At 44.2% G+C, this 135,675-nt stretch overlaps 1 protein-coding gene across 1 annotated transcript; it reads left to right on the forward strand.

The window, feature by feature from the left end:
• The first annotated feature begins 54,598 nt into the window (after nucleotides 1-54,598).
• GC (GC vitamin D binding protein) lies at nucleotides 54,599-119,914 on the forward strand. Its single transcript, XM_058193098.1, has 11 exons — nucleotides 54,599-54,662; nucleotides 85,584-85,653; nucleotides 88,171-88,303; nucleotides 99,436-99,647; nucleotides 100,785-100,914; nucleotides 105,193-105,395; nucleotides 106,054-106,186; nucleotides 111,822-111,919; nucleotides 113,981-114,122; nucleotides 116,774-116,861; nucleotides 119,648-119,914. The coding sequence occupies exons 1-10, from the start codon at nucleotides 54,599-54,601 to the stop codon at nucleotides 116,831-116,833; spliced, it is 1,245 nt and encodes a 414-aa protein (XP_058049081.1). The 3' UTR covers nucleotides 116,834-116,861; nucleotides 119,648-119,914.
• Nucleotides 119,915-135,675: the final 15,761 nt, after the last annotated feature.

Raw genomic sequence — 135,675 nt, forward strand, 5'->3', positions numbered from 1 at the left:
TTCCAGACGGATGAGAAGTATTCAAGAATAGGTCTGGCAAATGTTTTGTATGCTCTAGTTAGTAGTGTAGAGTTTTTGGAAAAGAAGCTGCGTAAAATTAGGTTTACTACTTTTAGAGCCTTTTTCGCTATGTAGTTGCATGGGCTTTGGCATTAAGGTCATTTGATATGAGACTTCCGCTTGGCACCATCTTTCTCGCTGGGTGCTAATTTATGGCACTCCGCACTGGATATGGTAAAAGCCGGTGTAAACAGCTACGAACAGCTGTTCCCGACTTAATTTTCCCTCTCTGGTTGAAAGAGCAGGGGAAAGAGCAGGGGGGAGGAGAGTGGTAGATTCCCCTAGGGGCTTTGTTTTTCTTATGCAAAGTCCCGAAAGATCGAATCCCATTGAATTCCTCCTTATTTTCTCCAGTATTCAGCGCGTCTCCTGCAAAAGCAGGAAAAGAGGAAGGTGTCCAAGTTCTGCTAACAATTGATTTCTTTTGGATCTCTATAAGCAGACGGAAGAAGCATGAGTGACCAATTACTGGTTTGCAAGTATTGTTGATTTCCTGATTTCCTCCTTTTTTTAAAGAGAGAAAAAAAAATTTCTTCCTTCTTTTAAAATGGCGTTTCAGACTAACTGCAAGTAGACCGATAGCCTTGCTGCGAAATCGAAACTGAATGGAGACTTCATCTTATTGTGTTGGATTGTGGATTGTTGGATTATATTACGTTGTTTAAGTATTTCATAAGGGGATTTTCAGCAAGAACTTTGCCATGAAGGTTCTTTCAGAAGAATGGATTCGTGACTTTATACAGGATTACACAGAAAGAATGTATTTAATTATTCAAAAATATGAACTGATAATAAATGGGGACGTTTTGGATCAAGGTTTGGAGGAAATTAACCAGTGTGATCAGGACTTAAATGCAATGGAGGAGATACAAATAAAAGTGGATAAATATGAAGATATGATCGTGAATAAACAAGTTGATGTAAAGAAGTTTCCTTTAAATAGTTTGGATGAAATGTCAGAATTTGTGTTACAAGAGGCTGTCTCCCAAAATGAAAAATTTACAGGCTTAATGCTTTTCAAGAATTCTCTTTGGACTGATGGAATATATGGTAGTAATTTGTGGATTTCTGGACATAAGGAACTATTAGGCAATATTGTGACTGACTTTTCAAAAAGAGTAATGAAGGAAAGACAGAGATTAATGCATCAAAAAAAAAGGCAAGAGACAAAAGTATTATCCTTGAAACGAGGTTGTTTTGAATTATTAACAGACAAAATATTAGTGTCCCTGAAAGACACTATGTGAGGAAGATCTGGAAGAAATGGGTTGATTATATGTTTTATATCTATCATAAAAGACTAGGTATTTGGATTTATACTGGATTTTGACGAGGAAGGACTAAATTTGAATAACTATTGTAATTTTCGGTATTGAAATTTTATAATGTGTTGTATTGTATTTTGAATAGAATATTTTTGAAAGAGTTTATGTAAGAAAGACCTGGGGGAAAAATTATATGGTTATAGAAGCTATAAGGGAGATATTCTTTGAATTGGATTGGATTTTTATGCTTTAGTTGGTTTTAAATACTTTAAGATTAATTTGTTCTATTGATTTATATATTTTGTTACTGTTAATTGTTAATTTTTATATTTTATATTTTCTCCTGAAGGATTTTGGTTATGTTAGGAGGAAGTCAGAGTTAGAGAGGGAAAATTGGTATAATAGTTTTGGGGGGAAATTTTCTTAGCATATGTTTGTTTTATTTTTAACTATACCTTGTGCTTCTTCCGGGAAGTCAGGGGGGAGGGGGGAGGGTATTAGTGAAGGGAGGGGGGTTGGGGGGAAAGGGGGGGGGAATTTTTTGTAAAACTTTTTGAATAAAAAAAAAAGGTCATTTGATATGAGAACTTCAAGATCTTTGACAGGGTGACAGCTTCATTCTCTTTTGAACTTCACCTGCGCCAACGGGGAAACACATATCCCTTGTGGCGCGGCCAAAGAACGGAATAACCGATGAAGACTGCCAACCTAAAGGGAAGGAACCGAGTGAACCAGCAGGTACCTATCAAGCAAGTTTATGGGCTGGACTTGAATAAAGATAAGACAGTTTGGCTGAATCTCTCCAAGAGTTTTCCTTCTCTCTCTCTCTGTCTCTCTCTCAGCTCCCTCCGCTCTGAGATTCACTCCTAGTGTTTCTTTAAGACAGTGGTTCAGTTGTACCCAGATGTCGCATGCTGTTTCATACCCAGCCAGCTCAGGAGGGAGTGATCGATAACCCGAGGTTATTGCACTGATCCCCAGCTTTGCTTTGTACTCACCGGTGGGGTGGGGGGGTAATTTTTACACCCTTCCTTCACCTCCTACTCACAGGAGTTCCCTTTCAATCTGCAAAATAGGTAATGGAGCAACCTTGACTGCTCTTTTGAAGGCCAGATCCTGCAGACGAAACTGAAATACTTTGGCCACCTAATGAGAAAGAAGGATTCACTGGAGAAGAGCCTAATGCTGGGAAAGATTGAGGGCAAAAGAAGAAGGGGACGACAGAGAATGAGGTGGCTGGATGGAGTCACTGAAGCAGTCGGCATGAATTTAAATGGACTCCAGAAGATGGTAGAGGACAGGAAGGCCTGGAGGAACATGGTCCATGGGGTCGCAATGGGTCGGACACGACTTTGCAACTAACAACAGCAACAAAGGAGCAACCTGCTGGGTGGAGGGTTAATTGTGTAGGAAAACTGCAGAAAGGCGATTGTCATTTTAAAATATATATATATATATTCAGTTATAGAGTATTATAAAATACAAAATAGCAAAGTTCACAGAAGAGCAGTGAGGGCGGAGGGGAAAGGGGGAAGCGAAGTGAGGAAAGATAGGGGAGAGGAAAAGAAAAAGAAGAAGCATTGACTTCAGACTCTCTCTGTTGCAGTAAAATAAGGCATTAACATCACAGGTGGGTTTCACATAATTTTACCGCCAGTTCAACGCGCACCGAAAATGTGAGCATGCGCTTCCTGTGCATGCACGTGGCCTTCCACGCATGTGCTTTACTTGTGCATGCAGCTTGCATGCATGCGTTGCCCTAGCTCAGCTTCAGCATGCATGTGTGCACCAGCCAGCGGATTTTCGGGCCTTCCAGGACCACCGGAAGTCGGGAAATGAGCCGTGTCCGGCCTCCGGGGGAGGGGGAAAGAGTGGTGGATTTCCAAAAAAATTTACTACCGGGTCTGTGGGCGTGGCTTGGTGGGCGTGGCAGGGGAAGGATACTGTAAAATCTCCATCCCCATCCCACTTCAGGGGAAGGATACTGTAAAATCCCCATTTCCTCCCAATCAGCTGGGACTCGGGAGGCAGAGAATAGATGGGGGGCGGGGCCGGTCAGAATTTTTACTACCGGTTCTCCGAACTACTCAAAATTTCTGCTACCGGTTCACCAGAACCTGCTGAAACCCACCTCTGGTGGGGAAGGCTGTTTTTCCCCTCCCCAGACTCCTAGAAAGGCTCTGGAGCCCAGGGTGGGCAAAAAACGGACCTACTAGGCCCACTGGGCCATCACATGCCAAAAGCAGGGGTAGCGCAGGGGGGAGTTGTTTGTGCACGCACGGAGGGGTGAAGCGCATTGAATTATGGGTGTGGGCACGCGCGTGTGTGACCACCCGCTGCTCCCCCTGCTTTTGGCATGCGATGGCAAAAAGATTAGCAATATTGCTTGCTTCTGGAAAGAATGCAGAAATAGCACTGAGAAAGTTTGCATTTTAAATGTTTGTCTCAGAGAAATATACGTAAGACTCTCATTTTAAGAAATCTGCATTTTAAAAATTGCTAATTTATATTACCCAATGTCAATAATTAGAGGTTTACAAAGGTTCAGTATATTATGGGGAACTGTGAACATAAAAGAGTTTTAAAAATTGTAAAATTCATAAAAACTCAAGAGACCAGTAATCTATTCTACTTTCACAGTCAGTGAAATGGTCCCAGATTTTTATGACCTATGCATGCAAAAAAAAAAAAATCTATATTATATCTCACTTAAACTTTACTGGGGACATACGATCCTTCAGGCTGCATAATCAGAAAAGCTATGAAAATTGTAGCTCCATATCTCAAGATCATTTGGATTGTCACTTGGTTTTAAGATTTGGCCCAGCTATTCAGCTCTAGGCTATGTTAGCCGTAAATGTTGACAGATCCATTAGCCCATTATATCTTGCCCAAATAGGGTCGAGCTGGAAAGGAAAATTAAAATTGTAGGAATAGAATAGAATAGAATAGAATAGAATAGAATAGAATAGAACAGGAGTCTCCAACCTTGGTCCCTTTAAGACTTGTGGACTTCAACTCCCAGAGTCCCTCAGCCAGCAAAGCTGGCTGAGGAACTCTGGGAGTTGAAGTCCACAAGTCTTAAAGGGACCAAGGTTGTAGACCCCTAGAATAGAATAGAATAGAATAGAATAGAATAGAATAGAATAGAATAGAATAGAATAGAATAGAATAGAATAGAATAGAATAGAAAACTTGAGAGAGGTTTTTATTAATGAAGGAATTGTTGAAATACATATTGACTTAAAATGATGGAATGAATGATGCAATATGATTAATATAAAATCTAGAATATTTTATGTGAAATGAGAGAATGAAATATCTATAGTTAATTAAATGATTAACTGATTAAAATATTTGGAGATATATGAGATGGATAAAATGCAAAATTAGACAAAACGTATGTTATGTATATCTTGAAACTGCACAAAAGATTTGTAATCAACCAACCGACACACTGTATCTGTATTGAAGATGTTTTTATGTTTGTTTGTCTAAAAAAATAAAAAAAAAACTTTCAAGAAACAAGAATAGAATAGATTTTTTTTATTGGCCAAGTGTGATTGGACACCCAAGGAATTTGTCTTGGTGTATATGCTCTCAGTGTACATGAAAGAAAAGATACATTTGTCAAGAATCATAAGGTACAACACTTAATAATAATCAGAGGGTACAAATAAGCAATCAGGAAACAATCAATATCAATATAAATCATAAGGATACAAGCAACAAGCTGATCCTAAGGGAGGGATCAAAAATGTCATTAGTCTCGAGCCCCTTCATGCCCACAAGAGATTCAACTCCAACCCATCTTGAATTCTGTTGACTCTTATCTACCGCCAATTTGCTTTGACCGTTAGTAGTTCAGATTCTTGTAGAGAGCCTTAGCATGCAATATACCTGCATTCATTTGAACTGCCTTGATGTTTGACAAATGTCTTTATTTATGTACACAGTTAAGGAGGGGCACCTCACCCGAATAGAGTGTTGGAAGAAAAATCCATCTGGTTCGGTTCCAAGCTGAGAGAAAGACGCTGGAAATAACATGGAGGCTGATTGGAAAGAAAGTTGGTTTATCGATGAAGCAGAAGCACCAGTAGCATGTGGTTCTGGGACAGCAGACAAAATGGAGTTTAGAATGGGTGGGTTTTATACCTTCTGGATTCCTATGGGGTCATGTAGGGGTCATGGCTGGCTCTATGGGGAAAAGAGAAAATGCAAATCCTAGGTGTTTGTCTGAACTAATCTTGTCAACCTTTGGCTTGCCTAATTGTGCTGCTTTTCTGGAATCTCCGTCTGACCCAGTTTTTCTGAATGGATTACCAAATCTGCATTTCTATAAGCCGGCCTCCTCAGTTTCTGCTTGGGGCAGGGAAACTTGGGGCTCGTTTCTGCCTCCCTTAAGAGAGAGAGATGGAGAGAGAGAGAGACAGACAGACAGAGTGGGAGAGAGATGATAGATGAGAGAAAGAAAGAGAAAGAGAGGGAGAGAGATGATGAGAGAGAGAGAGAGATGGAGAGAGAGATGGAGAGAGAGATGATGAGAAAGAGACAGACAGACAGACAGACAGACAGACAGACAGACAGAGATGATAGATGAGATGCACCCCCCAATGCATGCAACCCCCCCCCCAAGCTCTCCCTGCTTTTGGCACGATGGGTGCAGTAGGCCCATTTTTCACTCTCCTCAGGCTCCAGAGACTTTCTTGGAGCCTGGGGAGGTTGATGATGGAGATGGAGAGAGAGATGGAGAGAAAGATATGATAGGTAGGTAGGTAGGTAGGTAGGTAGGTGTGAGAGAGAGGGGGAGAGAGAGATTCTGTAATTTTTAGGTTTTGTAAATTATATTTCCCTCGTATATATTAATTCATACTATTGTGTTAGTATAAATGTCTTAATGTTTAAAATAAATGTTCTCATTTGTTTAAGTGTGTCTGTACAGCATTTCAGGCTTTATTGCAGGATTGTTCTTGTTCATTTGCTGCTGAAAATGTTGAAGAGGAAAGTTGCCTCAGTTTCGAACAAGAGTTTTCTTCTAGTGTCTTCTCCTCCTCCTCCTTCCCTTTCCTCTACAACCTGGATGATGAAAAACAATAAGACACAATTTTTTTGTTAATACTATTACTCTTTCTCTTCTAATTAGACTTTGTCCCTATTGGGGAAAAAAAAGAGAGAGATCAAAATTTTGTTTCAAGGGCCAAATTAATAGCCAGATGGCCAGGAAAAGGAATCAGGTTTCAAGAATATCGAGTCCAAACTGCACAAGTAAAATTTGTTTATAAAAATTGGCTGCTTGGTTTACAACGTTTTTGGGAGACTCCACAGCAGATGAAACTACATAAATGAAAATGGAAGCTGTATTTTCCTGGTAGCACAAAAATCAGTGGGTTTTTTTTTTTAACCTAGGGTTAAAGGCGGGACGAGACCTCACCTGGTGATTAGCCCAAAGTCACCTAGCTGGCTTTCATCCTTAAGGGGGGACTAGAACTCACCATCTCCTGGTGACTGGCCCAAAGTCACCTAGCTGACTTACATGCTTAAGGCAGAACTAGAACTCACAGCCTCCTGGTGATTGGCCCAAAAATCACCTAACCGGCTTTCATGCTGAAGGCAGAACTAGAACTCACAGTCTCCTAGTAATTGGCCCAAGTCCCCCCAGCTGGCTTTCATGTCCAAGTAGGGCTAGAACTGCCAGCCACTTCACTCTTCAAATCAAGTAAAAAAAAAAAAAAAACAACCACTATTCATGCAGGCTGGATGTGAATGTCCCTTTCTATTGCAGAGGTCTCCAACCTTGGTCCCTTTAAGACTTGTGGACTTCAACTCCCAGCAAAGCTGGCTGAGGGACTCTGGGAGTTGAAGTCCACAAGTCTTAAAGGGACCAAGGTTGGAGACCCCTGTTCTATTGTTTCATTTGACTTCTCCAGATCTTTTTCCTCTTTAACAACTGGATGCTCATTGCTGAGGACTTAATTTGACTAGGGCTCTGGGTTGTAGACCCATTCACCTCATGAGACAGTCCATTCCAAGGACATATCTCCTTCGCTCCAGAAGGGCCAAAAGAGAAAATCTCCCATAACCCACCTCTCCTCTTACGGCCTCCTTTCCCCTTTCTCCTGCCCCTGCCCCGTCGTCCAGAGCCCCCACTACGGGGTCTGCGTTTCCTCATCCAGCGACAGTTTCTACTGCTGCTTCTACTGCGATGGAACCGTGCCATGATGTTGATGTGGTCCAGGCATTCAAGCCGTGGGAGAGGAGTGGGAGCATCCGAAAGGTTGAAGCAGTCTTGACTCCTTTAAGGGACCAGACTGACTCCCAGTCTCTTTATGGGCAAGCTGTACATTGTGATGCAGGACGACAACACAAGAGGTTTCTACGGAAACACCAGCTCTGATACTTTGATGTCCTGTAATGCAGGGGTCTCCAACCTTGATAACTTTAAGACTTGTGGACTTCAAGTTCTGGGAGTTGAACTCCACAAGTCTTAAAGATGCCAAGGATGGAGACCCCTGCTGTAATGGGCTTAAACCCTCTAAACCAGGGTTCTCCAACCTTGGCAACTTTAAGATTGTGGACTTCACACTTCCAGAATTCCCCAGCCTGCGGTGGTGCAGTGGTTAGAGTGCAGTACTGCAGGCTAGTTCTGCTGACTGCCGGCTGACTGCAATTTGGCAGTCCAAATCTCACCAGGCTCAAGGTTGACTCAGCCTTCCATCCTTCCGAGGTGGGTCAAATGAGGACCCAGATTGTTAGGGGCAAGAGGCTGACTTTGTAAACTGTTTAGAGAGGGCTGTAAAAGCATTGTGAAGCGGTATATAAGTGCTATTGCTATTTTGCACTTCCTTTGCTGGTTGGGGAACTAACGGAATAACACAGTTGGAAGGGACCTTGAAGGCCTTCCAACCCAATCCCCTCTCAAGCAGGAGACCATTTACTATTTCAGACAAATGGCTGTGCAGTCTCTTCTTAAAAACCTCCAGCGTTGGAGCATTCACAACTTCTGGAAGCAAGCCATTCCACTGATTAATTGTTCTCACTGTCAGGGAATTTCTCCTTAATTCTAAGTTGCTTCTCTCCTTGATTAGCTTCCCTCCGTTGCTTCTTGTCCTGCTATCATATCACCCCTAGTTCTTTCCATTAAACCAGACATACCTAATTCCTACAACTATTCTTCATACCCTGTTTCCCCCAAAATAAGACATCCCCTGATAATAAGCCCAATCGGGCTTTTGAGTGCAAGGCCAAGCGCTTATTTCAGGGTTCAAAAAAATATAAGACACGGTCTTATTTTTGGGGAAACATGGTATGTTTTAGCCTCCAGTCCCCTAATCACTTTTGCTGCTCTTCTCTGCACTCTTTCTAGAGTCTCAACATCTTTTTTACATCGCGACGACCAAAACTGGATGCAGTATTCCAAGTGTGGCCTTACCAAGGCATTATAAAATGGTTCTAACAGCTATAAAATATGTAACGCTATGTATGTTATGTGTTTTTAATGTGCTTTGTGTGTGGAGGGGGGGTTTCTTCATTTTGTTTGTAAGGGTGAAAAGCTTAATAAAAATTATTTTTTTAAAAAAAAAACTGGTTCTAACACTTCATGTGATCTTGATTCTATCCAGCTCTGTTTATGCAGCCTAGGATTCTATTGGCTTCTTTGGCTGCAATTCTGGGAGTTGAAGTCCGCAAGCCTTAAAGTTGTCAAGGTCAGATGCCTCTGTTCTATAGCGTCAAACATGCCTTGAAAAAAATGTTGGCATTCAAATTTTTTAACTACTGATTCTGTGGCTCGGTGGGCGTGGCTTGGCAGGCGTGGCAGGGGAAGGATACTGCAAAATCTCCATTCCCACCCCACTCCTGGGGGAAGGATATTGCAAAATCTCCATTCCCACCACCCCACTCTTGGGGGAAGGATATTGCAAAATCTCCGTTCCCACCCCACTTTGGGACCAGCCAGAGGTGGTATTTACCGGTTCTCTGAACTACTCAAAATTTCCGCTACTGGTTCTCCAGAACCTGTCAGAACCTGCTGGATTTCACCCCTGCTGGAAAAGCCAAGCTTTTCTGAGTGATTAATGTCAGGGTTCCAAGTAACACCCCCAACGAAATCAAACTCTGAGGCTTGCCATTCCTCAAAGCTAACTTTTACCGGAGATGTCATATTGGCACATTGTGGAAAACCTGAATCTGAGAGCTTCTGGGTTTTCCTCCCTCTTCTCCCACATGTCCACCACTGTCCAATGTTCCTTCAGGTACAGAAGACAACCTCCACTTTCTTCTCAGCACAGTTGTCGGACACCATGGACTTGAACTTCCCTGCGAAGTTTTGTTATGGCTAATTCTACTTCACTCAGCAATCCCCCCCCTTTCCCAACCTTCCACAGTAGGATTGTGGAAGGCCTGGATCCTGAAGGCACCAAGGGAATATGGCTTTCAGGCAGGGGTGAAATGTTCCCGGTTCGGACTGGATTGTCCAATCCAGTAGCGATGGCGGCGGGTGGTTCAGAGAACTGATAGCAAAAATCCCTGCACCCCGCCCCATGCCCAGCTGAGCCGCGCGATCATCAGATCATCTTTTTTTTTTTTTACTTTTAAAAGCATTTTTTCTTTGGCCGAAAAAATGGTTTTAAAAGTGTTTTTAAAAAGCCTTTGATGATCGTGCGGCTCAGGTGGGATCATCAGAGGCTTTTAAAAGCTTTTAAAAGCATTTTTTCTACAAAAAAAAAATGAAAAAATGCTTTTAAAAGCCCCTGACAATCCTACCTGAGTTGCCTGATCGTCATTTAAAAGCATTTTTCTGCAACCTCTTCAGCCAAAGAGGTTGTAGAAAAAATGCTTTTAAAAATAAAATAATAAAAAGTGGGCATGGTGCACCCAGTCACATTACCCCCCCCCCCCCACCAAGCCATGCCCACAGGATCAGTAGTAACAAATTTCACCACTGCTTCCAGGCCTGACAATTAATTCAACTCTTTTCTTCTCTCCCTAATGCTCTAGCTCAGGGGTGTCAAACTCAAGGCCCGGGGGCCAAATCCGGCCCAAGGGGTGCTTAGATCTGGCCAATGGAGCTGCCCTGATAACAGGAAAGGACTGGGCCACACTGCCTCTGCCAATGAAAACTGATGTTCTGTCCCCCTCACCTCCGTCCGAGCGATGGCTTAATTAGCCGGCACTATCAGCTCTGGCAGCAAGCTAGCGAGTGTCTGCCAAGTGTCTCTGTTATCTCCCGATGTTATCTCCTGATGCCGATGAGTCAACAAACAGTACTTCAGCTCTAGTTAAGCAGTTGATTTGCCTGCTACGAAGAGGCATAGCAGCCCTTGCTGCTTTTATATCCTGTGGGGTGTGGCTCCATGACTCAGCACTTCCTCGGCCTGCCCCACCCCTGCTTCTGTTGTTCCCGCCTCTCCTGCCTATGAAACCTAGGGTCCAGCCAGACCTGATTGCCATCAGCTGGGTTTGGAGGCGTGGCCTGTGGGGGAAGAGTCACGGGACGGAGGCCTCGTTATCTCCTCTACCTGGCCTGCCTCTGGCTCCTGGAGCTGAGCCAGGGAAGCCGGTACTCCTGAGGTAAGTCCTAATGGCCCTTCCCCCTCACTTTCCAAGTCACTTTCTGGCAGGAGGGCCGGCTCGGGGGCTGCAGACCAGTGGTAGGATTCAAGTAATTTAACAACTGGTTCTCTGCCCTAATGATTTCTTCCAACAACCAGTTTGCCAATCTGTTCAAAAAGTTAACAAGCGGTTTTCCCGAAGTGGTGCGAACTGGTTGAATCCCACCACTGGCGCAGATACAACAACTGAGCTCACGAGCGCTGAGTGTACACCGCCACCACCAACCCCCGAGCTCTGTTTTCACTGGCAGTAGGTTGCAGGAGGTCATCACAGCCAAAAATGGAGCTTGTAAGGGCCGCAGACTGCCCTCCCAAACTCCGTTTTCACTGGCAGAGGGCTGCAGGACACTGTCGCAGCCAAAAGCGCTCCGTTTATGCTGGCAGAGTGTTGCAGGAGGTCGTCACAGCCGTAAACGGAGCTTGGAGGTCCGTTTTCGCTGGCAGAGCGCTCGGGCTACCACAGGCGCCCCTGACGCAAGTGACGTCAAGCTGGCCACACCCACCCTGGCCACGCCCACCCCAAGGTCCAACACAACCCTGATGCAGCCCTCAATGAAATAGAGTTTCACACCCCTGTTGTAGCTTCTTAATAAAATCCACACCGATAAACTCTAAGCTTGCCCTTTGGAAACGCCGCAACTCTCGCTGGCGAAGCATCTAAAATTCTTTCCAGGCGCTGTGGCGGTTTGGAAGAAAATTGTATCCACAATGAGGTGAGCGATCAGGAAAAGGCAGGCAGGCCCTCGTTTTTCCCGTTTTTATTTCCCTTTCCACAATCTGGAGGAAAGATTTTTTTAAAAAAGAAAAAAGAAATCCAAGCCAAACGACTCCTCCTAAAAAAAAATGAGAGAAGTGAACCGAAGCTATAAATCATCAAGAGGCTGCTTGTCCTGCAGTGTGGCTAATTCAATCTGCAGAGAATTTTCATCGCTCACTCGTTCAGCTTCGTATCTGGTCCTTCGAGGAAAACGTCAAATTAAAAATGCAAACTGGAAAGCAAATGAAGTCTCCTAATTGGATGAGTCTGCATTGCTCCCTTAAGGAAGGAAGGAACAAAAAAAAAATCCAATACGGGTAAGTTAATAAATTTAAGCCGAATGATTTACTCGCGGAATATTAAAAATGGGGTTGCAGGATGGGAAAGTAGCAGAACTTAGTACATTTGCATTTGGGTTCCAACTGTAATCATTCCTTGGTATTTAAACATTATATCAGTTTAATAATTTAATATAGAGTAGGCTTTTCTCGTTACGCTGGGTCATAGCTTTGACAGATGGGATGGCGCTCCTATATTGAAAATCAGATTTAAAAAAAAGGCTGATTTGATTGCCTCAATATTGTGCCACGTGTATTAGTGGATATATAACCTCAGCACATGTGTTTATGCATATTCATGCACACATGCCTCTAAAGTAGGCTTTGGCAACCTTCCGAAGTCCTGAGCAATGTTGCACCAAACTGCCCAACATCTTATGATTTTATCAATAAACTTTATGATTATGTACAAAAATCTCATGCAATAATCAGAGAGAGAAGGGGGGGGAGAGAGGGAGAGAGGAGAGAGGGAGAGGGAGAGGGAGAGGGAGAGGGAGAGGGAGAGGGAGAGAGGTGGGGAGGGAGAGAGAAAGAGGGAGAGAGAGAAAGGGAGGGGGGGAGGGGGGGAGAGACAGAGGGAGAAAGAGATGGAGAGAGAGAGGGAGGGAGGGAGGGAGAGAAAGAGGGAGGGAGAGAGAGAGAAAGAGGGACACAGAGAGAGAAAGACGGAGGGAGAGAGAGGGAGAAAATTGGAGAGAGAGAGAAAGGAAAGAGAGAAAATAGGGAGGAGGGAGGGAGAGGAGAGAGAGGGAGAAAGAGGAGAGACAGAGAGAGGGAGAGAGAGAGGGAGAGAGAGAGAGAGGAGAGGGAGGGTGAGGGAGGTGGGAGGGAGAGAGAGAGAGAGAAGAGAGAAAGGGAGGGAGGAGGAGGGAGACAGAGGAGAAAGAGATGGAGAGAGAGAGGGAGGAGGAGGGAGAGAGAGAGGGAGAGGGAGAAGAGGGAGGGAGAGAGAGAGAAAGAGGGACAGAGAGAGAGAAAGACGGAGGGAGAGAGAGGGAGAAAGATGGAGAGAGAGAGAGAAAGGGAAAGAGAGAAAAATAGGAAGGGAGGGAGGGAGAGGGAGAAAGAGGGATGAAAGAGGTGGAGCGAGAGAGGGAGAGGGAGAGAGAGAGAAAGTGGGAGAGAGAGAGAGAGAGTGAAAGAAAGAGGGAGAGAGAGAGAATGTATTTGTGTGTTTGTGTGTGTATGCATGCATGCATGTATATATTATTTTATTACAGTCAAGAGCCAAAGCTTCAGAAATCATCATAATGTCAGGAAACTAATTTTAAATAGATGATGGGTCTTTATTCGCATGTTCCAGATGTCCTGAAGCTTCTTTGCATACCTGCATAATGAGCTGAACTTTGACTGATGATGATGTTAACTAGTTTGATGTTAAGCAGTTTGATAGATAGATAGATAGATAGATAGATAGATAGATAGATAGATAGATAGATAGATAGATAGATAGATAGATAGATAGATAGATGAGAAATAGACATGATAGAGGAATAGATATAGATTGATAGATGATAGATGAGAAATAGACAGATGATTGACAGATGGATGGATGATAGATAGATAGATAGATAGATAGATAGATAGATAGATAGATAGATAGATAGATAGATAGATAGATAGAGGCAGGTAGGCAGATAGATGAGAGAGAGAGAGAGAAAGAGATTATAGATGATAGATGATAGATGGACCGAACCGGTTCGCTCTCGTATCAGGATTTCCACTACAGGCTCTCCCGAACCAGGGAGAACCAGTAGCAACACACCACTTGTGTGTGTGTACAGTATGTGTGTGTGTACATATATTTATACATATATATATATAGAGAGAGAGAGAGGCAGAGACAGAGACAGAGATACACAGAGAGAACCCAACAAGCACAACCAATTAGTTGATAGGTGAAATCAACGTTTGTGTTGCTGTAGAGAGTCTCCCCCTTCGGGGTCTTTTTGGGTGGGCCGGAGGGGGACAGAAATTCTGACTTGGGGTCTGCTTCAGCCTCCTGGTGTGGGGCTTTGGGCAAAGGCTGGAGGGAGGTGCTGCTGGTGGTGAAGAGCTCAAGGACCTTGTTCCAGTGGGACTGCCTCATGGCCTGGACCTGGCTGACCATCTCAGCCCTCTAAGCCTCCAGGCGCCAATACCTGGTCTTGCACTCCTGCAGGTCTTCCCTCTGCTTGGAAGGCCTATGCTCCTAGTCCTCAGTGAGGTGCTTCTGCTGAGCTTCCTTCTCGGTCAGATCCAATTTGAACTGAGCTGTTTTGCCAACTCTTTCTCCTGGCGGCTGCTTAGCTCCAACAACTGCTTCCTATTGGAGCCCTAAGGAGCCCAGGCGGGGAGGCGAGGAGTGGGTGGCAGGGGAGGGGTGGGTAGAGGCTGGTGAGGTGCCCCTCGACGTGAGTGACATTGAGTTGGCCACGCCCACCCAGTCACATGACCATGTCCACCCAGCCAGTCATTAGGCAGATCATATTAGTGGTCCACGGAATTTAAAATTATCAATTTAGTGGTCCCTGAGGTCTGAAAGATTGGTGGCCTCTGCTCTGAACTACTCAAAATTTCTGCTACCGGTTTTCCAGAACTGGTCAGAACCTGCTGAAACCCACCTCTGCCTCTTAGGAATGGGGTGAGGTCAACACTACACTCTACACTACTACACTCTACACTACTAACACTCTACACTGTACACTACTAACTACTACTAACACTACTAACCAAAAGCATACAAAACATTTGCCAGACCTATTCTTGAATACAGCTCATCCGTCTGGAACCCATACCACATCTCTGACATTAATACTATCGAACGCGTCCAGAAATATTTTACTAGAAGAGTTCTTCACTCCTCCGAAAACAACAAAATACCTTATACCACCAGGCTTGAAATCCTGGGATTAGAAAACTTAGAACTCCGCCGACTCCGACATGATCTGTGTTTAACACACAGAATCATCTATTGTAATATCCTTCCTGTAAAAGACTACTTCAGCTTCAATCGCAACAATACAAGAGCCAACAATAGATTTAAACTTAATGTCAACTGTTTCAAACTTGATTGCAGAAAATATGACTTTTGTAACAGAGTTGTTAACGCTTGGAACTCACTACCTGACTCCACAGTCTCTACTCAAAACCCCAAAATCTTCAACCAAAAACTTTCTACTATTGACCTCACCCCATTCCTAAGAGGACTATAAGGGGCGTGCATAAGAGCACAAAAGTGCCTACCATTCCTGTCCTATTGTTCTCTTCATTATAGTGTTATATGCATACTTTTACTTATACTTTTACTTATATATACTTTTTCTCTCATGATGAATTATTGTTTATGTTGATGATTGTATATACTGTTGTGACAAAATAAATAAATAATAAAAAAAAACAGTAGACAGTCTGAGGTTAAAGTTATGGGAGTTTGGGGAAGAAATCACAGAGTCAGGTAGTGCATTCCAGGCATCGACCACTCCGTTGCTGAAGTCATATTTTCTGCAATCAAGTTTGGAATGGTTCACTTTAAGTTTGTATCTATTGTGTGGTCATGTATTGTTGTGGTTGAAGTTGAAGTAGTCATTGACAGGTAGGACATAGGTACGTCCAGAAGTAGGAATTCTTAACGAGTACTCCTGCTGAATTCAAATCTCCAGCTTTTTCCTTAATAGCAGTCTCAAGCCGGCCCAATTATTTAGTGTTGAGAAGATTTTAGTCCTAGCTTTGGCTAATGGATGACAAATTACTCCAGCTCCAACATAGCAGGCTTCAGAGCAGAATGAGTTATAATAGGAGATATTATTAGAACAGCCATATTGTGGTTTCCTGCTTGAGCAGGAGGTCAGACTAGACAAGGGGTCTCCAACCTTGGTCCCTTTAAGACTTGTGGACTTCAACTCCCAGAGTCCAAAGGGACCAAGGTTGGAGACCCCTGGTCTAGAAGACCTCCTAAGTCCCTTCTAACTCTGTCATTCTTTTATTATGTTTAAATGCTGCTAAACAGATTTTAACTCTACAACAAAAGATTATGGGGAAAAAAAGGATAGAAAAATGCCTTACTTTTTTTTATTTTCTTCACTTTCCAGCATAACTCCTATCTTTCAACAGCATCTTTTGAATAGCTTTGATTAGCATCCCAAGTGACAGATATATCCTGTTTATGAGTGGTACTATATCAAATCGGGGTGGGGGGAGGAGGATTCATCTAGCTATATATTCACAGCGCATTTTCATTTGTAGAAACTTTCACAGAAGAGCTGGGAGCACTGCCAAAAGCTCATTCTAACAGCATAAATAACCCACATTCAGGATTCACTGACTAAAGCATGATACATAAAAAATAAAGCGGGGTGATTATGAGGTGATAATAAGTTCGTTTGCATTAACTGACAAGGAGTTTAAATTAAAATTCAAGGAAAAGAATTAAAACACCCAACGTGTGCACGCTCAACAAATCTTTAATCATTCTTGTCCTTTTGATGGTGACTTTTGAAGGGTGTCGTGTCCCCCTCCCCCTCCGATGGCCGGGTCTGGGAAGTCTGTATCAAGCGTGACCATGAAGCCTCTGCAGCTTTGCCAAATTCCTGTCAGATTTCTCAGGGCAGGCAGGAATCCAAGGTGTGACTTCAGCAAACCAGATGAGATTTGCTTGACTCAAATTGCTTGACTCAAGCTGGTCTTTTATATAGGCCATGGGGTGTGGCTCCATGACTCAGCATTTATCCAGGCCTGCCCCTCCCTTCCTTTTGCTGACGTCACCTCTCCATTCTCCAGAAGCGGGGATCCGTCCATTGTGACTTTCCGTCCTCCTGATCTGCTGCCGGCAATTCTAGCATGTGGCTGGCTTCGTGCTCACATGCTGTAGGAGGGAGGTTTGTTTGTGCATTCCTGACATTCTGTCCGGGCATGGTGCCAGGGCTGGGGGCTAGAGGCAAGCCAGGCCGTTCCTCTTCATTATCAGACTCTGACTCAGATAGCAGGAGATGGGAGGGGCCCGGCTGCGGAGAGGAGGGGTTTTATTTGTTTGCTTGTTAAATTTTATAGAATATATTTATAGAAGCATTTTATAGAATATTGTCTTGTCTGTTTTTTATTTGCCTGTACACCGCCCTGAGTCCTTCGGGAGAAGGGCGGTATAAAAATCAAATAAATGAAATGAATGAAATGAAATTGTTGATATATTACATTTATATGTCACCCATACCACTGTCAAGTGGAGGGTTATCTCAGCATCTTTTAGGAAACTATTCGCAGCTCCTTGCTTGTCATCTGCAGTTTTATAGATCGGCTACACAGTGAGGTGTCAAGGGGCAGTGGTAAAAAACAAAAAAAATCAAGATGGTGCCCATAACCACCAAATTGAAGACCGCCCTGTGATCCACCTTAAAAAGTTTCAGTCTTCCATTCTGCTATTCTGGCCACCATCTTAATAATAATAATAATAATAATAATAATAATAATAATAATAATAATAATAATAATAATAATAATAATAATAACAACAACAACAACAACAACAACAACAACAACAACAACAACAACAACAACAACAACAACAGAGTTGGAAGGGACCTTGGAGGCCTTCTAGTCCAACCCCTGCCCAGGCAGGAAAACCCCACACCATCTCTGACAGATGGTTATCCAACATTTTCTTAAAAATTTCCAGTGTTGGAGCATTCACAACTTCTGCAGGCAAGTCGTTCCACTTATTAATCTTGATTCTCTTCATACATCTATCTTCTTCTTCTTGTGCCCTATCCGTCATCGAACGTTGCCGATCATGTTGGCGATTTCTATTTTTATCAACAGCCGCACGAAAAAATGCTGCTGAGTTTCGTCCAAACCGGTCCCTTAGATTTTGAAGCCATGATCTTCTTCTTCTGCCTGGACCTCGTTGGCCTTCAATCTTTCCTTGGAGGATTAAGTGAAGGATGTCGTATTTTTCCGAGTGTCACATCGCATGTCCAAAATATTCTAACTTTCACTTTTTAATGGTCTTGACGATTTCCCGCGGCTTTCCCAGGCGGCTTATCACCTCCTCATTTGTGACGTTGTTAACCTAGTTTATACGTAACAGCTGCCTGTAAATCCACATTTCAAATGCTTCTAGTTTCTTTTCCAACAGAGACCAACTTTCTACTGCGTAGAGTAGGATAGAAAAGATGTAACATCTGACAAGCCTGATTTTCAGTCTTAGGCTTATGTCTTTTTCATCCATCTATCGACACCAGTGATGGGTAACCTTTTTGCCGTCGTGTGCCAAAAGGGTGGGGGGAGGGGGTGTCACACATGTGTGTGCCCCACATTCACACGCACACACCCCGTTTTTGGCATGCGACGGCAAAAAGGTTATCGGTGGGCCCCTTAAACCCATTTTTCACACACACATCCCGGCTCCAGAGGCTTTCTTGGAGCCTGGGGAGGGCAAAAACGGCCTTCCCCACCCCACCGGAGGCCAGAAACGATCCGTTTCCCATCTTCCGGTGGGCCCAGAAGGCCCAAAAACCCTAGAAAATGTTAATTGTTTGCTGTGGCTTTTATTCCCATTAGCTGGTAGATAAAGAAAGAGGACAAGAAATATTTGTGGCAACTGAAAAGTTTTGGATTGGACATATTTTCTGTAATTAGAAGAACCTGCTCAGTTAACACTGGCTGAGACCATTTTAATTATCCCTCCTTTGGTGCAACTCATTTACTTTAAAATTAGCCATGAAATAATTCACTCTTCTTTCGCTATCACGCAATTCCATTTCACAGCTTCTTTGAGACTGCAAGACTATCTTCTCGTTAAGGTCTTTTTTATGGCAACGACAGTTACAAAAAATTTAAGATAGACTCTTTCAGTGGTGGGATTCAGCTGGTTCGGGACGGTTCACCCGAACCGTCCCGAACCAGCTGAATCCCACCACTGAAAGAGTCTATCTTAAATTGCTGGCTGCCCATTCTAGGAATGCCCACATGCCCCATTTGGCTCCTAAGTAAGTGCATTTTTGCTCCCAGAAGGCTTCAGGGAGGCCTAAAGGTAAGGTAATGGTAAAGGTTCCCCTCGCACATATATGTTAGTCGTTCCTGACTCTAGGGGGCGGTGCTCATCTCCGTTTCAAAGCCAAAAAGCCAGCGCTGTCTGAAGACGTCTCCGTGGTCATGTGGCCGGCATGACTAAACACCAAAGGCGCATGGAACACTGTTATCTTCCCACCAAAGGTGGTCCCTATTTCTCTACTTGCATTTTTTACCTGCTTTCGAACTGCTAGGTTGGCAGAAGCTGGGACAAGTAATGGGGGGTTATTAAGTAACAGGGTTATTAAGTTAACAACTGCAATGATTCGCTTAACAACTGCGACGAGAGAGGTTGTTAAATGGGGCAATGCTCACTTAACAAATGGCTCACTTGCAAACAGAAATCTTGGCTTCAATTGGGGTCATAAATCGAGGATCACCTGTATCAGGGGTCACCAACCTTGGTCCCTTTAAGACATGTGGACTTGTGGGCTGGCTGAGGAACTCTGGGAATTGAAGTCCAAAAGTCTTAAAGGGACCAAGGTTGGAGACCCCAGACCTGTATAATTATAATTTCCTGGAATTGCCACAAGATAACACAGGGTTGCTTGGTGATTTCAGAAAGAAAAATATCTAAAATTGGAAGGTGCTGAGTTTCTGACAGATGGCAGTCCAGTCTCTTCACGAAAACCTCCAGTGATGAAGCTCCCAAAACTTCTGAAGGCAACTTCTGTTCCATTGATTGATTGTTCTCACTGTCAGAAAAGTTCTCCTTATTTCCAGGTTGAATCTCTCCTTGTTGAGTCTCCATCCATTATTCCTTGTCTGGCCTTCAGGTTTTTTGGAAAACAGGTTGACCCCCTCTTCTCTGTGGCAGCCCCTCAAATATTGGAAGACTGCAAAATTTCTGTAGGTAGGGTCTCCTGCTTGTGCAGGGGGTTGGATTAGATGACCTACAAGGTCCCTTCCAATTCTGTTAATCTATATCTGTATCTAACCACTGTGGCTGTAACAGAGACCATCCACCTCAGAGGTGGGTTTCAACAGGTTCTGACCAGTTCTGGAGAACCGGTAGTGGAAATTTTGAGTAGTTTGGAGAACCGGTAGTAAAAATTCTGACTGGCCCCGCCCCCATCTATTCTCTACCTCCTGAGTCCTAGCTGATTGGGAGGAAATGGGGGTTTTACAGTATCCTTCCCCTGGAGTGGGGAGGGAATGGAGATTTTACAATATCCTTCCTGTGCCACACCCACCAAGCCATGCCATGCCCACCAAGCCTTGCCATGCCCACCAAGCCACACCCACAGAACTGGTAGTAAAAAAAATTGAAACCCACCACTGATCTACCTTCCTACTGATCATCCTCTGTGTTCTGTCTCCCCTCGCCTCCGTCCGAGCGATGGCTTAATTAGCCAGCACTATCAGCTCTGGCAGCAAACTAGCGAGCATCTGCCAAGTGACTCTGTTATCTCCCTCGATGCCGATGAGTCACCCAGGAACAAACACTACTTCAGCTCTAGTTAAGCAGTTGATTTGCCTGCTACGAAGAGGCACAGCAGCTCTTGCTGCCTTTATATGCTGTGGGGTGTGGCTCCATGACTCAGCACTTCCTAGGCCTGCCCCACCCCTGCTTCTGTTGTTCCTGCCTCTCCTGCCTACGAAACCTAGGGTCCAGCCAGGCCTGATTGCCATCAGCCGGGTCTGGAGGCGTGGCCTGGGGGGGGAGAGTCAGTGGACGGAGGCCTCGTTATCTCCTCCACCTGGCCTGCCTCTGGCTCCTGGAGCTGAGCCAGGGAAGCCGGTGCTCCCGAGGTAAGTCCTGACAGCCCTTCCCCCTCACTTTCCAAGTCACTTTCTGGTAGGAGGCCCGGCTTGGGGCCGCAGACACAACAAAACCCCTTTATCTTGCAGCTAAAAAGTTGCCGAAATCTGCCAAAGCGAAACGCTTCTGCGTTCTGTTGGAAGAAATGTCCTTCTGGGTTCAGTCCCAAGTGAGGAAGAAAGACACTGGACACATGGAGGCTGCTTGGAAATATGGTTTTTAATGGTGGACAGCAGGGGTGAAATGCTCCCGGTTTGGACCGGATTTCCCAATCCGGTAGCGATGGTTCGGCTGCAGTCCCCATCTGCGGTGATCTTGGAGCCCAAGAAAATAAAACCTGTCACTGCCTCCATTTCCTGCTCATCTATTTGCCAGGAATTGAGAGGGCCGGATGCCATGATCTTAGTTTCTTAACGTTGAGTTTCTTTTTTTTATTATTATTATTACTTTTTTCCAACAAACAAAAAAAGAAAATACATTATTACACCCTTGTGCTATACATAAAAAGGAGGATTTGGGTCTTCGGATATATCCTCATGATTGCCAAAATCCACGTTCTCGAGGTACAGGTACCGAAGCATCCAATGTTCCAAGCGCATAGTCCACAAATGGTTTCCAAGTCTTCCAGAAAATATCTTCTTTATACACACTTTTTTTATCCATTTGTGACAATCTTACTGGAGTCAAATACCATTTCCAAACAACTTTATAATTATGCTCTTTAATCCTTATAGATAAAGTTCTCATAATTCTACTATTCCAATTCACATTCCAATCTGACTCTGGTATTTCAATATTAAGATCTTTTTCCCAATTTGTCCTCATCACTCTTTGTAATTTTTCATCAGAATTTATAATCTTATAAACCCTACTAACGAGTCCCTTTAGCCCAATTTCATCTTTCATAATCCGAGATACTAAATATTCAAATTCAGTTTCACATCTATTTATCGAATAATTTTCCCTTAATTTTTTTGTCCATTTTTCTATCTGTATTTTTTCAAACCAACTTAACCCTAATTTTTCAATAATTTCTTTATTCCTCCTTTCATTTTCCATAACTTTTATCCAATCTCTAATAATTTCTGTATTTTCCTCTTTAATCACTTCATTACGTTTTATATTATTTTTAATTGGCCAAATTCCAATTGTCTCCCCCAAAAAGATTATATCCGGAATTAAAATTTTAACAAATTTATTCCACATTTTACTTAATCCCTTTAACCAATAACTTCTAATTACACATTTTGAGTTTGCTTTATCTAAAAACCACCTTGATCCAAATTTCTCTATATCCCTTAACTCTAAGTCTCTCCAATAGTTATCTTCACCTTTAAATATTTTTACCACTATCCGGATACCATACGCACAGTAATAATTAAATAATTTGGGGATTCCTAATCCACCTTCCTTTTGATTTTGATACCACATTCTCTTTAGTTCCTCTTCGCTTTCTGCCATTAGAGTGGTGTCATCTGCATATCTGAGGTTGTTGATATTTCTCCCGGCATTCCTCCTTTAGGGAAATATAATATTCTGCCTTTTTTAATATTTCCCAAAATATTTCCCTCTTCTAGGAGGGAGGGGGTGGCTTCCCGCACAACCATTCGCTGAGTGACCTTTCGAAGTTACAACACCACGGGGAAAAAAGCCACTTATGACCATTTTTCACACTTAGGACCGTTGGAGCATGTGATCAAAATTCAGATGCTTGGCAACCGGCTCATATTTATGACGGTCGCATTGTCCTGGGGTCATGTGATCCCCTTTTTGTGACCTTCTGACAAGCAAAGTCAGTGGGGAAGCCAGATTCAGCCAGACTGCTATTGAATTGAATCACGGCAGTGATTCGCTTAACAACGAGAGCTAGAAAGGTCTTAAAATGGGACACTTCACAAATGTTTCACTTAGCAACATAAATGTTGGGCTCAATTGTGGTCGTAATCCGTCCTCTTCTTGTACACCGCAAAAAATAGTTTCAAAACATATTCTTCTCGCGAGATATCGGTTGCTAACGCTATCTGCCATTTTCTTTTTCTGCTAATATCAATTTAAGGGCAAGCTGTGATGGACTGCGAGATCAAAAGGAACTTCACCAGGGCTTCAGGTCTTTCCACTTAATCTGAAAATTAAATCCGCTGTGCACCCCAGAAGATTGGCGGTTCAAAGTCAATCCCAGAATTGAAGGTATGTATCAAATTGCAGAAGGAAATATTAAGTGTCATTGGCTGCCAGTTGATATTCAGTTTTGAAGAGCAAAGGAATAGCTTTGTTGCTCCGGTCCCCCAGTCTTAAAGCAGAAAAAGGTCATTATTATTATTATTATTATGGGAAAAAAATTATTTATTTTAACAGAAAAAAAACAGTATCAAATCAAGTGAACAATTTACAATGTGCTGCATGGATGTTAACATATCTTCTTGTGCATTCACAAAATAAACATCTCTTTCATACATATATCTTATATTATCTTTTCTAACATATCTTTCCATCTAACCAATGATATAATAAATCCCATATTTTATAGTATTGCTTATCTTCTTGTTCTCTAATTTCAAATGTTAATTTACTCATCTCCGCACATTCCATCATTTTTCTAATTATTTCATCTTGCAAAGATAACTTCTCATTTTTCCAATTTTTAGCAAACACAATCCTAGCTGCTGTAATAATATTCACAATCAGCTCAAAACCTTCTTTTTTCACCAAGCAGGGCTGGCCTAATGATATAGTTTTAAATTGAATGTTTTAATGGGATTTTAAGGGAATTAATTTTATTTTACTATTTTTACTCAGATATTTTTAATTCTTCAGCTTATTGAATTAGATTTTTAATCGTTTATTGTATTTTAAAGTTTTTGATATTTATGTTTTATTTCTGCTGTACACCACCCTGAGTCTTCGGAGAAGGGCGATATAAAAATATGAATAATAAATAAATAAATAAATAAATAAATAAATAAATAAATAAATAAATATCTCTAGTATATATCTCAGGTATAATTCCCAACAGAAAGACTTCCGGCTTAAAATCAATACGTTTTTTGATCACTTTGTGCATAAGAGCACAAAAGTGCCTACCATTCCTGTACTATTGTTCCCTTTCTTTATATCAAATTAATATAGTTATTGCATACTTTTGCTTATATATATGTTTTTTTTGCTTATATATATGTTGTTGTTTTATGTCAATGTTTGCGTATACTGTTGTGACAAAATAAAATAAATAAATAAAAAATTTTCCAGCCACATGTGTATTTTAGTCCAGTATCTTTTCGCTTCAACGCACGTCCACCACATGTGGTAGTATGATCCAGGCGAAAGGCCATTATTTTTCAAGTTATTGTAGGCTGTGGATCCTGGAGGCTCGATGTTGTGGTCCACCAGCAGCCTGCGGAGCTGACAACAGAGTCAGACAGCGATAAGGCTGAGGAAGAGCATGGGCCAGTCCTGGAGGCTGGGGAAGGCCCGGATGAGGGCTCTGCATCGGAGGCAGAGGTGAGTCCAGGGCCATCAAGGAGTGATGTGTGGACTCCGGAGCCTCCAGAAGCTGACAGTGGTGAGGCAGAAGAACAGGAGGAGCCTGTTCCTAATGCACGCATGAAAAGAACTGCCAGAAGGCAAGAGCAGCTAAAGCAAAAAGGATGACTCGGGAGTAGGGCCAAGAGATGATTGGCCCCTCCCATAAGGCTTAAAAGACCAGCAACGGCATTTGGGCTCTTTGCCAGAAAACAACGTTGATAGTTTTGTCTTGTTGCATTTGTTCTGCATTGGTGTCTTCTGAACTTTTGCCAAGAAAGGCCTTTGGCAGTTTGCCTACCGTATATACTCGAGTATAAGCCGAGTTTTTCAGCACGTTTTTTGTGCTGAAAAACGTCCCCTCGGCTTATACTCGGGTCTATACGGCTTATACTCGAGTTTTGTTTTTTTTTAAGCCCCTCGGCTTATACTCGAGTATATACGGCTTATACTCGAGGTTGTTTTTTTTTCTTTTTTTCACATTTTACCGGACGGCGCGGGGAAGCCCTGCCGGTGCAGTGAGAGGGTGGGGCGGGGGAGCCGCCAGCCTTCTCAGCTGAGGGAGGGAGGGTTTCCCCAACCGGTAGGTGCCTCATTTCCCACCCTCGGCTTATACTCGAGTCCCCAGTTTACCCCAGTTTTTTTGGGGTAAAATTGGGGACCTCGGCTTATACTCGGATCGGCTTATATTCGAGTATATACGGTAATTGGACCAAGGTTGGTGATAAGACTGAGGAATTGTGTTGGGAGGAATTTGCTTTAATTTAGTTGAACTACGCTGAGAATGAAGTAATTCTCAGCTGTTCGAATAAAGTTTCTTTGTTTTTACACTGACTGAGTTTCCTGCTACTTACTTGGGCCTGAGTCACAACAGTCGATCTGGCAGAGCAGAAATACAGAAACCCTCTGGGTTTTGTATCCACAAGCGTGATTCCAGAAACTGATTTCAGATTTTCCTATGATCCAATATAGTATGCAGAAACAGAGGATCCTGTCTATGGAGATTCTTAGTCCTCCAAGGTCATGGTTGTCCCAAAGGTGCTTTTTTCAAGAGGCAACTGGATTTTCTGGTTTTTCTTTGAAGATGTTTCGCTTCTCATGCAAGAAGCTTCTTCAGCTCTGACTGGATGGTGGGTCCTTCCATTCCCCACCGTCCAGTCAGAGCTGAAGAAGTTTCTTGGATGAGAAGCGAAACGTCTTCAAAAAAAAAACCCCAGAAAGTCCAGTTGCCTCTTGAAAAAGCATCTTTGAGAAGATCCTTTCCTTATTCTTTCTGGCATTTTCTTTGTTAGGAAAGAGGCACGGTGGCTCAGGGGCTTAAGACACTGGAGAAAGGTGGTTTAAGTCCTAGCACTGTGTGTGACCGGGCGAGCGTCCGTCACTTGCCTCACCCTAGAATGTTATGGTATATCCAATAGGCTATTTTGTTTGCCAGATTTTACCTAGGGCCTCGGCTGCTCCATTCTGCTTATTTTCAGTCTCAAATTCTCAAAACAATGCAACATCATTCTCCCAATCGGTTCAAACTTAATTTTCTTCAGGGATAGCTCAAGTTTTGTTTGTGTACAAGCTTACCTGAAGTAGGAAAGAAGCAGTGAGTTATGCTAAATTCTTCTGAATGAAGGGGGTGGAGAAGGAGAAGGAGAAGGAGAAGGAGAAGGAGAAGGAGAAGGAGAAGGAGAAGGAGGGAGAAGGGAAACGAGGAGGAGGAGAGAAGGAGACAGAGGGAAGAGGACAACAAGGAGACAGAGGGAGAAGGAGGAGGAGGGGGGGGAGGAGGAGGAGGAAAGGAAGGAAGGAAGGAGGAGGAGGAGGAAGAGGAAGAGGAGGGGGAGGGGGAGGAAAGGAAGGAAGGAAGGAAGGAAGGAAGGAAGGAAGGAAGGAAGGAAGAGGAGGAGGAAGAGGAGGGGAGGAGGAGGAGGAGGAAGAAGAAGGAGAAGGAGAAGGAGAAGGAGAAGGAGAAGATAATACCAAGAAGAGAAATCTAACAAAACTTCATTTTCTTCCACATTGAAAAGAAAAATAAAATATCACTGCAGACAATACTAGCTATTGATCCAGTTTGGTTACTTATTTATAATCATTAGAGCAGATGGGCAGGAAATTATGTACCTGAATACTTACAACTTGACTTATGACTACTTAATTACCGTCAAAGTTACAAAGGACTCAAAAATGGTTATTTACGGTCCGTTCTCAAAGTTATGACTGCTGCATCACCCCCTCAGTCACGTGGTTGCATTTTGAGCACTTGGAAGCGGCTCAGATTTGTGACTGGTTGTCACAGGTTTTGCATTTTATGACTTTTTTTTATATTTTTCTGGGGGAAAAAACCCTCATTGGATAAGCTTGATTAGTACTTAACGATCGCATGATTTGCATAGCAAGCATTAAAAAAAAAGGATGTTGAATCCAATCCAGTCTTGTGGTCACTCAACGTACTGCCATAAAGACATACAACCAAAATGTTGGGTTCAGTTATGGTTGTAAGTCAAGGACTACCCACAGCTAGTTCCAAAATATTTTATTCAGGATTGAACAGAATAACAGAGTTGGAAGGGACCTTGGAGGTCTTCTAATGATCTTTGTGACTATATCTCAAGTAATTGTGTTCTCTTTGCTGACGATGTCAAACTATTTAACACCACCGACAATACATCTACCATTCAAAAAGACCTTGATCATCTAACCGCTTGGTCTAAAACTTGGCAACTCCAAATCTCAACCAGCAAATGCTCAGTCTTACATATTGGAAAAAAGAACCCAAACACTAAGTACATGCTTGATGGACCCCCACCCTGTTAAAGACCTTGGAGTTTTCATATCAAATGATCTAAGTGCCAAAGCCCACTGTAACTACATAGCAAAAAAGGCTCTAAGAGTTGTAAACCTAATCTTGCGTAGCTTCTTTTCCAAAAACACTACACTACTAACCAGAGCCTATAAAACATTTGCTAGACCAATTCTAGAATACAGCTCGCCTGTCTGGAACCGTCACCACATCTCTGACATCAATACAATTGAACGTGTCCAGAAATATTTTACAAGAAGAGTTCTCCACTCCACTGAATACAACAAAATACCTTATCCCACCAGACTTGAAATCCTAGGCTTAGAAAACTTAGAAATCCGTCGCCTTCGACAAGACCTAAGTTTAACTCATAGAATCATCTATTGTAATGTCCTTCCTGTTAAAGACTACTTCAGCTTTAATTGCAATAATACAAGAGCAACCAATAGATTTAAACTTAATGTTAACCGCTTTAATCTAGATTGCAGAAAATATGACTTCTGTAACAGAATCATCAGTGCTTGGAATACTTTACCTGACACTGTGGTCTCTTCCCATAATCCCAAAAGCTTTAACCAAAAACTTTCTACTATTGACCTCACCCCATTCCTAAGAGGACCATAAGGGGCGTGCATAAGAGCACAAACGTGCCTACCGTTCCTGTCCTATTGTTTTTCTTTTTTCTTCTTCTTATATATATATATCAGAAAACAAATATATATATATGCTTATACTTCCTTATATTTCCTCATATATATTTTTATATACTGTATAATCTTTTTGTGTGATGCCTATATATATTGTTGTGACAAATAAATAAATAAATAAATAGTCCAATCCCCTGCTTAGGCAGGAAACCCTATACCCATGATGGCGAACCTATGGTACGCGTGCCACAGGTGGCACACTGAGCCATATCTGTGGGCACGCGAGCGTTGCTCTAGCTCAGCTCCAGCATGCACGCGCGCACCAGCCAGCTGATTTCCGGGCCTTCCGGGTTCACCAGAAGTCAGGAAATGGACAGTTTCCTGCCTCCTGAGGGACTCCAGCGGGTGGGGAAAGCCGTTTTTGTCCTCCCCAGGCTCCTAGAAAGCCTCTGAAGGGTGAAAAACAGGCCTTCCGGGTCCACCGGAAGTTGGGAAATGAGCTGTTTCCTGCCTCCAGAGGGCCTCCAGGGAGGTGGGGAGGGCGAAAAATGGGTCTACCTAGCCCACCGTGCCATTGTGTGCCAAAAGCAGGGGGAGAATGGGAGGATCACACACTTATGTGTGTGGGAGCGGGGCGCATTGAATTGTGGGTGTGGGGTCACACGCATGTGACTCCTACCCCCGCTCTCCCCCCGCTTTTGGCATGCAACGGCAAAATAGAATAGAATAGAATAGAATAGAATAGAATAGAATAGAATAGAATAGAATAGAATAGAATAGAATTCTTTATTGGCCAAGTGTGATTGGACACACAAGGAATTTGTCTTGATGCATATGCTCTCAGTGTACATAAAAGAAAAGATACCTTCATCAAGGTACAACATTTACAACACAAATGATGGTCAATATATCAATATAAATCATAAGGATTGCCAGCAACAAAGTTACAGTCATACAGTCATAAGTGGAAAGAGATTGGTGATGGGAACTATGAGAAGATTAATAGTAGTGCAGATTCAGTAAATAGTTTGACAGCGTTGAGGGAATTATTTGTTTAGCAGAGTGATGGCCTTCGGGAAAAAACTGTTCTTGTGTCTAGTTGTTCTGATGTGCAGTGCTCTATAGCGTCGTTTTGAGGGTAGGAGTTGAAACAGTTTATGTCCTGGATGTGAGGGATCTGTAAATATTTTCACGGCCCTCTTCTTGATTTGTGCAGTATACAGGTCCTCAATGGAAGGCAGGTTAGAAGAAAGTTTAGCCATCGCTGCCCTATACCATTTCAGACAAATGTTTGTGTAATCTCTTCTTAAAAACTTCCAGAGTTGGAGCATCCACAACTTCTGCAGGCAAGCCGTTCCCCTGATGAATTGTTCTGTCAGGAAATTTTTCCTTAGTTCTAAGTTGCTACTTTCAAACTTTTTATGGCTAGTAACCAAGATAGAAAAGTAAATCTTTGGTGTAAGTTTAGTTTGTATTTTCATGCTGTGAAGATAAGATTTCTTCCTCCGTCCCATGGTTACAAAAAAACATACGGCAGAAGAAAAGGACGAAAATTGCTCTTTCAAAATGAAAGCAATATTTTCATCAAGCCATCTTACCTCTTAGAAAAGCTACCCGTATAATAACAATAGAGTTTTAATGACCAAGAAGATGGCTTTCATAAGAGAAGAGAAAAAGCTGTCACCCAATAACACCTCCTACCTGTTATTCTTCTGAAGAAGCAGAGTGGAAAATTTTGCACTTTTTCGGAGCGGGGGGGAGGAAGAATATTGTGGTTAATGACGGAAAACCTTTGGAACATGGCAACACACGAACAATTCTGTTGAAACCAATGATAGCAGATGGTGATGATGACAGTGTTAGCTGGACCCACTTCTTAATTTCTGCCCTCCCTGCTTCTAAAGAATAGAATAGAATAGAATAGAATAGAATAGAATAGAATAGAATAGAATAGGGTAGGGTAGGGTAGGGTAGGGTAGGGTAGGGTAGGGTAGGGTAGGGTAGGGTAGGGTAGGGTAGGGTAGGGTAGGGTAGAGTAGAGTAGAGTAGAGTAGCAGAATAGAATGGAGTGGAGTGGAGTGGAGTGGAATAGAATAGAATAGAATAGAATAGAATAGAATAGAATAGAATAGAATAGAATACGGTAGGGTAGGGTAGGGCAGGGTAGGGTAGGGTAGGGTAGGGTAGGGTAGGGTAGAGTAGAAGAATAGAATGGAGCGGAGTGGAGTGGAGTGAAATGGAATGGAATGGAGTGGAGTGGAATGGAATAGAATAGAATAGAATAGAATAGAATAGAATAGAATAGAATAGAATAGAATAGAATAGAATAGAATAGAATAGAATAGAATAGAATAGAATGGAGTGGAGTGGAGTGGAGTGGAGTGGAGTGGAGTGGAGTGGAGTGGAGTGGAGTGGAGTGGAGTGGAGTGGAGTGGAGTGGAGTGGAGTGGAGTGGAGTGGGATGGGATGGGATGGGATGGGATGGGATGGGATGGGATGGGATGGGATGGGATGGGATGGGATGGGATGGGATAGAATAGAATAGAATAGAATAGAATAGAATAGAATAGAATAGAATAGAATAGAATAGAATAGAATAGAATAGAATAGAATTCTTTATTGCGATTGGACACACGAGAAATTTGTCTCCGGTGCATAAGCTCTCAGTGTTCATACAAGCAGCAAGTGATCAATCATAATCATAGTCATCATAAAAATACATTCATCATAAATCATAAGATACAACTCTTAATGATAGCCATGGGATACTATGGAGGTCTTGGAGGTCTTTTAGTCTAACCCCCTACTCAGGAAGGAAAGCCTATATCATTTCAGACAAATGCTTGTCCAATCTCTTCTTAAAAAATCTCCAGTGTTATCACCCACAACTTCTGGAGGCAACTCATTCCACTGATGAATTGTTCAGGAAGTTTCTCCTTAGTTCTAAGTTGCTTCTCTCCTTGATCAGTTTCTACCCACTGCTTCTTGTTCTACCCTCAGGTGCTTTGGAGAATAGTTTGACTCCCTCTTCTTTGTGGCAACCCCTGAGATATTGGAAGACTGCTATCATGTCTCCCCGAGTCCTTCTTTTCATTAAACTAGACATACCCAGTTCCTGCAATCTCTTCTTAGAAAACGTCCAGTGTGTATCACGTCAACGTTAGCATCTACTATAGACTACTAGCATCTATAAGTAGTCCACCTTGTGACTACTTAATGTTTAGATATCATGATTGTCTCTGTGCATTGTGCAAGCAGTCCAGCTTAAAGATTCACTGACCCTCACTGTTTACAGAAAATGACTTTTGGGCATCTGTGTGTGCAAAGCCACTGATGCAAGAACCAAAAGGAATGATTAACCAATTCATCAGAAACACAACTGAAAGTAGTATTATCTTAGCAACAGAATTACCTAAATCTTCACGTCATGCTTCCATGGACATCTGTCCAGCATGACTGCAGCACAAGTTGTCCTCAGATGTATGATCACAACTGAGACCGAAATTTCTGTGGCTAAGCAAGACAATTGTTAAGTGAGTCAGGGCTGGTGGGGTGGTCCACCAGCAACCTATGGAGCTGGAAATGGAGTCAGACAACGATGAGGCTGAGGAAGAGCATGGGCCATTCCTGGAGGCTGGGGAAGGCCCGAATGAGGGCTCTGTGTCATAGGCAGAGGTGGGGCCAGGGCCATCGGGGAATGAGGTGGGGACTCCAGAGCCTCCAGAGGCTGACAGTGGTGAGGCAGAGGAACAGGAGGAGCCTGTTCCTAATGCACGCATGAGAAGAGCTGCCAGAAGACAAGAACAGCTAAAGCAAAGAGGACAACTCGGAAGTAGGGCCAAGAGATGATTGGCCCCTGACATAAGGCTTAAAAGACCAGCAATGGCGTTTGGGCTCTTTACCGGAAAACAACATTGATAGCTTTGTCTTGTTGCATTTGTTTTGTATTGGTGTCTTCTGAACTTTTGCCAAGGAAGGCCTTTGGCAGTTTGCAGAATTGGACTAAGGTTGGTGATAGGACTGAGGAATTATGTTGGGAGGAATTTGTTTTAATTTAGTTGGACTACACTGAGAATGAATTAATTCTCAACTGTTCTAATAAAGTTTGTTTGTTTTGACACTGACTGAGTTTCCTACTTAGGCCTGAGTCACAGCAGGTGGGATTCAAAAAATTTAGCAACTTGTTCTCTGCCCGGTTGCTGGGTGGGTGTGGCCATGGTGGGCGTGGCCTACTCGGCCTCCTGCACCATGGTGGGGGGGATTTTCAGCCTCCCCAAGCGCCAGAGGCTTTCCTCACACCTCCCCTGGGTTCTGGAGGCCCTTCGGAGGCTGCAAATGGGCCCATTTCCAGACTTCCACAACTTCCGGGAGGCCTGTTTTTCGCCCTCCCAGAGCCGCCACGCGGGCACTGCACTTACCTGGCATCCAAAACAGGCCATGTGGAGACTCCTGGGAGGGGCGGGGTAGGATGGGGTGGGGTGGGGTGGGCAGGGCCAGCCCGTCCTTGCAACTACTGGTTTGATGAACCAGATGTAAAATTAGCATCCGGTTCTCCTGAACCGGTACGAAGTGGCTAAAAAGGTTGTAGTCCATTTTACAAGTTTTCTTGCCACGTTTGTTAAGTGAATCACTGCAGCTGTTGAGGTAGTAAGACGATTGTTAAGTGAACCTGGCTTCCCCCACTGGCTTTGCTTGTAAGAAGGTCGCAAAATGTGATCCCAGGACACTACAACCATCCTAATAAATATGAGCCAGTTGCCAAACGTCCAAATTTTGATCATTATGTCTGTAAGGATGCTGGAACGGTCATAAGTGTGAAAAATGTTGTAAGTCACTTTCTTCAGTGCCATTGTAACTTTGACTATTCACTAAATGAACTGTTAAGTTAAGCTGAAGCGCACAAAACACTGTTACCTTCCCACCGAAGTGGTACCTATTTATTTACTCAGATTTGCTCATTTTCGAACTGCTAGATGGGCAGGAGTGGGAGCAATAACGGGAACTCATCCCATCGAACAGCACTTGGGTCTTGCACCTGAGCTGTCAGCTTTGCAGTTGAGAAACTCAGAGCCTTTAACCTTCGAACCATCACATCCCCTATTTCCTAACCATGGTATACCAACCTTTTGGGCACCAGAGATTGGTTCCTTGGAGAGAGGTATTTCCACGGACCAGAGGGTGCGTGGTTTTGAGCGCTGCCTGCTTCCCGCGGATGGGGCTTTGTTTGTTTGTGCGGCCCGGTTTGTGACATGCCATGGCCTCGTGCTGGTCCATGGACCCAGGGGTTGGAGGACCCCTGATGTAAGCTGTCTATTAGCCCAACCAGTGGTGGAATTCAATTTTTTTTTACTACCAGTTCTGTGGGCGTGGCTTGGTGGGCGTGGTATGGCTTGGTTGATCTGGCATGGTGAGCATGGCAGGGAAAGGATACTGCAAAATCCACATTCCCACCCCACCCCTGGGGGAAGGATATTGCAAAATCTCTATTTCCACCCGGGGCCAGCCAGATGTGGTATTTGCCGGTTTTCCGAACTACTCAAAATTTCCGCTACCGGTTCTCCAGAACCTGCTGAATTTCACCCCGAGCCCATCTATAGGCTTCTTGAGGTAGTGACAGGTTTTATTTTCCTGGGCTCCGAGATCACCACAGATGGGGACTGCAGCCAAGAAATTAAAAGACGCTTGTTCCTGGGGAGGAAAGCTATGGCAAATCTAGACAGCGTACTAAAAAGCAGAGACATCACCCTGCCAACAAAAGTGTGTATAGTCAGGGCTCCGGTTTTCCCAGTTGAAATGGATGGCTGGGAGAGTTGGACCATAAGGAAGGCTGAGCGCCAAAGAATTGAGGCCTTTGAACTCTGGTGCTGAAGAAGACTCCTGCGAGTCCCTCGGACTGCAAGGCCATCAAACCGGTCAGTCCTAGAGGAGATCAACCCTTTAGAAGGCCAGATCCTGAAGATGAAACTCAAATACTTTGGCCACCTAATGAGAAGGAAGGACTCACTGGAGAAGAGCCTGATGCTGGGAAAGAGGGAGGGCAAAAGAAGAAGGGGACGGCAGAGAACGAGGTGGCTGGATGGAGTCACCGAAGCCGTGAGCTTAAATCAGAGGTGTCCAAACTTGGCAACTTTAAGACTTGTGTACTTCAACACCCAGAATTCCTCAGCCAGCAAAGCTTAAATGGACTCCGGGGGATGCAGAGGACAGGAAGGCCTGGAGGAACGTTGTCTATGGGGTCACGGTGGGTTGGACACGACTTTGCAAGTAACAACAACAACAACAACAACAATAACAACAACGGCTTTTTATGTGAGATATGGCATAAGATAAGATGATTGAAATCCCCCCAGCATCAGAAATATTGCTCTCTCTTTTTTTTTTAGACTGATCTTCAGTCTGCACCATACTTTCTACTTCAAACTGATTTTGCAGCCAGGCCCTCATTTCATAACTGAACAGATGTCCCCATTCTAGATGGGTGCTTCAACTTTACCACCAGCTGGTCTGAGGAACAAGATCGCCTCTTAAAAAGACGTCGGCATTTGAGAATGGATTTATTGCATGCCAGCATATTTAAAGCATTGCAGCCTCCCCAGGAAAACAGCGGGGGCGGGAGCCAGACTTTGTGAATTCTTCTAGCACTTGTCTCAATTTGCTAACCATCCAGAGTTTTGAGAAACAGTACTAACTGTCAGGCTTTATTCCCTACAAAATTATCATTCCTACTACTATGCTGTTAAGATTCCTACTACTATGCTGTTAAGGGCCTCTGGTGGCTCAACAGACTAAGACAGTCTGTTATTAACACAGCTGCTTGCAATTACTGCAGGTTCAAGCCCCAACAGGCCCAAGGTTGACTCAGCCTTCCATCCTTTATAAGGTAGGTAAAATGAGGACCCAGATTGTTGGAGGCAATAAAAGTTGACTTTGTATATAAATATACAAATGGATGAAGACTATTGCTTAACATAGTGTAAGCCGCCCTGAGTCTTCGGAGAAGGGCGGGATATAAATTCAAATTAAAAAAAAAACAGTGAGACACTGGTGAAGCGACCAAAGCAGCTCCTGCATTTTCTGTGTTCCATGAGAAAAGTTCATTTTCCTCTCCCTGTCCTAACCATTTTCTATAGAGGGACGATCAAGAACCTCCTGTCATATTGCTTTAGTGTCTCATTAGGAAGCATTACTGCTTCAGACAGGAAGGCAGAGTAGAGAGTGGTGAGGACAGCAAAAAAAAGATCATTAGTAGTTCATTTCCTTCTATCCAGGACATGGCCTTTAAACGATGTTTGAGCAGAGTCTGCAGGATTCTCTGGGACACTACCCATCCTCTTCACAACCTGTTTTCCTTGTTACCTTCCGGGAGAGGGCTTTAGGGTATCCAAAGCAGAATATCGAGATTCAATCACAGTTTTATTCCATATAGTATCAACCTTGGGAACTCTCAAGTTTCCTCTTTCCACTATGTATTCAAAGTGGACAGTGACTGATGAGTGTGTATGTCTGGGTGTGTTTGTGTGTCAGTAAATTATATTACTGGAATATATATGTGTGTGTGTGTCAGTAAATTTATATTTACTGACAAAGAAATAAGGGGAGACTAATATAGAACTATCTCAAGCTATTTAGCTCTCATCAGCTAGCCATACCCTGCTCGGATTCGAACCTGGGCTTGCTTGCATATTAGTAAAGTGACCAGATTTCAGCGATGGCAAAGTGGGACACCATTGACGGGGGGAGGGGGGCTGCGCATACGCACTGAGTCTTGCCACCTGCCTGAAGGAGGAGGAGTGGCTGCTGCTTCTCCGCTCTTCCAGGCAGGCTCGGCTCTCCTCTCGGCTCTTCCAGGCAGGCTCGGCTTTCCTCGGCTCTCCTCTCGGCTCTTCTCTTCCTCTCGGGTGAAGTCAAGCAGCGTCTCTCCTCCCTCTCGCGCCCCGTTCTCCACCACTCCCCCTTCTCCGCCTCCTCCTTTTGCGTTGCCGCCTCCCATTTTCAGAATGGGAGTGAAACCCCCCCAAAAATCGGGACTTTTTGGAATTGCCGCGGGACGCGGGACAAATTATTAAAAAGCGGGACTGTTCCGCCAAAAGCGGGATGTCTGGTCACTATAATATTAGGCAGATGTATTAACCTCTAAGCCTTTATTTCTTTGTCAATAAATACAAATTTAACACAAAATAGTTTGTTGTGAAAACGACTGCCTGTGAGGACTCCTGGATTGGGGCTGAAAGGCGAACGGGAAGCAGTATGCCCCCCTCCCATATTTGGGTAGAACAGGTTGCTTCGATAGGAAACAACTAAATTTCATTTTTAATGTGGGCCAGTGTGCTCGCGGTAAAAAAAATGACAATAAGAAATCTTATCTTAACTGATTTATTTATCTTACGGCTATGCGGAAGCTTTGCTCATAATTTATATTGGAGCAGAAGCAACTGCCTCTCGATAGGATTTCTTTGGAGATTGTATCAAGAGTGATTGTGTAATCACCAAAAGCCACACAGAGTGAATCCAAGGATAGATGGAACATTTTCCAACCACACATTAGAACACAAGATTTCTAAACAAAAGTAAATTGCCCAACTCTAAATTCATTTTGTTTCTCATCTCATCTCGTCTGGTCTCGACTCGTTTCTTCTCTCTCTTCTCTCCTCTTCTCTCTCTCTCTCTCTTCTCTCTTCTCTTCTCTTCCTTCCCTTCTCATTTCTTCTCTCTCTCTCTTCTCTTCTCTTCTCTTCCTTCCCTTCCCTTCCTTCTTCTCTTCTCTTCCTTCCCTTCTCATTTCTTCTCTCTTCTCTTCCCATCTTTCTTCTCTTCTCTCTTCTCTTCACGTCTCTTCTCTCTCGTCTCCTCTTCTACCTTACCTTACCTTATCTTCTTATTTTCAAACAGTCACTAAATCAACGGTTGTAAATTGAGGACTACCTGTATAACCAGAAAGGCTAAAGTGGTCTTTTGCTTTATTGTTTGGCGTTCGCAGATGGGTCATAGATGGTCAGGGTTGGTGAGTGGTATGGATGGCCAGGGTAGTATGAGAGTTTTTCCTTCTCCCATTAGAAAGCATCTCTGCTATCCATTCAGATCAAATCTTGATGATCCCATGGCTCAGAAGATAAAGTTATCCCCAAAGTTATTCTGAACTACAAATTGGCCAGCAATTGAACGCGTCCAGAAATATTTTACTAGAAGAGTTCTTTACTCCTCCGAAAACAACAAAATACCTTATTCCAACAGACTAGAAATCCTGGGATTAGAAAACTTAGAACTGACCTGACCTGTGTTTAACACACAGAATCATCTACTGCAATATCCTTTCTGTAAAAGACTACTTCAGCTTCAATCGCAATAATACAAGAGCAAACAATAGATTTAAACTTAATGTCAACCACTTCAAACTTGATTGCAGAAAATATGACTTCTGTAACAGAGTTGTCAACGCTTGGAACTCATTACCTGACTCCATAGTCTCTACTCAAAATCCCAAAATCTTCAACCAAAAACTGTCTACTATTGACCTCACCCCATTCCTAAGAGGACTATAAGGGGCGTGCATAAGAGCACAAAAGTGCCTACCGTTCCTGTCCTATTGTTCCCTTCATTATATCAAATTAACATAGCTGTTGCATGTTTTTACTTATATATACATATTTTTCTTTCATGATATCTTGTTTTTATTTATGACGATGTTTGTGTATACCGTTGTGACAAAAAATAAAAATAAAAAAAAAGCAGAGAACTGTTGTGGTTCTTTTCCATTTTTAACTGCCTCGAATAGAAAATTTGCTTGCAGAGATGCTTCTCCAGATATCTTAGTAATTTCTGAGAATTACATCTTAGTTCTATTGAATGTCTTGGACCAGTATACAGAGACTGTTTTATTTATTTCTTCATGCTCACTTCTGATCTCCTGCTAATATAATCGTTACTTCGTGCCGCCACCATTAAAATGTAGAATGATGGATTTTCGGTCTTTTATTCTTTGTCAGTTTACTTGCTCCCTCCAAATTAATCAGAAACTATTATCTGTGCCAGCCAGCTCATTACAAATATGGGGATTGTGGAAGAGATACCTTTGATAGATGTTTCAGAAAAGTGGATGCTTATTAGGTGTGATTAAAATCCCCTTCGGATGTAAACAGAAATGCCTGCTTTCTCCCATCAGTCCACCATCCTCTTTCAAAACAGACAGCGTGTAAAATTATTTAAAGTTTGCCCGGTTGCTATTAAAGATTTTGGAATTTCAGGGCTGTTTGTGTCTTTTGTGTAACGTTGCCAGAAACCCACTCTTGAATTTCTCTTTGATGTCGCCTCTTCTCCTCCTTAGCAGATCTTGTAGTTCGATTTCATTGAGGGCTGCATCAGGGTTGCATTTGACCTCAGGAAGGGGGAGGGGGCGTGGGCATGGGGCATGGCCAAATCTATGTCACTCATGTCGGAGGCGCCTCTGATGGTCTCAGTGCTGTGCTGGCAGAGAGTTGCAGGAGGCCATCGCATCCAAAAACGGAGCTCAGGAGGCAGGGGTGGGCTTCAAAAACTTTAGCAAGAAGTTCTCTGCCCAGTTGTTGATTGGGCATGGCCATGGTGGGCGTGGCCTAGTTGGCCTCCTGCATTTTTGCCCTCCCCAGGCTCCGGAGGCTTATCTTGAGCCTCCAGGAGGGAGAAAACAGCCTCCCCTGAGTCTTTGGAGAAGGGCGGGATATAAATGCAAAATAAAAAAAAAAAGTGTTGATGTCAGCAGTGGCAACAGGTCTGGTGTGGGCTCTGCGGTTCAGTGGGTTTAGCGTCACAGTGTCCGTGTCGTTTTCGAGTCTCCGTGTAAAAGGCAATCCTGGCTTCTAGGTTCCCCACCAAAATGGCAGCCCCAGGGCACCAAGCGCACCAGGGCTGCCACTCAGCTGCTTACCTTCCAAGTCAGCAAAGGTAAGTAGAACAGTGAGGGGGGGGGAATCGGCTGTGCCACACGATTGAGATGAGCTACAAAGCAGGAAATAAAGGACAGGATAGGGCAGGGGTGAGTGGGTGGGGCCAACTGATTGTCACCGCTACCAGTTCGCCCGAACCGGCTGAATTCCACCTCTGGTTTGGAAGCACAAAAAAATCAGAAGGAAGATTATTGTATTAGCAGATCAATTCAACACGTTCCATGTTCTTTTGTAAACAAAAGCAACAAGACGGAGAAAAGATGGTGCCCCTTTCTATCACCTGAAGTTTGTTAGCTTTTTAAGCCTTATTTTGAAAAAAGAGAGGAAGTAATGAACCACAGTTAATATAATGTTAGAATAGAATAGAGCTGGAAGGGACCTTGGAGGTCTTCTAGTCCAGCCCCCTGCTCAAACAGGAGAACCTATACAATTTCAGATAAGTGACTGTCCAGTCTCTTCTTAAAAACCTCCAATGATGATGCACCCACAACTTCTGAAGGCAAAGATCTTCCATTAGTTAACTCTCCTCACCGTTAGGAAGTTTCTCTTTAATTCCAGGATGATGATTAGTTTCCATCCATTGTTTCTTGCCCTGTCCTCTGGTGCTTTGGAAAATAATTTGACCCCCTCTTCTTTGTGGCAGCCCCTCAAATACTGGAATACTGCTCTCATGTCACCTCTAATAAAGATAAAATTTTCCCTGTCCTCTTGTATCTGATTCTAGGGCAGATGCTGATCTCCGTTTCTTGGCCGAGGGATCCAGCATTGTCCGAAGACATTTCCATGGTCATGTAGCCAGCATGGCTATACACCAAAGGCACAAGGAACATTGCTACTTTCCCACCAAAGTGGTACCTATTTATCTACTCACCTTTGCATATTTTCGAACTGCTATGTGGGCAGAGCTGGAGCAAGGAGCGGGAGCTCACTCTGTTGCATGGCGTTCAGGTCTCAAACTTTCCAGCTGACAAGCTTAGTGTCTTTAACCATTGAGCCATCACTTTAATATAGTGCCTACATTCAAACACTGAGTTTATAAATATTTCAGAGCCTCTTTTTGAGCTGCTACTAGGAGTTAGTTTTGGATGCTATACAACAAGAGGTTTGGGGGTTTTTTAAAGCATATTTTAACAGCGTTTTTTTTTAAAAATTATTAAACAATTTTTTTTAAAACAAAAAGAAATTTTAACACTTTTTTCTTTTCAACAGTTTTGCATCAGTAACCAATACTTATACATTTTTTCTCCCGTATCCTAATGTATCTTTTATACATATATTTCTAATATTAATTATTTTATTTAGATATATACATAAACATAAACGTGTACACAGTTTCCTTTCCACAATTTTTGTTTCCTCCTGTTTGTTCTTAGAGAGGTGAAACTCAAAAAATTAGAATATTGTGCAAAAGTTCATTTATTTCAGTAATGCAACTTAAAAGGTGAAACTAATATATGAGATAGACTCATTATAATCATCAAAATTATGACAAATCAAGGCGTGAACTATCTCACTTTGCATGTAATGAGTCTATCTCATATATTAGTTTCACCTTTTAAGTTGCATTACTGAAATAAATGAACTTTTGCACGATATTCTAATTTTTTGAGTTTCACCTGCATGTCTACTCCTATTTCAGCCATTATTTAATCTTTCCTTGTCTTTTTTCTTTTTCCTCCAACCATTTATACCATTTATCCCATACTAGGTAATATTCTGTTTCTTCTTTTTCTTGTATCTCCTTTGTAAGCTTATCCATTTCCGCACATTCCAAAACTTTTCTAATCACATTATCTTCAGTTGGTATATTATTGTTTTTCCAATTCTGTGCGTAAACTATTCATTTATTTTTAATTTATTTTAACAGCTTTTTAAACAGGTTGTTTTAAACTGCAAGGTTATATTTTACAGCCCAGTTCAGCTGGCTTGTTGGTTAATAGGAGTGGACTGCAAACCTATTGTTATAAGCTATGTCCCAACAAACCACTTAAGTCTGCAGTTATTGAAGCAACCACAATCTATTGACTGACTATGTTAATAATTATCATTTGGGGAACTTAAAATTCCTACTCACATCTTCCTTGTCTGTGATTTCATAAATTTTAATGTAGTAGTAAGATCTCGAGTAAGGATTCGCTGGAAAATTCACCCCTGCACGCAACCTAAATTGTACTGTTTATTTTCCAACAGTGAGCTCCTGCATGGTTATGAAAGCAAGTAGGAGGGAAAGGTTTTTTTTTTTTTTATTTACATTTATATCCCGCCCTTTTCCGAAGTCTCAGGGCGGCTTACAGTGTATAAGGCAATAGTCTCATTCTATTTGTATATTTACAAAGTCAACTTATTGCCCCCCCAACAATCTGGGTCCTCATTTTACCTACCTTATAAAGGATGGAAGGCTGAGTCAACCTTGGGCCGGGCTTGAACCTGCAGTAATTGCAGGCTATTGTGTTCTAATAACAGGCTCCTAAACCTCTTAAACCTTCAAACACCCACTGGAAGATTATGCATCCACCTTGCCCTGTCCTGCGAATTCAGGCAAAACAGAAAATTTCTGCTTACTTCCTTTTAATTGAACTCGGTTCTCAAAAGAGCAGAATGAAAACCATGTGAAGAATTTGAATCCAGCACTTTATCCAAGTCTTACAGTGAGGGTTCCTTGGTGCTTCTTGTAGATGTTTAATTACCCAAACTACAATACAATACAATACAATACAATACAATACAATACAATACAATACAATACAATACAATACAATACAATACAATACAATACAATTCTTTATTGGCCAAGTGTGATTGGGCACACAAGGAATTTTTCTTTGGTGCATACGCTCTCAGTGTACATAAAAAGACGAGATACATTTGTTAAGAATCATAAGTTACAACACTTAATTATAGTCATAGGATACAAATAAATCAAATCATACCAGGAAACAATCAATATAAATCGTAAGGATACCAGCAACAAGGTCGCAGTCATACAGTCATAAGTGGGAGGAGATGGGTGATGGGAATGCTGAGAAGATTAATAGTAATGCAGACTTAGTGAATAGTTTGACAGTGTTGAGGGAATTATTTGTTTAGCAGAGTGACGGCGTTCGGAAAAAAACTGCTCTTTGTCTAGTTGTTCTGGTGTGCAGTATAGCATCGTTTTGAGGGTTGGAGTTGAAACAGTTTATGTCCAGGATGTAAATATTTTCACAGCCCTCTTTTTGACTCATGCAATATAGAGATCCTCAATGGAAGGCAGGTTGGTAGCCATTGTTTTTTCTGCAGTTCTAATGATCCTCTGAAGTCTGTCTCTGTCTTCTTGGGTTGCAGAACTAGGTAACGTCATCAGGAAGTGGTGGTGGTGGTGGTGGTGGTGGAGGAGGAGGAGGAGGAGGAGGAGGAGGAGGAGGAGGAGGAGGAGGAGGAGGAGGAGGCGGCGCTGATGATGTTACCTAGTTTGGGTCATGAAACGTTTGCAAGAAAACAACCAAGCTCAGAGAGCACCAAGGAGCCCTCATTTCAACCCTGAGCTACAATATTCTCCTTGTATAATGTACAATGTATAAGTTTTACATTGTCTTACCCAAGTTGGGCTTCTTTTGAAATTGTGCAAAATTGTGCAAAAGTCTCATCATAAAGAGAAAATCGTTGATCATCCACCCTGTCAAAGCCCAGCTTTCCTATGTCTGAATTTTATTTGCTTCCCAGGAAAACATAATTAGTTCCTTTTGTGTCTTAATCGCTCAGTCATAGATGTTTTCAGAAAGTTGTCCAAGTTAGAACCCAAAGCAAGTTTTTAAAAGTACCTTTGTGGTTTTGTATGTCAAATTCTTCTCTCAGCAGGAAGAACTTATCTTGGTCACATCTCAAGTATGTTTCCAGTAGCTCTTTTATTTTATTTTTTATTTTACTTTATTATATTTTACTTCCCTTCCCTTTATTTTACTTTATTTTTTTTATTATTTTACTTTACTTCGCTTCATTTTGTTTTATTCTTTTATTTTACTTTACTTCATTTTATGATTTTATTTTAACATTATTTTACTTTATTTTATGTATTTATTTATTTTATTATTTTACTTTCTTTTATTTCATTTTACTTTATTTCATTTTATTCTTTTATTTTAATATTATTTTACTTTCTTTTATTTATTTATTTATTTGATCACTTTATTTTATTTTACTTTATTTCATTTTATTCTTTTATTGTAATATTATTTCACTTTCTTTTATTTATTTCGTTATTTTACTTCACTATTTTAGTTCATTATTTTACTTTATTTTATTTTGCTTCACTTCACTTTATTTTACTTCCTTTTGTTTTTTTTTTTATTATTTTACTTTCCTTCACTGTATTATACGGTACTTTCTTTTATTTTTATTATTTTACTTATTTTACTTCACTTTCTTGTATTTCATTCTTTTACTTTCCTCTACTTCACTTTCTTTTACTTCGCTTTATTTTATTTTATGGACCTTGGAAAAGAATACTGACCTTGGAAGCACACTCAAAGGACGAAGGATGATCGTTTAATAGCAGAGAAAATGTTTTGCTGTGGAAAGTGCTAATAACCTTCCTTTTGGGTTGATTCAAAAGGTTGAAAGGTGATTTAATTGAAGCACAAGGCCTTTGAGAAAATAGGAAGGTCAAATAAAAGGTCTCCAGTGAGAACATCTGATTTCGTTTTCTTCAGCCAGCAGGAGTGTATTTCTTCGTGACCTGGCAAAACATCACTGAACCGCTAATAAAAGTAATTAAAATAGCCTCCATAAAATCTCTCTGGGGGTGGGAAGGTTTTCATGAGGGTCTGCCAAAAAATTTTCCTCTCAAGGTAAAATGGAAGAAATCCTGTCACATGATGTGGAACATGATGGGGATATAGTTATCCTCAACTTACAACAACTTACAACTTACAACAAGGGCCGTAATAACTCAGGCTGTTAGAAGCCTGTTATTAGAACACAGCAGCCTGCAATTACTGCAGGTTCAAGCCCCACCAGGCCCAAGGTTGACTCAGCCTTCCATCCTTTATAAGGTAGGTAAAATGAGGACCCAGATTGTTGGGGAGGCAATAAGTTGACTTTGTAAAATATACAAATAGGATGAGACTATTGCCTTATACACTGTAAGCCGCCCTGAGTCTTCGGAGAAGGGCGGGATATAAATGTAAATAAAAATTTAAAAAAAATTCATTTAGTGACCGGTCGAAGTTACAAAGGCACTGAAGAAAAGTGGCTTAGGAGCATTTTTTTTCACATTTATGACCTTTATCCCATCCCTGTGGTCATGTGATTTTATATTCGGATGCTTGACACCTGGTTCATCTTTATCATGGTGGCAAGGAGGTGTCTCGGTTTTTGTTTTTGTTTTAATTTCCTTTTTATATTTTTGATCATCTCTTTTGAACGGCATGCAGATGTTGTTTATCCCTATGTACCAGTTGATGGCTCAGTGGCTAAGATGCTGAACTTGTCGATCGAAAGATTGGCAGTTCAGCGGTTCAAATCCCTAGTGCTGCCGCGTAATGGGATGAGCTCACGTTACTTGTCCCAACTTTTGCCAACCTAGCAGTTCGAAAGCAGGTAAAAAATGCAAGTAGAAAAATAGGGGCCACCTTTGGTGGGAAGGTAACAGTGTTCCTGTTGTGTCTGCGCCCCCCGAGGCGGGCCCCCTGCCAGAAAGTGACTTGGAAAGTGAGGGGGAAGGGCCATCAGTACTTACCTCGGGAGCACCGGCTTCCCTGGCTCAGCTCCAGGAGCCAGAGGCAGGCCAGGTGGAAAACATAACGAGGTCTCCATCCCCTGACTCTTTCCTCCCCCAGGCCACACCTCCAGACCCAGCTGATGGCAATCAGGCCTGGCTGGACCCTAGGTTTCGTAGGCAGGAGAGGCGAGAACAACAGAAGCAGGGATGGGGCAGGCCTAGGAAGTGCTGAATCATGGAGTATGGATATATCATTGGTTCAGGTTTTCTTAGGCCTCACAGCCGGGAGAACTTGACTTGACCTTTTTCGGTGCTACATGACAGACATGATTTATAGTACCCATAGCATTGCTCCTTAAGTTTCTAGTTTTGCTTTCCCTGAGTTAGGTTTCTATTCAGGTAAAATGTATGATTTCCTGAAAACCATGTGGTATTTTGCTAATACGTATACTCTAAACGCTCGCTGATTGGTAACTTTCTATATGCTACTTCCCTCCTTGCTGTAGTTACCCCTCCCTGCTAAAACTGCATAATAAAAGAGACTGTTGCGATCTAAAGGGGCAGCAGAACACAACAACCCCCCTTTTCGTGCTCTCTCATCTTAAGAAACTTCTGGTGTGGTGTCTTTTATTCGGCTTCTTTCGTCCTTGCGAGGACCTCCTAAATTGTCTCAGCGAGGGCTGAGACTCGTTCCCGGTCAGGGAACCCAGGACAACATCAACAGGGAACCTAGGACAACAAATACGTGTTGCAGACCAACAGCAACATCTGGGGGCTCGTCCTATCCTGTTGTGTTGTCCAGAGGCGCGATCGTTGTCTAGCGGTGCGTCACCTTCACCCTCATTGCTTACCCGTCCGGACGCGACACGTGCACACGTAAGTAATGGGCTCCTCGAACTCGAAAGTCTCATCATTGATAGGAATGAGCTTTACTCTCTGGTGAAGAAGGCTAATTGTTTGCAAAAAGTTAATGGCACCACTGTCTATCCTCTTTCCAAGAAATCTCTTACCTCTTTTCTAGTCTCCTACTGTCTCTGTAGCTGCCTCTGCTCCCCCAGCAGACACAGCTCTTTCTCCTGCAGCGTCTCCCCCTCCGCCGGAGGATACAGACACGGCTGCAGCAACCCTTTCTGCCTTGGTTGCCTTTTCTTCTCTTTCTCTAAGAACTGAACCCCCGATATCGGCTTACCCTTTAAACCTCAATCCAGCAGGAGGGGGACAGCCGATACACGAGAACATCAATGTACGGGTGCTTAAAAATTTAAAAGAAGCTGTTACTTCCTACGGCATTCACTCTCCGTTCCTTCAGTTCCTACCTATACCTGCTTCTTCCATCCCTGCTTTGAAAACTGCCTTCTTTCCCCTGCCTGCCTCCCTTCCCCACTCTGAACCTTCAAAGCATATTGAGCTAGAAAGCATATTGTACCAAATACCTGCTTCTTCCATCCCTGCTTTGAAAACTGCCTTCTTTCCCCTGCCTGCCTCCCTTCCCCCAGAGCACCCCTCTCTTTCCCCCATGGGTGCGATCGCTCACATTAACCAGTACCTGATTTGGTTCAATTATTTCTCTATATCTGGAAACAATCTGGAAAAAAATTTGCTCACAGTGACTACATGGGAAACATTGGGAACTTGTTTCCATGAAAGTCCAAGAGCCCCTGCAAAAATTTTGTCCATCTGGCACATGATCTTTGAATGCCTCATTTTACTTGCAGACGTCACTTAAACAGTTTGTCAAGACCTCTGCCTTATCAAAAATGACTCAAAAGGATCCACAATCACATTAATGAATTAAACTGCTGAGTTTTCTCAGACAAGTTCCCCAGGTCTGTAAATGTTGTTTGATGATGTGTGTGCTTGTGTATGTATGTATGTGATCATTTTCAGACCTGCATAAGAATTGTAGAGATAATTGTGATGCTTGATTTGCATGGAATGTGTGTATGTGCAAAACTCATTGAGAAGGTGTGAAATTTCTGTGTTGTCTTTTGGATTTGCAAGAAATGTGTGCATGTGTGAGAAATTGTCTCTGCATGTGTGCATGTGTGTGTGTCTTTATGTGTATCTGTCTGCATAAATTCCGTATGCAAGCAGCCAGGTACTTTCGGAAAAATAAAAAAATGTATTTTTCCTTTTGCAAGCAAGTGAGTTACTTTTGGACATTTTTTTTTCTCTTCATATGCATGAGAGTGTCTTTCCAGTGAGTTACTTTTAACTTTTTTTCTCTGCCCTCTGGCTTATCTTAACTACTCCCCCCTTAGTTCCTTGCTGTGCCAGGGAAGAGGGTGGGCTACGGGGGAGAACCATTCACCCCCACTCCATTTTTTTTTTCTTCTCTCTCTTCTTTCTTGTCTGAGAAGGGAGGGACAATTAGGCTTTCTGGAAGCATTGCTTTTGTAAAAGGCTATGTAAAAAACTATGCAGATGTATTTTCTTTTTCACTATGAAAACAATTTTGATTTTAATTTTTAATCATGCATACAATTTTGATTTTGCTTTTAATTTTAATTTTAATTTTAATCATGCATACAATTTTGATTTTAATTTTAATCATGCATACAATTTTGATTTTAATTTTAATCATGCATACAATTTTGATTTTAATTTTAATCATGCATACAATTTTGATTTTAATTTTAATCATGCATACAATTTTGATTTTGCTTTTAATTTTAATCATGCATACAATTTTGATTTTAATTTTATTTTTCCTTTTGCAAGCAAGTGAGTTACTTTTGGACATTTTTTTCTCTTCATATGCATGAGAGTGTCTTTCCAGTGAGTTACTTTTGGACATTTTTTTCTCTTCATATGCATGAGAGTGTCTTTCCAGTGAGTTACTTTTGGACATTTTTTTCTCTTCATATGCATGAGAGTGTCTTTCCAGTGAGTTACTTTTGGACATTTTTTTCTCTTCATATGCATGAGAGTGTCTTTCCAGTGAGTTACTTTTGGACATTTTTTTCTCTTCATATGCATGAGAGTGTCTTTCCAGTGAGTTACTTTTGGACATTTTTTTCTCTTCATATGCATGAGAGTGTCTTTCCAGTGAGTTACTTTTGGACATTTTTTTCTCTTCATATGCATGAGAGTGTCTTTCCAGTGAGTTACTTTTGGACATTTTTTTCTCTTCATATGCATGAGAGTGTCTTTCCAGTGAGTTACTTTTGGACATTTTTTTCTCTCTTCTTTCTTGTCTGAGAAGGAGGGACAATTAGGCTCTCTGGAAGCATTGCTTTTGTAAAAGCTATGTAAAAACTATGCAGATATATTTTCTTTTCACCATGAAAACAATTTTGATTTTAATTTTAATCATGCATACAATTTTGATTTTAATTTTTATCTTTTCTGGAACTTTTTGAGGTTTAACCTGCCTGATTAAACCTATACCTTTATAAATGTTTTCAAAGCACTGAGTTGACTAAAAATGTTTCATTTAGCTTTGTATTTTTGCAGCTGTTCACATACATCATTAGAGTTGGAAGGGACCCTTGGAGGTCTTCTAGTCCAACCCCCTGCCCAGGCAGGAAACCCTACAGCATTTCAGACACATGGCTATCTTCTTATGTATGGATGCATTTTTTTTTAAGCGTAGATCTGTTTTTTGGAAAATGCACTCAGGTTTTCTACATAAACAGACTCACCCTAAGCTTCCGCCATGTTTTTCTTTTTTGAATCTGACTCAGTGTGCCCCTTATTTGCTGTTTGTATTGTTTCTTTTTCTTTTTTAGCAGCACAATATGTGCCCTGTTTTAGGAACTATTTCAGAGATGAGTTAGAAAGTTATAGGATGTGATAAGTTAGAAGGTTACAGAATATGAAGAGAGTTAAGAGGATACTAGTGCTGAGAAGTTTTAGTGTTAGAAAAGTACGGATGGTGATTTTGCTAAGAATGTGGTTTGTTTTTGGAAGTTTTTGATAGCATGGATTTGTTAGTGACCAACTTCCACACATGAATAAAAAGGGTGGGAGTTGGGTTTTTATTGATTGATTGTCTTTTTCTCTGTCTTCCACATAGTACCTTTCAACCTCATCTTAGACAGTCTATAAGTTACTCAAATAGTAAAACTATTTTCAATCTTACTTGTCCCTTCTCTTGATTCTAATCTCACTTCTCTTTTCACAACTTTACAGTCTCTCATTTACAAACGTACATCCCTATTTTGTTACACATATCGTTATCAACCTTTTCCTGGTTTTCTCCAGGAAGGAACAATGTAGCAGACGCTGCGGCCTCTGCCTCCTCTCTTTGACACTTTCTCCTGTCTCTCCTTGGGACAGTCACTCCTATTTTCATCAAAACAAAAGGCGCTCATGAAACAATTTGGCTTCACGGCTGCTGAGGCATCTGATCATACATCAATGCCCTACTTGCAGCCGCCAAGGTAACTCTCTTCCGATGGGGTCAACCCCAGAGGAACAGTGGCCTGTCAACTATGGCAAATGGATGTAACTCAATATCCATCCTTTACCCTTGGAAATACATATGTTTGCATTTATACATATTCAGGTTTCATCATGGCAACCTTGCAAAGGGTGAAACCGCAAAACAAGTTATTAATCATTGTATTCGGACTTTCGTAACGTTGGGATGTCCAAAACTCTAAAACTGACAATGGACCAGCCTATACGAGCTCTGCCTTTGCACAATTTTGCCATCGCTGGTCAATAATCCATAAATTCGGCATTCCTTTCAATAGCCAGGGCCAGGCCATTATAGAGAGAGCGAATTTGACTCTTAAACAGGCCTTGGACAGACACTTGGGGTCAAAAGGCATCAGCCCCCCGACACTCCCGGCGTTGCAAAATGTATTAAATGTTTGCTTGTATTCATTGAATTTTCTTAATCTAACCGGATCTCCTGCCTCCACTGCTGCCTCGAGACATTTTTCCGCTCCTCCCCTCCCCTCTTCTCGTCCTCTGGTATATTATAGGCATCTTCCGGATCCAGCTTGGAAAGGTCCAGCTCAATTGATTACCTGGGGAAAAGGCTACGCTGCAGTTCAATTGCCTGATCGAGTCCTGTGGGTTCCAGCTCGCTGTGTCCGCCCCTGTCATCTCAATCAACCAAAAAAGAAAGATGAAGATCCTCCTGATTCTATCCCTGATCTCTCTTGCCTATTCTGTCTCTAATGCCTCTTCCTCTCTTCCTAAATGTACATGAAAATTTCCCTTCTCTCTGCTACCCATTTCTCCTCTGGCATATTTCGCTCCTTGCCCTCTTCCCACGTTTCTACCCCTGCAGCTCTCCGTTCGCAGCGCTCCTTATCCGGAGCACAGCAGAACCTGCATCGTCCCGCAAATTATACTTGGACTATTTTGGACTTCCAAGGAAGCGTCCTTCATTCCATCTCTAATCGAACTTTGTGGCCTTGGTTTCCTGCACTCTACTTTGACTTTGCTGAAATGCTGGTCGGCGCCCATGGATTTAAACATAAAACAAAATGTGATCCTTCCCCTCGGGACGTCTGGGCAATTGGTCCAGGCCTGTATATCTGCCCAGGACATCTTACTGATCTCTCCCACCTAGATGAATGTGGGACCATCTCTGATTGGTACTGCAAGTCCTGGCAATGTGTGTCAACCGGAAAGATTTGGTGGACTGCTCCCTATACTACTGACTATATCAAAGCTATACTAGGCCCTGATAACAATTTGCCTTGGAATTCCTGCTCCAATTGGGCCTGCTGCGGCGTTCGCCTCAATCCTATGACTGTTACTTTTACATCTCATGGAAGGAGTCTTCCGATTACTGAATGGCTTAAAGGGAAAAGATGGGGGGGAAGGTCGAGAGATAATTCCGAATACAGACATCCAGGAAATATATTCATAATTCGTCTTACCATGTCCTTAGAAACATCCCCACCTGTGGGCCCAAACAAACAAGTCAATTCGCCCTTTTTACAGCCCTTGATTAAAAGCAACAATCCATTGGTGTCCTTGGTCTCCTCTGCGCATGATGCCCTTGTAGCAGCCCGTACTTTTCCTAACAATGATAGTAGATGTTGGCTGTGTCTGTCTTCTCAACCCCCTTTTTATGAGGCCATAGGTTCCGCCCTACCTTTTGCCAATAGCACCTCAGATACCGGTTGCAGGTGGTCTAACTCTTCTATAACGGTATCCTCAATTGAAGGTCAAGGTTGTTGCCTTGGGTATGTACCCTCTAACTTTTCTCACTATTGTATCAATGCCTCCTCGGATGCCTATACTTCCTGCACAATATACTTGTCCAAAGAAAGGCTAGGACTTGACACTGGAGGGTGGACTATAATACACACTACTCTATCAACTGCAGATCTTTCCAAACGTTTAAACGGTCAGTTTTTTATTCCTTCCAATGGCTCTATTTGGGCCTGCTCTACGGTGCTACTGCATGTGTCAGTGGAGACATTTTACACACAAAACACGCTTTTTGCATTCAGGTTTATCTTCTCCCTAAAATGTCTGTTTTTTCCAATAATGAGTTCTTTTCTCGCATAGAAACACCCCAATACCTTCCACGAACCAAACGGGAGGTGGTTACTACTATGACTTTGGCCCTTCTCCTGGGCCTAGGAGCCACTGGTGCTGCAACTGGAATCGCAGGAATGGTTGTGGCTGACAAAAACATCCGCAGGCTCAGTATTGAAATAGATGCTGATCTCAAACGCATTGAGCAATCTATGGTTGCCCTCCAAAATTCCCTGACCTCTCTCTCCGAAGTTGTGTTACAAAATAGAAGGGGTTTGGACTTGCTATTCTTAAAACAGGGCGGTCTGTGTGTAGCTTTGAAAGAAGAATGTTGTTTTTACACTGAAAGTTCTGGTGTTGTGCTTGACTCTATGGCAGAATTAAATACCCGATTGAAAGATAGAGAAAAAGAGCGTTCTCAATCCCACACGTGGTATCAGGGAATGTTTAATCTCTCTCCCTGGTTGACCACCCTCCTCTCTGCCCTAGCTGGTCCTCTGATTTTGTTGCTCCTTGCATGTACAATTGGCCCATGTGTCATGGGGAGAGTTCTAGCATTCTTGAAACAACGACTAAACAGTATTGGAGATGATGTCCTCTTACTAAAGCACACTGTTGAAAATGAATATAAACAACCTCTTTTAGAATTAGCCTCTGAGACTGATGAAGACTCTGAATCGGGAACCATTCCTTTGGAAAAGCGTACTGGCTCCTGCGGTCTCCCGGAGGGGGATCCACTGGGATGTCATAGCTTTAGAAGAATATTACCCATCTTAAAAAATAAAAACAGAGGACATATGGATATATCATTTACCCATCTTAAAAAATAAAAACAGAGGACATATGGATATATCATTGGTTCAGGTTTTCTTAGGCCTCACAGCCGGGAGAACTTGACTTGACCTTTTTCGGTGCTACATGACAGACATGATTTATAGTACCCATAGCATTGCTCCTTAAGTTTCTAGTTTTGCTTTCCCTGAGTTAGGTTTCTATTCAGGTAAAATGTATGATTTCCTGAAAACCATGTGGTATTTTGCTAATACGTATACTCTAAACGCTCGCTGATTGGTAACTTTCTATATGCTACTTCCCTCCTTGCTGTAGTTACCCCTCCCTGCTAAAACTGCATAATAAAAGAGACTGTTGCGATCTAAAGGGGCAGCAGAACACAACAACCCCCCTTTTCGTGCTCTCTCATCTTAAGAAACTTCTGGTGTGGTGTCTTTTATTCGGCTTCTTTCGTCCTTGCGAGGACCTCCTAAATTGTCTCAGCGAGGGCTGAGACTCGTTCCCGGTCAGGGAACCCAGGACAACATCAACAGGGAACCTAGGACAACAAATACGTGTTGCAGACCAACAGCAACAATGGAGCCACACCCCACAGGATATAAAAGCAGCAAGGCTGCTATGCCTCTTCGTAGCAGGCAAATCAACTGCTCGACTAGAGCTGAAGTACTATTTGTTGACTCATCAGCATCAAGGGAGATAACAGAGTCATTTGGCAGATGCTCACTAGTTTGCTGCCAGAGCTGATAGTGCCGGCTAATTAAGCCGTCGCTCAGACTGAGGCGAGGGCGACAGGACAGTTCCATGCGCCTTTAGCGTTGAGTCATGCCGGCCACATGAGCACGGAGACGTCTTCGGACAGCGCTGGCTCTTCGGCTTTGAAACGGAGATGAGCACCGCCCCCTAGAGTCGGGAACGACAAGCACATATATGCGAGGGGAACCTTTGCCTTTACCTTTACCAGTTGATGGCAGATTTCCTATCCCTACAACAATAGGAATTATATGTTGTTTCCTATAACAATCCAGACAAATGGCTGTCCAGTCTCTTCTTAAAAACCTCCAGTGATGAAGCACCTACAACTTCTGTAGGCCAGCTGTTCCACTGGTTTATTGTTCTCACTGTTACGAAGTATCTCCTTAATTCCAGGTTGCTTCTCATCTTGATAAGTTTCCATCCATTGCTTCTTGTCCTGCCTTCAGGTGCTTTGGAAAATAGTTTGACTCCCTCTTCTTTGTGGCAGCCCCTTAGATATTGATAGATTGCTATCATGTGTCCCCTAGGCCTTCTTTTCATGAAACTAGACATATCCAATTCCATCAATCATTCTTCATTTGTTTTAGCCTACAGTCCCCTATCAGTGGTGGATAATAATAATAATAACAACAGAGTTGGAAGGGACCTTGGAGGCCTTCTAGTCCAACCCCCTGCCCAGGCAGGAAACCCTACACCATCTCAGACAGATGGTTATCCAACATCTTCTTAAAAATTTCCAGTGTTGGGGCATTTACAACTTCTGCAGGCAAGTTGTTCCACTGATTAATTGTTCTAACTGTCAGGAACTTTCTCCTTAGTTCTAAGTTGCGTCTTTCCTTGATCAGTTTCCACCCATTGCTTCTTGTTCTACCCTCAGGTGCTTTGGAGAATAGCTTGACTCCCTCTTCTTTGTGGCAACCCCTGAGATATTAGAACACTGCTATCATGTCTCCCCTAGTCCTTCTTTTTATTAAACTAGACATACCCAGTTCCTGCAACCGTTCTTCATATGTTTTAGCCTCCAGTCCCCTAATCATCTTTGTTGCTCTTCTCTGCACTCTTTCTAAAGTCTCACTGTCTTTTTTTACATTGTGGTGACCAAAACTGGATGCAGTATTCCAAGTGTGGCTGAACAAGGCATTTAGAATAGAATAGAATTTATTGGCCAAGTGTGATTGGACACACAAGGAATTTGTCTTGGTGCACATGGTTTCAGTGTATACAAAAGAAAAGATACCTTCATCAAGGTACAACATTTACAACACAAATGATGGTCATAGGGTACAATTTAACACTTAATGATACAACACTTAATGATAATCACAGGGTACAAATAAGCAATCAAGAACAATCAATATCAATATAAATCATAAGGATTACCAGCAACAAAGTTACAGTCATATAGTCATAAGTGGAAAGAGATTGGTAATGGGAACCATGAGAAGATTAATAGTAGTGCAGATTTAGTAAATAGTTTGACAGTGTTGAGGGAATTATTTGTTTAGCAGAGTGATGGCCTTCGGGGGGAAAACTGTTCTTGTGTCTAGTTGTTCTGATGTGCAGTGCTCTATAGCGTCGTTTTGAGGGTAGGAGTTGAAACAGTTTATGTCCAGGATGTGAGGGATCTGTAAATATTTTCATGGCCCTCTTCTTGATTTGTGCAGTATACAAGTCCTCACTGGAAGGCAGGTTGGTAACAATTGTTTTTTCTGCAGTTCTAATGATCCTCTGAAGTCTGTGTCTTTCTTGTTGGGTTGCAGAACCAAACCAGACAGTTACAGAGGTGCAAATGACAGACTCAGTAATTCTTCTGTAGAATTGGATCAGTAGCTCCTTGGGCAGTTTGAGCTTTCTGAGTTGGTAACACAGTTAATACCAACTCAGTGGTATTAACACAGTTCAATCTGTGTTCTGAGTTAATGTTTAAGTCTAAACATGGTTCGGGGTCAGTAGTCCTCTTTTGCCATGTGTTTGCCTGATTTTGGACCTTGGCTTCCTCTCAGCCAGACCAAGGATGCCTGCCCTCTGACTTTTGCGTGGCAATTAATCATTGATCAATGTATATATAAAGGGAAGCCATATATAAACACAGGGGTTCGTTCATCGACACCCCCCCATCACTTGCAATCCAGCCGTAGGTTTTCTAAACAAACTTTCAATGCGCAACAATCCAGTGTGATTGTCGGGGAGCTGAGATGAAGGCTCAGGTTGTAAGCCTCCTACTGCTCCTGTTCACGTGTACTCATGGACTTCAGCGAGGTACGGTTTTTCTATTGATCCTATACCTACTTTGATTCTCTCTGATGAAAAGAAAAAGGGGGGTAATTTTTCCTAGCCAACATAGAACAAGCAGAAAGCTGGAGAGAAAGTTGGCTGACTGGGTTGGTAAACTGCATAGATTACCTTGGATCTTTGTTTTATAGCACGAAAAGAGCCATCAGTTGTTGTTCAGTTGCTAAGGTGTGTGTCTGACTCTTCATGTCCCCACCGATCAGGGATCTGCAACCTTAAACACTCAAAGAGCCATTGGGACCCGTTTCCCACAGAAAAGAAAACACCGAGAGCCACAAAACCCTTCCTGTGCCTGACTATAAAGGTTAAAATTCTGACTAAACTAGCATATGTAGTTGAATTAAATGTTCTGTTTTCTTCTGAAACGTTTCTTGGATTTATCCATAGTTGGCCTACCAGGGGTTGAAAAGCTCAATAAATCGCATGTCGGCGGGGGTTGCGCATTGATGGTTGTAGATGCATATTTTGACAGACAGGGAGCCACAGTAGAGGGGTGAACGAGCCACATGTGGCTCCAGAGCCACAGGTTGCTAACCCCTGCCATAGACCATAGTTCACCTGCCCCCCTCCACTGTCCTCTATTATCTTCAGGAGTTTCCCCAAATTCATCTTCATTGCGTCGATGACCCTTATCGGACCACCTCATCCTCTGTTGTCCCCTTCTCCTTTTGCCTTCCGTCTTTCCCAACGTCAGGGTCTTCTCTAAGAAGTCCCCTCTTCTCATTAGGTGGCCAAAGGATTTGAGCTTCCACTTCTGCATCTGTCCTTCCCAAAAAACCAGTCAGGGTTGATGTCCTTCAGGATTGACTGATAGGATCTCAACAGTCTTCTCCAACATTACAATTTGAAACCGTCAAGTCAAACTAGTTACTAAGTCTGCATTACTATTAATCTTCTCATCGTTCCTATCACCCATCTCCTCCCACTTATGACTGTATGACTGTGACCTTGTTGCTGGTATCCTTATGATTTATATTGACTGTTTCCCTGTGACTATCATTAAGTGTGGTACCTTATGATTCTTGATGAACGAATCTTTTCTTTTATGTACACTGAGAGCATATGCACCAAGACAAATTCCTTGTGTGTCCAATCACACTTGGCCAATAAAATTCTATTCTGTTCTGTTCTATTCTATTCTATTCTATTCTATTCTATTCTATTCTATTCTATTCTATTCTATTCTATTTTTTTTATTTTGTCACAACAGTTTACATAAGCATCAACATAAAATAACTACATATCATATAAGCATATATATGAGCAAAAGTATGCAATAACTATATTAATTTGATATAAGGAAAGGAAACAATAGGACAGGAATGGTAGGCACTTTTGTGCTCTTATGCACACCCCTTATAGTCCTCTTAGGAATGGGGTGGGGTCAATAGTAGACAGTTTTTGGTTGAAGCTTTTGGGATTTTGAGAAGAGACCACAGAGTCAGGTAGTGTGTTCCAAGTGTTAATAACTCTGTTACAGAAGTCATATTTTCTGCAATCAAGATTCTATTCTATTCTATTCTATTCTATTCTATTCTATTCTATTCTATTCTTCAGAGGATTAAAAAAAAAACCATACCCTAATATTTAGCCAAATCTACTGATGTTGTTTTAAATAACAGAGTAACAGAAGAACAGAGTTGGAAGGGACCTTGAAGGTCTTCTATCCAACCGTACACCACTTCAGACTATTGCTTGTCCAGATAGAAACCTGTTCTCCCAGTGCTCTTGTTCCGTCTCAGATTTTGGCTTGATTGATTTTGAATGATCACCCTAGGAAAAAAACGAGATATACAAAAATGATCCCCATGTCAGTCAATACTTAGTTGGGTAACGTTTAGCATGAATTATGGCCTTACAATGTCTTCCCATGGAGTGAATCGAGTCTTTTAGTTCTGCAGCTGTTCTAATGTGAAACCAAGATTGAAGGATGGCTTCTATTAACTGGGTTTTATTGCTGGGTCGCAAGGTCTGACTAACCAGTTTCTTTAGTCGGCTTTCTAGATTTTCAATTGGGTGAAGGTCTGGGCTATTCCCAGGCCATTCTAGCAGTGGAATAGGATTATCTTGAAACTCCCACCCCGCCAAAAAAATGGTGTTATTAGCCATTAAGCCTCAAAAATACACTTTTCCCAAAAGGTTTCCACAATTTTGGCCACTACTGTAGAAGGAGGCTGTTCTTGAAAATTATGCTTAGCACTGATATCTATGGAACTTTTAACGAGAGAAAAAGAGCAGCTGTCAGGCTCCTAGTTCTGTAATGAAAAAGGGGTGATAATTTTCCTGCTGACATTTTTCATTAAACCCCAACGCTTTTTTTTTTCCAGAGCTTAAGGGCTTCAAATTACCTGATAATTAATATTTCCATTACACTAACATTAAATCAGTCCAGGCTCTGGCAAACATTTAATTGGAATATTTTTTGGATGGAATAAATAGAAAGCTATCACAAAAAGAACCGAAAACCCTTTCTCAAAACTGGGTTCAAAGTCAGAGAAAGTTCTTTGAAACAGTATCTATAATGGCATAAAGGCCAGATCAAAAATCTAGAAATAAAAGATAAAAGATTACACGACAGAACCAGGTGTAAAAGTGGAATACAAGCAACGGATTAAATGAAAAGAATGAGACAAGGCAACCTCATGTTTTGTTTTGTTTTTTTGCATTTATATCCCGCCCTTCTCCGAAGACTCAGGGCGGCTCACACTATGTCAAGCAATAGTCTTCATCCATTTGTATATTATATACAAAGTCAACTTATTGCCCCCAACAATCTGGGTCCTCATTTTACCTACCTTATAAAGGATGGAAGGCTGAGTCCACCTTGGGCCTGGTGGGGCTTGAACCTGCAGTAATTGCAAGCAGCTGCTGTTAATAACAGACTGTCTTACCAGTCTGAGCCACAGAGGCCCCTGTGTGTTCATGTGTGTGAATCACCCCTGTAATTTAGCCCGATCAGACCCACGTGTGTAGATCTCATCTGAACTGTCTTCTTCCAATAGAGGGCTTATATGTTACATAGGTAGTCCTCAACATAAAGGTAAAGGTAAAGGTTCCCCTTGCACATATGTGCTAGTCGTTCCCGACTCTAGGTGGCGGTGCTCATCTCCGTTTCAAAGGCGAAGAGCCAGCGCTGTCCGAAGACGTCTCCGTGGTCATGTGGTCGGCATGACTCAATGCCAAAGGTGCACGGAACGCTGTTACCTTCCCACCAAAGGTGGTCCCTATTTTTTCTACTTGCATTTTTAGGTCCTTTCGAAACTGCTAGGTTGGCAGAAGCTGGGACAAGTAACGGGAACGCACCCCGTTACACGGCAGCACCGCTGAGCTGCCGACCTTTCGATCGACAAGCTCAATGTCCTAGCCCCTGAGCCATCGCATCCCCTGTTCTCAACATACAACCGTTCATTTAGCGACTTTTCAAATTCACAACAGCAATGAAAAAGGTGACTTCCAGTGATGGGATTCAAATAATTGAACAACCGGGTCTCTGCCCTAATGACCAGCTGGGTGGATGTGGTCATGGTGGGCATGGCCAGGTGTGACAGGCAGCACTCAGCCTCCTGCACTCCGCTGGGAGCAAAAACAGGCCGCGAGGTGGGAGCGTCGACCGCCTGTGCACCTTTTTGGGCCTAGTAGGCCCCCCTGCAGCCTCCTGGGAGCAAAAATGGGCCACAGGGAAGGGGGGGCGCCAAACCACCCCGTGCTCCATTTTGGGCCTAATAGGCCTCTCTACCAGAGGTGGGTTTCAGCAGGTTCTGACCAGTTCTGGAGAACCGGTAGCGGAAATTTTGAGTAGTTCGGAGAACCGGTAGTAATAATTCTGACTGGCCCACCCCCATCTATTCTCTGCCTCCCAAGTCCCAGCTGATCGGGAGGAAATGGGGATTTTGCAGTAACCTTCTGCTGGAGTAGGGTGGGAATGGAGATTTTACAGTATCCTTCCCAGTGGTGGGATTCAGCCAGTTCGCACCACTTCGGGAGAACCGGTTGTTAACTGTCTGAGCAGTTTGGCAAACTGGTTGTTGGAAGAAATCATTAGGGCAGAGAACCGGTTGTTAAACCTATTTAATTGTGCAGGACTGAGCTAGATTTTAAATTTATGGGTTTTAATTGGGTTCTGTTTTTATATTTTAATAACGGGCTTTAGAATAAGTTTTTTAATTGTTTTTATATTGTATTTGTGTTATGTATTTTTAAGTGCCTGTAAACCGCCCTGAGTCCTTCGGGAGATAGGGCGGTATATAAATATGATTAATAAATAAATAAATAAATAATAAATCACTTGAATCCCACCACTGATCCTTCCCCTGCCACGCCCACCAAACCATGCCACGCCCATCAAGCGATCGCCCACAGAACCGGTAGTAAAAAAAATTGAAACCCACCACCGCTCCGTACACTTACCTGGGAGCCAAAACAGAGGGCGTAGGGACTTCTGGAAAGGGAGGGGAGGGGAGGGGCCAGCCAGCAATTTAACAACCGGTTCGGTCGAAGTGGTACGAACCGGTTGAATCCCACCACTGCTTATTGCCGTTTTTCACACTTACAAGCGCTGCAGTGTCCCCTGAATTAAAATTCAGACACTTGGAGATATGCATGTATTCAGGACAGAGGCAGGGTCCCTGTTTCATCTCGTTTTGTGACCTTCTGATAAGCCAGGTCAATGGGAAAACCAGATTCACTTAACAACCATGTTCCTAACTGGACAACGGCAGTGATTCACTTAATGACTGTCGCGCTTAGCAAGGAAAATTTTGCATTTAGTTGTGATCACACGTCAAGAACTACCTATCTGTGATTTTGGCATTTGGATTGCACTTGAAATGTGTTGTTTTAATTTAAAGCAGGGGTCTCCAACCTTGGTCCCTTTAAGACTTGTGGACTTCAACTCCCAGAGTTCCTCAAACTATGAGGACCCTGATTTAAAGGGTCCTCGTAGTTTGTTCATCTAATCTGTAATCTGAGATACTGGTGTCTCTCTTTCTTATTCAGTTGATAATTAAATACAGATAGTCCTTGGCTTACGACCAGAATTAAGCCCAAAATTTATGCTGTCAAGCGAGATAGTTGTTACCTTAATTTTGTGCCATTTTACGAACTTTCTTGGCACGGTTGTTAAACAAAGCACTGCACTCGTTAAGTTAGCAACACGGTTGTTAAGCGAATCCGGCTTCTTCATTGACTTTGCTTGTCAGAAGGGTCGCAAAAGGGGATCACGTGACACACACACACCCCGGGGGGACGTTGCAACCATCTTAAATACGAACCGGTTGAATCCCACCACTGCTTATTGCCGTTTTTCACACTTACAAGCGCTGCAGTGTCCCCCGAATTAAAATTCAGACACTTGGAGATATGCATGTATGCAGGACAGAGGCAGGGTCCCTGTTTCATCTCGTTTTGTGACCTTCTGATAAGCCAGGTCAATGGGAAAACCAGATTCACTTAGCGACCATGTTCCTAACTGGACAACGGCAGTGATTCACTTAATGACTGTCGCGCTTAGCAAGGAAAATTTTGCATTTAGTTGTGATCACACGTCAAGAACTACCTATCTGTGATTTTGGCGTTTGGATTGCACATGAAATGCGTTGTTTTAATTTAAAGCAGGGGTCTCCAACCTTGGTCCCTTTAAGACTTGTGGACTTCAACTCCCAGAGTTCCTCAAACTATGAGGACCCTGATTTAAAGGGTCCTCATAGTTTGTTCATCTAATCTGTAATCCGAGATACTGGTGTCTCTCTTTCTTATTCAGTTGATAATTAAATACAGATAGTCCTTGGCTTACGACCAGAATTAAGCCCAAAATTTATGTTGTTAAGCGAGATAGTTGTGACCTTATAAAAATAAAATTTCTGGTAAATCCCTTTTAATCTTAAACTCCAATCTTCTTCTTTTAATCTGATTCCCTGTACCCTTCACATTCCATGACATTATTTTTATAACTCCCATTTAAAATATAAATTTTTTAATCCTATCCCCGCATCTTCCTTTCTGTGCCCCCTACCACCCGACATTAAACTACCATATAAACAACAATAAGCAAACAAAAAAAAAACCAAAAACAAAACAAACAATAAAATACAAACAATCTTCTTCCCCCACATCCTCATCGGATTCGCCTCTATAAAGAGAATGGGGGAGAGGGGACGTGCCAATGCCCGGGGCACTTCTTTCGGGCTGTCTATTTAAATTCATCACTCAAAAAAAAAGATAGCGATGACCCGCATTCAGCTTCATATTTTCCAAGACTCTTATCTGCTTCTTCTCCTACTGTATCCTCACGACTCTTCTTCTGTTCAACCAACACAGGTGATATTTCTTTCCTCTTTAACCCTTTGGAGTCTTGCCCTCCAATAGCCCCTTTTTCTTCTTCTGAGATTGATGTTTCCACGTATGTTCCACCCATCTGAAGCATTTGATCTTTTATCTCCATTAAATCCTCCATCTCAATCAGTCCAAGCTCCCGTAAATAATGCATCTATATCTGGGGTGATTGTACGCATCCTTCCTTTATAAAAAAATTTCAATTGTTGTGGTGGCCTCCAATTGTATTTAATTCCATTATCTCTCAAAACTTTTGTAATTGGTTTTAAAAAAAATCTCCATGCCCTTTCTTCTCTTGATATATCCGGGAAGACTTGAATAGTCTTCCCTTCAAACTTCAAAGCATCTCCCAACTCTCTTAACTTGGCCATAACTTCCAACTTATCACCAAGATTTGCGAACCTGACAAGCACATTCCTGTTAGAACCATTTTGCCTTCTATATCCAATTCTAAAAACACTTGCCAGGTCTGCTAATGTGAACGTAAGTTGCGTATCCAAATCATTAATCCATTTCAAAACCCGCTGTGACCTTAATTTTGTGCCATTTTACGAACTTTCTTGCCACGGTTGTTAAACAAAGCACTGCACTCGTTAAGTTAGCAACACGGTTGTTAAGCGAATCCGGCTTCTTCATTGACTTTGCTTGTCAGAAGGGTCGCAAAAGGGGATCACGTGACACACACACACCCCGGGGGGACGTTGCAACCATCTTAAATACGAACCGGTTGCCAAGCTTTTGAATTTCGACCACGTAGCCAGCTGCAAGAGTCGTAAGTGTGAAAAACAGTCGTGAGTCCCTTTTTTCGGCACCGTTGCAACTTCAAACGGTCACTAAACGAACTGTTGTAAATTGAGGAAAACCTGTAGTCCAGAATAACAGAGCCGGAAGGATCTTTGGAGTGTACGTGTTATATTTCCTATCGCTGGGCCGAGCAACTTCCATGGCAGAAGCAGGGAGGCAGAGAAAAATAAGGGATTAATGCGTGTCATGCGGTTTTTAGCCTTATTTTGACCAGCCTGATGCCAATGGATTTTTTTTTTTTTTTGGAGAACAGATGTTGGAAGCGACAATAACACGGCTGAGCCTTAATTTTCCCTCCTGCCTCGCCATTGTAAGTGATCAAGGCAATTTTGCGACGCTTCCATTATGACTCAGGGCAATTTGGTTTGTTTGATGGGAAGCAAAGTACATCGGCTCTTGGCGGGAGTCAATTTTCAGTGGAAGAGTCAGATCCAGAAGCTGCGCTTGGCTCGCTCGCTTCCTTTTCCTTTTCCGTGGGCTCGGATATAATTTACCCTTGATGGACCCTGATTGCAGGGGATGTCAAGTAAGCTGGCTTTTATTCTCCGTCCAAGGAAAGAATAAATAAGGAGCCAAAGTTAAAAAAAAACCGTACTTCGGTATCTTACCACATGTAGACATTGGCCAAGTCAAATCAAAGGTAGTTTGTTTGCTTGGGACGTTAGGTAACTCATTTCTGGATGGTGCTTTTTTTTTTACTTGTGACTCTAAACTGCCACACGACAACTGCCCTCCGATTAGATAATTAAAAGATGTAGGAAAAAATACAGTGGTTTTTTTTCTTTGAGATGTATTCGGGAGGAAGGGAGGCTAAAATATATGAAGAACGGTTGCAGGAACTGGGCATGACTAGTCTAAGTGATGAGAAGGACCAGGGGAGACATGATAGCAGTCTTCCAATATTTGAGGGGCTGCCACAGAGAGGAAGGGGTCAAGCTGTTTTCCAAAGCACCTGAAGGCCAGACAAGGAATAATGGATGGAAACTGATCAAGGAGAGATTCAACCTAGAAATAAGGAGGATTATTTCTGAAGGAGAGGGGAATTGAGAGTGTGATTATGTGTGGAGTGACTAGAGATTATAATTTAGGAATTATTTTGGATTATGATTGTTAGTTTTGATACCCTGCATTTTGTTCTGGGAAGTTGAGGTGGGGGGTAAGGGGGAGGGGAATTGGGAAGTTGAGGGCAGAGGATGGATTGATGGTTAATGTACAGGGATTATTGAAGATGTATAAATATAATTAATGTAGGGTCGGGTCTGCTCAGTTACCATTTTAGAACGGTGGGGAGGGAGAAAAGAGGAGAGAGTAGGACATAGGAAAGAGGAGAAGAGGAAGGAAGAGGGGTAGAAGAGGGAGAAGGAAGGTGGAGGGTGGAGGGAGGAGAGAATGTAGATAAGAGAAGGAGAGGAAGATCTGGAAAGTAGAAGAAGGTAGAAGAGGGAAGAGTGTTAAAAAGGGGGGTGGTGACTGGGCAAGCCCGACTAATTGTATATAACTGTACATTGGATGAGCTGTTTGATATGATTGTAAAAATAAAACTTTTTTATGAAAAAAAAAAAGAAATAAGGAGGAATTTCCTGACAGTGAGAGCAATCAACAAAAGTTGCCTTCAGAAGTTGTGGGAGCTTCATCACTGGAGGCTTTCAAGAAGAGACTGGACTGCCATTTGGAGATTGGACTGGACTGCCTGGGCAGGGGGTTGGACTAGAAGACCTCCAAGGTCCCTTCCAACTCTGTTGTTATTATTATTATTTGTCAGGAATGGCATAGGGCCATGATGGTGAACCTATGGCACGCGGGCCACCAGGTGGCGCGCAGAGCCCTCTCTGCTGGCACTCCCGCCATCGCTCCAGCCCAGCTCCACCACGCATGCGCACACACTTCCCATCAATCCTGGTCTTAGGATCTCTGCTGCACATGAGAGAGGGGCGCATGCAGGGGAAGCACGGGGGGGCATGCGCAGGGGGGGTGCAGGTTGGTGCAGGAGGCTTTCCAGGGCCAAAACAGGACACGGAAGGGGGCCTCATGCAGCGCCCCATTTTGGCTTCCAGGTTGGTGCAGGAGGCTTTTCAAAATGGAGCCCTGCCCCCACTGCCCCAGTTTGGGCCTGGAAAACCTCCTGCACCAACCTAGAAGCCAAAACTGGGGGTGGGCAGAATGCAAGCAGGGAGGGACATGCATACATACACAGGAAAGAGGCGCCTGCATGGGGGGGGGACACTTGCATTGCATTTTGGGAGTTAAAGCACATGCGTGGGCATGTTGTGACCCAGACCCAAGTAGGTAGTAATCAACTTAGTTCGTGGAAAAACAAACTTTATTCAAACAGCCGGGAATTACTTCATTCCCAGCGTCGTTCAACTCAAAGTAAAAGAAATGCCTCCCAAAACAAATTCCTCAGTTATCTCACAAACTTTAGTCCAATTAGGCAAACTGCCAAAGGCCCTTCCTGGCAAACTTCCAGAAGCCACAAAAACAAAGACATACACGAAGCAGAAGACGCAGCTACAACGTTGTTTTCTGGCAAAGCTGAAACACCGGTGCTGGTCTGTTATTAAGCCTTATGGGAGGGGCCAATCATCTCTTGGCCCTACTCCTGAGTTGTCCACTCTGCTTGAGCTGTTCTTGCCTTCTGGCAGCTCTTCTTATGTGTGCATTAGGAACAGGCTCCTCCTGTTCCTCTGCCTCACTACTGTCAGTCTCTGGAGGCTCTGGAGTCCGCACCTCACTCCCCGATGGCCCTGGCCTCACCTCAGCCTCATCGCTGTCCGACTCCATTGCCAGCTCCGCAGGCTGCTGACGGACTACAACAGGGCATTCCCTCACAAGTGCACATTCTTTGGGCACTCGGCACCAAAAAAGGTTAACCATCACTGGCGTAGGGTCTCCTACTCGGGTGGTGGGTTGGGCTAGATGACCTACAAGGCCCCTTCCAACTCTGTTATCTGTATTTCTGTTCTATGTTTTGCGCTCTCGTTACCGCAGAATCGCGACTTTTTCGTCAGTCTGGGTTCTCAGTCTAAGCTCATTGTAGGAGCCCATTTTATGGCCGCCAGAAGTTATGAGCTGTGTCTTTCATTAGCTGTTTTATGGTCATACGGTTTGACAATGCAATATCAATATCACTGGCTCAGCACCTCAGGCCACAAGCAAAGTGCCTCTCAATTACCATAGATCAGAGGGCTAATAAACCTCTCATCAAATCAAGTGCCAACCAAGTATTTCCTTCACATCAGGAGAGACGGACTGTTTTCAGCCCCTCACTCATCTGAGTAATAAATAGCTTGGAAAAAGTAGACTCCCCTTGCTGGTTTTCCAGCAAATAATTCACCAAGCGGTCCGTTTTAAATGTTTGTTTGTTTTAAATTTCCATATCTTTTTATAATAAACTAAAAGAATTACGTTTACCACCACCATCGTTTTAGTTTCCAACTGTCACACTTGCAACGGATAGTTTATTTTAATTCTTTTTTTAATTATTATTTTAAATACTTAAAAAAAAAGACATAACAGACACTAACATAAAACATATACTCCTTCTTTAGATCAGCTTCGTATTGGTATTCCTCTATTATTTAAATTTTTCCCCTCTCGTTTTCTTTAATTATACTTATCTTTTTGTCGCATTATCCCTTATTTCTGTATATATTCCATCATACCTATCCTTATAACAATACATTTTCTTTCATGCGCTACCTTTTTTGGGGTGATCTTTTCTTTTTTTTCTTTTTTTTAAAATTGTTTTATTTTTTACCATTTCTAATTTTTATCCAGTTATACAATTTCTTCCATATTACATAATATCCCGTATCTTTCTTTTCTCTCTTTTGTTAATTGATCCATCTCAGCACAGTCCGGAATTTTCCTTATCACTTCCTCCTCCTCTTTTTTTTTTATTATGATTAATTAGCCTACATTTCAATTTCAGATACAGGAATAATCCTCGGCTTAAAACAGTTTGTTTAGTGACCGTTCAAAGTTACAAAGGCACAGAAAAAAGGAACGTGCCCCTAGTCCTTCTTTTCATTAAACTAGACACGCCCAGTTCCTGCAACCTAGCGGTGAAATCTAAAAATTTTCCCTACTGGTTCTGTGGGCGTGGCTTAATTGGTGGGTGTGGCTTGGTGGTCAGGTGACTGAATGGGCATGGCCAATAATAATAAATAATAAAAATAATAAAGTATACAAAACTTGGGAGCACACCGGTCTACCTTCTGTAAAAATAGAGGCACCGGTCTACTAATCGCCTTTTTTTGGGAGGCACCGGTCTACCTTCTGTTAAAATAGAGGCACCGGTCTACTAATCGCCTTTTTTTGGGAGGCACCAGTCTACCTTATTAAAAATAGAGGCATCGGTCTACTAGCCGCCTACAGCGCTGATCAGCTGTAGTGCGGCCCTTTGAAGCGCCGCGGCAGTCATTTAAGGCCGTTTGCAACTATATCACTACCATGAGCTTCAGGGACAGGGAAAAGGAACAGCAAGGCATGGGCGGTGGGGGGGGGGCAGGGATTTTTGCTACCGGTTCTCCAAACTACCTGCCCCCATCGCTACCGGATCACACGATTCGGTCCAAACTGGGAGCATTTCACCCGTGCTGCAACCATTCGTCATATGTTTTAGCCTCCAGCCCTCTAAGCATCTTGGTTGCTCTTCTCTGTACTCTTTCTAGAGTCTCCACATCTGCAGGGATTTCTTTAACAAGCATGGCACAAAATGTTGTAAAATTGGGCACAACTCACTTAACCCCCAACTTACTTAACAACAGAAATTCTTATCCTAACTGTGGTCATAAGACGAGGATTATCTGTATTGTTCTTTACAACTGTATAGGTGGTTTGCCGTTGTTTGCTTTCTGAAAACTTTCTGCTGGGCTACTTTTCAAGTATTTACAGGATCTGTTCCTGCTTATCTTCTGGGGATCGACCAAAGTTGGCTAGATATTGGTACTTAGCTATATCCTGGTTATAACCCTGAAGAAAAAATCAGAATGCCGGGCACTTGGAGTTGAGAACTCCAGCAGTTCTAAAACTGGGTTTGTTGTAGACTGTAAATAGAAAAGCGGGGCTTCAGTCAACTTTTTCTCATTTAGGCTCTTGACTGTAGAAAAAGTTGGGCAGGGGGGCTTAGGTTCTTTCAGATTCTCAGCCCCTCTTAGCTCTACCATATTCTGTCTGGATGTCAAGGCCATCTCCCGGGGTTACCCACAGAGGCCGGAGGGGAGTGATACAACCTCTCTACAACAATCTCTACAACCCGCGAAATTGCTTCATTGGAGAATGTGACTGATGACACACAGGGGTGGGATGCTGGGGGTTCTCAGGGGTTCGGGAGAACCTCTAGCTAAGATTCTGTGCAGTTTAGAGAACCCCCAAATCCCATTCCTGGCTGGCCCCGCCCACCCCACCCCACCCTGCCCCTCCCAGGAGTCCTCACACGGCCTGTTTTGGATGCAAGTAAGTGCAGGGTGCGCACAGAGGCTCAGGGAGGGTGGGAAATGGATCTACCGGAAGTTCAGGAAGGCCAAAAACCGTTTCCGGCCTCCAGAGGGCCTCCAAAGCCTGGGGAGGCCATTTTCTCAAACCCAGAGGCTCGAGGAAAGCCTCCGGAACCCAGGAAGGGCAAAAATGCCCCCCCCACCATGGTGCAGGAGGCTGACTAGGCCACGCCTACCATGACCACGCCCACCTACCAACTGGGCAAAGACCCCCTTGAAAAAATTTTGAAGCCCACCCCTGATGACACACCCTGGGAGGAGGGGGGGGAACAGGGTCACGATTAGGGCTGTTAATTATGTAAGGTCAGAGCTGGCTTCACTTGGGAACCTGCCAACATGAAGCTCCTAATAAATAACTGGATTTCTTTTGAAGCTTGGCTCGAGGCTCATGATTTAATTAGAGTATCCATCAGAACTCTGAGACTGGAATTTTTCTGAGACCGAGAGTCTCTCAAACAGTCAACTCTGAAGGTTATGAAAAGGGAGAAGCCCGTGTGACGTTTCTCCCACCTCCCCTGCACAGCTGTTCCCAGCCTTGGAGAGAGAGGATCCGATAGTTCCCTGCCCTCCCGGCCAAGACCTTGGATGAGCTATAAAACTAACAGTGAACATTTAAAAACAAAAAAGATAAGGCAAGAGGCAAGAGGAAAGCCGCCCATAAATTTAGTTACAAAATTTATGGGCCCCCCTTGATTAAAGCCACCTGGCTCAGAGCACTTCAGTTAAAACCATTAAAAAGATTGGCAGAATAAACTTGTTCCGGATATCATACCACAGTAAAACAAAAAAACCCTCTTAATAAAAACATTTTGGGGATTTATTTTTAACCATATATGTATATATACAATAAATAATGAATAGAGAATAGAATAGAATAGAATAGAATAGAATAGAATAGAATAGAATAGAATAGAATAGAATAGAATAGAATAGAATAGAGTAGAGTAGGGTAGGGTAGGGTAGGGTAGGGTAGGGTAGGGTAGGGTAGGGTAGGGTAGGGTAGGGTAGGGTAGGGTAGGGTAGGGTAGGGTAGGGTAGGGTAGGGTAGGGTAGGGTAGGGTAGTTGGAAGGGACTTGGAGGTCTTCTAGTCCAACCCCCTGCTTAGACCAGGAAACCCTACACCACTTCAGACAAATGGTTATCCAACATATTCTTAATAACTTCCAGTGTTGGAGCATTCACAACTTCTGGAGGCAAGTTGTACCACTGATTAATTGTTCTAATTTCTCCTTAGTTCTAAGTTGCTTCTCTCCTTGATTTCCATCCATTGCTTCTTGTCAGGTCCTTTGGAGAATAGCTTGACTCCCTCTTCTAGGAGAGACTCCCTCTTAGAAGATAGAGAAAGAGAGAGGGGGGGAAGAGAGAGGGGGAAGAAAGAAAGAAAGAAAGAAAGAAAGAAAGATAGATAGATAGATAGATAGATAGATAGATAGATAGATAGATAGATAGATAGGAGATGGATGGATGGGAGGGTGGGTGGGTGGATGGAAAGAGAGAGAGAGAGAGATGAGAGAGAAATAATAGACAGATGCATGAGACAGACAGACAGACACACAGAGACAAAAACAGAGACAGATAGAGAGATGAGACCTTCTGACCAACAAAGTCAATGGGGAAATCAGATTCACTTAACAACCGGGTGACTAATTTAACAACTGCAGCGATTCAGTTAACCAATGTGACAAGAAAAGTCTTAAAATGGGACAGAACTCATTTAACAAATTTCTCCCTTAACGGCATAGGTTTTGGGCTCAATTGTGGTCATACGTTGAGGACTACCTGTACAAGGCCATGTCCGTGTCTCAACGCCATTTGGACACCGGCTGCGCAATTCCGTGACAACCCTCCATATCTATGAATCTGTAGCACGATAGCTCCCCCCACCCCATGAGTACCTCTGGGGCCAAACTCTTGGTCCCATCATCCCTGACTATGAACTAAGTAGGTTGGGCCTCTGGTGACTCAGACTGCTAAGACAGTCTGTTATTAACACAGCTGCTTGCAATTACTGCAGGTTCAGTCCCAGTAGGCCCAAGGTTGACTCAGCCTTCCATCCTTTATAAGGTAGGTAAAATGAGGACCCAGATTGTTGGGGGGGGCAATAAGTTGACTTTGTATATAATATACAAATGGATGAAGACTATTGCTTGACATAGTGTAAGCCGCCCTGAGTCTTCGGAAAAGGGCGGGATATAAATGCAAATTAAAAAAAAAGTTGTAGCTGCAGAAGTTCAGAAATTGAGTCACAGTGGGAATCCATCGATCCATCGGATGGACATTTACCGACAAGGTTTGGCAATTGTTTGCTTGCGCTTGCGGCCACAAAATGTCTGACTTTATAGGAAAGAGATAAGGCATTGAACTACGGATCCTGTTCTCTGTGTTTTCCTGCTCTGTGCTACATTTTGTTTGTTTATATATCATGTGTTCCTAGCCATGAAGCCAACCGTATATTTGCTAGCCTTTGAGATCCAAGATTAGAGTGGCTGTAATACCCATGTTTCCCTCAAAATAAGACCAGGTCTTATATTAATTTTTGCTCCAAAAGACGTATTGGGGCTTATTTTCCAATTAGGTCTTATTTTTGGGGGAAAATACGGTACTAAATGCATCAGAGGTGGCTTTCAGCAGGTTCTGACCAGTTCTGGAGAACCGGTAGCGGAAATTTTGAGTAGTTCGGAGAACCGGTAGTAAAAGTTCTGACTGGCCCCTGCCCCCATCTATTCTCTGCCTCCCAAGTCCCAGCTGATTGGGAGGAAATGGGGATTTTGCAGTAAACTTCTCCTGGAGTGGGGTGGGAATGGGGATTTTACAGTATCCTTCCCCTGGATTGGGAAGGGAATGGAGATTTTACAGTATCTTTCCCCTGGATTGGGGTGGGAATGGAGATTTTACAGTATCTTTCCCCTGGATTGGGGTGGGAATGGAGATTTTACAGTATCCTTTCCCTGTCATGTCCACCTAGCCACACCCACCAAATGGTCATAAGTGTGAAACACAATCACTTTTTCCAGTGCCCTTGTAAACTTCAAATGGTCAGTAAACACTAATATTGTTGTAAGATGTTGGTAAGATGTATATTTATGATAGTTGCAGCATCCCACGATCTCCATTTGCGACCTCCTCAACTGCTCCGACAAAGCGGTGGAAGACCGATTTGCTTAACAACCATGGCGAAAACAAGACCGTAACATTGGAGAACTCCCTTGCTTAGCCATGAATATTCTGATCCCATTTGTGGTCATAAGTCAAGGACTACCTGTAAGTGGATATGCTTGCAGAATGTGCCCTACTTGAACCAGAGGTGGCTTTCAGCAGGTTCTGACCAGTTCTGGAGAACCGGTAGCGGAAATTTTGAGTAGTTCGGAGAACCTGTAGTAAAAATTCTGACTGCCCCTGCCCCCATCTATTCTCTGCCTCCCATGTCCCAGCTGATTGGGAGGAAATGGGGATTTTGCAGTAACCTTCTCCTGGAGTGGGGTGGGAATGGGGATTTTACAGTATCCTTTCCCTGTCATGTCCACCTAGCCACACCCACCAAATGGTCATAAGTGTGAAAAACAATCACTTTTTCCAGTGCCCTTGTAAACTTCAAATGGTCAGTAAACACTAATATTGTTGTAAGATGTTGGTAAGATGTATATTTATGATAGTTGCAGCATCCCACGATCTCCATTTGCGACCTCCTCAACTGCTCCGACAAAGCGGTGGAAGACCGATTTGCTTAACAGCCATGTGATTCGCTTAACAACTGACATGATTTGCTTAACAACCATGGCGAAAACAAGACCGTAACATTGGAGAACTCCCTTGCTTAGCCATGAATATTCTGATCCCATTTGTGGTCATAAGTCAAGGACTACCTGTAAGTGGATATGCTTGCAGAATGTGCCCTACTTGAACCAGAGGTGGGTTTCAGCAGGTTCTGACCAGTTCTGTAGAAATGGTAGTGGAAATTTTGAGTAGTTTGGAGAAACAGGAGTAAAAATTCTGACTGGCCCCACCCCCATCTATTCTCTGCCTCCCGAGTCCCAGCTGATCGGGAGGAAAAGGGGATTTTGCAGTAACCTTCCCCTGGAGTGGGGTGGGAATGGGGATTTTACAGTATCCTTTCCCTGTCATGTCCACCTAGCCACACCCACCAAATGGTCATAAGTGTGAAAAACAATCACTTTTTCCAGTGCCCTTGTAAACTTCAAAGGGTCACTAAACACTAATATTGTTGTAAGATGTTGGTAAGATGTATATTTATGATGGTTGCAGCATCCCACAATCTCCATTTCCGACCTCCTCAACCTGCTCCGACAAGGCGGTGGAAGACCAATTTGTAACAGCCATGTGATTCGCTTAACAACTGACATGATTCACTGAACAACCATGGCGAAAACAAGACCGTAACATTGGACAACTCCCTTGCTTAGCCGTGAATATTCTGATCCCATTTGAGGTCATAAGTCAAGGACTACTTGTAAGTGGATATGCTTGCAGAATGTGCCCTACTTGAACCAGAGGTGGGTTTCAGCAGGTTCTGACCAGTTCTGTAGAAATGGTAGTGGAAATTTTGAGTAGTTTGGAGAACCTGTAGTAAAAATTCTGACTGCCCCTGCCCCCATCTATTCTCTGCCTCCCATGTCCCAGCTGATCGGGAGGAAAAGGGGATTTTGCAGTAACCTTCCCCTGGAGTGGGGTGGGAATGGAGTTTTTACACTATCCTTCCCCTGGCATGCCCACCAAGCCATGCCCACCAAGGCACACCCACCAAGCCTTGCCGCGCCCACCAAGCCACACCCACAGAACCGGTAGTAAAAAAAATTGAAACTCACCACTGAAATGCATCCATCTGGCTGATGATTTTAACTAGGGCTTATTTTGGGGGTAGGGCTTATATTACGAACATCCTGAAAAATCACACTAGGGCTTATTTTCCAGTAGGGTTTTATTTTTGGAGAAACACAGTAGCTAAATTTTCTAGTTCCGTTTTCCTTCTCTATTGTTTCTTCCCCCACACACCCGCAATGTCCCATCTACTGAAAACCTGATTCCTGAAAGCAGAAGAATAGCAAGTGCCTTATGTGAAAAGGATGTGCAGATTAGCCCCAAGTCAGCCTTCCTACAAGACTAAGTCCTGTTTTCGAAACGCTAGATTCCGTTTGATCAGATGTTGAGACTCTGGAAAGAGTGCAGGGAAGAGCAACCAAGATGATTAGGAGACTGGACACTAAAACATATAAAGGACGTGTTCTGTCCCCCCAACCTCAGTCCGGGAGGCATGTGAACTGACTCAATTAGCCGGCAATTTAGTCCACGGCAGCTATCTGCTCTGGCAGCAAACCAGAGAGCATCTGCCAAGGTTTTCTTTTATCTTCCTTGATGCCGGCGTGTCAGAAGCTTGTTACCGGAGCAACCAGGAAGTCAGGAACAAACAGCAATCCAAGCCAAATGCTCAGTCAAATAGTTCAGCTCAAGTTTTCTCCAGGCAGTTTGGTTTGTCCATCACAAAGCAGTAGAGCAGCCCCTCCTGCTTTTATACCCTGTGGGGTGTGACTCCGTGACTCAGCACTTTCTAAGCCCTGCTCCAGCCCTTCTTCTGTTGTTCCCACCTCTCTTGTCTACGAAACCTGGGATCTAACCAGGACTGATTGTCCACAGCTGGGTCTGGAAGCGGTGCCTGGGTGTGGGGAAATACAGGAGACAGAGGCCTCGTCACCACCTAGTCTGCCTCTGGTTCCTGGAGCTGAGCCAGAGAGGCCGGTCCTGCAGAGGGGAGCCCTGATGGCCCTTCCCCCTCACTCTCTGAGTCACTTTCTGGCAGGGGGCCAGGCCCGGGGGGGGGCTGGAGCCACAACAGGATGGCTGCAGGAATTGGGTATATCTAGTCTAGTGAAAAAAAGGACTAGGGGTGACTATGATAGCAGTGCTCCAATATTTGAGAGGCTGCCACAAAGAAGAGAGGGGGTCAACTTATTTTCCAAAGCACCAGAAGGCTATCTATCTATCTATTCATCCATCCATCCATCCATTTCCTCTATCTATCTATCTATCTATCTATCTATCTATCTATCTATCTATCTATCTATCTATCTATCTATCTGAGGGAGTCTCTCCTAGAAGAGGGAGTCAAGCTATTCTCCAAAGGACCTGACAAGAAGCAATGGATGGAAATCAAGGAGAGAAGCAACCTAGAATTAAGAAGAAACTTCCTAACAGGGAGGACAATTAACCAGTGGAACAGCTCGCCACCAGAAGATGGGTGCTCCACCACTGGAGGCTTTTAAGAAGAGACAATCTTTTGTCTGAAATAGTAGTCTCCTGCTTGAGCAGGGGGCTGGACTAGAAGACCCCCAAGGTCCCATCCAACTCTGATGACGATCTGAATCATCAGTACAATTAGAGGAAGTCCTGAATTTACCACAATTCATTTAGCAACCGTTCAAAATTGTAAGGGCACTAAAGAAGTGATTTACAACCAATCCAGGAGTGCAGCGATTCGCTTAATAACTGTGGGCAAAAAGGTGATAAAGTCGGAAATGACTCACTTAACAACCCTCTTGTTTAGCAATGGGAATTCCGGTCTCAATTTTTGGCTATAAATTAGGGACTGCCTCTATGTAGTTGTTTCAGTTCAGAGACCCAAGCGAAGCGCTATTAAATCAAACCTCTGAGACAAAGCTTCACTCATTTGAAACAACCTGTGGATATTCCCCGTGAGGCAGGGATGAAATGCTCCCGGTTTAGACCGGATCGCTCGATCCGGTAGCGATGGCGGCGGGTGGTTCGGAGAACTGGTAGCAAAAATCCTTGGGCCCCCGTACTCATGCCCACCCAATCGCCCGTTTGCCCGCTTGCCACTCCTTTCCGGCTCACTTGCCTTTCCCGCCCGAATGGTGGGAATAGGTTGTAAAACATGCTTTTGAAAGGTTAAAACGTTCGCAGAGGAGCTGCACGATCATCGGAGCCTTTTTTTTTTACTTTTGAAAACATTTTTTTACAACCTATTCGGCCGAGTAGGTTTTAAAAAAGATGCTTCTAAAAGTTAAAAACAAGATCGCGCACCACAGCTGATCACACACACACACCCCATACTGTTCTACTTACCGCATGCCTCCTTTTGGTGTGCAATGCACACACGCGCACGCGCACGTCACATTCGGTAGTAGTAAACAGGTTCTGATTTCACCATTTCTGTGGGGTTGTGTACAGGTAATCCTTGAGTTACGGCCATAATTGAGCCCAAAATTTCTGTTGCTGAGTGAGACATTTGTTAAGTGAGTTTTGCCCCATTTCATGATCTCACTTGCCATGTTTGTTAAGTGAATCACTGCGGATCTAAAGTGAGTAACACAGCTGTTCGCTGAATCTGGCTTCCCCATTGACTGTGCTTGTCAGAAGGTCACAAAAGGGGATCACGTGACCCTTGGACTTTGCAACTGTCATTAAACAGATTAACAGAGTTGGAAGGGACCTTATAGGTCATCTAGTCCAACCCCCCCGCTCAAGCAGGAGACCCTACACCATTTCTGAGATGAGAATATTCACTATAAATGTGAGCCAGTTGCTAAATGCCCGAAATTTGATCACATGACCATGGGGATACTGCAATAGTCCTAAATCTGAAAAGTAGACATAAGTCACGCTTTTCAGTGATGTTGTAACTTCGAACTATCATAAGTTGAGGTCTTCCTGTATTTTATGCATGAATGTATAAGTCTGTATTAGGGACACGGTGGCTTAGTGAGTAAGAGACGCTGAGCTTGTCGATCGAAAGGTCGGCAATTCAGCAGTTTGAATCCCTAGTGCCTCGCATAGAGGTAAGCTCCCGTTACTTGTCCCAGCTTCTGCCAACTTAGCAGTTCGAAAGCACGTAAAAAATGCAAGTAGAAAAATAGGGATCACCTTTGGTGGGAAGGTAGCAGCATTCCGTGTACCTTTGGCGTTGAGTCATGCCGGCTACAGGACCACGGAGACGTCTTCGGACAGCGCTGGCTCTTCAGCTTTGAAACGGAGATTAGCACCGCCCCCTAGAGTCGGGAATGACTAGCACAGTGCGAGGGGAACTGTTGTGTCTCGGTCGTTTTCCCCGCAGCCGGGCCCCTCTTATCTCCTTCCGAATGCTGAGGAATGTCCTGGCATGTCTCCAGGCCCCAGCCCTGGCACCATGCCCAGACAGGCCGAACAAGACGAAGGGCCTGAAGTGCCTCCAGCCCTCAGCCCTGGCTCCATGCCCAGGCAAACGGAGCAACTAGACCCCTCTCCCTCCCCTACAGCATGTGAGCCTGAGGAATGTCAATTACCAACAGCTGGAGCCTGGAGAGATCCTCGCTTCAGGAGAATTGATAGGCGGCGTCAGCAGAAAGAAGGGAGGGGCAGGCCTGGATAAGTGCTGAGTCCTGGAGCCACACCCCATGGCCTATATAAAGGATCTGCTTTCTGGCATTCTCTGAGTCAGGCAAAGTTTACCTTGAATTGCTGAAGTCACTTCCTGGTCTCCTGCCTGCCTTGAGAACTTTGCTAGGACTTTGGCAGAGCTGCAGATACGGACTTCTCCGACCCGGCCGTCAGCAGAGGAGTGGGACACGACAGGAACCTTTACCTTTATAAGTCTGTATTATACTTGAACACAAGACATTTTTTACTGGTTTAGACTTCACTCTGTCCTGATTTATTTAGAAATCAAATTGGGTTATTTCTAGGTAAACATCAACAGCTTTGCTTCATAAGACTGAATTCCCACATTCTATTAAAACATACAATGGTTTGTTTGGTCTTGTTGAGGGAGATCTCGAAGCCAGATATTTTTATTTGCTCGTGCAGCAGAGGTTAAACAAGCAGTCAGAGCCAGCAACGTGCTGTAATTTTTAAAAAGAGATTTAGAAAACTAAAATATAGAAAACTGCTTGTGTAATTATCAGTAGAGATTCTCAGTCAGGTGCTCCCGAGATCCACATCGTACATAAAATGAAGATATTAACCATTGTTATTATATTAACCAAATATATTGGTATATTAACTAAGAAATGAATAAATGAAATGAATAAAATAAACTTCATTTATGAGGTAGATAGGTGAGGCGTATCCGAGCCCTGTTATAGCGCCACTTTCAAATTAATCCAGATTGTGGTTGAAACACGCTTTCTCCAAAAGTAACATCCTATGGCAGTTAATATAAAGATCATGGCTAGATGTGCTAATTTCTACTTGGTGATGATGGCTTTAGGAAGCTCAGCCAACCTGCTGTTCAAACTTAATTGACCCGTTTGTTGGATTAGCCATTTGTTAATAAGTCCTTTGATACACACTGCAAAAACATGCATCACAACATTTTCTTTTTCTTTTCTTTTTTTGAAAAAGTTTTTTATTTTATAGACAAACATAATTTAAAACATCAGTAATTTCTTCCATATGACATCTCGGTGTTTATTTCCTGGCTCCATCTTCTCGTTGTTTCTTCTTTCTTCACTTCAATTTAAACGATTACCATTTTTCCACAAATACATTATTATCATTTTCTTACATACAATAATTGTCCATTGCTTATCCGGACTGGGCTAGGTTTTTAATTAAATGTAGTTTTAATGGGGTTTTATTATTTTAATTGTAAATTTTAATTCGGCCTTATTTAATAAGTTTTTTAATTAGTGTTTATTTCTGTATTTATACTTATGTATTTGTGTTTTTAATAGGCTGTAAACCGCCCTGAGTCCCTTGGGAGATAGGGCGGTATAAAAATATGATTAAATAAAATAAAATAAATAAATAAATCCGTACCTTTCTTCTAACCAATGGTAAAATGTATCCCCAATCTTAAAATATTCTGAATCCTCTCTTTCTTTAATCATCAAAGTTAATCTGTTCATTTCTGCACAATCTAAAATTTTTCCAATAATTTCTCCTTCCAGGGGTATTTTCTCTGCTTTCCAATTTTGTGCATTCTGTACATCACAACATTTTCTCTGGAGCTTTATTAATTGAGGGGGATTTCTTTCACATAATTCGGCCCAGGAGTGAAAAAGCTTATAAAATCAAATGACAATGACCAACACAAGTGTGCCCCCTTCAGGGCGTTGCGAGAATAACATACTTTCTCTTCCGGTTTTTTTGCTCAATACAAACAAGGTTATCCAATGTCCAGCTTGTGAATAGGAATCTCCATATAAATGCATTAAGGTTGGTAAAAGAACAAGTTGCAAAAACAAAGAATTATTCTGGATGTTGGACATCTTCTGTAAATATCAGTGTTGGCTTGCCAACCAACCGGTGTTGTGTTGCACAAAAGGGACGATTGTTGGGTGGTGTGAGTAGATGTTTTTCCATAAATTACAGATAAACTTCTGTTTCTATGTTCATAGAACAACTTTAACCTGATTAGTGAATTTTATTTGTTTAGATGTTTTTTTATTCCACTGTTATTTTTTATAAATACCTCGAGGCAGAGGGCATACCGAATACTCCTTCCTCCTTCTATTTTCCACCCAACAACCCTTTGAGGTGGGTTGGGCTGAGCGCGGCCTGAAGTTATCCAGCCAGCTTTCATGCCTAAAACAGGATTATTTATTTTATTATTTATTATTTATTATTATATTTGTATACCGCCCTTCTCCCGAAGGACTCAGGGCGGTTCACAGCCAATAAAAAACACAATACATAGAATACAAATTAAAAACTATATAAAAAACTGATTCAATAACGGCCTAAAAATTTAGATACAATTTAAAACCCCATTTAAAACCCCCAATTAAAACCCATAAATTTAAAAAACTAACCCAGTCCTGCGCAGATGAATAAATGCGTTTTAAGCTCGCGACGAAAGGTTCGGAGGCCCGGAAGTTGATGGAGTCCCGGGGGGAGTTCGTTCCAGAGGGCGGGAGCCCCCACAGAGAAGGCCCTTCCCCTGGGCGCCGCCAGACGACACTGTCGCGCCGACGGCACCCTGAGGAGTCCCTCTCTGTGAGAGCGCACGGTCGGTGGGAGGTATTCGGTAGCAGTAGGCGGTCCCGTAAATAGCCCGGCCCTATGCCATGGAGCTGAAGACGTTTCACCAGAACCTTGAAGCGCACCCGAAGGCCACAGGTAGCCAGTGCAGTCTGCGCAGGATAGGTGTCACGGAGCCACGAGGGCTCCTCTATCACCCACGCAGCCGCATTCTGACTAACTGAAGCCTCCGGATGCCCCTCAAGGGAGCCCCATGTAGAGAGCATGGCAGTAAACCAGACGAGACGCCACGAGGGCGTGAGTGACTGTGCATAAGGCATCCCGGTCTAAAAAGGGGCGCAACTGGCGCACCAGGCGAACCTGGTGGAAAGCTCTCCTGGAGACGGCCGTCAGGTGGTCTTCAAAAGACAGCCGTTCATCCAGGAGAACGCCCAAGTTGCGCACCCTCTCCATCGGGGCCAATGACTCGCTCCCAACAGTCAGCCGTGGACTCAGCTGACTGTACCGGGATGCCGGCATCCACAGCCACTCCGTCTTGGAGGGATTGAGCTTGAGCATGTTTCTCCCCATCCAGACCCGTACGGCTTCCAAACACCGGGACAGCACTTCGATAGCTTCATTGGGGTGGCCCGGTGTGGAAAAGTACAGCTGGGTTGTATTAGAATTAGGATTAGAACTCACTGTCTCCTAGTGATCAAACAGGCTTGGTACACAGATGACTTACTATCTGGAAACAAATACTGTGGGGGTAAGACACCCCTGGTGTGTGGGTGTATGTCTGTGACAGTGGTGGGTTTCAAAAATTTTTACTACTGGTTCTTTGGGTGTGGCTTGGTGGGTATGGCGTGGCTTGGTGGGCATGGCGTGGCTTGGTGGGCGTGGCAGGGCAAGGATACTATAAAATCTCCATTCCCTTCCCACTCCAGAGGAAGGTTACTGCAAAACCCCCATTTCCTCCCAATCAGCTGGGACTCAAGAGGCAAAGAATAGATGGGGGTGGGGCCAGCCAGAGGTGATATATACCTGTTCTGTCCCCCTCCCAAACACAACCAAAAAGACACACGAGCTGACTATATTTGCCAGCAATTTACTCCGACGACCGATAACAGTTCTGGCAACAAACCTGTGATTACCTGCCAAGTTCTTCTCAGACCAGCGTAATTGCAGTTCAGAAATATACAGAAGCCAAAGTCTTAATCACAAAATAGCACAGGCAAAGCTCCCAAAAGTCTGTTTTTGTCCGTCACAGAACCCAAGGGCAGCTTCACCCACTTTTATACCCTGTGGAGTGTGGCTCCATGACTCAGCACTCCCTGGGCCGGTCCCTTCCTTCCTTTTGCTGCACACGCTTCACTGGCATCGCTGTCTTGCATCTAGCCACAATTGATTCTCCTCAGCTGGCTCTTGGAGCTCTGCCAGGGAGGAGGAGGAGGGGTCGGGGGAAAGAGGCCATGTCAGCTCCTCTTCCACCACCTGGCCTGCCTCTGGGACCTGGAGTGGAGCCAGAGAGAAAGGTCCCGCAGAGGAAAGCCCTGTCAGCTCTTCCCCCTCACTCTCTGAGTCACTCTCAGCCAGGAGGCTCGGCTCGGGGGCTGCAGCAGACACAACAATACTGGTTCTCCGAACTACTCAAAATTTCCGCTATTGTCAGACTCCGATGGCGCCATGTACAAATCCTAGGAGTTTGTCTGAGCTATGTTTGGTTGAAGTTTGGGCTGATGCAATGAAGGGGCAATTCCTATTGTGGCTGAGGGCTAATGCTAACTTTTTTCACATCTTGCTGCAGGGAATTTGCTTATGAATAGCGCTGTCTGTCTCTTTATCTCTTAAGCGCTGACATCTGCTGTGAGCTATTGAGGAAATTGGGGGCTATTAAAAGGGAGTCTGCTTCCTGCCTCTAAAAAAACATGTTTATCCATTTCTCATCCAGGGAAATATAATATTCTGCCTTTTTAATATTTCCTAAAATATTTCATTCTTCTAGGAGAGGGGTGGATGCTAACTTTCTACAGAATGAAAAGATTGAGTAATTTGTACTCCAGCTGTTGTAAGAAATGCAGCCATTGCCTTCTCACTAGCCATAGCCAATTGTTCATCTGCTTCCGTAGGAGGCAACCTATACCAGGGGCCTCCAACCTTGGCAACTTTAAGCCTGGAGGACTTCAACTCCCAGAATCCCCCAGCTGCCTGGGGAATTCTGGGAGTTGAAGTCCTCCAGGGTTAAAGTTGCCAAGGTTGGAGACCCCTGTGGTTGTGAATACTCTGTAATTGTGAACTCTCTGCGTGGGTTCAAGTCAGTGGTGGGTTTCAAAAAATTTTACTACCGGTTCTGTGAGTGTGGCTTGGTGGGCGTGGCATGGCTTGGTGGGTGTGGCTTGGTGGGCCTGGCAGGGGAAGGATACTATAAAATCTCCATTTCCTCCATTTCATCAGTTGGGACTCGGGAGGAAGAGAATGGATGGGGGCGGGGTCAGTCAGAATTTTTACTACCGGTTCTGTGGGTGTGGCTTGGTGGGCGTGGCAAGGCTTGGTGGGTGTGGCTTGGTGGGCGTGACTTGGCGGGCATGGCAGGGGAAGGATACTGTAAAATCTCCATTCCCTCCCCACTCCAGGGGAAGGTTACTGCAAAAATCCCCATTTCCTCCCGATCAGCTGGGACTTGGGAGGCAGAGAATAGATGGAGGCAGGGACAATGAGAATTTTTACTCCCATTTCTCCGAACTACTCAAAATTTCCGCTACCAGTTCTGCAGAACTGGTCAGAACCTGCTGAAACCCACCTCTGGTTCAAGTAGGGCACACTCTTCAAGATTATCCACTTACAGGTAGTCCTTGATTTATGACCCCGAATGGGATCAGCATATTCACGGCTAAGCAAGGGAGTTGTCCAATGTTATGGTCTTTTTTTTTTTTGCCATGGTTGTTAAGTGACTCATGTCAGTTGTTAAGCGAATCACATGGCTGTTAAGCAAATCGGTCTTCCACCGCTTTGTCGGAGCAGGTGGAGGAGGTCGCAAATGGAGGTCGTGGGATCCTGCAACCATCATAAATATACTTCTTACCAACATCTTACAACAATTTTAGTGTTTAGTGACCCTTTGAAGTTTACAAGGGCACTGGAAAAAGTGATTGTTTTTCACACTTACGACCGTTTCAGCATCCCCATGGTCACATGATCAAAATTCGGACGCTCAGCCACTGAGTGATATTTATGACGGTCGCAATGTCCCGGGGTCACATGGTTCCCTTTTGCTACCTTTGGACAAGCGAAGACAGCGAGGAAGCCGGATTCATTGAACAGCTAGCTGTGTTACTGTTGAACCACTGCATTGATTCACTTAATAACGGTGGCAAGGAAGATCGTAAAACGGAGCAAAACTCACTTAAATCACTAAGTCCACCAGAACTGGTCAGCTTGTGGCGACGTTTCATCAGCATCATTTCTAGGGATCACAGCTCCAACTCCTAGTGCTACTCCTCCTCCCGCTCCACAAACCCCACTCCCTCCTGGCACTGATGATGTTACCTAGTATGGGTCATGAAACACCTGCAAGAAAACCTCCAAGATCAGAGAGCACCAAGGACCTCACCGTGGCTCTCTTCCTCCTCCTCCTCTTTCTCTTTTCCTCCTCCTCTCCCTCCTCTCTTCTTTTTCTTCTTCTTTTTCTTCTTCTCCTCCTCCTCCTCTTTCTCTTCTCCTCCTCCTCCTTCTCCTCCTTCTCTCTTCTTCTTCTTCTCCTCCTCCTCTGTCCTCCTCTTCCTCCTTCTCCTCCTCATTTCTCCTCCTCCTCCTCCTCTCTTCTTCTTCTTCCTCCTCCTTCTTCTCCTCCTCCTCTCTTCTCCTTCTCCTCTCCTTCCTCTCTTCTTCTTCTTCTCCTCCTCCTTCTCCTCTTCCTCCTTCTCCTCATCTCTTCTCCTCCTTTTCCTCTCTTCTCCTTCTTCTCTCCTTCCTCTCTTCTTCTTCTCCTCCTCCTTCTCCTCTTCCTCCTTCTCCTCATCTTCTCCTCCTTCTCTCTTCTTCTCCTCCTCCTCTCCTCTCTTCTCCTCTTCCTCCTCCTCTTCTTCTCCTTCTCCTCTTCTTCTTCTTCTTCTTCCTCTTTCTCTCGTCCTCCTCCTCTCTTCTTCTTCTCCTCCTCCTCCTCTCTCCTCTTTCTTTCCCAGCCACTGTGCCTCTGCTCATTACTTACTTACTTATTTATTTATTTATTTATTTATTATTTAATTTATATACTGCCCTTCTCCCGAAGGACTCAGGGCGGTTTACAGCCAAGTAAAACAAGAAATCACAAAAATTAAAAACATTTTTTAAAAACTAAATCAATTTGGCTAAGAAACTAAAAACTCTGATACTCTCCCTTGTCACAGGGTAGGGATCTTTTTCTTCCAAATTTTTATATATATTTTTTTCACAGTTACCGACTTTGTGCCGCATCGGGTCCACGCAGTAGAAGTAGACAAGGTCTTTGTTTCGTCTAGCATTGTTCTGATTTCCCAGGTGGACCTCGGAAGATTTAAAAAAAAAACCTCTGGGAGGATGTTTAGAATTTCAGGGTTTCTCCATTCTCATGATTTTAATAAATCGGGGAAGACAGCAGAACATTAATGGGGAGGAGTATCTCCTAAGTAGCTGGAAAGAAGAAAGAGAGGGCGGCTTTTATTTAAAATGCTTTTTTCCTCAGCAATTGTCAAACTGCATTGAAGGGCCTTAAGTACACAGGAGCCACCATTTGAAATGGATGTTCTCTATTTAAGCCAAGATTTATGGTCTCTCTCTCCCTCTCTTTCAAGGGAAAACTCTCTAGAGTTGGAGCTAAACAGATATAAATGAAGCTCTGAGAGATCGGCAGGGTGATTGGGGAAGGTTTTTAAACTCCATTTCTATCAACTAAGCTGTCGGGAGAAGACAGATCAATGTAATTTTTATAGGGCGCTGTTTAAAAAATAGACATATATTTGTTCAGTGCGTTTGATTTATTATAGAGAAGGATGAATGTTCAAGGGTTGTTGGATTTTGTTTTCCATAATTGAAGCCTGTGCTTTTCTGATCTACTTGTGTTCAAAGTGATAAAACGGAGATGAGCACCGCCCCCTAGAGTCGGGAACCTCTAGCACATATGTGCGAGGGGAACTTTTACCTTTTACCTGTTATTATATTATCAATATTACAGTGATAAATACCACAACAAATAGGTGTATCGTGATTGTTTAAAAATAACTGTACCCAGACCAGACACTGTTTGATGAAAATTGAATGTTATATGAATAAAACATTTTAAAAAATTAATCCACGTTTCATCTTTTGTTTTGACAGGCAAGGATTACTTCAAAGAAAAAGTCTGCAATGAATACAACGCATTGGGGGAAACGAATTTTCGCTCCATGTATGTATTTTGAAGGCGGATTAATTTTTTGGGTTCAGAATATCGGCATATACTTTACTTACTGTACATAGAAACCAGAAGCACCCCAAAGGATGGCATCAAAGCACAGATAGTCCTCGATTTATGACCACAGTTAAGCCCCAAATTTCTGTTCTTAAGCTAGACAGTTGTTAAGTGGATTTTTTTTTTTACTTTTAAAAGCATTTTTTTGGCTGAAGAAAAAATGCTTTTAAAAGAAAAAAAACCTCTGATGATCGTGCAGCTCAGCTGGGCATGGGTGGGGGGCAGGGGATTTTTGCTACCGGTTCTCCGACCCCCCCCCCCCACCATTGCTACCCGATCGGGCGATCTGGTCCGAACTGGGAGCATTTCACCCTGGATCCAGTTAATTAGTCAAGAAAGCCAGAAAGAAGGCAAGAGATTCTGAAAGTTTTAATGTCTAAACACTTCAGGAACTCAGTGTTTGTTCCCGACAAATGCCCCTCCTACAGCATCTCCTTAAGTCTCATTCCGCAGGTGTGCCTTGTGAAGATGAGGCACTCTTCCCAGTAGCCTGCTCAGTCTGCGCATGTTCTGTGCCTTCTCCTCCTCCTTCTCCTCTCTCCTCCTTCTCCTCATCTTCTCCTCCTTCTCTCTTCTTCTTCTCCTCCTCCTCTCCTCTCTTCTCCTCTTCCTCCTCCTCCTCTTCTTCTCTTTCTCCTCGTCTCTTCTTCTTCTTCTTCCTCTTTCTCTCGTCCTCCTCCTCTCTTCTTCTTCTCCTCCTCCTCCTCCTCTCTCCTCTTTCTTTCCCAGCCACTGTGCCTCTGCTCATTACTTACTTACTTATTTATTTATTTATTTATTTATTTATTATTTAATTTATATACTGCCCTTCTCCCGAAGGACTCAGGGCGGTTTACAGCCAAGTAAAACAAGAAATCACAAAAATTAAAAACATTTTTTAAAAACTAAATCAATTTGGCTAAGAAACTAAAAACTCTGATACTCTCCCTTGTCACAGGGTAGGGATCTTTTTCTTCCAAATTTTTATATATATTTTTTTCACAGTTACCGACTTTGTGCCGCATCGGGTCCACGCAGTAGAAGTAGACAAGGTCTTTGTTTCGTCTAGCATTGTTCTGATTTCCCAGGTGGACCTCGGAAGATTTAAAAAAAAAACCTCTGGGAGGATGTTTAGAATTTCAGGGTTTCTCCATTCTCATGGTTTTAATAAATCGGGGAAGACAGCAGAACATTAATGGGGAGGAGTATCTCCTAAGTAGCTGGAAAGAAGAAAGAGAGGGCGGCTTTTATTTAAAATGCTTTTTTCTTCAGCAATTGTCAAACTGCATTGAAGGGCCTTAAGTACACAGGAGCCACCATTTGAAATGGATGTTCTCTATTTAAGCCAAGATTTATGGTCTCTCTCTCCCTCTCTTTCAAGGGAAAACTCTCTAGAGTTGGAGCTAAACAGATATAAATGAAGCTCTGAGAGATCGGCCGGGTGATTGGGGAAGGTTTTTAAACTCCATTTCTATCAACTAAGCTGTCGGGAGAAGACAGATCAATGTAATTTTTATAGGGCGCTGTTTAAAAAATAGACATATATTTGTTCAGTGCGTTTGATTTATTATAGAGAAGGATGAATGTTCAAGGGTTGTTGGATTTTGTTTTCCATAATTGAAGCCTGTGCTTTTCTGATCTACTTGTGTTCAAAGTGATAAAACGGAGATGAGCACCGCCCCCTAGAGTCGGGAACCTCTAGCACATATGTTTGAGGGGAACTTTTACCTTTTACCTATTATTATATTATCAATATTACAGTGATAAATACCACAACAAATAGGTGTATCGTGATTGTTTAAAAATAACTGTACCCAGACCAGACACTGTTTGATGAAAATTGAATGTTATATGAATAAAACATTTTAAAAAATTAATCCATGTTTCATCTTTTGTTTTGACAGGCAAGGATTACTTCAAAGAAAAAGTCTGCAATGAATACAACGCATTGGGGGAAACGAATTTTCGCTCCATGTATGTATTTTGAAGGCGGATTAATTTTTTGGGTTCAGAATATCAGCGTATACTTTATTTACTGTACATAGAAACCAGAAGCACCCCAAAGGATGGCATCAAAGCACAGATAGTCCTCGATTTATGACCACAGTTGAGCCCCAAATTTCTGTTCTTAAGCGAGACAGTTGTTGAGTGGATTTTTTTTTTTTACTTTTAAAAGCATTTTTTTTGGCTGAAGAAAAAATGCTTTTAAAAGAAAAAAAAACTCTGACGATCGTGCAGCCCAGCTGGGCATGGAGGTGGCAGGAATTTTTGCTACCGGTTCTCCGACCCACCCACCACCATTGCTACCCGATCGGGCGATCTGGTCCGAACTGGGAGCATTTCACCCTGGATCCAGTTAATTAGTCAAGAAAGCTAGAAAGAAGGCAAGGATTCCTGGAAAGTTCAAATGTCGGCACTTAATGCTTCAGGAACTCAGTGTTTGTTCCCGACAAATGCCCCTCCCTACAGCATCTCCTTAAGTCTCATTCCGCAGGTGTGCCTTGTGAAGATGGGCGAGGCACTCTTCCCCTGAGTAGCCTGCTCAGTCTGCGCTGTTCTTGCCTTCTCTCCACTCTCCGTGCTCTCAGATCAGGAGTGGGTAGTCCTTGCTCCTCACCTGAGCTCTAAATCTCTTGCTCATCCTGCCCCTGTTCCTCCCTATCTACAAGCTGTCCTAATCCTGAAAGGATTGCCCTGGCCTTCCCCATTTTCCTCGGAAGCCAATGAACCCTCCCCCTCAATCTCTGTCGGCTCAAGTTCTAGCTCATCTTCCCCCACAGATTCAGGCTCCCACGGGGCAGGAGGGGCATGACATTCTGCTTCTTTTAATATTCCCCCCAATATTTCATTCTGTTCTGACCTAGGCTTCTTTAAGTAGCAAGAAGCAGAGTCTTAGTCCCGGTAAAATATGATGTGAGCCAGCAGTGTGCAGCAGCTGCTGAAAAAGACAACACAGTTCTGGGCTGCATAAACAGAGGGATAGAATCAAGATCACGTGAAGTGTTAATACCACTTTATAAGGCCTTGGTAAGACCACGCTTGGGATACTGCATCCAGTTTTGGTCGCCACGATGTAAAAAAGATGTTGAGACTCTAGAAAGAGTGCAGAGAAGAGCAACAAAGATGATTAGGGGACTGGAGGCTAAAACATATAAAGAACGGTTGCAGGAACTGGGTATGTCTAGTTTAATGAAAAGAAGGACTAAGGGAGACATGATAGCAGTCTTCCAATATCTCAGGGGCTGCCCCAAAGAAGAGGGAGTCAAGGTATTCTCCAAAGCACCTGAGGGTAGAACAAGAAGCAATGGGTGGAAACTAATCAAGGAGAGAAGCAACTTAGAACTAAGGAGAAATTTCCTGACAGTTAGAAAAATCAATAAGTGGAACAACTTGCCTGCAGAAGTTGTGAATTCTCCAACACTGGCAATTTTTAAGAAAATGTTGGATAGCCATTTGTCTGAAATTGTGTAGGGTTTCCTGCCTGGGCAGGGGGTTGGACTAGAAGACCTCCAAGGTCCCTTCCAACTCTGATATTATATTATATTATATTATATTATATTATATTATATTATATTATATTATATTATATTATATTATATTATATTATATTATATTATATTATATTATATTATATTATATTATATTATATTATATTATATTATATTATTATATTATATTATATTATATTATATTATATTATATTAAACACCCCTTTTATTTACACGACTGTGAATTACATTCATTCACAGTCAGCATGGCTTTGCAAGCAGTCTTTCAGAGAAGCATATTTATTAACACGCCTTATCTCGCTGGGAAAGCTGCCAGGTAACTAGTATCCCAACTGCAGACTAGGCAAAATGTGGCACAGAGTCTTTTAAGGTCACGAATGGAACTTTACAATTTGGCACGACTGACTGAATTGTTTTCCTGCAAAAGCCTCCTCCCCGTTCGCTCCTCTTTTGTTTCCTATGGGAGGGGCCAATCGCCTCCAAGGTGTGGCTTTACTCCTGAGTCGACCCTGCTTTCTGAGTTGATCTTGCCTTCTGGCAGCTCTGCGCATGCGCACACTGGGAACGGGCTCCAGCTGTTCCTCTGCCTCGCTGCTGTCTAACTCCCTCTCTGCCTCCGACACAGAGCCCTCATCCGAGCTTTCCACAGCTTCCAGGACTGGCCCAGGTTCCTCCCCAACCTCCTCACTGTCTAACTCTGCTGCCAGTTCCACAGGCCACCAGTGGGCCACAACACATTCTTCTGCGGGGAGGGGGGGGCGTGGCTTCCCACAAATCTATAGTTGTTGTTAATGTCTCTGTGTTTATGGATGGCTAATTTGTCAGAGGCTCAGGCTTCTTTGGCAAGTTCTATCCCTTTTTTAATATGCATCTGCTCCGGAAGAAAAGCTCTCCACGGTGGCCCAGCTGTAGCTCCACAACGGCAACAAACCGACCTTTAAAACCAGGCGCCGTCACTTTTCTTTTAACTTGGCTTTTGCAGATCAATCGTCATAAACAGCAGGAAGTATTCTAATGCCACCTTTGAACAAATCCTCAGTCTCGTCAACAACATGGTCGACTTGGCCAAAAAATGTTGCGCTGCAGGAGCTGATCCAGACTGCTATGAAAACGAGGTAAATTTCAACATCCATGCAGGCAGATCCAGATCCAGCCTTCCTCAGACCGGAGGCGATTGGATAACAAGTACCAGCGGAATAGAATATTTAGAATGGAATGGAATGGAATAGAAATAGAAATAGAAATATAGAAATAGAAATAGAATATATGGAATGGAATGGAATGGAATGGAATGGAATGGAATGGAATGGAATAGAAACAGAAATAGAATATATGGAATGGAATGGAATGGAATATATAGAATGGAATAGAATAGAATAGAATGAAATAGAAACAGAAACAGAAATAGAATATATGGAATGGAATGGAATGGAATGGAATGGAATGGAATGGAATGGAATGGAATGAAATGAAATAGAAACAGAAATAGAATATATGGAATGGAATGGAATGGAATGGAATGGAATGGAATGGAATGGAATGGAATGGAATGGAATGGAATAGAATATATAGAATGGAATAGAATAGAATGAAATAGAAACAGAAACAGAAATAGAATATATGGAATGGAATGGAATGGAATGGAATATATGGAATGGAGTGGAATGGAATGGAATGGAATATATGGAATAGAATAGAATAGAATAGAATAGAATAGAATAGAATAGAATAGAATAGAATAGAATAGAAATAGAAACAGAAATAGAATATATGGGATGGGATGGGATGGAAACAGAAACAGAAACAGAAACAGAAACAGAAACAGAATAGAATAGAATAGAACAGAATAGAATAATAGAGTTGGGAGGACCTTAGAGATTTCTAGTCCAACCCTCTGCTTAGGTAGGAAATCCTATACCACTTCAGACAAATGGTTGTCAAATCTCTTCTTAAAAATTTCCAGTGTTGGAGCATCCACAACTTCTGGAGGCAAGTTGTTCCACTGATTAATTGTTCTAATTGTCAGGAAATTTCTCCTTAGTTCTAAGTTGCTTCTCTCCTTGATGAGTTTCCATCCATTGCTTCTTGTTCTACCCTCAGGTGCTTTGGAGAATAGCTTGACTCCCTCTTCTTTGGGGCAGCCCCTGAGATATTGGAAGACTGCTATCATGTCTCCCCTAGTCCTTCTTTTCATTAAACTAGACAGACCCAGTTCCTGCAACCGCTCTTCATATGTTTAAGCCTCCAGTCCCCTAATCATCTTTGTAGCTCAGGGTTCAACCATAAGGCCCTTATAACTCTCTGTAATTGGTTCTTTTCTTCCAGACGCTTCATTACCAAACTAAGTAACATCATCAGTGCTAGCAGACGTAGCAGTGATAGCATTACCTAGTTTGGTAATGAAACGCCTGGAAGAAAACAACCAACTTCAGAGAGCACCAAGGACCTCACGGTTTAATTCCTAACTGGAAGTTGGGAATAGTTATATACGTTAGGGAATTGGCACAGTGAGGTTGCGGACAGTGGTGGGATTCAAATAATTTAACAACCGGTTCTTTGCGTGAATGACCAGCTGGGTAGGTGTGGCTCGATGGGCATGTGACCATGTGGGCATGACCAACTCAACGTCACTCACCTCAATGGGCGCTTCGCTTTAGCTGTTACAATGTAATAAGGGTTAACCAAAGAGGCAGTTTCTGTTGTGTCTCGCCCAATCTCACCGCAGCCGGGGCCTTCTTATCTGCTTCCGAACACGGAGGAATGTTCTAGTATGCCTCCCGGCCCCAGCCCTGGCTCCATGCCCAGACAGGCTGAAGAGGAGGAAATATCTCCAGCCCCCAGCTCTGGCTCCATGCCCAGGCAAACGAAGCAACTAGACCCCTCCCCCTCCTCCACAGCATGTGAGCCTGAGGGAGGTCTATTGCCAACTGCTGCCGACTGGAGTGACCATCGCGTCAGAAGACTTGATAGACGGAGGCAACAGAAGGAAGGGAGGGGCAGGCCTGGATAAGTGCTGAGTCATGGAGCCACACCCCATGGCCTATATAAAGGATCTGCTTTCTGGCATTCTCTGAGTCAGGCAAAGTCTAAACATATCTTGCTGAAGTCACTTTCTGGTCTCCTGCCTGCCCTGAGGACTTTGCTAGGACTTTGGCAGAGCTGCAGAGGCATGCCTGATTCGGATTTCCCTGACCCGGCCATCAGTGGAGGAGTGGGACACGACAGTTTCTGTAAGCAGGGGAATAAAGATTAGGCTAGAAACACCACCAGAATGTTGCCTTCCACTGGTTGCGGATCTCCATAGAGGTAGTCCTTGACTTACAACAGTTCATTTAGCGACTGTTCAAAGTTACGACGGCGCCAGAAATAAGTGACTTACGACCATTTTTCACACTTAACAACCTCTGCAGCATCTCCATGGTCACATGATTGACATTCGGATGCTTGACAATTGGTTCAGATTTGTGACGGCAGCAGTGTCCCGGGGTCATGTGATCTTCTTTTGCGACGTTCTGACCAGCAAAGTCTATGGAAAAGCCAGATTCGCGTAACCACATAATTTAACAATGGCAGTGATTCACTTAACAGATGTGGCAAGAAAAGTCATAAAAATGGAAGAAAACTCACTTAACAAATTTCTCCCTTCGCCACATAAATTCTAGACTCCACCATGGTCGTAAGTTGAGGACTACCTGTATTCCCTGGAATTTAGATCGCTTTAGTGTCATCTAGGATTATTTACAAAGGCCATCTATGTACATGAGTGGCCAAAATTGTGGAAACCTTTTAGGAAAAGTGTATTTTTGAGATTTGATGACTAATAACATCATTTTTTTTTTTTTTGGAGTTTTAAGATAATCATATTCCACTGCTGGAATAGCCTGGGAATAGCCCAGACCTTCACACAATTGGAAATCTATAGAACCGATTAAAGAAACTTGTTAGTTAGAAGCGACCCAGCAATAAAACCCAGTTAATAGAAGCCATCATTCAATCTTGGTTTCACATTATAACAGCTGCAGAACTAAAAGACTTGGTTCACTCCATGGGAAGACGTTGTAAGGCCGTCATTCATGCTAAAGGTTACCCAACTAAGTATTCACTGACATGGTGGTAATTTTTGTATATTTCATTTTTTTCTACGTGCTTCACTTTTCTTCTTTATACAGTAACTGCTATTCTAATAGCAAATCCTTCATAAAAGTTATGGCATTACATTCTTGATCAAATTATCTTTCCATTGATATATAATTTTATGGTAGGTAAAGGTAAAGGTTCCCCTCGCACATATGTGCTAGTCGTTCCCGACTCTAGGGGGCAGTGCTCATCTCCATTTCAAAGCTGAAGGGCCAGCGCTGTCCGAAGACGTCTTCGTGGTCATGTGGCCGGCATGACTTAAGGCCAAAGGCGCATGGAATGCTGTTACCTTCCCACCAAAGATGGTCCCTATTTTTTCTACTCACAATTTTTACCTGCTTTCAAACTGCTGGGTTGGTAGAAGCTGGGACAAGTAACGTGAGCTCACCCCATTACGCAGCACTCGGGATTCGAACCGCCAAACTGCCGACCTTTCGATCGACAAACTCAGCATCTTAGCCACGTGAGCCACCGCACCCCTCCTAATTTTATGGTACTACTCCAAAAAAAAAAAGTGGTGTTATTAGCTAGTTTTAGAAAATACACTTTTCCCAAAAGGTTTCCACAATTTTGGCTACCACTGTATCATTGAAAACTGTGGTGGAATCTCTAGTTAGAGACGGGATGTGTGTGTAAAGTGAACTTCCGCCGCAAATCCTTCAAACCTTTATCTGGCTCTTTCTAAGAGAATGGAGTCAATCTGGGGAAATTCTCCTAAATAGGTTGACAGCAATAAAGGAGCAATTCTGATCAACTCACAGTGTCGTTCTGGTCCCTTGTGCCTGACAAAAAGCAACTGTTCGGAGCTAGCATGGAAGACAGATTCTGCCTTCGGGCCAGTTTGTGATCTTCCTTAAGATAGCTGGCTGGCTTCAGCGGAAAATGTGACAGGGAATTCAATGAAACTGTGCTGACATAGAGTGTGGAATTGACCTCCTCATCTTCCTCTCCAGAGAAAGTTGGGAGAATAAAGGAGAAAATGTGTAGCTCAGGGTTGAAATGAGGGATCCTTGGTACTCTCTGAGCTTGGTTGTTTTCTTGCTGATGTTTCATTCATTTTTTATTATTATTATTATATTATTATTATTTCATGTGGTAACACGATCATAAAAGGGAATGGCGGGAGAAGGAGGAAGAGGAGGAGGAGGAGGAGGAAGACTGTGGGGCCCTTGGTGTTCTCTGAGCTTGGAATGAGATTTATGGGTGGAGAATGGGTGGAGAATGAATGGGTGGAGAATGGGATTTATGAGTGGAGAATGAGAAAGGGAGGAGGAGGAGGAGGAGGAGGAGGAGGAGGAGGAGGAGGAGGAGGAGGAGGAGGAGGAGGAGGAGGAGGAGAACAGCAACAATGATTGTGGGGTCCTTGGTGCTCTCTGAGCTTGGTTGTTTCCTTGCAAATGTTTCATTACTCAAAGTAGATAATATAAGTAATGCTAGATGGGAGTGGAGTTTGCTCTCAGTTCATCTACGTGCAAACTTCACTCCCTTCTAGCATTGATGATGTTGCCTAGTTGGGTCTTGAAACATCTGCAAGAGAACAACCAAACTCAAAGAGCACCAAGGATGCCTCATAATTGGATGAGAGCGATAACACGCATCCCTTTTGTAATGTATCTTTAAGAATTTTGGAGGGAAATTAGAGCGGGAAATAGCACGTTGCTGATTGGCTGTTGCCTCCGACTGAACTGTATATAAAGAGGGGTTTGTCTGTTGTTCGCTGCTGGGTTCACTATAAACTAAAGAGCTGTTGTCACTCATCTGGTCTCCTGCCTCGTTATTGCCCGAATCTAACACTGGCGACGAAGGTGGGATCTCGAGGCAAAAGAGCGCCAGGAACGAACCCAGCAAAATAAGGGCGGATAGCAACGATGTCCAGCTATACACCGCCAGCGCCATTCGACCCAGCCAAAGAAAAATGGGGGTCATACATGGCTCGTTTCGAGTGTTTCCTCGAAGCAAACGAACTCCAGGGGGTCTCCGACAACAGGAAGAGAGCATACTTCCTAAGCCACTGCGGTTCGGAAGTTTTCGACACCGCAGAGTCGCTTTCGGAGCCAACGCCGGTACAGTCGGTACCGTGGCAAACCCTGCAGACCGCCTTCGGCTCACTACGCACCAACGCCTCAAAATTTGTTCAAAGGTTTGAATTGCGGCAACGGATGCAACGAGAGGCGAATCGATCAGTGTACATGGCAGCGCTGAGAAAAGCCGCTAACCATTGCGAATATCGAGACTTGGAAGACGCATTACTCGACCAACTCATCTGCGGGTCAGAGACATCCGATTACACGGCGGCTGCTGTCCAGAAGCAACCTAACACTGGCCGTCGCCTTGGACGAGGCCAGGGCTCACGAGATGTCCACCCAAGCGGCAGAAACCCTGCAAACACCGATCGCAGGGGACTGGGGCGAAAACAACCCCGGTCCACAATGGGGAAGTCCAGGCCGAGTCGGAAGAGGAGGAGGAAGAGGAAGAAGTCTTCCACACCAGGAGGCCAGGGAAAGAAGACAGGGACGAGTGCGCGAGTTGCGGGGGACAGCACAAGCGACAAGACTGCAAATTTAAGGATGCGACTTGTCGGCGGTGCGAAAGGAAGGGGCACATAGCACAGGCCTGTCGAGCGCCCCAACCTTCCCGCCAAAAATTCAAACCGACCAATCAGAGCGCGGGAACGACGAAGAGGCCCGTGATTGGTCGATTCAAAAAAGGCGCGAAACTTAATCAGACTGCCGTGAGAATAGGCCAAGCAGCCACGCGCCTTGAAAAAAAGATTTTCACTAAAACGCACATTGAAGGGGTGCCGTGCCGAATGGAAGTGGACACCGGTTCATCGATCACGATCATGTCCTGGGACACTCTCGTGAAACGTTTGCCAGCCGTCGCGAAGCGCAAGCTGCAACCACAGAAACTAAGGGTACAAGATTACCAAGGAAATCGCATCCCCGTCCGAGGGGTAACGTCCGTCCAAGTCAAGTATGGACAACACAACAAGACCCTGCCCATCACCGTGGTCGACGGAACCTTGCCGAGCTTGTTGGGACTGGATTGGTTCCGGGCATTGGGCATGGGAGTGACCGGAGTCTTCCGAAACGACGTCAACCTAAAAGACGCACTAATGAAGGAGTTCGGGGACGTCTTCAAAGACTGTTTGGGCAAGTACGAGGGACCCCGATCTCCTTTAACCTTGACCCACAGGTTGCCCCTATCCGTTAAAGGCTAGGAGGGTCCCGTTCGCCTGAAGCCCAAAATTGACCGGGAGCTGGACAAACTAGTAAGCCAGGGAATACTAGTGCCAGTTGACCATGCAAAGTGGAGACACCCATAGTCACCCGATCAAACCGGACGCGTCGGTCCGGATTTGTGCTGACTACAAGGCAAGACTTAATAAAGCGTTGCAGAAGAGTGCCTACCCCGTCCCAGTAGTCCAAAACTTACTGCACTCTTTGGGGCAAGGCCAGGTCTTCGCCAAGCTAGATTTGGCCCAAGCCTATCAGCAGCTACCCCTAGATAGCAACACGGCCAAGCACAAGCGATCAGACGCACAGGGGTGCTTTTAAAGGCACCCGGTTACAGTTTGGGGTTAGTGTGGCTCCAGGGTTATTTCAGAACCTAATGGAGCGGCTATTGCAGGGACTCCCAGGGGTGGTACCATACTTTGATGACGTACTGGTATCCGCCGAAAATCTAGAAGACTTAGGGGTACGGTTGAGAAAAGTTCTGGGCATTTTCCGGTCCGCCGTCTCAAAGTCAAACTGAATAAATGCCAGATAGGGGTAGGATCCGTGGAATTCCTGGGCTATCGGATAGACAAGGAAGGAATCCACCCCACTGAGAGCAAGGTTAGGGCAATCAGGAAGGCCCCAGCTCCCCAAAACAAAACGGAGTTACAGGCGTTCTTAGGTCTGGTCAACTTTTACGCGGTATTTTTGAAAAATAAGGCGACTATAGCCGAACCGCTCCACAAATTACTAACGAAGACAGCTGTGTGGTCTTGGGGAAAGGCGGAAGCTAGGGCATTCGAAGCAGTAAAAAACCTTCTGTCTAGCGATAGTTTACTGATTCAATACAATGGCACGCTGCCATTGGTGTTAGTTTGTGATGCGTCTCCCTACGGGGTGGGGGCTGTGCTCAGCCACAGGTTGCCAAATGGCACAGAAGCCCCTATAGCATTTTACTCCCGAACAATGTCATCGGCTGAAAGAAACTATAGTCAGCTAGATAGAGAAGCCTTGGCCATAGTTTCCGGGGTAAAGAAGTTCCATGAATATGTATTTTGAAATAGTCACAGACCATAGACCCCTACTAGGCCTGTTGGCAGGCGATCGCCCAACGCCCGTGGCACTTTCGCCTAGACTGACCCGATGGACTATCTTTCTGGCTGCGTATTCTACAAATTGTTGCATCGGCCAGGAAAGAAGACCGGGGCGAATGCGCGAGTTGGGGGACAACACAAACGACAAGACTGCAAATTTAAGGATGCGACTTGTCGGCGGTGCGAAAGGAAGGGCACATAGCACAGGCCTGTCGAGCGCCCCAACCTTCCGCCAAAATTCAAACCGACCAATCGGAGCGCAGGAACGACGAAGAGGCCCGTGATTGGTCGATTCAAAAAAGGCGCGAAACTAAATCAGACTGCGGTGAGAATAGGCCAAGCAGCCACGCGCCTTGAAAAAAAGATTTTCACTAAAACACACATAGAAGGGGTGCCGTGCCGAATGGAAGTGGACACCGGTTCATCGATCACGATCATGTCCTGGGACACTCTCGTGAAAAGATTGCCAGCCGTTGCGAAGCGCAAGCTGCAACCACAGAAACTAAGGGTACAAGATTACCAAGGAAATCGCATCCCCGTCCGAGGGGTAACGTCCGTCCAAGTCAAGTATGGACAGCACAACAAGACCCTGCCCATCACCGTGGTCGACGGAACCTTGCCGAGCTTGTTGGGACTGGACTGGTTCCGGGCATTGGGCATGGGAGTGACCGGAGTCTTCCGAAACGACGTCGACCTAAAGGACGCACTAATGAAGGAGTTCGGGGACGTCTTCAAAGACTGTTTGGGCAAGTACGAAGGGACCCCGATCTCCTTTAACCTTGACCCACAGGTTGCCCCTATCCGGTTAAAGGCTAGGAGGGTCCCGTTCGCCCTGAAGCCCAAAATTGACCGGGAGCTGGACAAACTAGTAAGCCAGGGAATACTAGTGCCAGTTGACCATGCAAAGTGGGAGACACCCATAGTCACCCCGATCAAACCGGACGGGTCGGTCCGGATTTGTGCTGACTACAAGGCAACGCTTAATAAAGCGTTGCAGAAGAGTGCCTACCCCGTCCCAGTAGTACAACACTTACTGCACTCTTTGGGGCACGGCCAGGTCTTCGCCAAGCTAGATTTGGCCCAAGCCTATCAGCAGTTACCCGTAGATAGCAACACGGCCGAAGCACAAATGATCAGACGCACAGGGGTGCTTTTAAATGCACCCGGTTACAGTTTGGGGTTAGTGTGGCTCCAGGGTTATTTCAGAACCTAATGGAGCGGCTATTGCAGGGACTCCCCGGGGTGGTACCGTACTTTGATGACGTACTGGTATCCGCCGAAAATCTAGAAGAATTAGGGGTACGGTTGAGAAAAGTTCTGGGCATTTTCCGGTCCGCCGGTCTCAAAGTCAAACTGAATAAATGCCAGATAGGGGTAGGATCCGTGGAATTCCTGGGCTATCGGATAGACAAGGAAGGAATCCACCCCACTGAGAGCAAGGTTAGGGCAATCAGGAAGGCCCCAGCTCCCCAAAACAAAACGGAGTTACAGGCGTTCTTAGGTCTGGTCAACTTTTATGCGGTATTTTTGAAAAATAAGGCGACTATAGCCGAACCGCTCCACAAATTACTAACGAAGACAGCTGTGTGGTCTTGGGGAAAGGCAGAAGCTAGGCATTCAAGCAGTAAAAACCTTCTGTCTAGCGATAGTTTACTGATTCAATACAATGGCACGCTGCCATTGGTGTTAGTTTGTGATGCATCTCCCTACGGGTGGGGCTGTGCTCAGCCACAGGTTGCCAAATGGCACAGAAGCCCCTATAGCATTTTACTCCCGAACGATGTCATCGGCTGAAAGAAACTATAGTCAGCTAGATAGAGAAGCCTTGGCCATAGTTTCCGGGGTAAAGAAGTTTCATGAATATGTATTTGGCCGTGATTTCGAAATAGTCACAGACCATAGGCCTCTACTCGGCCTGTTGGCAGGCGACCGCCAAACGCCCGTGGCACTTTCGCCTAGACTGACCCGATGGACTATCTTTCTGGCTGCGTACTCTTACAAATTGTTGCATCGGCCAGGAAAGGAATTGGGGCATGCAGACGCTTTGAGCAGATGCCCACTACCAGAGACTATCGAAGACCCCACTCCGGGCACACCCGTACTGCTTATTGACTCTTTGGACTCGGGTCCAGTCACTTCCAAGGAGGTGGCTCGGGCCTCTTACAAGGACATTACAATAAGAACTGTAATGGGTTGGGTGCAAAGAGGATGGCCCGCTGCGCCGGGCGAACGGTTTAAGGAATATGTAAAGAAACGCGGGGAGTTGTCGGCTCAAGGAGGGTGTCTGCTCTGGGGGGATAGAGTGGTGATTCCGGAGAAATTGCGGGGTAAAGTTTTGGGACTCCTGCACGAGGGCCACCCGGGGATAGTGAGAATGAAGGGCTTAGCAAGAAGCTATGTGTGGTGGCCTTTGATGGACACGGAGATTAGTGACAGGGTAGGAAAATGCCAAGCCTGCCAGGAATCCAGACCACTACCAGCAACGGCCCCAATTCGGGATTGGGAGAGACCCCAGGGCCCATGGTCTAGGATACACATCGATTTTGCCGGCCCTTTCCATGGGCAAACATTCCTAGTGGTAGTCGATGCCTATTCCAAATGGTTGGAAATTATCCTTATGAAATCCATGACAGCCGAGGCGGTAATACCAGTCCTGCGGCGCCTATTTGTAACCCACGGGTTACCAGACACCCTAGTCTCCGACAACGGCCCTCAATTCACAGCGACCCTATTTGAAGGGTACCTGGCAGAAGAGGGCATCCGGCATGTCCTCTCGGCGCCGTTCCACCCTGCGTCGAACGGCCTTGCAGAACGTTCGTCGCGCAAAGAAGCATTGTCCAGAATCAGGCCAGGCGATTGGCAATTAAAATTGACACCTTCCTAGCAGTGCAACACAGAACCCCTGTGTAGCAACTGGCCGCAGCCCAGCAGAACTACTGATGGGCAGGAAGCTTAGGTGCCCATTAGACCGGTTAAACCCAAACTACACCCCAGACGGGTACAAAGGGACAAACGGTAAAACAAGAGAAATGACAGTGGAAGTCCAGTATGGGCACACAATTACGGAGAAGGCCCAAATTGGGTAAAGGGACAATCCTTGAAACAACCGGACCCAAATCATCGGGTAGAGATAGAGGATGGCCGGGTTTGGAAGCGCCACATAGATCAATTAAGAAAAGAACAATCACAAGTCCAGAAACAGGCCCTGACTATCCAATGTTTGAATCCACAGCTGACTCAAACCCGGGCAAACGCGGACTTATCTGAGTTCGATGAGGTCCAGCGACACCAACCGGTCCCTCCTGAAGAGAGCAGGACGATTCTGCAATAATCCAGGGCCGGATGGCCTGGAGGAGGAGCTGAGAGGAACAAACAGTCCCTCCGGCCAGCTCGACTCACTCCCAGAGAATGAATTGCGCAGGTCCGAAAGAGTTAGGAGACGCCCAGTCTACTTGCGTGACTACGTAGAGAAATAAGATGTTAATTTCATGTAAATAGGGGTAAAATGTTTTCTGGGAGGGAAGGAGTGTAATGTATCTTTAAGAATTTTGGAGGGAAATTAGAGCGGGAAATAGCACGTTGCTGATTGGCTGTTGCCCCCGACTGAACTGTATATAAAGAGAGGTTTGTCTGTTGCTCGCTGCTGGGTTCACTATAAACTAAAGAGCTGTTGTCACTCATCTGGTCTCCTGCCTCGTTATTGCCCGAATCTAACACCTTTCTTTCTCTCTCTCTCTGCCCCCCACCTCTTCCATCTCTTCCTTTCCCACCAACCCTCACCCTCACCCTCCACCGAAGTCTACTGCTTTCTCTGAAAAATCCTGTCGCCCAGATGCTCCTTTCCCAAGACACCCGGGGATAGCTGGCTGCTGCACCGAACAAGGCCTGGCTCGAAAACTCTGCCTGGCGGCCCTGAAACACCCCCCTAAGGAGTTCCCGACCTACGTGGAGCCCCCCAACGAGGAAATATGCGACGTCTTCAAGCGGGACCCTCAGGGATTTGAAGAGAGGTGAGGTACAGAAAGCCTCAAGCATTTTCATTGTGGGCTGAATGTCTGCACATGTTTCAAGAGGCAACTGGACTTTCTTGGGTTTTCCTTGAAGACGTCTCGCTTCTTCCCCAAGAAGCTTCTTCCGTTCTGATTGAATGGTGGAGAATGGAAGGATTGACACTCCTTGCAGTCCCTCCTAGTACTCTTTCTGAGAGTTGTTGAGGCCAATTGGAGGTTTATCTATGTCCTTAAGGTCAGCTTCCATTCTCCACCATTCAGTTGAATATTTCTCCTTTAGGGCAGAGGTCTCCAACCTTGGCAACTTTTAAGACTTGTGGACTTCAACTCCCAGAATTCCTGAGGCTGAGGAACTCTGGGAGTTGAAGTCCACAAGTCTTAAAGTTGCCAATACAGATTGGAGACCCCTGTATTATAGAATAGGAGGCCAACACAGGGAAAAGGAATCAGTGGAAAATCAGACAACCTTAAACCAGCTATGAACCTGGTCCAGATAACATACTAAGCCAGGGGTCCCCAACCTTGGCAACTTTAAGGCTGGTGGACTTCAACTCCCAGAGTTCCTCAGCCAGCTTTGCTTCAACTTCAACTCTGGGAGTTGAAGTCCACAAGTCTTAAAAGAGCCAAGTTTGCAGACCCCTGACCTAGGTGAATGACTTTTTGGGTTAGAGGCCAGGCCAACCGGAACAATCATTTTGGGGAAGGGAAAATTCTATTTTGGCAGATCAAATTCTCAGCTACGCTCAAAGGTCTGTCAGAATTCAAGAATTACTTGCTTTTCTTTTCTCAGTATCGATTTCCAATTTCTTGCCTAGCAGCCTAAATGTCGTATCAATTCAACAGCCACAACAAGTGAAGAGAATTACAAATAGCTACCACGGCGCTCTACTGCAGGGATGCCCAACCATCTTAGCAACGTTAAGCCCTGTGGACTTCAATTCCCAGAATTCCCCAGCCAGCACTGGGGAATTCCGAGAATTGCATTCTGGGAGTTGAAGTCTAACAGATCTTTAAGTTGCCAAGGTTGGAGACCTCTATTCTACAGCATCAAAAATGCTTTTTGACATTTTTGAATGGGCTAATTCAACTCTCGGTTGGCTAAATTCTCATTTTTTTTCTTCCTTCTCTTCCTTCTAGCTACTTAATAAAATTCACCCAGCAGACTCCAAGCCTGTCCTTTGAGAATGCCATAAGCCTCGCTGAAGAAGCATCTGAAATTCTTTCCAAGTGCTGCGCTAGTTTGGAAGAAAATTGTTTCCAGAATGAGGTGAGCGGTCAGGAAAGGCAGGCCAACCACCTTAGATCTTATTTCTACAATTTGTAAGATTAGAAATCAGTGGTGGGATTCAAATAATTTCACAACCGGTTCTCGTGGCCATGGTGGCAGGCAGCACTCAGCATCCTGCAACCCCCTGGAAGCAAAAATGGGCCTTAGGTGGGTGCCCCGCATCCCCCATACCCGGTGGCGGGATTCAAATAATTTAACAATTGGTTCTCTGTCCTAATGACCAGCTGGGTAGGCGTGGCTTGGTGGTCATGTGACTGTGTGGGTGTGGCCAACTCAATGTCACTCACGTCGATGGACACCTTAGCTGTTACAATGTAATAAGGGTTAACCGGAGAGGCAGTTTCTGTAAGCAGGGCAATAAAAATTAGGCTAGAAACACCACCAGAATGTTTTCCTTCCTGCCTGCCTTACAGGATTAGCCCTGTCAAGTAGAAAAAAAAACACAAAATAAGATTTCTTCCAACAACCTGTTCTTCCGAATAGGTGCGAATTGGCTGAATCCCACCACTGCCCATACCCCGGGTTGGGCGTAGGAGGCCTCCCCGCACTTACCTCGGAGCCTAAATGGGGTACATGGGGACTCCTGGAAGGGGCGGGGCAAGGAGGGGCGGGCTAGCCAGCAATTTAACTACCGGTTAGCCTGAACCGGCTGAATCCCACTACTGGACTAGATGATGCAGCTCTTGCTGGACTTGACTTCCAGCAGGGCAGCGATGAAGAGGAGGAGTAATTATGGGGACAGGAGAATTCACTAACCATATCTGAAGTTGTCCTTCCTTCGAATGACTACTTCAGCTTCAACCACAACAATACACGAGCAAACAATAGATTTAAGCTTAATGTGAACCGCTCCAATCTTGATTGTAGAAAATATGACTTCAGTAACAGAGTTGTTAATGCCTGGAATGCACTACCTGACTCTGTGGTCTCTTCCCAAATTCCGCAAAACTTTAACCAAAGACTATCTACTATTGACCTCACCCCATTCCTAAGAGGTCTGTAAGGGGCGTGCATAAGAGCACCTACGTGCCTACCGTCCCTGTCCTAAAGTTCCCTTTGGTTGTATTCAATTTGTGTGGTTATTTCATGCTTATACTTATATATATTGTTGTGTTTGACAAAATAAATAAAAATATAAATAAATAAATAAATAAATAAAATTTAAAAAAAAGTTATTATAATGTCAGATCTTCTCTAAGTTCTAACTTATAATGAGGACCCAGATTGTTGGGGGCAATAAGTTGACTTTGTATATAAATATACAAATAGAATGAAGACTATTGCTAACATAGTGTAAGCCGCCCTGAGTCTTCGGAGAAGGGCGGGATATAAATGCAAATAAAAATTAAAATTAAAATTAAATTAAATCAAGGCCTGGCCATCATGTGCGGTTCTCTTGCTACACCCTAAGCTATCGACAGTCCTCGACGTACGACCACGACTCAGCCCAAAGTTTCCGTGCCTAAGGGATACAGTTGTTAAGTGAGTTTTGCCCCATTTTATCACCTTGTTGCCAGAGTTCTTAAGTGAATCACTGCGGTTGTTAAGTTAGAAACACGGTCATTAAATGAATCTGTCTTCCCCCTTGACTTTGCTGGTCAGAAGGTCACAAAAGGGGATCACATGACCCCGGGACACCGTAACCATCATAAATACATGCCAGTTGCTAAGCATCTGAATGTTGATCATATGAGATCATGAAGATCCTGCAATCGTGTACATGGTTTTATGTATGTTTTTTATGTGGTTGTACATAATGTCCATAGAGATTCTCAATCATCCAGGTCATGGTTGTCCCAAAGGTGCTTTTTCAGGAGGCAGCTGAACTTTCTGGGTTTTTTTTTTCCTTTGAAGATATTTCCCTTCTCATCCAAGAAGCTTCTTCAACTCCGACTGGATAGTGGGGAATGGAAGGATTGATATTCCTTGCAGACAGCTGGTCATTTGCATCCTTTTAGAGGGTCATCGCTTCAAATGCAAATGATCAGCTTGTTGTGTCTCGTCCGATCTCACCTCAGCCGGGGTCTTCTTATCTGCTTCCGAACACAGAGGAATGTCCTAGTATGCCTCCCGGCCCCAACCCTGGCTCCATGCCCAGACAGGCTGAAGAGGAGGAAATACCTCCAGCCCCCAGCTCTGGCTCCATGCCCAGGCAAACGGAGCAACTAGACCCCTCCCCCTCTTCCACAGCATGTGAGCCTGAGGAAGGTCAATTACCAACAGCTGCCGACTGGAGTGACCCTCGCGTCAGAAGATTTGATAGGCGGAGGCAACAGAAGGAAGGGAGGGGCAGGCCTGGATAAGTGCTGAGTCATGGAGCCACACTCCATGGCCTATATAAAGGACCTGCTTTCTGGCATTCTCTGAGTCAGGCAAAGTCTAAACATATCTTGCTGAAGTCACTTTCTGGTCTCCTGCCTGCCCTGAGGGCTTTGCTAGGACTTTGGCAGAGCTGCAGAGGCATGCCTGATTCGGATTTCCCTGACCCAGCCATCAGCGGAGGAGTGGGACACGACACAGCTGTCTGCGAAGAATATAAATCAGATACAGATTAACAGAGCTGGAAGGGACCTTATAGGTCATCTAGTCCAACCCCGCTCAAGCAGGAGACCCTATGCCATTTCTGACAAATGGCAGGCCAATCTTTTCTTGAAAGTCTCAGGTGATGAAGCTCCCACAACTTCCGAAGGCAACTTCTGTTCCATCGGTTGATTGTTCTCACTGTGCTTCCATTCCCCGCTATCCTGTCAGAGCTGAAGAAGCATCTGAAATTCTTTCCAAGTGCTGCGCTAGTTTGGAAGAAAATTGTTTCCAGAATGAGGTGAGCGGTCAGGAAAGGCAGGCCAACCACCTTAGATCTTATTTCTACAATTTGTAAGATTAGAAATCAGTGGTGGGATTCAAATAATTTCACAACCGGTTCTCGTGGCCATGGTGGCAGGCAGCACTCAGCATCCTGCAACCCCCTGGAAGCAAAAATGGGCCTTAGGTGGGTGCCCCGCATCCCCATACCCGGTGGCGGGATTCAAATAATTTAACAATTGGTTCTCTGTCCTAATGACCAGCTGGGTAGGCGTGGCTTGGTGGTCATGTGACTGTGTGGGTGTGGCCAACTCAATGTCACTCACGTCGATGGACACCTTAGCTGTTACAATGTAATAAGGGTTAACCGGAGAGGCAGTTTCTGTAAGCAGGGCAATAAAAATTAGGCTAGAAACACCACCAGAATGTTTTCCTTCCTGCCTGCCTTACAGGATTAGCCCTGTCAAGTAGAAAAAAAAACACAAAATAAGATTTCTTCCAACAACCTGTTCTTCCGAATAGGTGCGAATTGGCTGAATCCCACCACTGCCCATACCCCGGGTTGGGCGTAGGAGGCCTCCCCGCACTTACCTCGGAGCCTAAATGGGGTACATGGGGACTCCTGGAAGGGGCGGGGCAAGGAGGGGCGGGCTAGCCAGCAATTTAACTACCGGTTAGCCTGAACCGGCTGAATCCCACTACTGGACTAGATGATGCAGCTCTTGCTGGACTTGACTTCCAGCAGGGCAGCGATGAAGAGGAGGAGTAATTATGGGGACAGGAGAATTCACTAACCATATCTGAAGTTGTCCTTCCTTCGAATGACTACTTCAGCTTCAACCACAACAATACACGAGCAAACAATAGATTTAAGCTTAATGTGAACCGCTCCAATCTTGATTGTAGAAAATATGACTTCAGTAACAGAGTTGTTAATGCCTGAATGCACTACCTGACTCTGTGGTCTCTTCCCAAATACCGCAAAACTTTAACCAAAGACTATCTACTATTGACCTCACCCCATTCCTAAGAGGTCTGTAAGGGGCGTGCATAAGAGCACCTACGTGCCTACCGTCCCTGTCCTAAAGTTCCCTTTGGTTGTATTCAATTTGTGTGGTTATTTCATGCTTATACTTATATATATTGTTGTGTTTGACAAAATAAATAAAAATATAAATAAATAAATAAATAAATAAAATTTAAAAAAAAGTTATTATAATGTCAGTCACTAAAAAAAAAAAATGGCTATAAGTCAAGGACTACCTGAATTGGAATCTTCTTACTTCCCAACAGAAATTTTGGGCTCTATTGTGGTCGTAAGTTGAGAGCAACCTGTATTTTTATTTAAAAAAAAATAAATCAAAAGGAAACAGTGGACGCCCTTTCCAAGGGATCCATGTTGTCAGTCCAGTTGTGTTGGTTGTGTTGCAAAGACAATCTTCTCCTGTCTTCCAGCTCAAACTTCACATCGCCCACATCTGCAATACGGCCTGTGGCGGGAACGAAAGACTCAGAACCTGTTGCAGATCTAAAGACGACCTGGGAAAATACTTGTGCATTTACTCGCTCCCGTGGGATAAGCATTCCCAAGCCCCTCAGGCCCCCAGTTCGGTTGACGAAGGCGCCTGCCGAGAAGATGGCGAAGTAGACATATATCGGTAAGAGGATTTGGAACCATTTTTCTCCTTCTTGTAGGGGCAGGATTTGCATGCAGTGCTTTCCGACCATTTCGTAGGGATTTGTGGAAGAAGGTCACTCGCTCTAGAACTCGGGAATGTCTTTATTTTTTTAGGTTTATACCCCTCCTTCCCTGATTCACTTAACAACTGTGGCAGGAAAGGTTGAAAAGGGAGGCAAATTTCACTTAACCACCGTCTCACTTAGCAACATACATTTTGGGCTCTAAGGTGGTCATAGGTTGAGGACCACCTGTATTAGAATTGTACGCCGTTCATCTCTCCTAGAGAGGTTGTGTTATTGTTTTTTATTGTTTTATTTTATTTGCATTTAGATCCCGCCCTTCTCCGAAGACTCAGAGGGGCTTACAATGTGTTAAGCAATAGTCTTCATCCATTTGTATATTATATACAGAGTCCACTTGTATTGCCCCCCCCAACAATCTGGGTCCTCATTTTACCTACCAAGTCAACCTTGGGCCTGGTGGGACTAGAACCTGCAGTAATTGCAAGTAGCTGATGTTAATAACAGACTGTCTTACCAGTCTGAGCCACCAGAGGGCCTTGTTGAAGTTGTCCAGGCTGCAATTGGACACTAAAGTTCCACTTTTCTGCCATACTTTTTTTCTCCCTTTTGCAGTTATATTTACGACATGGCCCGGATATACACCCGTGCGCCAGAAGCTCTTCTCATTACCTTGTATTCTGCCAGCCAAGCTGCCACCACTGACTGCTGTAGCCTACCAGACCCCAAAGCATGTTTCGCCGAGAAGGTAAAAGTTCAGAATCTCCTGAAATGAAGTCAGGCACAAACGATCAGGTCCCTTTGTGAAGGTGCAAATAATCTGATTTATTGCTATCCAGCCTAGTCCCTGGAATCTTCTCAACTATTGATCAGCACCTGCTTGGAGTTAGATAAAGGTCAAGGGAACTCAAGGGAGATTGTATTTAGTTTGCTTGTGCCTATGTAGGAATTCTAGGCTGATCCCTCTTTTAACTCCAACCCAGGTTCTGCCATTCCTTCTACTGATGTAGATGTAGCTGTAGCTGGAACTGTAGAGACAGAGAGGGAGGGAGGGAGAAATAGAGACAATGGAGAGAGATAGAGATAGAGAGGGAGGGAGAGGGAGAGGGAGATTGAGAGATAGATAGAGATAGAGATAGAGATAGAGAGGTAGAGAGGTAGAGAGGTAGACAGAGAGTGGAAGATGGAGAGAGAGAGAGAGAGAGAGAGAGAGAGATGTAGGTAGGTATCTAGGTAGATGATAGATAGATACCATGTTTCCCTGAAAATAAGACCCTGTTTTATATTTTTTTGAACCCCAAAATAAGCACTTGGCCTTATTTTGGGGGATGTCTTATTATTTTGGGTCGTGTGGAGCAAGACGGGGTTCCTCTTGCCATCTTTCCTGATTTCCAGCTCTGTCTCCCTAACCAGAGGAAATGGTGGGGACTGACTCCGCGTGCGGTTAAGTATTTTTGGGGAGGGCTTATTTTCAGAGGCGGCTTATGCGCCCAAAAGCCCAATTGGGCTTATTATCAGGGGATGTCTTATTTTAGGGGAAACAGGATAGATAGATAGATAGATAGATAGATAGATAGATAGATAGATAGATAGATAGATAGATAGATAGATAGACAGACAGACAGACAGACAGACAGACAGACAGACAGACAGACAGACAGACAGACAGATGAGAGGACTAGGGAGATTATTTATTTATTTATTTATTTAATCAAATTTGTATACCGTCCTATCTCCCGAGGGACTCAGGGCGGTTCACAGGCCAATAAAAACATATAAATATAGATTAAGATCACAATTAAAAAACTTATTCTAAAGCCAAATTAATTAAAATGATATAAATACTAAAACCAATTAAAATCAATATAAATTTAAAACCTAGTCCAGTCCTGTGCAAATGAATAAATATGTTTTAAGCTCGCGGCGGAAGGTTCGGAGGTCCGGAAGTTGACGAAGTCCTGGGGGGAGTTCGTTCCAGAGGGTGGGAGCCCCCACAGAGAAGGCCCTTCCCCTGGGTGTCGCCAGACGACACTGCCTAGCTGACGGCACCCTGAGGAGTCCCTCTCTGTGAGAGCGCACGGGTCGGTGAGAGGTATTCGGTAGCAGCAGGCGGTCCCGTAAGTAACCCGGCCCTATGCCATGGAGATAGAGAGAGGGGGGGGATATGGAGAGGAAGAGATAGGGAGATAGGGAGATATAGGGAGATATAGGGAGATAGAGATAGAAATGATAGAGATAGAGATAGAGATGGACTTAGAGACAGAGATTATAGAGATGATAGAGACAGAGATGGAGATGGACTTAGAGATAGAGATGAGAGAGATGAGAGAGGGAGGGAGGGAGGGAGAGGGAGAGATAAGGAGATAAGGAGATATATATATATATATAAGGAGATAGAAATGATAGAGATGGAGTTAGAGATAGAGATAGATAGAGATAGATAGAGATAGAGATGAGAGAGAGAGACAGAGAGACAGAGAGTCAGGCATGGAAGACCAGATCCACATGTGAAGATCCAATTAAACTGATTCATTGCTAAAACCTACACAAATAGCAGTTAGTACGTGCTTGGAATTAGATAAAAGGTCAACATAATTCAAGGGAGGTTAGACTTAATCTGCTTGGACCTGTGTAGGGATTCTAGGTTCTGCCACTCCTTCTCCTAACAGATGATGTGATTTGCTCATCTGTGGGGCCACCATGGGTGAGGTGCTACTTCAAGGGAAGCAGGACATATTTAATTCCCACTTCTGGCACCCTTAGAATTTTACCGACAAAATCCCTATTTCAACCATCGGAAACAGACGAGATCTGATTTATATCTCATAGGTCATGCAACCTACGATTGCATTGGCTTTTCGGGGGGGGGGGCTGCTGCCGCACACTGCTGGCTCACATTGAAGTGGCTGTCCACTAGGACTCCAAAATCTCTCTCACATGTTATTGCTGTTGAGCCATAGTTTCACATAGTCTGTACCTATACAGATCATATCCTTCTAGTGCAGGGGTGTCAAACTCAAGGACCCGTGGGGCAGATCCAGCCCACAGGGTGCTTAGATCTGTCCTGCGGAGCCGCCGTGGAAACAGCAAAGAACCGGGCCCACGGTGCCTCTGCCAGAGAAAAGGGAATTCGGAAGGGCCCTCCTAGTTTCCGTTTTCAGCCTCGACGGCCTCCTGCAACCCTCTGCCAGTGAAAACGGAGCTCACGCACAGGCCCCTGGGGTCCGTTTATGCTGGCAAGAGGGCCGCTGGAGGGCATTGTGGCCGAAAATGAGTGACGTCGAGCTGACGAGAATGACGTTGAGCCGTCACGAGTGACGTTGAGCTGGCCAGGCCCACCCCGGCCAGGCCCACCAGGCCCCTTGAGGTCAAACACAACCCGGACACGGCCCTCAATGAAATCGAGTTTGACACCCCTGTTCTAGGGCAGGGGCCCCCAACCTTTCAGACCTCAGGGACCATTAAATTCATAATATGAAATCCCACGGACCACTAATATGATCTGCCTAATGACCGGCTGGGTGGGCGTGGCTAGGTGGTCATGTGACTGGGTGGGCGTGGTCAACTCAAAGTCACTCACGTTGAGGGGCACCTCGCCATCCTCTATTCGCCCCTCCCTTTTTTTTTTTTTGTTTACATTTATACCCCGCCCTTCTCCGAAGACTCAGGGCGGCTTACAGTGTATAAGGCAATAGTCTCATTCTATTTGTATATTTTTACAAAGTCAACTTATTGCCCCCCCAACAATCTGGGTACTCATTTTACCTACCTTATAAAGGATGGAAGGCTGAGTCAACCTTGGGCCGGGCTTGAACCTGCAGTAATTGCAGACTTTGTGTTCTTAATAACAGGCTTTACCAGTGCAGTGGCTGGAGCTAAGCAGCCACCATGAGAAAGAGTTGGCAAAAAAAACGCTCAGTTCAAATTGGATCTGACCGAGAAGGAGGCTCAGTAGAAACACCTCACTGAGCACTAGGAGCATGGGCTTTCCAAGCAGATGGAAGACTTGTGGGAGTGCAAGGCCAGGTACCAGTGCCTGGAAGCTCAGCAAGCTGAGAGGATCAGCCAGTTCCAGGCCATGATGGAGTCCCACTGGAACAGGGCCCTCCGGCTCTTCGGCACCAGCACAACTTCCCTCCAGCCTTTGCCCAAAGCCCCACACCAGGAGGCTGAAGCAGACCCCAAGTCGGAATTTCTGTCCCCCCTCTGATCCACACAAAAAGACCCCGAAGGGGGAGACTCTCTGCAGCAACATTCATTGCACATATACAGCCCAGGGGCCGTAGTTTGAGGACCCCTGATTTAGTGCAATATAAAAAATGCAAATAATTTTTCTGCGGACCACCAAAATTTTCTCACGGACCACCACTTGATGACCGCTGTTCTAGGGGATTTATTTGGATGTTGCCCTCTTCAGTTTCTTCCCCATAATTCATAGCTTGTTTACTGGTAGTCCTCAACTTATGACAATTCACTTAGTGATCCTTCAAAGGATCCAACGGCCCCCCAAAAAATGGCTTATGACCATTTTTCACACTTATGACCACTGCAGCATTCCCTGTGATCACATGATCAAAATTCACACGCTTGGCTCATATTTATGACGGCTGCAGAGTCCCTGGGTCACGTGATCCCCTTTTTCCAAACTTCCGACAAGCCAAGTCAATTTGGGAAGCCCAAATTCACTTAATAACCGTGTTACTAACTTAAGAACTGCAGGGGGTTCACTTAACAACTGTGGCAAGAAAAGTTGTAAAATGGGGGGGGGGAAACTCCCTTAACAACCGTTTCTCTGAGCAACAGAAACGTTGGGCTCAATTGTGGTTGTATTTATTTATTTATTTATTTATTTTATTTATTTAATCACATTTTTATACCGCCCTATCTCCCAAGGGACTCAGGGCGGTTTACAGCCTATTAAAACACCAATACATAACTATAGATACAGAAATAAAAGACTAATTAAAAAACTTATTAGATAAGGCCGAATTAAAATTTACAATTAAAATAATAAAACCCCATTAAAACTACATTTGATTAAAAACCTAGCCCAGTCCTGCGCAGATAAATAGATGTGTCTTAAGCTCGCAGCGAAAGGTTCGAAGGTCGGGAAGTTGACGGAGTCCCAGGGGAAGTTCATTCCAGAGGGTGGGGGCCCCCACAGAGAAGGCCCTTCCCCTGGGTGTCGCCAGTCGGCACTGCCTAGCGGACGGCACCCGAAGGAGTCCCTCCCTGTGAGAGCGCATGGGTCGGTGGGAGGCAATCGGTGGCAGCAGACGGTCCCGTAAGTAGCCCGGCCCTAAGCCATGGAGCGCTTTGAAGATGGTTACCAAAACCTTGAAGCGCACCCGGAAAGCCACAGGCAGCCAGTGCTGTCTGCGCAGGAGTGGTGTCACATGGGAGCCACAAGGGGCTCCCTCTATCATCTGCGCAGCTGCATTCTGGACTAGCTGTAGCCTCTGGGTGCTCCTCAAGGGAAGCCCCATGTAGAGAGCATTGCAGTAATCCAGGTGAGATGGCATGAGAGCATGAGTGACTGTGCATAGGGCATCCCGGTCTAGGAAGGGGCGCAACTGACGAACCAGGCGAACCTGGTAAAAGGCTCTCCTGGAGACGGCCGTCAAATGATCTTCAAAGGACAGCCGTCCATCCAGGAGAACACCCAAGTTGTGCACCCTTTCCACTGGGGCCAGTGACTCGCCCCCAACAGTCAGCTGTGGCTGCAGCTGACTGTACCGGGGTGCCGGCATCCACAGCCACTCTGTCTTGGAAGGATTGAGCTTGAGCCTGTTTCTCCCCATTCCAGACCAGTACGGCTTCTAGACACCGGGACAGCACTTCGACAGCTTCGTTGGGGTGGCCCAGTGTGGAAGAATACAGCTGAGTATCATCAGCGTAGAGTTGATAACTCACACCGAAGCCACTGATGATCTCACCCAGCGGCTTCATATAGATGTTGAACAGGAGGGGCGAGAGAATCGAGCCCTGCGGCACCCCACAAGTGAGGTGTCTCGAGGTCGACCTCTGTCCTCCCATCAACACCGTCTGCGACCAGTCAGAGAGATAGGAGGAGAACCACCGATAAACGGTGCCTCCCACTCCCAATCCCTCCAACCGGTGCAGCAGGATACCATGGTCGATGGTATCAAAAGCCGCTGAGAGGTCTAATAGGACCAAGGCAGAGGAATAACCCCTATCCCTGGCCCTCCAGAGATCATCTACCAACGCGACCAAAGCCGTCTCCGTGCTGTATCCGGGCCAGAAGCCGGACTGGAACGGGTCTAGATAGTAAGTCAAGGACTACCTCTATTGGGGGCACATTGCTGGAATACTATATAATATGGCAATATTCTTCATTAATGATACTTTTTTCTGAATTCTAGGATTTGAAAACAATAGCCACCCTGCATGCTTTGATTGAAAAAGGAAATGAGATTTGCGGGGAATATACAGATCATACGTACGTGGAATTCCTCAAGAGGTAAAGTTTTCACCATATTTGTATGGAAATTTATATTCTATCACACTTTAGAGCAGGTGTGTCAAACTCAAGGCCCACGGGATGGATCTTGCCCACGGGGTGCTAAGATGTGGCGTGGGGCCGCCCTGGAAACAGCAAAGGACCAGCCCACGGTGCCTCTGCCAGTAAAAATGGCGGTCTGTGGGGGGCACACGAGGCCCTCTCAGCCACCATTTCGGCTGCAACAGCCTCCTTCAGTCCCCTGCCAGCAAAAACAGAAGTCGTGGGGGCCACGCACAGCCTCCCCCTCCATCCCCCCAGTCTCCATTTTCACTGGCAGAGGGCTAGAAAAACAGATTAAAAACAAAACAAAAGGAGAAATGTTTCCCCTTTTGCATTTGAGCATGCCAAGAAGGGACAGGACAGGAGAAAGGGAAAGAGAAAAGAAAAAGAAGGGAAGAGAGTAAGGAAGGAAAAATAAGGAAAGAGGGGAAGGAAGAAGAAAGGAGAAAGAAGAAGGGAGGGAGAGAGGGAGGGAGGGAGGGAGGAGGGAAGGGAAGGGAAGGGAAGAAGGAAGGAAGGAAGGAAGGAAGGAAGGAAGGAAGGAAGGAAGGAAGGAAGGAAGGAAGGAAGGAAGGAAGGAAGGAAGGAAGGAAGGAAGAAGAGAGGGAGGAGGGAAGGAAAGGGAAGAAAGAAGGAAGGAAGGAAGTTATGAGAGTGACGGAGGGTCTGAGGTAAGTCCTGCCTTAGCACTTGGCCATCACAGCTGCTCAATTCTCTGCACAGAATCAGAAGCTACAGACTAAGACACGCCCTGGCTCCAGTCCGTTTCAGCTCCCAATTGGCTGACTTAGTTGCTATGCCTATTCATTGGCTGACCTTGTCACCATGTCTTCCCAGTCATGAATATTCTAACACAAACTTTGACCCTATGTTTCTGTATCTACTTCATCCACCCACATATGTGGTAGCCCCCAGAGGTTGAAAATTTCAAATCCTCCCTCAACAAAACATCGTTTAGCTGTAAAGCTGTTAAGAATGCAGACCTAACTGGCTTGAAAATACAGATATAGGTAGTCCTTAACTTACCACAATTCGTTTAGTGACTGTTTGAAGTGACAACAGCACTGAAAAAGTTGACGTGTGACCATTTTATGACAGTGTTGTGTCTCGTCCGATCTCACCACAGCCGGGGCCTTCTTATCTGCTTCCGAACATGGAGGAATGTCCTAGTATGCCTCCCGGCCCCAGCCCTGGCTCCATGCCCAGACAGGCTGAAGAGGAGGAAGTATCTCCAGCCCCCAGCTCTGGCTCCATGCCCAGGCAAACGGAGCAACTAGACCCCTCCCCCTCCTCCACAGCATGTGAGCCTGAGGGAGGTCAATTGCCAACAGCTGCAGACTGGAGTGACCCTCCCGTCAGAAGACTTGATAGACGGAGGCAACAGAAGGAAGGGAGGGGCAGGCTTGGATAAGTGCTGAGTCATGGAGCCACACCCCATGGCCTATATAAAGGATCTGCTTTCTGGCATTCTCTGAGTCAGGCAAAGTCTAAACATATCTTGCTGAAGTCACTTTCTGGTCTCCTGCCTGCCCTGAGGACTTTGCTAGGACTTTGGCAGAGCTGCAGAGGCACGCCTGATTCGGATTTCCCTGACCCGGCCATCAGCGGAGGAGTGGGACACGACAGACAGTTGCAGCATCCCTTTGCTCACATGATCAAAATTTAGATGCTTTGGTAACCGACTCATATTTGTGATGGTGTCCTGAGGTGACGTGATCCCCTTCCGCAATCTTCGGACAAGCAAAATCCACGGAGAAGTCCGTTACTACCTTAACAAGTGCGGTGATTCACTTAACAACCGTGGCAAGCAAGGTTGTAAAATGGGGCAAAACTCACTTAACAACAGTCTCGCTTAGCAATGGAAACCTTCGTCTGAGCTGCGGTTGTATACCGAGGTCTACCTGTGCTATATTTTCTTGCACCTGGCTATATGAAATCAGAACTTGGTCCTTTCTGAGGCATCTGTATTTTATTACCTTAAACAAGGGTTTGGTAACTTCTTCCTATCTCAAATTTCAGGCTTAGAGCAAATGCACTAAACCTGCTCCCACCTGGTACTTTGGATGCCGACGATCAGGTGTCTGCTTTGATGGAACAAAGAACTAGTTACGTCACCAAGTGCTGTCATCTAAATGCACCTCCAACGTATTGTGGAATACAGGTAAGATTTGAGTTCATAAGTCTGTAGAGATTTCTAAATCATCCAGGTCATGGTTGTCCCAAAAGTGCTTTTTCAAGAGGCAACTGGACTTTTCCTTTTAAAGACATTTCCCTTCCCATCCAAGAAGCTTCTTCAGCTCTGACAGATTAGTGGGGAATGGAAGGATTTATATTCCTTGCCGACAGCTGGTCATTTGCGTCCTTTTAGAGAGTCGTTTAGAGGCCCCTTGGAGGTTTATCTGTCTCCTCAGGGTCACCTGAGTGGTGCAAATGGTTGCTGTAGCAGGGTTGAAATCCAGCAGGTTCTGACAGGTTCTGGAGAACCGGCAACGGAAACTTTGAGTAGTTGGGAGAACCGGCAAATACCCCCGCTGGCTGGCTCCTGAGTGGGGTGGGAATGGAGATTTTGCAGTATCTTTCCCTTGCCATGCCCACCAAGCCACACCCAAAGAACTGGTAGTAAAAAAAATTGGATTTCACCACTGTCCTGTAGTCTGCAATTTTTCCTCTGAAAATCCATTCCTACCCCACACCTTTCAAAGGGTGTTCATCGAAGACTTTTAGTTATACAATTTGGGATGGACACCCTTTGAATGGTGTGGGAGAATGAACGGATTTCCAGAGGAAAAATTGCGGACTACAGGAACCATTTGCACAACTCAGGTGACCCTGAGGACACAGATAAACTTCCAGGTGGCCTCGATGATCCTCTAAAATCATGCAAATGACCAGCTGTCTGCAAGGTGTATAAATCCTTCCATTCCCCAGCATCCGGCCAGAGCTGAAGAGGCTTCTTGGATGAGAAGCGAAACGTCTTCAGAAGAAAAAACAAGGAAGTCCAGTTGCCTCCTGAAAAAGGACCCTTAGAGATCCAACAGCAAGAGATAGATGTTTTGGCAGTTGAAATACTTAGATTAAATAAATGTGATGTAAGGAGTTACAAGATCCCAAGGGAAAAGAATGAGAGATTTACCAAAAAAGTCAATGAGTTAAAATTCTAAAAAGGGCAAGAGATGATGGATAGATATAGAATACTTCTTAACAGGATGGCTATCTTATTAAGAGTTAGAAAAAAGAGGTAGAAAGTAGAAACAAAGATGACAAATTTTAATACTGGGGGTTTTTAGTGGGTTTTTAAGGGGTTTTAATTTATTTTGTAATTTTTTACTTAGAAATTTTAATATACAGCTATTGAATTAGTTTTTTAACTGAATATTGTATTTTATAATTCTTTTGATATCTGTGTTTTACTTGCTGTACACCGCCCTGAGTCCTCGGAGAAGGGCGGTATAAAAGTTTGAAAAATAAATAAATAAATAAATAAATAAATAAATAAACAAACAAACAAACAAACAAACAAACAAACAAACAAACAAACTGGGAAAATAGTATTATGTATAGGTAAAGGTAAAGGTTCCCCTCACGCATATGTGCTTGTCATTCCCGACTCTAGGGGGCGGTGCTCACCTCCGTTTCAAAGCCAAAGAGCCAGCGCTGTCCAAAGATGTCTCCATGGTCATGAGATTGCATGACCAAATGCCAAAGGCACACAGAATGCTGTTACCTTCCCACCAAAGGTGGTCCGTATTTTTTACGTGCTTTTGAACCGCTAGGTTGGCAGAAGCTGGGACAAGTAACGGGAGCTCACCCTGTTACACTGCACTAGGGATTCGAACCGCTGAACTGCCGACCTTTTGATCACGTCTTAGCCACTGAGCCACCGCATCCCTTTTTTAAATAGAATAGAATAGAATAGAATAGAATAGAATAGAATAGAATAGAATAGAAGTAGAGTAGAGTAGAGTAGAGTAGAGTAGAGTAGAGTAGAGTAGAGTAGAGTAGAGTAGAGTAGAGTAGAGTAGAGTAGAGTAGAGTAGAGTAGAGTAGAGTAGAGTAGAGTAGAGTAGAATAGAATAGACTAGAGTAGAATAGAATAGAATAGAATAGAATAGAATAGAATAGAATAGAATAGAATAGAATAGAATTTTTTATTGGCCAAGTGTGATTGGACACACAAGGAATTTGTCTTGGTGCATATGCTCTCAGTGTACATAAAAGATACGTTCATCAAGGTACAACATTTACAACACAACTGATGGTCAATATATCAATATAAATCATAAGGATTGCCATAATATGGTTTATTTAATTTGGGGTTATTATTCTTCAAATTATGGAGGTTCAGTGAGTTTAGGACTTTGCAAATTGTGTGAACCCAGTTAATAGAGGTTGATTAAATCAGCCATAAATGAACCATTGTCCTTAGCACAATAGCGTAAGTGAATCTCATCGCCATCATTGACTTTGAGAGGTGTTTAGTTAATTGGGATTTATTGGCAGATGAGACCTCATTCGTATATGGATCGGAGACTAGACTAGGAAGTCAGAAAAACATCTAAGAAGAAGCAGTGTTTATTATTTGTGTGTATACGGCTTGTTCCGCTCAGAGAATGTTCATCACATAAAACATATGGGGTTGGTTTTTTTTACAGCAATTGATGAATCAAGTTTAGCTGGATGACACCAGATTGAGTGGAGATGGGACAATTGTCAAAATCCCTTAACCCAAAAATATACACTAAAGATTTGAGAGCTGTAACTGAATTAATCCATCAAGGTGTTGTTGTTTGTTGTTGTTGTTGTGATTTTCAGGTCAAAGACCAAGTCTCTACCATTTGTTTCCTAGCTGACTGCATAGAAAACAAATCCTGAGAACCTTCTCTGTTTAAAAAATACTCAGGTAGGTGAGACACTAGAAAAAGACTGAGGCTGGGCACACCTGACGTGGTAAAATCTTGATATTGTTAAAGAAACCACAAGTGCTCTTAATATCTTATGACAGTATTAAGATCATGTGAAAGGTTAATACCGCTTTGTACAGCTTTGGTAAGACAATACTTGGAATACTGCATCCAGTTTTGGTCAGCCGGTTCGGACCGATTTGGGCGAACCGCTAGTAGCAACCTGCAAGTGGGCCTGGCTCTCCCACCCGCCCTGGTGCTCTGCCGACCTATTTAGCCACATTTTCTAAGCCGTGTGCATGGGTGTAAGCCCCGCGTGCGAGCAAAGCGCGTGTGTGGAAGGCTGAGCACATGTGCATACTCACATTTTTGGTGCTGGGCAAACCGGTTGCTAAATTATGTGACACCCGCCTCCGGTCACCACATTATAAAGAAGATGCTGAGATTCTAGAAAGAATGCAGAGAAGAGCAACAAAGATGACTAGGAGACTGGAGACTAAATATGAGGAACAGTGGCGGGGATTGGGTATGTGCAGTCTAATGAAGAGAAGGACCAGGGGTGACATGACAGCAGCATCCCAATATCTGAGGGGCTGTTACAGAGAAGAGGGGGGTCTGTTCTGTCCCCCCACCTCAGTCCGGGAGATACGTGAACTGACTCAATTAGCTGGCAATTTAGTCCGTGGCAGCTATCAGCTCTGGCAGCAAACCAGTGATCATCTGCCAAGGTTTTCTTTATCTTCCTTGATGCCGGTGTGTCAGAAACTCGTTACCGGAGCAACCAGGAAGTCAGGAACAAACAGCAATCCAAGCCAAATGCTCAGTCAAATAGTTCAGCTCAAGTTTTCTCCAGTCAGTTTGCTTTGTCCATCACGAAGCCCCTCCTGCTTTTATACCCTGTGGGGTGTGACTCCGTGACTCACCACTTTCTAGGCCTGCTCCACCCCTTCTTCTGTTGTTCCCACCTCTCTTGTCTACGAAACCAGGGATCTAACCAGGACTGATTGTCCACAGGTGGGTCTGGAAGCGTTGCCTGGGTGGGGGGAGATACAGGAGACAGAGGCCTCGTCACCTCCTCCACCTGGCCTGCCTCTGGCTCCTGGAGCTGAGCCAGAGAGGCCGGCCCTGCAGAGGGAAGCCCTGATGGCCCTTCCCCCTCACTCTCTGAGTCACTTTCTGGCAGGGGGCCAGGCCCCGGGGCGGGCTGGAGCCACAACAGGGTCAACTTATTCTCCAAGACACCTGATGGCAGGACAAGAAGCAGTGGGTGGAAACTCATCAAAGTTAGATCTAACCTAGAATTAAGGAGAAATTTCTTGTCGGTGGGAACAAACAATGAGTGGAACATCTATCCTCCAAAGTTTTAGGCTCTCCATCACTGGAAGTTTTTAAGAAGAGATTTGGGCAACCATTTGTCCAGAACGGTATACAGTCACATGCTTGAGCAGTGTTGTGTCTCGTCCGATCTCACCACAGCCGGGGCCTTCTTATCTGCTTCCGAACATGGAGGAATGTCCTAGCATGCCTCCCGGCCCCAGCCCTGGCTCCATGCCCAGACAGGCTGGAGAGGAGGAAGTATCTCCAGCCCCCAGCTCTGGCTCCATGCCCAGGCAACTAGACCCCTCCCCCTCCTCCACAGCATGTGAGCCTGAGGGAGGTCAATTGCCAACAGCTGCAGACTGGAGTGACCCTCGCGTCAGAAGACTTGATAGACGGAGGCAACAGAAGGAAGGGAGGGGCAGGCCTGGATAAGTGCTGAGTCATGGAGCCACACCCCATGGCCTATATAAAGGACCTGCTTTCTGGCATTCTCTGAGTCAGGCAAAATCTAAACATATCTTGCTGAAGTCACTTGCTGGTCTCCTGCCTGCCCTGAGGACTTTGCTAGGACTTTGGCAGAGCTGCAGAGGCACGCCTGATTCGGATTTCCCTGACCCGGCCGTCAGCGGAGGAGTGGGACACGACAAGCAGGGGGTTGGACTAGAAGACCTCCAAGGTCCCTTCCAACTCTGTATTGTGTGTTCCCAAATGTAATGTGGCTTACCAAGTTCACACAATGGCTGAGCTATCCTAATGCAACAAAGCCCAAACTACCCAACTCCATTTTTTGCCTAGACTAATGATTGTGTGAACCCAGCTGGCCACTATATGCTCTGCTACATGCTATTCAGCATTCCATAAATGTTCTTTTTATAAGATCTTCATCATATTTGAGCCTCCAATATTAAAGCACAAGCTAAGCTAAAAGGGAAAGGGAATACAATAACAAAAAATAATTAAAAGTGACCAAAAAAATTATAAATGAAACCAATTTATCAGAAAACTACCCACCAAATTGGTACCTATTTATCTACTCGCATTTGTGTGCTTTCAAACTGCTAGGTGAGCAGGAGGTGGAGCCAGGAAAGAGAGCTCACCCCATAACGTGGCAGTTGGGTTTCGAATCCAGGCTGTCAGTTTTCCAGGTGACAAGCTCGGGGTCTTTAACCACTGAGCCATCCTGCCCCCGATAACCCTAGTAACGGATGTGATTTATTAGTAAGCACAAGCTACTTTGATAACATTTCAAAATTTGAGTGGAGGCCTGATTTATAGAATTGAATTCTCCTTCATTTATAACACTCTCCTAAGAATGGTGGGAGATTCCATACCAAAAAAATATGTAATTTTCGACGTTCAGGAATGCTTTTCTGTAGATGAACATCGTAGTTTTCATTTTACCTTATATTCCTCCATCGCCATGCAATTGTTAATTTTTCTCTCCATTTTTTCCTCTCTATCCCAGAAAGAAGAAGGAATTGAAATAAAGTGATACAAGGAGTGAAAAAAAAATCTATCATAAAATCCAGAATTATTTCTGAAATGTTTATCCAATATTATTTTGCAAGCTGGAAGACAGTCCTAGAAAAATGTCCATTATGTCATAGCAAAACGCTTCTTTTTTTCGGCCTGCAGGTGGCAGTGTTACACCATCTATCAAATAGTACGACATTCTATCCTTCCTCTTGCTTCTTCTCTGTGTTTCTTGGGGTGGAAGAAATAAGGTGAGGGGTTCTTGAACTTGGTTGTTTTGTTCAGACATTTCATTACCCAAACTAGGTAAAAACAGCTGATGACGTTACCTAGTTTGGTAATGAAACGTCTGCAAGAAAATAACCAAGCTCAGAGAGTATCAAGGACTTCACAGTCTTCCTCCACCTCCTCCTCCTCTCTACAAATCCCATTCCCACCTAGCACTGATGATATCATCTAGTTTGGTAATGAAACGTCTGCAAAAAAACAACCAAGCTCAGAGAGCACGAAGGACTTCACAGTCCTCCTCCTCCTCCTTCTCCTCCTCCTCCTCCTTCTCCTCCTCCTTCTCCTCCTCCTCGCCACAAACCCCATTTTAACGCTGATGATGTTGTATTCATGAAACATCTACAAGAAAACAACCAACCTCGGAGAGCACCCAGGACCCCTCGTTTCAACCCTGAGCTACAAATATTCTCCTTCATTGAAGAAATGAAGCGTCCTGCCATTTGATGCCCGCCAGATGTTTCTCCGGGATGCCCCAGCCAACATAATCTCCCTACAGTTTATTTTCCAGGGTTTAAAGCAGGGGTAGTCAACCTTTTTATACCTACCGCCCACTTTTGTATCTCTGTTAGTAGTAAAATTTTCTAACCACCCACCGGTTCCACAGTAATGCGCCTTGTATCGTTGTCTGTGCATGCCTCTCGCGCATCATGGATTGGGTTTGGGGGGGGAGTTGCCAGCTACCAGCTCTGCTTGTCTGTTGCAGCTGGGTGGTGTCGGGGGAGATGCGTGAGCTATTCTGGGTCGAGGCTTTTTCGTTTGCGGTCGCACTATAGCGCCATTTAGTTTCGCTTATGTAACATGAACTAAACTTATGCGCGGGCAATACAAATAGTATATTTTCAGAAATTTAAAAAGGGGCCATGATAGCTCAGGCTGTTAAGAAGCCTGTTATTAGAACACAGTAGCCTGCAATTACTGCAGGTTCAAGCCTGGCCCAAGGTTGACTCAGCCTTCCATCCTTTATAAGATAGGTAAAATGAGGACCCAGATTGTTGGGGGGGCAATAAGTTGACTTTGTAAAAAATAAACAAATAGAATGAGACTATTGCCTTACACAATGTAAGCCGCCCTGAGTCTTCGGAGAAGGGCGGGATATAAATGTAAACAAACAAAAAAAATTGTCACGGGGAATTTTATGAAAATCTAATGAAAATGTTTTTAAATAATGCTATTTAATTATTGTAACTAATTAAATTTTAAAAAAGGAAAGTGCTTCAGTATCGGACAAAACCCCTACCGCCCACGATGAAAGCTGGAACGCCCACTAGTTGGCAGTAGGGACCAGGTTGACTACCACTGGATTAGAGGATGAGGGGAGGGATGTGTGTCAAATTTTTGAAGGATTCACTTTCTTTTTGGATTGTATCGCGAGATGCTCATCATCACCCACGTGAGAGCGCTGTCCCATTATTTTTGCTCCGAAGTTATTTGACTGTTGGCTGGAATACCGTGCTTAGAATAAACTACGATTTTAAAATCAAAACCCAGGACAATAAGAGGCTGTTTTAAACCTGATGAAAATGGGAAGGAAAAGAAGGTTCGACAGTGGTGGGTTGCAAATTTTTTTTACTACCGGTTCTGTGGGTGTGGCTTGGTGGGTGTGGCTTGGTGGGCGTGGCAGGGGAAGGCTACTGTAAAATCTCCTTTTCCTCCCAATCAGCTGGGACTCGGAAGGCAGAGAATAGATGGGGGCGGGGCCAGTCAGAATTTTTACTACCGGTTCTCCGAACTACTCAAAATTTCTACTACTGGTTCTCCAGAACTGGTCAGAACCTGCTGAAACCCACCTCTGAGGTCGGAGGCATGAAATGGCGGTTTAACTATGCTAGGATTGGAAAACAGAGGAACGCGGTACACGAGACCCCATTCTCATCGCTGGTTGATCTCTTGTTCCAACACTTTTTTTTTAATTTGAATTTATATCCCGCCCTTCTCCGAAGACTCAGGGCGGCTTACACTGTGTTAAGCAATAGTCTTCATCCATTTGTATATTATATACAGTCAACTTTATTGCCCCCAACAATCTGGGTCCTCATTTTACCTACCTTATAAAGGATGGAAGGCTGAGTCAACCTTGGGCCTGGTGGGACTTGAACTTGCAGTAATTGCAAGCAGCTGTGTTAATAACAGACAGACTTAGTCTGCTGAGCCACCAGAGGCTCAGTGCATTTTCCTGTGGTTTACTGAGAATTTTACATCTTTGGGGGATGACATCAGTCTTCCTGTGAATGACTGAGGCGGGGTGAAATGTAAGAGGTTGGATAACCATTTGTCTGAAGTGGTAAAGGGTTTCCTGCCTAAGCAGGGGGTTGGACTAGAAGACCTCCAAGGTCCCTTCCAACTCTGTTAGTCTCTTCTCTTCTCTTCTCTTCTCTTCTCTTCTCTTCTCTTCTCTTCTCTTATTCCATTCCATTCCATTCCATTCCATTCAACAATAGCCTTCTCATAATGAAGGTGACTGATTGGGCTGCCATCACTTTTCATCTTCCATCACCTGGACCCTTCTCAGAACAGCCTCCATCACGCTCGCAGAAATTTAAGGAAATTTTAGATCCCAAATGTAATTTACGGAAGGAAGAAAAGGGTTGATATGCCCTTAATTTTAACACCCAAGAGAATCCCAGCTATTTTCTGCTATAGCATTGGAGGAAATCATATTTCGTCTTGTCCTCCTACATGGGGGTGACCGCTAATTTCCTAGAAGTATAAAGTCACCAAGGGAAGTGCCTCAGAGCCAACCTATTTTTTGTTTCCTTCGTGTTAGTTATTAACCAAGCAGGGCATCTGTGCATAACATTGTTCCAGCTAATTGTTTAATTGGTTTGAGTTCCCAAGAGTGATTTTTCTCCCTCTCCCATGCTGGCTGGAGAATTCTGGGAGTTGGTCCACAGGTTTTTAAAGTTGCCAAGGTTGAGATAACTTGAACTATAGCCTGGGGAAAAAAATTAGTAGAAATAGAGACTAAAGCAACATCGAGGGATGTTAAAAAGGATTCCCTTTGAGAAATACGTAGAAGGAGCATGACATTCACAGCCACCCCTGTTAGCAAAATGTAGTGTGTCAAGACTGAAGCCTCCAGGAGAGGAGATAAGGGTAAAGGTAAAAGTTCCTTGCACATATGTGCTAGTCGTTCCCGACTCTAGGGGGCAGAGTTAATCTCCGTTTCAAACCCGAAGAGCCAGCACTGTCCAAAGACTTCTCCGTGGTCATGTGGCCGGCATGACTCAATGCCAAAGGCACATGGAACATTGTTACCTTCCCACCAAAGGTGGTCCCTATTTTTCTACTTGTATTTTTTACCTGCTTTCGAACTGCTAGGTTGGCAGAAGCTGGGACAAGTAACGGGATCTCACCCTGTTCCGCGACACTCGGGATTTGAACTGCTGAACTGCCCTCCTTTCAATCGACAAGCTCAACGTCTTAGCCATTGAGCCATGGCGTCCCAATTAGGAGAGGAGATAGACAAGAATAAATAAAGTGGTTTCTAGACCTCACTAGCAGCTAATGTGAAAAATTCCTAAAACTGATAAGTCCACAGTGGGTATTTATGGCGTTTGTGAGCTCATATCCCCCACAGGCTACTTAAATCCTCATCAATAACTATAACTTTGACTGTCTTCAGCTGACCAAAAATTGGTCCTTCTATCCTAGTTTGGAATCAAAGGCTCCACCCAATGTATGTGATCAACAGAATGGAATGGCGTGTGAAATTTTTTCCTGCCCCTAGCAGAGAAACTTCCATTTGGTATTTCTAAAGTCAACAACTTTCTCGTAACTTGTTAAAATCGAGGGACCTCCCTCCCAGTTGGGTATCTTAAACAGGCAGTTCAAAGTCTGAGATTACCAATGCATCAAAAATTAACTTGCTAGACTTTTAAGTTCCCCTGAGTATTAGCAGAGGTTCGTTGTTGTTTTTCAAGGGACCCCCTCAGAATGGTGTAGGATTGTCACCATGTGAGCTTGTCACAAGGAAGCAGGTTAAATAGCAATAGCAATAACATTTAGGCTTATATACCGCTTCACAGTGCTTTTACAGCCCTCTCTAAGCGGTTTACAGAGTCAGCCTCTTGCCCCCAACAATCTGGGTCCTCATTTTACCCAACTCAGAAGGATGGAAGGCTGAGTCAACCTTGAGATTCGAACTGCCAAATTGCAGGCAGCCTGTGATCATCTGCACCTCTATAACTGTCTGGTTTGGTTCTGCAACCCAACAAGACAGACACAGACTTCAGAGGATCATTAGAACTGCAGAAAAAACAATGGCGACCAACCTGCCTTCCACTGAGGACCTGTGTACTGCACGAGTCAAAAAGAAAATATGTGAAAATATTTACAGACCCCTCACATCCTGGACATAAACTGTTTCAACTCCTGCCCTCAAAATGACGCTATGGAGCACTGCATACCAGAACAACTAGACACAAGGACAGTTCTTTCCCGAAGGCCATCACTCTGCTAAACAAATAATTCCCTCAACACTGTCAAGACTATTTACTGAATCTGCACTACTATTAATCTTCTCATCGTTCCCATCACCCATCTCCTTCCACTTATGACTGTATGACTATAACTTTGTGGCTTGTATCCTTACGATTTATATTGATATTGATTGTTTCCTGATTGCTTATTTGTAGCCTAAGACTATCATTAAGTGTTGTACCTTATGATTCTTGACGAATGTTTCTTTTCTTTTTACGTACACTGAGAGCGTATGCACCAAGACAAATTCCTTGTGTGTCCAATCACACTTGGCCAATAAAGAATTTCTATTCTATTCTATTCTATTCTATTCTATTCTATTCTATTCTATTCTATTCTATTCTATTGAGATTGAGATTGTTTCCTGATTGCTTATTTGTACCCTATGACTATCAAGTGTTGTACCTTATGATTCTTGACGAATGTATCTTTTCTTTTATGTACACTGAGAGGATATGCACCAAAGACAAATTCCTTGTGTGTCCAATCACACTTGGCCAATAAAAAATTCTATTGTATTCTATTCTTCCTGGCTCCTTTTTTGTAGCTAAAATTCGGTTAAGCCCCTTGTATTCCAGGAACACAGGTGGCATGTGTCTCCTTAGAATAAAAAATGAAGCCATACGGAGAGAATCTATTTTAATTAGATTAATGTGAGGCAGCTTATCTTTCAAATATTTGGTTTCGTTTGTTAATTTGCTATTGTTCTGTTAGTAAAAGAAGGAGGCAAGAGATGGCCTTGTTTCCCCCCCCCCAAAAAAAATTTATGTCTTGGCTGACATTTCAGAACAAGTGAACTTTCCCATGGTATTCCTCAACAGGGCCAATGCCTCTAAATATCACCATCCCATCTAATGATTTGCCCCCCCACCCCTCGGAGTAAGAAAAGTTCAAGGCCCTTCAATAATTCCCACCAGGGCCTCTCCGTCAATAGACAGGCTAGCTGGTTCCCCAGAGACGGCCTTTGGCTCCCTCGCCTCTCTTCTCATTAAATGTGCGGTTAATCACTCCGTCTGCAAAGGTCAAGAGGCTGAGAAAAATCGAGCTTGGATTTCCCAAGAAGAGAAAAAAAAAAGTGATTTGGGACACCTTATTAACTAACCCAAGGCCTGGATCAAATCTTGAATTGCAGCTTTTCTTTTTTTTTTTTATCCTAGCCAGTGTTGCTAGGGGTGACGAGAATTGTGGTCTGACAACACTCTAAAGGTTATATATATGTGTGGGTGAGTCTGTGTGTGTGAGTCTGTGTGTGTGTGTCTGTGTGCGTGTGTCTGTGGGGGGGGTGTGCGTGTTTGTCTGTGTGTTTCTGTGTGTGTATCTGTGTGTCTGTGTGTGTGTGTGTGTGTGTCTGTGTCTGTGTCTATCTGTGTGTGTGTGTCTGTGTGTGTGTGTATTATGTGTGTGTATGTGTGTGTATGTGTCTATCTGGGCCTGTGTGTCTGTGTGTGTCTGTCTGTCTGTCTGTCTGTCTGTCTGTGTGTGTCTGTGTCTGTGTCTATCTGTGTGTGTGTGTGTGTGTCTGTGTGTCTGTGTGTGTGTGTATGTGTCTATCTGTGCCTGTGTCTGTGTGCGTCTGTGTGTGTGTGTGTGTGTGTGTATTATGTGTGTGTATGTGTATGTATGTGTCTATCTGGGTCTGCGTCTGTGTGTCTGTCTGTGTCTGCCTGTGTCTGTGTGTGTTTGTGTGTCTGTGTCTTTGTATGGTGTGTGTGTGTGTGTGTGTGTGTGTGTGTGTGTGTATTATGTGTGTGTATGTGTGTGTATGTGTCTATCTGGGTCTGCGTCTGTGTGTCTGTCTGTGTCTGCCTGTGTCTGCCTGTGTTTGTGTTTGTGTGTCTGTGTCTTTGTATATTGTGTGTGTGTGTATTATGTGTGTGTGTGTGTGTGTGTGTGTGTGTATTATGTGTGTGTATGTGTGTGTATGTGTCTATCTGGGTCTGCGTCTGTGTGTCTGTCTGTGTCTGCCTGTGTCTGCCTGTGTTTGTGTTTGTGTGTCTGTGTCTTTGTATATTGTGTGTGTGTGTATTATGTGTGTGTATGTGTGTGTATGTGTCTATCTGGGTCTGCGTCTGTGTGTCTGTCTGTGTCTGCCTGTGTCTGCCTGTGTTTGTGTTTGTGTGTCTGTGTCTTTGTATATTGTGTGTGTGTGTGTGTGTGTGTGTATTATGTGTGTGTATGTGTGTGTATGTGTCTATCTGGGTCTGCGTCTGTGTGTCTGTCTGTGTCTGCCTGTGTCTCTGTGTGTTTGTGTATCCATGTCTTTGTATATTTGTGTGTGTGTGTGTGTGTGTGTGTGTGTATGTATATGTATAAAGGTAAAGGTTCCCCTCGCACATATATGCTAGTCGTTCCCGATTCTCATCTCCATTTCTAAGCCGAAGAGCCAGCGCTGTCCAATGACAATTCCGTGGTCATGTGGCTGGAAGGCACAAGGAGCGCTGTTCCCTTCCCACCAAAGGTGGCCCCTATTTTTCTACCGGCATTTTTTACGTGCTTTCGAACTGCTAGGTTGGCAGAAGCTGGGACAAGTAACGGGAGCTCACCCCGTTATGTGGCAATAGGGATTCGAACCGCTGAACTGCCAACCCTTTTGATCAACAAGCTCAGCGTCTTAGCCACTGAGCCACCGTGTCCCCACTGAATATATATATATGTGCGCGGCCCCGTTGTGAACCAGTAGTAAAGCTAAGTAGAACCCACCCCTGAATAGGACCATTTAGCAGAAGACACAGAGCTCACTGCATTGCAATCTACTAAGGACATCGCATCACCCAGCAAACTTCAACCAAACCTGGATGCTCAGACAAACATGACCCCCTAGGAATCTCACAACAGTCAATAGAATATATGTTCTTGCGCAGGAACAGGAAGCTCAAGTTCAAAGCCTAAGAAAAGGTATAAAAACTCCTCACTCTCAACTCAGCTGCCCAGAATCACACCTGCTTGGTGGTTCCGCTTCATCAATAAATGGGTCCTATTTCCAATCAGCCTCCAGCCTCCATTTTGTCTCCAGTGTCTTTCTCCCAGCTTGGAACTGGACCAGATGGATTTTTCTTTCAACACAATCAAGGAACTAGCAGCTCAGACTAAGAAACTAGTAGTAAACAGCAGCCTAATCAGGGAACTACCCAGAAAACTCACCAACACTGGCAGGGCAAGCATCTTATAAATAAAGTATGGAGAGCAAACGCTACTCCCTTCTAACACTGGTGATGTTACCTATCTTAGAACGCCGTGTACCGTTCTGAGAGCTTCAAAACCAACCAGGTATCTTCCCACAAAAGAAAACCAGACAGTTGCAAACCTAATTCCTGTATTTATATAACATAATAACAGAGTTGGAAGGGACCTTGGAGGCCTTCTAGTCCAACCCCCTGCCCAGGCAGGAAACCCTACACCATCTCAGACAGATGGTTATCCAACATTTTCTTAAAAATTTCCAGTGTTGGAGCATTCACAACTTCTGCAGGCAAGTTGTTCCACTTATTGATTGTTCTAACTGTCAGGAAATTTCTCCTTAGTTCTAAGTTGCTTCTCTCCTTGATTAGTTTCCACCCATTGCTTCTTGTCCTGCCCTCAGGTGCTTTGGAGAATAGTTTGACTCCCTCTTCTTTGGGGCAGCCCCTGAGATATTGGAAGACTGCTATCATGTCTCCCCTAGTCCTTCTTTTCATTAAACTAGACATACCCAGTTCCTGCAACCGTTCTTTATATGTTTTAGCCTCCAGTCCCCTAATCATCTTTCTTGCTCTTCTCTGCACTCTTTCTAGAGTCTCCACATCTTTTTTTACATTGTGGTGACCAAAACTGAATGCATCCAGCCAGGAATTTCATCCAGCCATTTTTTTATCTTCCCTGGTGTGATTTTTTATTGCCACCAACATACCCCACAAATGTCAAAATGGATATTTCTCCCCCCACCATTTTCATTGTTAAAATCCTTTCCTTCATCTTCCATCTATGCGCCACCCAGATTCCAAACAACGTCTGGGGCGCAACCCTTGAAAGCCTTCATAATGGAGTTCCCTGGCGCCAGTGGTGGGATTCAGCCAGTTCGCACCACTTCGGGCGAACCGGTTGTTAACTTTCAGAGCAGTTTGGTGAACTGGTGGTTGGAAGAAATCATTAGGGCAGAGAACCGGTTGTTCAATTATTTGAATCCTACCACTGCCTGGCGCGCATGCGTGTGCCAGGAAGCTGACCTTCCGATTTCCAGCGTGCGCATGTGCGCCGGTCAGTAGTGAGTTTCACATCCCGGTGCTACCGGTTCACTATCGGTAGCGAGCGTGCGGCGCTTCTGCACATGCGCAGAGCATTTTTTTTTTTTTGTAAATATTTTTGTTAATTTTTTAACAAACAAACATACATAAAATCATCTTCAATCCAAATACGTTGTGTCAGTGGGTTGATCCCCAATCTTATGCGCTACTTGCCATATACATTCCAATTAATTTATCTAAACTTATATTTTGTCAATCTGATATGTATCTCAACTATAATCAAATAATCTCTAATTAACTGTAACGTTTCAATTTCTCCCTTGAAGTCAACTCTTCAAATTAATATTATACATCTTCAAATCCATTCCCTAAAATCAATTATATAATTTAAGCTTTTCCCTTTGTTCTAACCTTTCTTAAATCCCTTTAACATAATTTCCCTTCTAACCATCGATAAAAGAGATCCCATATCTTATAAAATTGTTTATCTTCTTATTCACTAATTTCTAATGTCAATTTACTCATTTCTGCGCACTCCATCATTTGCCTAATAATTTCATCTTGCGATGGTAATTTTTCATTTTTCCAGTTTTTAGCAAACACAATCCTTGCTGCTGTCAAAACATTTACAATCAGTACTAGCATTTTAGATGATGTCTGGGTGGGTGGGCGGAGCCTCCTACCGTCGCTGCTACCTGTTCGCCCAAACCGGAGTGAACCAGGAGCAACCCCACCACTGGCGCCGATTACCTGGTCTTCCGGTCTCTGGCGCACATGCGCACGCAAAGACCAGCTGGCTGGCGCGCATGTGCATGTTGGAACCTGGGAGAGCACCAGGCAACAGCTGGCATGCCCAGAGAGATCGCTCTGCGTGCCACTTCCGGCACACGCGTGCCATCGGTTCACTAATATAGAATAAAGCAAGAATAAAAGGAACTTGGGCAGTTTGAGAGTTAAAACTTAGCAGGGGAAAAAAAAAACCCAGCCAATTAAGGAAGTTGTTACGATTAGAAGTTAATAATTGTGAATTATTAACTTCTTGTTAAATCTCTTTTTTTTTTTTAACCCCTTATGTGTCATCGGGTGGCAAGGAACAAAATGGAAGACTGGAATAACATTTATTGATGCATCGACTGGTTAAAATCATACCTGGTTTTTTGGCAAACTTTTCCCTTTTCCTTCATTCCTCTATTCCTCCCTCCCTTCCTTCTTCCTTCTTCCTTTCCTTTCTTTCTTTCCTTCCTTCCTTCCTTCTCCCTTCCTCCTTTCCTTCCTTCCTTCCTTCCTTTCTCTCTCCCTCCCTCCCTCCCTCCCTCCCTTTCTTCCTCTCCAGAATGGGCAGTCAGACAAGGGACACTTTCCCATGGTTGAATGTGAGCTGGAGCAGAATAGCTCAAGGAGGAGGCGAAGGAATTGATTCTTGAAGTTCTTTAGAAAAATTCCCACCAGCACACAAAGCTTCTTTGACGTGGCACCAAAGTGGATTAAAAAGCTGACTTTGGGTCTCACTCTTAAGACCTCTAGTGATTCCTTCTCAACAGATTTACAGTGATGGAGTTGGCTGCTTGATACAGGTGGCAACGTCGGAGTTTTTTGGCACCTCATTTGCTCTTTGGCACTTGATTAATTGGCACTCGATTAATACAGAATTAGAAGTACAGAATAAGAGGCTTGGAAGGGACCTTGGAGGTCTTCTAGTCCAACCCCCCTGCTCAAGCAGGAGACCCGATACCCGTGATGGTGAACCTGTGGCACCTGTGTCCAAAGTGGCACATGAAGCCATGTTGCCCGGCACACGCAGCCTTGTCTGTTTGTCTTCTGGGTTTCTGGTGCACATATATGCGCGGCAATCAGCTGTCCTTTGCGCTCATGGCAGTGCCGAAAAACGGTGTGCACATGCGCAGCAGCCAGCAGATTGATGGTGACATGGCTACGTGTGCAAACTTCAGGCACGTGAGCCATAAGTTTGCCATCACGGTTAGATGATATGTAAAGCTTGTCTAATATTTTCACAAATTTGTTCCATAAAGGTAAAGGTTCCCCTTGCACATACGTGCTAGTCATTCCCGACTCTAGGGGGCGGTGCTCATCTCCGTTTCAAAGCCGAAGAGCCAGCACTGTCCGAAGACGTCTCTGTGGTCATGTGGCCGGCATGACTCAACGCCAAAGACGCATAGAACGCTATTCCCTTCCCACCAAAGGTGGTCCCTATTTTTCTACTCGCATTTTTTACGTGCTTTCGAACTACTAGGTTGGCAGAAGCTGGGACAAGTCACGGGAGCTCACCCCTATTATGCGGCACTAGGGATTCGAACCGCTGAACCACCAACCTTTCGATCGACAAGCTCAGTGTCTTAGCCACTGAGTTACCACATCCCATCACAAAACTTTGTTGTTGTTAGTTGCGAAGTCGTGTCCGACCCATGGACAACATTCCTCCAGGCCTTCCTGTCCTCTACCATCCTCTGGGGTCCATTTAAACTCATGCCTACTGCTTCAGTGACTCCATCCAGCCACCTCGTTCTCTGTCGTCCCCTTCTTCTTTTGCCCTCCATCATTCCCAGCATTAGGCTCTTCTCCAATGAGTCCTTCCTTCTCATTAGGTGGCCAAAATATTTCAGTTTCATCTTCAGGATCTGGCCTTCTAAAGAGCAGTCAAGGTTGATCTCCTCTAGGACTGACCGGTTGGATCGCCTTGCAGTCCAAGGGACTCGCAGGAGTCTTCTCCAGCACCAGAGTTCAAAGGCCTCAATTCTTTGGCGCTCAGCCTTTCTTATGGTCCAACATTCACAGCCATACATTGCAACTGGGAAAACTATAGCCTTGACTATACGCACCTTTGTTGGCAGGGTGATGTCTCTGCTTTTTAGTACGCTGTCTTCGTACGAGCTATCAAAAATGACACCGAAATACCTGTTAAAGGTACGGCTCTGATTTCAAAATGAAGCAATATTTGATATTTAGCCAATCTTCCTTGTTTAGTTTAAAAATTCTGCCCTGTTTGAGGATCTAAGCCACCATCTCAATGATCAGGATCATTTTAGCTTAAACAATTTGCAAAATGCTTAATTTTTTGGTTGGGATGATTTTCTTCCAAGGGCCACTGGGAGGTGCTACATCAATACGTTAAAAATGTAGGAGCAGATTTTTAATTTGATGAAATGGACAGGACATAATAAAATTATGTTTTGGCTCCTTTTGATTCGTGATCTCCATGTGAACATAATACATTGTCACTATGGTAATTGCTAATTGTGGTTGACTGAGCAGCTAACTGTAGGCAGGGGAACTAATTTTGCCCACTCTGAATTGAGCAAATCCCTGACCTATTCCAGCGTACTGTCAAGAAACCTGGAGAATAATTAATCCAAAACTTCTTTGATGCAGTTCAACTTCCTATTCAAGTAATCCTCAATTGACGCCCATTTCTTTAATGTCCATTTGAGGTTACAACAGCGTTGAAAAAAGTGACTTATGACCGAACAACTCAGACTTATGACCCTTGCAACATCCCCATGATCACGTGAGCAAAATTCAGACGCTCGGTGACGGATTTATGACGGTTGCAAAAGGATCTTGCGACCTTCTGACAAGCAAAGTCCATGGGGAAGCCAGATTTATCTAACAGCCAGGTCTCCAATTTAATCACTGAGCGACTCACTTACCCACGGTGGCAAGGAAGGTCGTACAATGAGGCAAATGTCACTTCACGAAGGTCTTGCTTAGCCACAGAAATGTTGGACGCGGCTGCGGTCATAAGTCGAGGACTACCTGTAGACAGAAAGTGGGGTGGAATTGGTTTTTTCAACAGGTGTTTCAATTTAACAATTGCCTCTCGTGACTTCAGATTAACAGAGGCGGAAGGGACCTTGTAGGTCATCTAGTCCAACCTCCTACCCGCTCAAGCAGGAGACCCTACACCATTTCTGACAAATGGCTGTCGAATCTCTTCTTGAAAGCCTCCAGTGATGAAGCTTCCAGAACTTCCGAAGGCAACTTCTGTTCCATTGGTTGATTGTTCTCACCGTCAGAAAATTTCTCCTTATTGAATTCTCTCCTTGTTCAGTTTCCATCCATTATTCCTTGTCTGGCCTTCAGGTGCTTGGGAAAACAGGTTGAACCCCCCCCCCTCCTCTCTGTGGCAGCCCCTCAAATATTTGAAGACTGCTATCATGTCTACCCTGGTCTTTCTTTTCACTAGACTAGCCGTTCATCGTATGTATTAGCCTCCAGTCCCCTAATCATCTTTGTTGCTCTTCTCTGCACTCTTTCTAGAGTCTCCACATCTTTTTTATAGTGCGGTGACCAAAACTTTATTTTCTCACAGGCCTCTGCCTTTGTTATCTCCATTGCTATCGAAATGAAAAAGTAAACTCTTGGAAAGAACTTTCAGTTATTTGCCTTTGTGCCTCTGTGGCTATGTTTGATCAAGCAAGTCAGCCATTCTCCAGGCTCATACCTGGTACTGCCAGCAGAGCTTGGTTGACTGATGATTATGTCAACCAAGACGTGGTTCATTTTCCAATTTTTCTCCAACTGGTAAAACACACTGTGGCTTGAGTAGGGGCAGGCAGGTCCCATTGTAAATTGATGTTCTGTTTTCTTCCCCACTTCGGATCAATGAGCTGGCCTTCAGCCAGTGGATTCACGGCTCTAATCAGTCCTGGCAGAGAAATCGCAGCTGCCTGCCAAAGTTCAAACAAATGACTCACGTAGCAAGACTTTCAGCTCTTTTTGAAACGGATCAGCTAAACTTTTGCTTCCCATGCAGTGAGAGCAGTCCCAAAGCTCCTTATATATCCTGTGGGGTGGATGACGACTTCCTTTTGATGACGCCGCCTCTCTAATCTTCTGAAGCGTGGGTCAAGCCAAGCTTGATTATTATTATCAACTGGGTCTGAAGGCATAGCCTGGGGAAGGGAGAAATCAGGGGATGACGGCCTCATTACGTCCTCCGACTGGTCTGGTTCTGGCTCCTGGAGCCGGGCTAAAGGAATCGGTGCTCCCAAGGTAAGCCTTACCGGCCCTTCCCCCTCACTCTCTGAGTCACTGTCGGGCATGAGGCCAGGTTCGGGGGCTGGAGTCACAACAATTGGCTTCCTTAGCTTAATTCCTTTCTGCCTCTTTTTCTACAACCTGGGAAAGGGACAAAAACTGAAAGGGAGGCAAAGATTAAATGCCCAAAACTTTGTTTTTCCAACTTTAAGATGTATGGACTTCAACTCCGATGATGTTAAACTAGTCAACACCGCAGACAACTTTGCTACCCTTCAAAATGACCTTGACTATGTATCTGGATGGAATGACGATTGGCAACTCCAAATCTCTGCTAACCAATGTTCAGTCCTGCACATTGGCAGCAGAAATAAGAACTTAGGGGGCGTGCATAAGCGCACCAGCGTGTCGTGTCCCACTCCTCCGCTGACGGCCGGGTCAGGGAAATCCGAATCAGGCTTGCCTCTGCAGCTCTGCCCAAAGTCCCAGCAAAGTCCTCAGAGCAGGCAGGAGACCAGAAAGTGACTTCAGCAAGATAAGTTCGACTTTGCCTGACTCAGAGACTGCCAGAAAGCAGATCCTTTATATAGGCCATGGGGTGTGGCTCCATGACTCAGCACTCATTAAGGCCTGCCCCTCCCTTCCTTCTGTTGCCTCCGCCTATCCAGTCTTCTGATGCCAGGGTCACTCCAATCAGCAGCTGTTGGAAATAAACTTTCCTCAGGCTCACATGCTGTGGAGGAGGGGGAGGGGTCTAGCTGCTCCGTTTGCCTGGGCATGGAGCCAGGGCTGGGGCCGGGGGGTGCTCCCTCCTCTGCAGCCTGCTTGGGCATGGAGCCAGGGCTGGGACCGGGAGGTGCCCCCTCCTCTTCAGCTTGTCTGGGCATGGAGCCAGGACTGGGGCCGGGAGGCATACATTCCTCCGTGTTCGGGAGCAGATAAGAAGGCCCCGGCTGCTGTGAGAGCGGGCAAGACACAACACAGCGTGCCTACCATCTCTGTCCTACTGTTCCAAATTACATGTAATAATTCTATGTGTTTATGGCTATGTTTGGCCTATTTAAATCCCTGTTTTGTGTGTGTGACAAAAAATGTTCATGTGTCCATATCTCTGTCTACTCTGTTACTTGTTTTCTTGTATTTGTTGACAAATAAAATAAATAAACTCCCAGAATTCTACACAAGAGGAAGTTGAAGTCCACAAGCTGGAGAAACACTGATGGGATTCTGGGAGCTGAAGTCCATGTGTCTTAAAATCATCCAGCTTGAGAAACGCTCTTGGGATTCTGGGAGTTGAAGTCCACATGGCTTAAAGCAGTGATTGATGGCTAACCTTTTTTGCCGTCGCATGCCAAAAGTGGGGGGAGTGCAGGGGGGATTGCGCATGTGCGCGCCCACACCCATAATTCAATGCGCCCCGCGCACCCCCCCCCCCACGCGTTCCCCCTGCTTTTGGCACGCAATGGCAGGGTGGGCCTGGTGGACCTGTTTTTCACACACACCCCAGGCTCCAGAGACTTTCTTGGATCCTGGGGAGGGCGAAAATGGCCTTCCTCATCCCCCCGGAGGCCAGAAACGGCCTGTTTGCTGACTTCCGGTGGGACCGGAAGGCCCGTTTTTTGTTCTCCCCAGGCTCCAGGGGTTTTCTTGGATCCTTGGTTTCCGGCCTTATCGCAGAAACAAATGACTATACCGATCAGGATCCCATCGGTGGTCGCCTCGCCAAATTTGTTTCCATTTGGCACAATACGACCACCGACACCTGGGTGCTCCAGACACTCACACTAGGCCTAACTCTCGAATTCAACTCCGAACCCCCAAGGAGGTTCATCCAGTGCTCCATTTCCAAGGAGTCCACCAAAAGGGCTTAAATGGAAGCAGAGATTCAGCACCTGCTGTCCATCAGGGCCATAGAACCGGTGCCCCTACCTCATCAGGGGACCGGCTTCTATTCCCCCCATCTCCCGAGGTCCTTCCGGTGTGTCTGGAAGGCCCGAAAATCAGCAGGCCGGCGCGCACATGCGAACCGGAGCTGAGC

The sequence above is a fragment of the Ahaetulla prasina genome, chromosome 8 (assembly GCF_028640845.1).
Source record: "Ahaetulla prasina isolate Xishuangbanna chromosome 8, ASM2864084v1, whole genome shotgun sequence".
Taxonomy (NCBI): Eukaryota; Metazoa; Chordata; class Lepidosauria; order Squamata; family Colubridae; genus Ahaetulla; species Ahaetulla prasina.

Coding starts and splice junctions, on each gene's coding strand:
- GC (XM_058193098.1), top strand. CDS start 54,599: ATGAAGGCTCAGGTTGTAAGCCTCCTACTGCTCCTGTTCACGTGTACT. Junction 85,654..88,170: donor GAAACGAATTTTCGCTCCAT/GTATGTATTTTG, acceptor TGGCTTTTGCAG/ATCAATCGTCATAAACAGCA. Junction 99,648..100,784: donor CCTCAGGGATTTGAAGAGAG/GTGAGGTACAGA, acceptor TCTTCCTTCTAG/CTACTTAATAAAATTCACCC.